This window comes from Opisthocomus hoazin, chromosome 4 (genome assembly GCF_030867145.1).
Source record: "Opisthocomus hoazin isolate bOpiHoa1 chromosome 4, bOpiHoa1.hap1, whole genome shotgun sequence".
In the NCBI taxonomy this organism is placed as follows: Eukaryota; Metazoa; Chordata; class Aves; order Opisthocomiformes; family Opisthocomidae; genus Opisthocomus; species Opisthocomus hoazin.
Genome location: NC_134417.1, coordinates 44,976,919 through 45,078,665, shown reverse-complemented (window position 1 = coordinate 45,078,665; position 101,747 = coordinate 44,976,919). Strand labels below are relative to the sequence as shown.

At 46.1% G+C, this 101,747-nt stretch overlaps 3 protein-coding genes across 11 annotated transcripts; 1 reads left to right on the top strand and 2 right to left on the bottom strand.

Annotated features, from left to right (window-relative positions):
- Nucleotides 1-7,510: 7,510 nt before the first annotated feature.
- EXOSC7 (exosome component 7) lies at nt 7,511-29,752 on the bottom strand. Of its 3 annotated transcripts, none has more exons than XM_075418837.1 (8): nt 28,947-29,752; nt 27,691-27,792; nt 26,924-26,996; nt 21,123-21,288; nt 16,594-16,664; nt 11,823-11,946; nt 10,706-10,861; nt 7,511-7,646 (listed from the first exon to the last, which is right to left on the bottom strand). In XM_075418837.1, the coding sequence occupies exons 2-8, from the start codon at nt 27,749-27,751 to the stop codon at nt 7,542-7,544; spliced, it is 756 nt and encodes a 251-aa protein (XP_075274952.1). In that variant the 5' UTR covers nt 27,752-27,792; nt 28,947-29,752; the 3' UTR covers nt 7,511-7,541. The 3 variants fall into 3 exon arrangements, with proteins under 3 accessions (XP_075274952.1, XP_075274950.1, XP_075274951.1); XM_075418835.1 differs by lacking the exon at nt 28,947-29,752 and adding an exon at nt 28,654-28,762 and having other exon boundaries at nt 26,924-27,018; XM_075418836.1 differs by lacking the exon at nt 28,947-29,752 and adding an exon at nt 28,654-28,744.
- A 126-nt stretch (nt 29,753-29,878) lies between these two features.
- On the top strand, nt 29,879-63,897 carry ZDHHC3 (zDHHC palmitoyltransferase 3). 7 transcript variants are annotated; one of them, XM_075418828.1, is made up of 8 exons: nt 30,509-32,288; nt 34,113-34,225; nt 41,829-42,158; nt 44,809-44,933; nt 48,172-48,268; nt 50,139-50,220; nt 52,017-52,147; nt 60,331-63,897. In XM_075418828.1, exons 3-8 carry the CDS (start codon nt 41,853-41,855, stop codon nt 60,571-60,573), a joined length of 984 nt encoding a protein of 327 aa, XP_075274943.1. In that variant the 5' UTR covers nt 30,509-32,288; nt 34,113-34,225; nt 41,829-41,852; the 3' UTR covers nt 60,574-63,897. The 7 variants fall into 7 exon arrangements, with proteins under 7 accessions (XP_075274945.1, XP_075274944.1, XP_075274946.1 ...); XM_075418834.1 differs by lacking the exon at nt 60,331-63,897 and adding an exon at nt 55,308-56,527 and having other exon boundaries at nt 30,520-32,288; XM_075418833.1 differs by lacking the exon at nt 60,331-63,897 and adding an exon at nt 54,846-55,401 and having other exon boundaries at nt 30,528-32,288.
- A 1,173-nt stretch (nt 63,898-65,070) lies between these two features.
- Nucleotides 65,071-101,071, bottom strand: TGM4 (transglutaminase 4). The gene is given in 17 exon segments (XM_075418827.1): nt 65,071-65,423; nt 65,921-66,057; nt 66,565-66,734; nt 68,569-68,907; nt 69,538-69,789; nt 70,636-70,739; nt 71,001-71,139; nt 71,635-71,809; nt 72,336-72,443; nt 73,848-73,966; nt 74,614-74,743; nt 75,063-75,169; nt 75,316-75,495; nt 80,217-80,421; nt 80,423-80,467; nt 92,287-92,433; nt 100,961-101,071. Coding segments are annotated over 17 exon segments (2,610 nt in total). The 3' UTR covers nt 65,071-65,281.
- Between the last annotated feature and the right edge of the window lie 676 nt (nt 101,072-101,747).

The window sequence follows — 101,747 nt, the reverse complement described above, 5'->3', positions numbered from 1 at the left end:
CCACACACACCTAACCCCACTCAAATTTAAGCCACAGAATATATGTTTTGGGGATTTACTATTCTTCTGCCCGGACTATCCCAAAACAGGATGGAGCCCCAGAGATGCCAGACACCCACCCACACAGACATGTTCCCTTCTCTTGACACTTGAGTAGCGTTTACCTCTCCTAAGTACTTCTGGTAACTCAGCACCTCCCAGTTTTCCTTGGCCCCAGATTTGCTCGCCGGAATTTGCTTTGATTCACGTCCTGCCACGCTGGGGAGAAAATGAAATGCTCTCTTCGCTGCGCTTGTAACAGATGGCTTTGGCGCGGAGTCTGACAGTGAGCCCTAACCACAGGTTTCTGGGTGCCGGAGCGCTGCTTTTCTCCGATTCCCCAGCTGAAATGAGAAGGGCAGGGCTGCTTTCTGTTAGCCCCTGAGGGACTGGTCTCCAGCCAAGGGGATCTCTCCCTGTGCCAGCCAGCAGGTCCTGTGCTGGATGCCACCATAATTTTTGTTGAAAAAGAGAAAAATGAAAAGAAGGAGACTAAAAAAACTTGTCTCTGTCTGTCACACCTGTTCACAGGGGGCTTTGCTCCAGCTCTGCCCTATCTAGATTGAAAAAAAGAAATCTTCGGCATTACAAAAGCTCATCAACCTCTGTGAACCCACCCGACAGCAGCAAGCTGAAGTCTTGCCGCAACGGGTCCAGAACGGGGATGCTATGGGGAACGGCCACCTAAAAGCTGGAGGGCCCTTGCCGGTACCCAGCGCATCCCCTGCCTGGGCTCCTGCTGAAACCCACAGCGGTGGTTCCAGTTAAATAACGGGGCTGTCAATGGTCCTTTGGGCAGATACCACGCTTCTGAGATCCCAATGACTCAGGCTTCTTATGTAAGGGAGGCGTGGGAGGTGGGTAGAGGTAATCCCTTTCATTAGATGAACTAACAGAACTGGAAGACGGCAGCGAGGTTTTGGCCATGTGAACCCTTCCCCTTCGGGGTGGAAAGAGAAGCAGCAGAGGAGAAACAGCTGGGAGGCTCGCTAGGCACACACAGCCCATCGGAGAGCAAGGGAGCGGGCACCGGGGGGAAAGAGGGCAACAGCCAGTTCATGGAAGGGTTAGTGAGAAGCAGAAAGACTGTAATTATGCCAAGAAACCAGGTTTTTGTCCACGGTTTCTTAAATCTGTGCAATTACGGATTTTACTACCCAGTAAAAGCACTTTACTCCCTGGTTTCAAGCCCAGTCTCCTGGTCAGAGACTAGCGCCTGTTAGCTGTAAGGAAACTCGTTCGAGATGAAAAAGAGGGCAGAAAAACCTGTGCTTATGGAAACTGCATCGGGGCTGCAGGGAAGCAAGTCAGAAAAGTTTATGTGGCTCTGGGAAACCCAGAAAGTAGGCTGCGATGATGAATTTGGAAGGCTTTCAGTTAGCGAAACAGTGGTTGGAATAAGCCCGAGAGAGGAAGCTGGATGCTGCTGGCGGCGGTGCAGACCTGTGATCTCGTGCCCAGCTAGGCAAGGAAGTGGGCAGCGAGATCAGAGGCTGTTTCAATTGGGCTTCTTGGAGATGAGCAGGTATCGCCGAGCCAAGAAATGAGGCAGCGCCGCAGCACGATGGCTGGAGAAGTGGAAGGGTGGACTAGATAACAGCACTCACACGGTTATTACCAAGATCCACCCCCGCTGACAGCAGGGGAGCAAAGGGGAGACCCAAAAGCGTCTTCACGTGTGTGGCCGTGCAGCTCGGCAGCTCGACACGTGGCCGGGGCAGCGCGCTGGGTTTCATAGCTCTGCTGCCTTCACCGAACCCACGCTGCAGGAGCAGGACCCGTGTCTCAGCGGCACCACAGTAACCTCCAAGAGGAACAGGAGAGAAGCGGCGGCGGGCAGTAAAAAAAAACATGCTCCGAGGAAGCAGTGCTAAGAGAGGAAAATCTCTGCTATTAATTAGCCACTGCCCAAACTCGCGCTGGCATCACTCCTGATTTCCACCAGCATGAACAACATCAGAACAGGTTCAAATGGAAAGAGCTGAAATCTATGGATCATTGTTTTTGAGACCAACAGAGAAGAAATGCGATAATAGTACAGGAAAGGGCGGTTTTCATTAGGACAATGATGGGGAAAACCAAGGAGTCAGCACTTTGCCAAAACGTTATCCCCAGCACCAACTTTTGGAAATTGGCTCTGAGCCCAAGGAGGGAGCCTTCCCCTCACGTCCCACGGCAAGCACAGCTCACAGCCCTACCCCATGCTCACCAAGGGTCACGGGACAGAAGGATCCATGCTAAAGGAGATCCTTGGGCCTTAAACCACACACGAATGTGGAGAACTTGAGCTCAACTGCTACCGGCTGCTCAAAATCCTCCCGTTTCCAAAAGGAGCTGCACCAAAGGACTCGCCCTCCCTTCTGCCTGGAGCATGCAGCTCCTGCAGGCTAGGGTAAATCTGGCTGTCTTCACCGCTTTGCTTTTCTGCCCATCACCCATGTCCCAAAGTCCAACCAGCCAAAGGAAAACTCTAGTCAGGTGTCTAAATCTAACACCAAAACTCTGGAGAAATTCCTAATTGTGTAGGACGGCCGAGCAGGCTGCACGAAACCGACTGTCTCAGCACCAGCTCAAGTGAAGTCACTGCTGAAATTAAAGTCAGTATTTTAAGACTGGCAGGCAGACGGCAGTTCTGCCAGCTTACGATCTTGCTGCACGTCGTTCCCACCTTTGAGCGACTGGTTTGCTGTCATATGGCTGCGGATGCTGAATGAGGGACTGTAAGAGAATTTCAGCATCAGCCTTAGGAAGTCCTTAATTTTTTCAATTTAGAGAAAAAGTTGCGCAATCCATGCCCTTGAACACCCTCATCAGTTTAAAGCTGATCTCTCTCTGGGGGGAAAGCAGAGCAGTAGGACTGAAATTGTGACTTACCAACCCATAGGTTTCCAACCCCAGAAATACCAAAACTTACCGTTTGCCGAAACACAGCAAGAACACGAGGTAAGAGCGCTCCTCTGGAAGGGAGGGCCTGCAGGCTGGTGGCTCCGATCACCCCCAAGGCCCGAGCACAACTGGCTCGCCTGTGGTCCCCACCACGCCAGCTGGGTGGAGGAGGGCATCTGTACACCAGAAAGCGGCTGAGATTTCATTTCCCTTCTCCCCTCCCGAGGTACCAGCTAAGGGGCTGCAGTAACCAGGACCTTCTCAGCCTAAATCAGGGAGATCAAATCTGATCTACAAATGGCGTAACGTGAAAACTCAGGCGTGCCTCTGCTGCCGCTCTTACCCTAATCGTGAGAACAGGGTAGCAACAGAGATGTTCACAGGGCTCGTAAGATAATCACAGCCTTATTAAAAAGTGTTCCAGTCAATGAAATTGCGGTTGAAACCGTCACCAGGGAGTCACTGACAGCAGCACGTTTCAGATCCTCATGTTGTTTTGCAGGAACAGCAAAAAGGTCTTTGTCACTGGACAGCTAGACGTGCAGCTGATCCAAGGAAAAAGCGAGGCACCGCAGCCCCTCCATGAGCAGGTGGGTACCAAAGTGACCTGCTGTGATTGAGCTCTATTGCTGGCAGTCTGGGACTTCACCAAAGGAGCGAGGGACCAGCGAGGTGACACCTGCCTCTGCAAGGCACAGCTAACGGGAACATCCACGTTTTGCCTTAGAAGGAACAGCTACCTCACGGCGGCGGGGAGTGCATGGGAGACGAGGGGCTGGGGAGCGGGGAGGGACAACATCACGGAGGCCGATGGCTGAAGAACTTCAGTCTCAGTCACAGGCCTGCTCTTCCTCTTCGCTCAAGCGTGTCAATAAAAAGGAGGGAACAAGGCTTTGGGGTGAGGACTGGAGCGCTCAGGTCTCACCAGTCACTTCTTCCCCCCTCTCTGGGTCTCAGTGGCTGCTTACCACAGGCAAAGTAAACCAGTGCCACAGCAGAGCTGGAGGATATTGTGCTGCCGAGGAGGGCAGTGGCACCTGCTGAAGTCTGAAAGAAAAGCTGGAGGCAGTCCTAGCAGAAGGTGGCACATCCCAGTTAATTCCTATTTACAGAGAAAACGCAGGAACTCCGTATTATCCATGTCAAATCAAGGTGCAGAGTCCCTCAAAGAGACACTTGCACACTCCAGCCTCACGGGAACCGTGAGCAAGCTCTGGCTCACACTAACTCACCTTGACAACAGGCTATGCTGAAGCAAGTTTTCATCAAGCCCGACCGCAGGTGGCATAGCCCCTCTCTTCCCCATGGCCTCAACCCCCACCCCCCGGGCAGAATGAGCTCCCCTGTCCTCCCCAAACTACACAACTGCAACACTGAACCATGGCTGTAGCTACAGAACGCTGGCTGATGCAATTCCTGGGCTCGGCAAATCTCCTGTGCATCACCCTGAGCGTACACACAGACCCGGAGGAACACGAGGAGCGAACCAGCCAGGTCCACTGACCTACAGCCTCGCCCTCTCCTGCTTCAAGGGGACTGTCCCTGTCAAACAGACCTCTAGGCTGGGATACATGGGGGAGGGAAGGGAAGGAAAAAGGGGCAAATTGCAGCTGGGTGCTTTTTAGGCAACACAGGCAGAAACCTAGCAGGAGTTGCTAGACTCCTCATCTCCAGCACACATCTTTCAGCCTCTCGACACTCCCAGCAGAAGCAATTAATTTCTAGGACAAACAGAGAGCTATCCCGCTCCGCAGATGTTTCCTCTTAGTTCTGCTGGACTAGAGTCAATGAAAACGTGGCAATATCTGCACAGCAACACATGGAACTTTCCACCAGCCCAGATGGGAACAGGAGCAGCCTTAGTTGAAGTCTCTATTAAAAATCTAACCGCTATTTTTGTTTGGGATGGAAGGAAGGGGTTAAACAGAGCTAAGAAAATAGAAATGGGCAGTGTAGCCCTTCTCATGCCTGAGAACCACAGTCTCGGAGACTTCTTGGCAGATGTATCAACTGGGAGAGCTGTAGGCCCTTTTACCCCTGCCAGAGCTTTGTTTATGCATTTGGGGTAGGAGTTGGTAGCAGCAAACCTCCAGGGGCAGCCGAGACCAATGAGCAGCTGTGTAATACTTCTGGCCAGGCTCATTATTTATATCTCAGCAGGAGAAGCAGCCCCAGTCTGAACCAGGGCCACACTCCACCCCATTGCTTTTCAATGCCAACAGATGGGAGGTAGCAAGTATGGAAGGAATAGGACCCCTTGAAGACCCCCAATTCATTCTGTGCCTGCTTACACAGCTACAGAAGCCCTGGGGGGAGGACATGTATGGTTAGAGGAGGCACTGCAGCTACTTGCACCACATTAATTTACACTTACACTCTTGGGAAGTGCTTGGTACCGAGTATTTTGTGACTGGGGTAGCCTTTTTTGCTCACACAGCTGCTCCACAGGTTTCCCTGTGCTAGCAGCAGACACAGATGCTCAGGTAGCAAGAGCTTGCTCTTTAGGTATCTCGAGCACTAGCCTAGATCTCAGATGGGCTAAATAATTGCCATCCTTAGCAAAAAGTGGAGAGGGAATGCAAATATATTCACCTCCACAGAGGTGTCAGTTAACGCACTTGAAACACAGCAAGGTTTCTCCCCACCTCCCAGCTCTCATAACAATCAACTGAAAATTAAAAGGATCTGGCAAGGGGAAAAGAAGCATCTTAAATGATGTAACTTGTAAACGCTTCGAGATCCGTCAGCTGGAAGGCTATGTAGAAATACACTATTAATACTATGTTACAAAATTCACTCTGGAAGTAACTCTGGGCAGCCTTTTGGTATCCAACCACCAATCTGTAATAAAACAGGCAACCACTATTCAGAGAAAGGCTGTGGTTTAAGACTTGCAACCCTCATTTAGACTAACCCTTGTCTGAAACATTAAGCAATACATGATCAAACAAAAACTGCCCGTAGTAAGGCTCAGGTACTGTAAATTATTTTGCTCCCTTCAGATTTCTTTCTTTCTCTCTACATTCTCAAAAGTAGCTTTAATGGCAAGGAACGGATCACAGCTACTGTTAAGGTGGTATCACATTAGTCTTTGCTTCACATAACATAACTCTACTGGAGTGATTAAAGGTGACTAAAGATGATATATATAATCATTGTCACTTCTTGCCTGTATTACTACATAGCACTATCACAGCATATCTAACCCATTACATAAGTAACTGAAAAAAATCCCACATCTTCAAAATAGACATCTTGGGCAAATTTTGTGGGACAACTTACTTATTCTTTTTTTTTTTTTTTTTTTAACCTGCCTGCTCATTATAGTAGTGGATAGAGTAGTAGTATGTCTGAAATACAGGATAGTACTGCAGTCACTTTGAATAATTATGTGAGTGTGCTCTAGGAAAAGGGCTGAAGACATTTGGGGACCTTAAGTACACCATATATTTCAATGTGATGATGATTACTAACTTGAGCCATAATATGTTTTGTCCTATATCTACAGCTCTCCTTTAGGAAAAATCTTCCCCTTCTCCCCACCAAACACATTCCAGACAAGACAATGTTCTTAATCTGATACAAGGAAATTAAAAGAGGAAAATTTTGAAAACACTGTTCCAGTAAGAACTAAAGGATTCCTGGATTAGTGTAGTAACTTTTGCCATAATGTTTGTTCAAAACGATCCTTCTAACATCTACCGTGAAATAACAACTTCTTGATAATCAGCTTTTTCTTTGACTTCTTTCATCAGTTGTCTCCTCCTACGCTGCCAGATAAACAGCTCTTACTCTTTGCTAGGCCAGCCAATTGATGTAGGGAAGGAATCCACTGCTTTGAAGACCTGGTGATACAACTTGCATACCTTATCTGCCACCTTCTGTCTTTCCCTGTATAGGATCATTACCAACAGCCACTATGCTTTTCCAGCTGAATTATCAAACTCCTAAACAATTAACTTACTTTCTTTTCTACCTCAGCCATGCCCCTTCTCCTTAGCCACTCTGAGAGGTTTTGGCTAGGTTACTCTTGTACCCGTTGGCAAAAAGCATAGGCAGAGCTCTAGTAAGCAAAGAAATCTTGGTTTAAAATATGAATTAGAAGCTTCGGACCATGTTGTATTTATAGTGAAATCTAACCACATTTTATTCAAAGAAAAGTAAAATAATTTGAAAGAAGACTTCCACAAAGTGCTGTTCTCATCTGGCTGATAAATAAAAAACAGTTTCAAGAGGCCCAAAACCTGGCTTATGCTGTACCGAGGGCACCCTCACATACGCTCTAGAACATAGCAGCTGGTCTGCCGAAGTGGAACACACGCAAACAGATTAAAGTGGAACCTACACCAGTCACTCCTGAAAACAGAAAAGCACTTCCCAGGCAACTGCACCAGTCGCAGTTGGTGCGCTTCTTAGGTGTGGACAGTTACCCATATGGAAAGCATCTCAAATTTGCCTATTTGCATTTAACTGTAGCTTTGTTTCTGCTTAGTAACATTTCAAAAGCCTCTTAGCCGGAAGATAAAGGTGCTGGAACAAAAAATATCCTTTTTCTATATACAAACTGACAAGATTGCACAATAAATTAAAAACAGTTTTGAACATTTAATAAAAACTCATCCTAGAAATCCAACTTTCTGCCGTGAGGTCCCCAAGCTCTCTTCTTCATCCAAAATCTTCTGAAGGGCTACGTGCAACGCCTTGCCTACTCTTTTTCCTGTCTGCAATGCAAAGAAAGCAAAACAAATCTGAGACATATGCTTATTAACTGGAAGACAACTCTCACGGAACACTTCCTTTTGACAAATATTTTCCCTTTAATGATTAATATACACCAGCTGGTATAATAAAAACATGCCTTTAACTAAGAAAAATAATGGTGGTGAAAGTTTCATTTTAATTTGATTAAGTTTTGGAAAAACCTACACATAAAGGCAGTGTTCCCATTCAGAGAAGCATGCCATGATCATTAACACCAGATCTGAGCACCGCTGGATGACCCAGGAATACAAATTAAATTCCCATCAGGCACAAGCACACATTCAAATTAGCCACCACACACAATATGAAGAATATGCTCATTGCCAGAGGACAAAAAGATACCTGACCAGGAAAGCAGCCTACTAATACAAAGTTCAGTAAACTCTTCTGAACACGCTCACAATCAGCAGACTGAATTTAGACCAGTTCAACACCCTGTCATGTGGCCAGAGAACCCCAAAACGTGCACTGGCTGTACCACCTAATCAGTCTCGGGGCAGATTCTTCACCATGATGTGCAATTCTGTACTGTTCACGGACCTTAAAGGAGTTAACGTAAGGTTTTCTTTAAAGAAATAAACTCCAGCAGCAGAAAATCACCAGGATTAGCTCCGATACCAGCCTCTACTCTTTCGACATGCACAACTGGACTGTGGAAGCTGCAGGACAGGGAAACATTGGGCAATGATGAAAAGAAGATCTTAAGGTAGTGGTGCGTACTAGAGCTTTCCCAGGATTTCTCTAAATGACCTGAAATACTGACCCCATACAGAGATGAAGAGAGCCCACCTGTCCCTGAAGAGCCAAAGACAGATTATATTAAACTGAGTTATTAGCTCCTGATCTATGCAAGGAAGCCTACGCCTGCCATACACCTGACCACTAAGCTCTCTTTCACCTGTTGATGACAACTGCCAAAACCGTGGGCACACAAACCTTAAAATAAGGTACATTTGTAACTGAAGAACCAGGTGACAGAATATGGTCCATAGTACCAAGAGAAATAGAGCTTAGCTGTCAATCCTAGACAGTATGACTCGTGCTAAATAAAGGTGGGCACACACAAGAACTAATACAACACTGCACTGGGACAAAGATCACACCAGCAGTCTGGAGTCTTGAGCGGTGATACACTTTGTGCATTCTTCTCCTCAAACGCAGGACAACACCCTTCTCACCAGGTCAAAGCGAATAGGAACTGTGCAGAGCTTTGGTATTGACACAACACAGAACAGTGTTGCCATCTCATTCCTGCTTGCCTCTCTTATGAATCGGATCATAAACTCAGTATAAAAAAAGCCTAATGCTGGCAACTTCCCAAAACTTTCCAATGAAGCTGCCTTCCTAAGAGATATGTCCTAGGAACAGCTGTTCTCTGCCAGGCAGGGAAAGCTGAACACTCTCTTGACCTGCAGCCAAATCACTGGGAATGGAGGTGTCAAATGAGTTATGCAGCTCCTTTACTGGACAGTCCCAGGTCTTTTTGTTTTTCTTGGCCTCATCAGGCTGCTGAATTTGAGCCAGGTCCAACCAGTTAATCGTTGACATCCCAGAAAGCATCTTGGTTTCTTCTCATTAGCTTTACCCCTCACTCCTTTGAGCTGCTCACCACCCAGGAGGGAGGACTTCTTCCAAAGTAAGTGACGGACAGCACAGCTCACTGGGTGATCAGCTAAAGTTTTTAACTCCTGGCCTCAACAAGTAGGGACAAGTTCACTAAAGCTCTTGAGCAGAGCAGGACGGTATGAAGATTTCCCACTGTTACCTTCCATATGCATCTCTGATTAGTGTTTAGATGAGCGTTGTATAATCCCAAGCACAGCCTTTGGAGGCAGACTATACAATGGAACTGCAGAAGTTAATTTCCTATTTAGGGCTCAACACAGAGCAAAATCTGTAATCAAAATAGAGGCTCCAATCAAAGCTTTCTGCAGATAATTTGCATGTGGTCCAGCTTCTACCACAAACTGATATCTAACTCAAGCACCCATCCTTTGTAACAGCCCTAGACCCAAAACCTTAATCCTTCTATGACATTTAGCTAGAACTGGACTCAAAATTAATCAAGGAAGAGACATCAGATGTCCATAGGAAGTTTGGTTTCTTTAGGATGCCAAATTAGAGATAACCCCCTTCTGCACATCTACACGGATGGTAAGGGGGATAGTAACCTCTCTGGATGCAAACAAAAAGCCCACTAGTACCACCAAGATTAGCACTCTGGATCAACATCATGAAACAATGAAATGCCGTATGTAATCAGCATGTAATTTCCAATTGAGACCAACTGTTTTCAAACTTGGCTTAGTTCTGGATCTCTAAGAAACAGAGCCAGTTTGAAGTATTTAATTTTCATTCCGTCTCCAAGTTCAAAACTCAGTTCTGTTTCATGCTCAAGGCCAAACCCAGGCATGAGAATTTATACTGGAAGACAGTTTTAAGAAGAGCCTGAAGAAAGGTTTAGAATGGAATTCTTATGTGAACAACATACAGATACCAGTATTTTCATGGAGTAGTGGCAGATCAGAAACATAATAAAGGAGCAAAGAAAAATACCAGTAAAATGAGAACAGTAAGTTTATCACAACAAATGAGTTGTGTTAGAACAGAATACCATGCGCTAGCAATTCAAAGTACCATCTCTGCTTCTGTAGGGACTTTACCGTGTTTAAGTTTTGCTCTTTCAGTCTTTAAGTGAAAGAACGAGAGAGGGAACATGTTTTCTGAAAATACTCTCAAAGTTTATCAACTTAAGCTTTACAGCCTTACAGCTGTGATGTACTCGACTGAAACAGCTGTGAGCACCATACATTTCAGGCATCTAAGTTTTAGCTAACTTCCATTTATACTGGATTCTGTTCCAAAGGAACTGTCTGTGACCTCCAGCAAGTCCCTTGTGCACCTAATAAAAGCACCAGGATCTCTGTTCTTAATGCCCTTACTGCAGCTTTGCATATACTCAAGATCCAGTTCATCCAGTATCATTCAGTATCATCAGTCACTGCTCTAAACTTCTTACCTCCATCATTTCAAAAATACTCTCAGGATCAAGGCTACCTTTCCCCACTTTCTTCATAGAAGTGAGGGTGCCTTTACTTGTCACGGATATAAGAAGGCTGGCCAAAGTACATGCTTCTTCCTGAGGGGTAGCATCCACCACATGCCTATATCCAATCTGTAAGTTAGCGACAAAATAACATATTAGTCTGCAATTGTCTAAGCTCTTTATTAAGAAGTTTAACTGTAAGTACTAGCTCTGTTGGCTATCTACAGCCTCCCATCCTAATATCATGTGACAGACTTGACAGCACAGAACTTAAATATCCTCTGACCCCAAAATTACATGTACGTACATAACAGAGGCGAGATAAGCATTTCACTGTTTCACAGTTGTCCTCTCTGACCATCCTTTTATCTGTATGAAACTCCAGATTCCCCTTCTCCCCCCTCCCAGCTCCAAGCATGGACTTTCCTCCCTGCTAGGTGAAAATTACACATCCCAAGACTCAGGTGAGCCCCCACTTCAGTGGTGGCCTTCCTACTCTTTACGAAACTTGCTTAAAAGATATGTCAGACAAGATTCCAGGTAACTACACAAATCACTGACTCCTGCATTGGAAAACGCAGCATCCAGCAAATCAACTGTGTTAGTTGTGGGCTATAGATGGAAAAGGAAAATAAAAACCTGTTTGAAAGGAAAGGACAGCATTGCACCCATGAAAACAGAGTTCTGTCCCCAGCAACAAATACTTGTCGTGTAACTCCAGGCAGACCGCACAACTTCTGTGCCTCACAACAATACCCATTTGTTTTAACATACTGAAGTATCTGCAGCTCTGGATGTTGCACGAGGAGCGGATGAAAAACAACAGACAACCCTTCCGCATGCAAGAAGATGCATTTTAAGAATGCATCAAGTGGAAATCTGCGAGTCAGAGGTGGAAAAAAAACCCCCTTATTCGATAAAAGTTCTTAATTAGGAGTCCAGGGATGAACAAATACATACACAGTGGACACTGACCATTTCTTTAACACAAGTTTTATCTCTACGGAAAAAATAAACGGCAGGTGAAGTTAATAGAAACTGAAGTCTCTAATGTCAGTCTCTACGAAGGTCAGAAATTTGTCAGGCTTACTTTGCTTAGTGTGACGATGCAGGGCACATCATCCACATTAAGTCGAATACAATCATACGGGTCATCAGACAGCTCAATCTCTTTAGAGCCTTCTTCATCCTCCAGAACACGCACTTTGGGTATTCTGTAGAAACAAAATGTGAAAAATCATTGCCAGAATGGATCATTAACACAGGTGTCACACAGGCTCAACTCCAGGAAGTGCCCTTTTCTCTAAATGAGGCTAAACGTTCAGAAAAAAATCCAGAAGGTTAGCAAAGTATTAACAACTCACTCACCAAGACTAGGAAGAAAACATCATAAGTGGGAAGATACTTAGGATAACATTATCATATTTACATCATTCAAACTGTTAGAATTTGAACTTTTGTTTTTTACACTAATATATAGGGAGGGTGTCTTTTGGAATTTGCACAATTCAATCCTGAACAATTCTTTGTACACCTGCTCAGAAGCAGAGCAGAGAAATTGCCAAGACTGAATCCTTCCATACTGTGGTTCCCAACCTTGCAGACAACAGTAAACTTGTCAGAATTACAGCAATTGCATTGCTTGGCAAAGCTGTGACATCAGTAGCAAATACAAGTAGTAAAGCTGCTCAGGAAAGAATGACATTAACTAAGGAGACGGGGTAAAGGAAAGAGATAACATTAGTAAAAACCTTTCTATTTAGCAAGACGGGTAGATAGTAAGATGTTCTCATTCTTTCAGAACCCAGAATATTCTACTGTTCTAAGGACAGATATACAACAGCGATGACCAGGGATAAAAACCCAAGCAGAAAACCCAAGAAATGCTTTCTTCTCAATTGTGAGCGACGAGCTCTCTCACAAATGAGCCAGACAGGCTCCATATCAGCGATACATATACCGTATTTGCTATAGTCATTTAATGGGAGTTTTACAGCACGATTTAATGCAGCTTTCTAAGCACAATAAAGTCACTTAAAACAATTTAGTAGAAGATGGTGTCTCATGAAGCCAAGAACCTCAATGTCTTATCTACCCTGATCTATCCAGGTGCTCACTAGGATGGAGTACTGACTGAGAGACTTTGCTTCACTGGCCAGTAAAACCCACACACAGCTCAGCCTTACTACTCTCACTTTTACACATTTCCACTTGAAAATATAAAACATTTCAAGATGTCCCTAGAAAGCTAACTTCAGTAACCATGTGGAATGTAACCACAATCTGTTTTTATATTAGTACTTTTACAGTAGCGTGTTTTGTAACTAGACTCTGGAGATTACATTCTTTCACGCACTCTGTACCACATCTCTTCTAAAAGAGGAGGAGATAGGGACTGATTTATTGAACGGTTCCCTCACCAATGCAAAGTGATTTTTGTTGTTCCCTGGAAGAGTATTTTAGTTATTTGTGGCTAAGAGTCCTAAAGGCAAGTACTTCACAACAGCTAATCCTGCTTCTGTGAGAACAAATTTCCTACAAGAACACTGGCCTGAGCCAAGCTAAAACTATAAACTCTCAGTAAGCTAAACAACTGCAACGTGTACTTTTTCCCCCAAAGTGAAGCTCAAAATCCTTTGCAACTCATTGGAAATGCATGAAACCCTATTTTCAAGTTAAAAATACTCCATTAAAAAATGATGGAGTAGAGTTACAAGGTGACTAACCCTGAAGCTACACAGGACTATAGACTACATTGGACAACAGCCTAGACAAGAAGTGCATATGCCAGAGCAGTGTTTAAAAAAGAAGGAAGCTTTCAAGAAAATCTGTGAGATTAAGCAATTTTTAACTCCATCCCAAAATAGCTATAAAACCAGGGCAATTTTTGGTCTGCAAGAAAAAGTTGCCAGAATTAATACCTGAAAAATGCCCGCAATGAGCTGATTTGGCCAAGAACAGGTAAGAGAGGTACAAATTAGAACTACTGCAGAGGCAAAAAGACAGCTGATCAGACACAAGCATCATAGTTGCACAAAAAGGAGGTATATACACACAAAAACTAAGCAGAGTGTAGTACAAAGCATTTCCAGAAAACTGCAGATTTCCTCTCCCAGCTTGCAAAGATTTATCTTAAGAACTAGCTGTACATGTTTACTTTGCAACTTTGATTTTTCTATTTCGATTCCTGCAACTAATCGGGGCACAAATCTATAGAGCAGGACTTAGTCATGTAACGAGCCATGCTCTTTTCTGTGGGTTGCAGACCCAGGTTTCACAGCTGCAAAATCCATTCTACCCTTGCAAGCAGGCACCAGTTCTGCCTCTACCATGCCGTCCAGCAAGAAAAAAAAAATCCACAAAATCTGCAAGACTACTGTATTATAAACTCTGTAGCTTTTGCAACTTGCCTAGTTTCTGCAGCCTCGGTTGCCAGTAGGCACATTCCACAGGATCAGGCTTAATGCTAAGTCCTGACACAGTAGCTACTTGCACATTTTGCAATCTACTTCCATCATGGATAAATCCAGCCTTAAGCACCTTGGAGATAGAGTTAAGAATAAAGTTTGGTATCTGCTATCTTTTGCACATGATCCTGATACAGTTTTCAGAATAGAATGAACAATACAAAACTCCAAAGAGTAAACATTCCCCCTAAAACATCATTTTGTCACTGTTCCATGCCTGAAGGGAATATGATGAGTCAGGTCAGACATACACACGATTTAAATCCCATAATTCTTGTGCAAAATTCCTTAAGTTATGATTTTGGATTACTTAGCCCTAAAGAAAAATGTGTCCGTAGCTATTCTAAAAATGGTTAGAGTACGATTTTAAGGATGAAGTCAAGGTTTTCAGATGCCTATCTGAATATGTAAAAATTTGTATCTTCAAAGAAAAAAACGCAGCTGCACCTCCCTGCCCTTGGTTCCAAGGCTGCAGTCAAGGCTGACAAAGATCTGAAAACACTTCTAACAAAAACCTGGTTGTAAACAGATTATGAAAGGCAAGTAAGACTCAAAGAGGGGCACACATGTCAAGCAAAGTTCAGAACACTTAATTCGAAGTGATCTTCAAACTGACGTCTTGCTTGGACAATGATATTTTATAGAGAGCGGGCAGCTACTCTCAACAACCTTGTGTCAATCCAAAGAAAACTCAGTAGGTACCAAGTGAAAGGGAGAGCAAGAGTGAATGAGGACAACAGCATTTCACTTTGAATCTCACCTCTTGACTTTCTGAGCTCATACGAGATTAGATGTACTCGCATTCCCTGATTGAATCAATAGACCGGGTTTTCACAGGTCAAAAATCAACAGGCTCTGCATTATGTCATACTGTACCACATTTCGATTTGATATCAGACTTCCACAAGACTGTGGATGCTTGCCCACAGATTAAAGATTATATGAAGGATACAGTTTCCAGAAGATTGAAAATGAAGCAGAATCATTAAAACAATTACACCCTCTATGTTGCCAGTGTTCCCAAAGCAACAGATTCTTTTATTTATTTTAATTACTTTTTATATGATCAACCTTCTTTATTCAGAACTAGGATTCTGGTTGAAATAAGAAAAAAAGACCTAGTTATCTTGTAAATTAGGTACACGCCTTGGATCCGCAAAGCAACTCACATAGGAGCAACTGTTTCAACTATATGACTTTTGCATCCTGACAGCTCACACACAGACACAATCATTTCTTCCCTTTAGTGTACTGTCAACTCTTTTGTGAGCTATTATGTTTCTGACAGTATTTCTTAATGCTACAAAAATAAGCTACTGTTAAAAGTTACTGTTAAGAACCTGATTATCATGGGAAATTTCTCAGCAATATATACAAGTTGTAGTCTCAGATGGATTCTCCCCTTATCCCCTTTTAAAGTGTTAATAACCTGATATACTGCCTGTCTTCAAAAGCGTATTTTTCCTCTTCTTGCATACACTATTTCAGCTCTAGTACTGTGCACTGATTCCCCGATGAGTAAGCCACAACTGTATCAGTGACTTTAGCAGATAACTAATTTACAGCTGAAGAACAATCTGACATCTACTTTTAAAACATTTATGCCTGTAAGAGTCTAACTTTTGCACCTCTTCAGCTACTTTTGCTACACAGGTTTTTTAGCAAAGCCATGTACTAGTTTCTTGCTCAAGCGTGCTACAAAACTCTTTATTCCCTTTCATCTATAGATAAAGAAGATAAAAACATTAGAAAAAATATTAATTGAATTTTGTCATTAAAACACACACGGGGCACCTACATCATTGTTCTACTGGATTCTGTTCTTCCATTCTTTGAATTAAAATGCATGGGGCAAAGTTCTTTTAAGGACACACCATTTCCCTCTCCTCAAAATCTCTCACCACCATTTTTTCCTCTTAGTTTTAAGAGGAACTCTGGACTAATAGTTAATGAGAAAGAACATCAAAAGTGGGAAATCAAGGCTAGTTACAAATCAGTAATCACACTGACAGATAGGTTCTTATTCAGGTGCATCACATATCAGTAAATATTTATTTTAAGCCCACAGGGCATCAACACAAAGGTCTACAATTACCTGCAAGAAAACCATATGGTCAAGACCATTTTTTCTGGATCTGGCTACAGAACAGAAGTTATATTGTGAGCCTGACTGTGTATATAACACAATATGACACTTGATTATTAGAAAGTGAATTAAAATCACTAATTCACTTTACTTGCATGCAAATGGACTGCCTTGTATCTGAATCCAAGTTGCCTTGGGTATTTCTTGTTTAAATAATTAAGCACTAAAAACACTTCGCTCACAGAGAGTACTTCCTCTTCCGCGTCCCACGCCACTTCCACTCACATGAAATAAAATCTGTGCTTTACCTTGTGTTAAAGAGAGCTGCCTTCACTGCGATAGAGACTGCATCAAAGAGGTTTCCACCACACTCCAGTAACTGGGGAGGGAAAAAAGCATCTCTTTAAAAAGAAAATCAGGCTAGGGCCTTTAAAGCAGGTCTTTATTTTACGTAAACCTACTTGAAAAGGCACAAAATAAAGAACGAGAACAGGTTTTTTAAAAAAACAAAGTTGTCTTTTAAAGCCTACCTATGAAAAGAAACAACAGATAGGAAATTAATATTTCACCTAACTGTATTATACATAGAAAATAGAAGAGTTAATGCATTTCATAATAAAATTAATGATAAAATTTAGTAACAGAAGCTGAAACCACCACAGTTCTTACTCTTCTTGTGTTAAGGCTCTGAACTAGAATACGACCAGAATACTTTTTATAAACTCACCACATTCATTCTTTAGTGTTATATCAAGCCAATCTATTTTCTATACTTTATTTCAAAAAGGAGTCTTTTTTAGATATCAACTGGACAAACCCAACTGACAGAACTGTTTTCAAAGAAGCAATGCAAATTGTCACCCAGAACACAGTATGAAAAGCTAGTTATAGAAGGTATAGTTATGAAGGCACATCGTGATTTATTCTCTGTTCTTTATGGAAAATGAGTCATCAGCAGGTTTGTCTTGTAGTTGTAGAAGATCTAAGGAAATTCTGATGTCAAAGTCTACTTGTTGATAACACTGTCATTTGAATCAAAGGGCGTGGAAGGAGTCTAGTTTAGCTTCTTCCCATGAAGATCAGGAGAAGAACAGTCAAACAGAAGAATACCAGATACTGCATACTAGATAAAAAGGCAGAACTCCAACAACCACTAATATCTTCTATAGGTTGACAGACAATTCAAAAATGTTTTTGGCCATAGTCTAGTGTTAGTCCTCTGATAAACTCTGCTCTCAGCTGCCAGTACTATTCTATGAACATACACACACATACCCAGCAAGCATTTGAAACTACTTCAGAAAGAACATGTGGATGCTTCTCCATTACATCAATCTATGCTGTACGATGAGAGCAAAACAACTTTTGCAACACTGATTGCAATGATTGTTCTTCAAAATCTATTTAAGAATGAGATAAACTCTCGCACTGGGAGCAAATCATAAATCAGGTATTCTGGAAAGACTGTTTTTATGAAGACAGACTGAATTGTGTAAAAAGAACGACAAAATGTTGGGATAGAAAACTAATCACAAAGGTGATCAGATTATTTCTGTGCAAACAGCTGCTGGATACAGAGAGGTTAACTTGCCACTTTCAGACATTATTGCATTTTACTAGGTAACACAATAAGCCTCACAATATCTTTGTTACTAAAACACAATATAATGGGATGTGCCTGTACTGTTGCTAGGCTTATGTTCAGGCTGCTATTCTAAAGCCTTACCTGCATCACAGTGGCACCTACAGCCTAGGAACACAGCCTGTGTCAAGCACAGTACAACAGTTCCTTCAAAAAGAAATGAATGCTCTCTTCTGAAACACCTTGTACTCAGATCCCCCTGTTTTCACTAATTATTTTTTTTTTAAGGACTAAAAAAGTCTGCACAACTGTGAGTTGTGGAAGGCAAAGAAATCTGTAGAAAGGACTGCTTTTAATTTACTGCTATGCAAATGAAAGAGTTATTGGGGGTGGGGAAAATAGAAAAACATTATAGACCTTGCCTTGTTCAAAGAAATTTTTCCTCCAAACGGACAGATTTCTAACATTTTATTTCCAAATCGGAGGGGGAATAAAAAAGATGAGGAAATCCTCCGATGTACGCTCAGAAGTCAATTGCTAATATTTCAGCAGAACCTAACGACCCCCTCCAATGTACTGTGATTGCGTAGGGAATGAAATGAGACTGCACACTGACTCTTGCTCAGCACGGCAGGCTGCTTGGGCAAATTATGTGGAGAAGGCTATACATGTATCATAAACACTCTCAAGATGCCTAAAAGCTTATTTTTTGACATGAATGACTTAAAAGGGGAAAGAAATTGAGGGAAACACAGAGAGAGGGAGAACAGGCTTAAGTTTTACAGTACTGTGTATCTCCACATTCACAAGTTACTCTCTGGAAGTGGAATGCCTTCTTTTCTTGAGAAAGACTGCATGTATTTTGAAAGGTCAGGGTATATATTCTTGACCTTTGACACATCTCTATATGTGTCCATATGTCTGCATCTTTGTGACGCGTATAGTTGAAGTTGTTTTCTTTCCAGTCTAACTGTACACAATTATAGCACCTTCCAAGTACACTGACCACTAGAAAATATTTGAGAGATGTTTTCCATCGAGAAGCTCCACGACTATACAAAATATACTATTTTCTCTCCTGAGGCTGCATATCTCAAATTTTGTTTACACACAGGAGCTGAATATAAATGCTTTGATCAAAGCACATATGGCTAAATCACATAGCAATGGAGTATCTCCATGTTCGTGACATTCTGTCTGGGTTTTTGTCTTTCAGAATGCGAGACCTGAAAACAAGTACCTTCCCACCTGGCCACAAGGTACCAGTATTTCCAGGTTTACAACAGATTTAAGGCTTATTTTCCATCCAGCTTAACTATGCAACACAAACACCAATGTGAACAATTTCCAGGAATTCTGAAGGAAAATATTATCCAAAGGACTCTCAGGAAGATTGTTATTATATTTAGAATCTGCCTCTCTCAAATGATGAATAATATGACTTGTACTTTTTATTAGCACAAGTGTCATACTTCCACCATGTACTATTAAAACAGAACTCTATAGGAATGATTCAGCAAGAGCAGCTTCAGGAAAATCTGTAGATATCAAGCACCGACATCAAGTATAAACTATCACATGTGATATACGTGTCTTCTATTTAGAAGATGAAATAGTACAAATACCTCAAAAATGTGAAAATACAGAGGTCTGAGGCGGAAAAGAAAAGGGAGGCAGGGGGAGGGGGGAAAGCAGAATAAGAGACTAATGTTAACAGTATCTTGTTCTAACTGTATCAGCACCTCCTCAGCGGCTCACACACTAAATCCCTGAAAAATATGGCATTAAAAAGATTCATCAAGTTTAGAGTCCTAATTATAAACCTACAACAGATTCTTTTCCAAACAAAGCTAAATGTAAAACTCACCATAACAGAGGTCCTGATGTTCAGAATTCTGATACAACTAGTACCATAAAAATACCAAGGCTGCTTTTTTCTGTAGTTGTGGACAATCAACAAATTTGTCCAGGAAGAATTAAGTAATGACCAGTTATACCTCATACAAAGCTACACAGAACTACTTCTGAAGCAGACAGATTTATAAGTCTCTGTTTATGCAGTGTTTATGCAATGTTAAGCAGTACATTGCTTAAATAAATAAGCACAGCGTTTAATATTCTGTACCTCTGCTTGTAATTGCCTAGTAACTGAAGGCCCCAGTGTGATTTCTCAGAACTACCACTTCATTCTCTATTAAACTATGCCAAGCTCCAATAAGCCGGTGACTAGGACTGTTAAAGTACTCGGCAGTGGTACATATTTGATCATTCTGTATGTGGACTAAGTCACGGTGTGTACCATATCTACTATAATTAGGCTAATACTATAATATTAGGCTTTTTAAGCACCTAATGGACTGATTTTCACATTTATTTAGGTCTTTGTCTAAATGTTCCTGTTTTGTTTAACAAAACCCTGTATTTAATTTTTCTGGCAACACAGCTTCACATTTTGTAAATCATTTCATAGACATTAATGGATTCCTGTGAGTAAGATCCCTCAATGTATTTTCAGTTACAAGTCTGACAAATAGAAACTCAACTTTGGACCAGTAAGAATGGGAACCAATGCTCAGGAGAGTCTGACTTGCAGACTTCTACTAAATTCCCATGACAGAGTGCTTTAAACACAGCATAGTTTGGAAATTTAACTGCTGCACGCAGAAGATTTATATGAATAAAATTAAGTTTCCATTTTTTAACAGGAACAAATATTCAGTTTCTCTTCTACATTCAGTACCTGTAGATAAACTGTCATCAAAAAGTGCCTCAGCCAAATGTAACTTCTGCTTGAAAAGTTTCTATTTACTGTATTGAATTAGTACTGATAATAGTGCAAAGAGGTAGACAGGATGGATAGTTGTGTTAGAGCTAACATGCACCCATGCTAACTTAACATTCATTAGAATGATACATTTGCTGTTATATCTAGTATGGAAAACAGTTTAGCCTTCTTCAGTGGCAATTTCCTTGTCAGTATAAGATCACTGATTTTTATCCAAGACAGATTTGGAGTATTCAGTGTTTTATTAGCTCTGCAGTGGAGCACCATCCTCAAGAAGATTACAAAAAGAGCAAGCTGGAAGTAGTGATTAACTATTATAGGTAGATTCACAAGAAAATGGCCATCCATGCTGTGAAGCATTTTATCACATTATGAAAAGCCTTTTTTATATGAAAATACACGTGGTTATGCTAAGTCAGTCAGCACCTTGAAAAACCTCCTTGAATCTTAATTTTCATTATCTTACTTACCAGCACATCAACATAGAGAACCCAGCAGTGCTCTCTAGGATTAATACAGAGTGATTTCAAGTCTACACTGCTTTCGCTGCTAAATACTCTGTAGAGTGTATTTGCTATATCTGTGCCAAGTTCTTCTCCTCCCCGGCCTTCAAATTCAGGAGTAGCATTTGCAGAACTAGATAAAGAAAGAAAAAAATACTTTCACTTCTGAAGTGGTTGACACCCAAAGAACATTCTTAAATATAGAGAATTAGAAATATGTAAGGATCTACTTGTACAAGAATAAGCACCATACCTGTAAAGAAATTATTTCCATTTTGCATATGAAAATGTCTTGGTGCAGATAATATGCCTACATTTCGCTACAAACCCTGACACTAATTAAATTCTACTAATACTGTAACTTGGGAACTGAAGATGGTAAAGTTGGTGAATTCTCTCAGGGATTATTTTTTAAGCACCCTCGTCTTCTATCACCTCAATCCTTTCAAAAGTAAAAAAGTGAGAGAAATCTGTACTAAGTTCAGAACAGCTAACAAGACAGCCTATTATATCTGAATGTTAAATTAATAAGATGAGTGGCTAAGAGAAAGATGTGACAATATGACAAGTAGAATATGCAATTTTTTTTTAGTGACATGACTGCCTGACCTTAAGCGATAGTTTTTTTACTGACTGTACTTTCTGCTGTAAATCCATTTACAGACAACAGCTCATTATTTTCAGCAACTGCAGCTTATGGAGAGCAGCAACTAAGAAACAGTTTTCCAGAAGGGATCTGACAAAAGTGTGTGGGTCTTCACTTTCCCGATTCCAATATAACAACCTTTGTTTATGAGCAGTCATGCAAGAAAGTCCTTGGGTGCTAGGGCCTTGTACACATCTAAGAACAAAATTCTAACAATAACAGAAAACAGGCCTACAAACACACCCCTCCCCCAACTCCAGGTCACGACGAAATAGAAATGTCCAAAGATACATATACAGCAAAATAACAAAGGAATATTCTGAAATCCAACCTCTGGTTTATAAAGAGTGCAAGAGCATTCTCAAAAAGTGGACCCTGTGGCACATACTGCAGATCTTGTTTTCAAATGAACCAGTCAGACCTCCCCCAGCTTAATTTCTTGTTACAGAACACAGGCAAGGAGGTGGTTCCACAGATATAGTTTTGATATGTTCAAAATCTGTAATAGCAAAGCCTTGTATTCTCCTGGCTGGGCATCTCCCAGTGCCAATTTCTCATGTATGTTTTGCATTTATATGATGATAGAAACTCATAGCTCTTCCAACAGGCACAGGGCAGAATACAAACATACAGCAGAAAACAAAGGCTTGGCATATAATCCCTTCACCTTTAAAAAAACCCAACAACTAAAGATCCACATTATCTAGGTATGACTTAAATCATCAAGTGAGCTGTACTCAACAAGACTGCAGAGCCTATAAGCTTACATGTAATTGTTATTCTTACCTATAAGAATTACCTCACAGTAATTCTCCCAACCTGTTCGTTTGCAGAACTGATGAAAACTCAGAATGCCAGGAAGAGCTACTGGATTTTATAGAAGTTACTTGCTGCTTCTATAAACAGACAGCACTACATATGCTTAAAAAAAAAATAAATTACTGCCAATCAAGCACTGACCTATGCTTCCAGACTACATTTGCCACATGAATAAGCAGTGCAACTAGATCATTCTGTTTAAACCATTCTGTTTAAAGTATGGTTATGCAAGCATTACGATTCCTATGACAACTTGAAAATTATACAAACCTCAATCTATACCTCATTATTATTTCCAAACACAAAGTTTTACCAAATGTTGTATTTTTTAATTATAAATGGACACTTTGACAGTAAGTAGGAAAAACATAAGACTCAATTGGAATACCAAGTTTCACTGCATCTTAATTCCATTATTATTTTAACACTTCAGTTCCCTGCAATCAAAGTGAAATGAAGAAGCAAAGTTAACAGGGTACTATTATAATAACTACATAGTAAATACTGCCACCTAATGCCCACAGACTATTGCAGTAATTTACACTGGGTAAAATTTGAAATGGGGTTGTCTTGCACTCCAGTAAGAGAAAATGCCAAAAATCTTGTTTTGTCGAGCACAGAAAGAACTTAGTAGTGGCCAGGTGGAGCTCATAATTTCTACTCCCAAACAGAACGTAATTTCAAAGACTTTCAAAACCATTTCAGTGTCATACTGCGTAACAATCAAGACTCCTCCTAAAGCGTAACAATGCTTCTACCACACATCTCTATTGAATTCCAAAACCTTTGCTGTTACCAGTCAAAATCTTTCTCTCACAGTAGTTAAAGTACTTCCCATCCGTTGCTTAGGCCGTTAATATACTATAATCTACAATGTAAGTAATTATAACAGAGATAAAAGAGTTAATTAAACAAAAGCTTACAGCAATTTTCCTGGTATACAAGGGCCTCATCACCCAGAGGATATTTTTCACTTAAAGCTGTGTTTACTTCAAGCAACCAACACCAGATTTCTATTTTTGCACCAAAAGAAACACACAATCATTTAAAATGACGAGGCAGATTTGCTGCTTTACAATCAGCAGTAAACTAACCACCTCACTAATATTCCCCTCTTAACAGAAAGCAGCCAGAACACATCACGCTTATGACACATCTGGATTGCCAAGGCAGTCCCCAAAATACATAGACCCGAACTCAAGTTCAGATGCTGACTGTGTTAATATGATTATGATGATAGCCAACCTCATGACCCTACAAAGAATTAGGCTAACAAGGGTTTGGATTTAGCCTAGTCAAACTGGTAAATCTACCAACACGGCTTTACTGATTCAGGTCTCTGCCTGGTCAGACACTGTCACCACACTTCCAAACCAAAAGAACATCTGCTTATAGAGTCCGAAACAGTTTTACTCAAGCATCAGATGGTGTTTCTCTCTGAAAAACTGAGCTCAATCCCATCCAGTACAGACAATATATCTTTAATGGAAGAAGTACCCTAAAAAAATGTGATGACATTTCATTCTTCCAAAACTCGTTAATTTGCCTCTTGCCTCTGCAAAGAACAGCTGCCGTGATAACGGGTTTGTGGCAGGGGAGAGAGGGGGAGGAAAGGTTCCTTTTCTGCAGCCACCATTTGTGATACCTTCAGTGACTGCACTGGAATTTGTTTTAAGTTAACATTTTCCCCACAAAACACACTGGAACAATATCTGAGGATCACCTAAGAGCATGCTGATGTGGCTGTTCTGCAATATTGCCATCTCTTACAATTTGGAGAACCACTTTCCATCTATAATATTTAAGATCCTATCTGATCCAGACTCCCATGCAGGCATGACAAACAGGCCCACTCTCCCAGCTGGAACAAAAGCACGCCTGGCCTTCAAAGTGGAGGAACAGATGGCCAGACTTGGACAAATACATTCCTTGCTTCCCTAATTCCACAAACAAAATCTAATACATTCAAGGAATTCAGATGTCTGCTTCTTTTATTGTTGTTATTTCTTACACTTTGAAATAGATAAATCTTTGCTTCAGTCAAAAAGAAAGAAAGAAAACACAACCACTTACAAGTCACTATTAGAACAGCCCCAAAACTCAAAACACAAGAAAAGCAGACACAGAAGTCTTTCAACATCAATGGCCAGGATGACTCTCTTCTCCAGTGCTGATGGGCAGTAATGACATAACGTAGGACATGGACTTGTTCTACAATAATTAGTTTCTAGTATCACAAAACAGTGCCCCAAAAATCATCTCTTCTAGAGACTTGCATTAAAGTCTGTCTCAAAATGGCACTCAATACGCTTCTCAAATTTTAGGTTAAGGACTCAGAGCAGAATGAAAAGAAATGGAATTCTGGGGCAGAGAATTATATACATGTTCCAGCAAGTGATTATTTTCAGCAGTACAAGAAACCATGAAAGTTTCAGGAAATACGTATTTTAAGATAGCAAACACTGCAGTCTGAGTTTTTATTACTAGTTTAAACGATATAAAAGCCAAGTAGGACACACAGGAACTTCACCAGGAGCAGCAGTGTATGAAACTACGCTCAGTTACTACCACCCAGTGGCAGCCTGGAAAAGCATCAGGGTACTGACAGCATCTCATTTCCCTTCACAGAGAACAGGCTGCCTCCGCTTCATTTTTGTCTTTTGGATCTTTCTGAAGGCTAGAGGTCACCTTTCCCTGGCGGCACAAGCACGCAAGAAGTGACTACCCTGCTCTAAAATTTCGGCTTTTGGTCTGTGTTGTCACAGAAAGTAAGGATTACCTATTCCTAGAACTGACAAGATCCACCTTGCACAATACTGCTGCACATCTCCCTCCCATCTTCCTATGAAGTAGAGATTAACAGTTAGAAAATACAACCTAACATTAATCTAATGAGTTGAAGTTTTTCTAACATTTATTTACATATGAAAGAAGTGTCACAGAATTGCAACATGCCCACAGACCACTTGTTTCAGTAAGGAAATGTCCCTGCTGTCAGTTTCATACAGAAACCACCAGAACAAAGCGGGTACTATTTAGGATATTTCATACATGAGTGTTATAAAGCGTTCAAGCTCAGATCCCCTCTAATGGCAGGACCACATCTGAGAAGATCATATTTGTGTTTGATATTTTTTGAACAGCAATCATGGACAAACCATTAATTCATAGGCGAGTCCCTCCCTCTACAAACCTTATGTTTCCACAGTTGCCTAGTACATTGTGATGTATAGAGGCAGTGTTAGATAAGGCTGCGTAATGTGAGAGAGATACAAATGTTAAGGCAGACACAGCCAGTTAGGTCAGAGATTATCAGATCTACACTTACTTAGTAGCTCTCATACCTTAGCTTTACTAACGGTATATTGGTTTAATGTCAGAGTAGCAACATTTTTTGTTTTTAATAAAAACAAAAAGAAAGGTCACATGCAAAACAGCTAACTTGCCAGTGCCAAGGCTTTTATGAGATGTTCCCAAAACACAGTATTTCATAAAGAATGTTTCTAGGAAGTCTGCAAGACATTGATACTGTAGTTTCATACACTTGAGATGTCACTCTGCTATCTCAGAGCAACCCGAAAACAAGAGCTCTCAGTTTTCTTCTAGCTTCCTTCATAATTCAAGCACTATGAAGACTGTAAGGCTAAACAATAGTCCATTTGTAGCACAAAGCCAGGAATATGATTAAAAAGAAATACTATTGTAGTTAGTGAAATACCGATTCACCGATAAATATAACTAGATTTTCTAATTAACTTTTGCATCTGAAGTTTACAGTAAGAATCTTTTTTTTTTTTTTAAACAGATTTGTACAAAAGACACTTCAAACTTTTTCCACTGCTTTCACAGACAAAGCAAGCAAAACGTTAAGTACAGTTAAAGTACAGTCTGTATCAGTCAATTCTTCCGGAATACTTAATTTTTGAAAGATATTTTCTCTGTTCTACTATCGCAAAAAAAGATAACTGACATTGTAGTCACAAAGTCATGTTAAACACATGTGTAACTGAACCATTATGCTCTTCCAGCTGCGGTGATGCTGGAAGATGTGATTTGTGATTGTTTCATTTAACCTGTTTCCATTCTTTAACTCCTACTGTTTTGCTTGTTTTGGGTCTGCAGAACCAGCAGAAAGTTTCTGAACATTCACCACTACTGAAACAGCAAAATAACTTGTTTCTATTACTCAGACCCTTACAGGAAGTTAGTGGAATGAAGGTTTAAATTTGAGAAGAATGGTAAGATCTGATCAGCCATTTATTCCAAATATTAGATCTATATCCTTCTCTTCTAGTATACTAACCAGTCAACGAAGAATTCCAGGTAACCTTCGTCAGGTTTCTCTAACTTCGGTGTCCCCATTTCAGCTTTTACACCTACCAAGATATCAGTGTATCCCTGTTAAAATAAAAACATATTGCACAACTGGAATTATAGTCACAGAACTACTTGTTTAATTTAAATACCTACAGTAAGCTGACATTTCTACCTTTCAGCTATCTGCACTGATCATTCTATCAGAGTGAACTTCACATAATATTTTTTTTTTAAAATGAAAGGCTTTAAAAGGACAACGTTAGCCTAAGAAGATTCTTCAAATTATTACCATACATATTAACTTTCTGTAGGTTAAAAAGACACTCTCAACATCCATGACTACTTCTATGATTTTGGTTCTGGAAACACCTATTTCTGCAGAATTCTTATAATATCGCACAGTGTATTTATCTTTTTTTTACAGCTGAAACATGCCAGAAGTAGTTCTGCTTCACTCTTAAGGAATACAATTATTTTTTCCAGGGATTAGACACAACAGCGATTTCAGTTTTCAAGATTAAATAGTTCAGCCTGATGGCTGTCCAGGTAGTTCACAGTAAATCTAGCTCAAGCAGGTTAGGCAAGCCTGAATGAGTTACGTATGCTGTCATTATTTCCTTAACCCCTGGTTTCAGTTAGTGCTATACACACACACACAAACCGACCTACGAACAGTCTCGGCTTATGTTAAAGCTAGTCACATCAACCAGAAATTTCATCAGCAAGGTACACAATCCTAAGAAATTTACCTACCAGCTTTACTCTTGCAGATCCACTTGTGTTTGATACAATATCTGTTTCTACTTCTGCACATCTGTAGTCTTCACAGCCACGACCATCTACACGAAGGTCCTCCTAAGTGTGACAATCAATATATTGTGCTTAAGGGAATCATTAATGAAGTTAAAAAACAAAACTGTGATCTTAAAGTTTCCTTCTCCTATGCCAAACACAGTAGTAAAAAGCATATACAAGTAACAGCTCATAGTTTCATTACTAACTTTCACTTAAGAGTACAGCAGAAGCAACTGTACTTTTCTATTTACCTCTCATTTATCTGGAGCTTACAAGCTCTCTGCAGACAAACGTGAACTCCTGCACAAAGTCCCTCCAACTCCAAAAGAAAGCTTCAGACTGCAAAACTGTAAAGGTCTTGGCTTGAAAAAGTACTTTGTCTCATGCACGATGGGCCTTTCTTGGGACACTCAAGTTCTGTGCTTTTATATACGTAACTAGGACCCAGCAGATGAAAATAACCCACCAGCCTTCCAAATGCTTTCACCTGTTTGTATTTCAGAAACAGATACTTCGATACCACACCGCTCATCCTCATAAAAGTATTTTTCTTTGCAGTACAATACAGTTTCTGTGCTTTGCAGAAAGCACAGTGCTTTTATCTTTAGCATTTCTCCCCACTTGTCCTCCGCTCTTGCTCCGTGGTCCACTCGCCGTTCCTCCGCTTAAGGACAGGACAGAACAGAACGCTAAGCAGCGGCGAAAACTTGCGGTTCTCACAGGGAGCAAGCTCGGAGGAGCGGGGAAGGGCCCTGCCCCGTGCCTCACAGGGCAACGCTACCGCCGGCCACAGGCAGGGCCGGGCCGAAACGACCTCCCGCTCCCCGGGGCGGAGGCGGCCGCCTCCACGTCGCCCCGGACCAGCGGGACCACCAGCGGGACCACCCGCAAGGCGCCCGCCGCCGCCGCCGCCGCCGCTACCTGGACGCCGTGCATGATGTAGAGCTTCTCCCCCTCGCTCAACACCACGGACGCCATGCCTCCCGCCGCCGCGCGCGCCCCACTCTTTCGCTTCCGGCGCCACGGAGAGGGGGCGGGCCCGGCGCGGAGGGGCGGGCCCGGCGCGGAGGGGCGGGCGGGCCCGGCGGGGGAGGGGGGGAGTGCGCGGGGGGGGGGGGGGGGGGGGGGGGGGTGCGCGGGGCCCCGCGCCTGCGCAGTGCCGCGCCCCCGAGGCAGGAAAACGGCCTGACGGTCACGGCGTGGCGGACGCTCACCGGCCCGGGGGTCTCCTCCTTCGGGTGGGGAGCGAGCCGCCGAGCTCCCCGGGCAGAGCTGTCACGGGGAGGAGGCGCCCACTGAGTGCCCCGCGTCCCCGTAAACGTCCCCTCAGCGAGGTGGCGCTGGCGGTGAGATGGCGTTCCGGCTCTCTCACGCCTTAGCCCACAGCAGCTCGCCGCTCCGGTCGCGAAGAGCAATTTTTCTTTTCTTTTTTTTCCTTCGTTTTCCCGCCCCCTTCTGCCACCCCAGCCTGGAGTCTGCCTAGGGGGAGGCGAACCCTCGCACGGCGCAGAGGCTCGGGCAGCAAGCCGCGTTTATACGCAGGCAGCGCTCCTCCGAAGGCTGCGCAAGCCCGGGTCTGGCTCATTTTCCCCTCGGGGTCGGGAGAAGGTATCCCTGGTGCATTCGGATTCCCTCTTCCAACATGACAGCGGAGGTTATCGCACAAAAACGATGCCAGTTGTGTTTTTTTTCTCTAAAAAAAAAAAAAAACAACAAACTAGCAAAGTAGCATCTTTTCCTCCAACGCCATGAGGGTAAATGGGTGACTGAGACAGAGCCAGCCCGAGGGAACCACCCGCACCGCCAGCGCCCGGCGAGGCAGCCGGCACCGGGAGGGGAGCGCCGGGCGCACCCCGCCGCCGCTCGCTCGCTCGCTCCCCCCGGGATGTGGGGTACCCGCGGCCCAACGCCTTCCGAGCTTGCCGAGGGTTCAGCCCATCGCTTCCCCGCCTTAAAAACGGAAAGAAAAACAAAAAAAAAGGGTTATTTTTTCCTCACAAAACCCGCACTTCCCCCGCCCAAACGCGCTCCGAGCACAGGCGCGCCCCGGGCAGGCGGGGCCCTGCGGCAGCCCGGCGGCCGGACGCAGCCCCGCCACGCGCGGCCGCGGTACCCGCCCGCGGGCCGGGGAGCCCGCGGGGACGGGACGGGAGGGGAGGGGCGGGGCGCGCTGCCCGCCGCCGCCGCCCGCTTCCTGGTTGCTGCCGGCGGCCGCCCCACCCCCTCGCCGAGCCAGCGTAAGGGGCGGCGGAAGAGCGGGCGCGAGGGGGCGGGGGGGGCCGTGGCGGCGCTGCCGCGGCGCGCGCGGGCTCCCCGGTGCGGCGGGGCAGCCTCGGCCGGCGGCGGGCGCGGCGCTGCGGGGCGGCGCGCGCGCGGCGCGGGGGCGGCGGGGCGCGCGCGCCGGACCCGGTGCGGCGGCGGCGGCGGCCTGTGGGGTAGGTGGCGCGGCCGGCGGCGAGCGGGCCGCCATCCCGTCCCGCCCCATCCTGCCGCCGGGGACCGCTCCCGTCGCCTGCGCCGCGCCACCGACCGCCCTCGGGGTGTGGGGGTGCGCGGTGCGGCCGGCCGAGGGCCGCTCGGTGCCCCGCTTCCCTCCGCCGGGGCCCCCCTGGCGCGGGGGCTGGGCGTGCCGGGCGGCGTCTCCCGGAGCTGCTGGCTTCGGTTAGGAAACGGGCGGTGCGCTCCCGCTCGGCCCCCCGCCGGCTTCCAGACGCTGCGGGGCCGGGCGTCTCGGTAACGCCGGGCGGGAGGCGTGATGCCGGTTTGCCGCGTCGCCGGGGTCCGGGGGTCTGTCGCCGGATGGCGGTGGCGCGGCGGGGCCCCGCGGTCCGTTAACGCGTCGCAGCGATGAGACGCGCCCGTTGGACAGCGGAGCAGACCCTGGCGCCGCGGCGGTGGCCGCGGTCACCCGGGCGTTGGGCTGCGGCCGTCCGACGGGGCCGGGGGGCGGTTGCGACCCCGGCGTCGGGAGCAGCCTGTGTCGGCAGCGTGGCGGGGTTGGTTGGGGCGGATGGCGAGTTGCCTGACAGGAGGGAGCAGTCCGGACTGGTTTTAAACAGCAGCTTCCGAGTACTGGTGGAGTGCTTCTGGAGAGTAATTTTTAAGACGAAGGAAGAACTCACAATGGCTCGTTAGAAGATGATTTTCAAGAAGACACGGGCTCAGGGGAGGAGGGGTGGTGTGCCCCCCCCTGCTGCCTGTGTACCAGTGAGGGGTGCTGGGTGGGCACCAGAGTTTGGGTAGAGTTCTTCCCTTTGATCACAGTCCGGAAAAGACAAACTATCTCTTTCAGCGTGTGAGAGAGAGATTGTGTGCCTGACTCTGGGCACAGAAAAGGTGCGCCGTGTCCGGTCTGTGGGAAGGGAGCCCAGATCAGGGTGGTCGTTCTGGTACGGTGGTGGTGCGGTGGAATCGCGGAGAAGGGGCTGGCAGGGTGCAGCGAGCGACTGCCTCCAGTGCCTGGGGGTGCAGCGAGTCGCTTTAGTGAGTGCCGTGGGGTTTTTTGGCCTAATGAAAGCAACGAGTAAGTCTTTTGTGTAGTGTTGCAGGCGTTTCAGTGATAAGAGTCATTACAAGGGGAGCCACGCCATAATTCATATGTCTTTAAAAATGCAGCCCCGCGTGCAATAGAGGTCCGGTCTGTCAAACACTACAAGTCCGTCAGCGTAGCTCTTGGTGCCATCTCACTGTTGCAGTAGTATTTGCCATACCCCTGGGAGCTGCTTGTGGTAGTAAGTTGTGTGTGACTGGATGCTCACTGACGTTTAGCAGGTGTGACCCAGAAGTTACAGGTTTATAAAAGGACAAAAGTAAGGTCTGCCTAAAAGCTAAAGTATTTGTTGCAACGTTTAACACCTATTGGGTATTTTTGTGTATGTTTCTGCTTCGTTTTTAGTTTTCATTTTAGGTGGTGTAGTTACAAAGTATGTAATTCAGTTTGAAATTGCTTGTTTGGTAGTAGACAAAAATATAAAAATGTAATTTAATCCAGCTATTTGGAGCAGGTTGCAGGAAGATGAATGCTTAATTCCCGAGCAGGTGCGGGTCTGCTGTGCCGAGTAATGTGTCTTTTCTGGGCACTCATCTTTGTGTCAGCAAAGGGGAGGAACTGATGGTCTTCAGCTGTATGTGTGTAGCCTGGGCAATGGTCACGCAGCTTTGGTGAATCTCTTTTTCTTATCCAGTATGAATAACTTTTCTTGATGGGTGGCTTGCAGCGCATCTCCAACAGAACAGGAGCTAGCAGTGTCGCGTGGTCCATGCAGTTTAGACCCATGTGTTGCGTTATTTCGGGGAAGCTTGCTTGAGCAGACATTTCCCATACATCTGTAATGGGATATCTCTCCTGTAGAGGAGACTACGGGGTAGGTGATGGGCACCCACTGTGGAGTCGGGCTGAAAATGGCTTGGCTGTAGCTCAGCCAGTCTCTGCAGATGTTAATTGACTGAGCTTATGGTTTTCTCTGGTCCCCCTGCGGTGTAGACGTGACCTTTTTCTTAGGGCGATATTCCAGAATATAGTTTTTCTGCCTTCCTGAGAGAAGACAGCAGGTAAGGTAAGATATGACAAGACAGAAAAGCTTGTTGTCGCATTTTATTTTCCCTGTCCTGTGCTTAGCTGGTTGAAGCAAACTAGGTGTGAGTGGTTGTACCCCGAACATCATACTTGACTTTTGCATGTAACTAATCTGAAACTTAAGGCTGTGTTAGAGAAAATGAGAAGTTAAAGCTTTCCTAATTAGAGCTGCGTGTTTCCTGGGTTGTGCGGACAAGAAGAAAAAAGATAGCCTGTAACTTGACTGGAAGTGCAGTGCAGCAAGTCTGCCAGTAACACTTCATACATCGTCCGTTGGAGAGGGAGTCCAGAAGAGCGAGCCAGCTCGCCTCTGCAGGCCGTGGGTGCCAAAGACGTCCTCATGCAGCCGTAGTTCCCAGCTACTGAGGTGCAAGGTGCAGCTAGGTGCTGTCTCTTACTCCAAGGGGCAGTGACATGCTGGCTCCTTTTGCCTGGTTCTGGCTGTGCCCCCAGGGTGGGGGGTGCTTGGGAGTTCTTCTGGAGGCTGGAGAGAGATTTATTTTTCAGACTTAGAGCCCCAGGTCTCTTCACTCCACCAGGTTACCATACAGAACTGGTGCTGTTACCGGAGAAGGAGTAGAAGTGCAAGGAGGGAAAAAAAATAAAAAGCAGAGGATAGGAACGGGAAAGTAAGGAAATGAGAGGGAAGGCTACAGCAGCAGCGTTCAGCTAGAAAAGTGTTGGGAATCGCTGTTCCGGGACCTGTAATAGCAAGTAAAACAAGGACACAGAAAACTCAGTGTTAATACCCTTGGACAATGGAGGAATGTTGAATGGGAGGAAATGCAAGGCCCTTGTTGGTGTTTTTGCTGCCAGGCTGGTCCAGGTGGATGCCGTGTTTGTCAAGTTCAGCTGTGAGGTTTGCAATAACGCAGAACTGATGGGGCGACCAATCTTAAATGTGGTGCAGCATGCAGAAGTTAAACGGTTCAAGTTGAAACATTAGGAGTGAATAAAGATAGTGTGAAGTACTATGCTATTAAAAAAAAATCACAATGAACCATAGAATCATTAAGATTGGAAAAGACCTCTAAGATCATCAAGTCCGACCGTCACCCCATCACCACCATGCCTGCTAAACCATATCCTGAAGTGACACATCTACATGTTTTTTGAACACCTCCAGGGATGGGGACTCCACCACTCCCCTGGGCAGCCTGTTCCAATGCCTGACCACTCTGTCAGTAAAGAAATTTTTCCTAATATTCAATCTAAACCTCCCCTGACGCAACTTGAGGCCATTGCCTCTCGTCCTATCGCTAGTTACCTGGAAGAAGAGACCAACACTTGCCTCACTACAACCTCCTTTCCGGTAGTTGCAGAGCACAATTAGGTCCCCCCTCAGCCTCCTCTTCTCCGGGATAAACAGCCCCAGCTCCCTCAGCCGCTCCTCGTAAGACTTGTGCTAAAGATTTACTAAAGATGACACATATACAGTCCTAGTGGGAAAGCAGTAGTACCATACCATAGGTACGGAGAGGGCTATAGCAGGCGATAAAGGGAGATAGTAATGTGTTATACATCTTTGTTCTTTCCAATGACTACTTGGATTACTGATGTCCAATATAGCATAGAATAGATAAGCAATATAGTATGTATTGCAGTTGTTCTGGTCTCCACCTCTTAGTGTTTCAGTGGATGACAACATTAATGTTTACACACAGAAATGGTATTTTTTATGGAGACAGGGATCCCTTGTGCTTGCTAATGCAACAGTGAGCAAAACAAGAAATATTTAGCTTGCCAGCTCGGGTTCTTTACTGCATTTCAAAAGCTTTAACATAGAGCAACTTTGAACCTGCAGGTTTTTCCAGTTCTCTGAAGTAGTTGCAAAAGTTGCTGCTGGGCTGGCTCTCAACATCACAGAGCTGGATCATGACAGTCGTGACTTCAACTTCAGTCCTTTTCAGGATAAAGGTGATAATTTTTTTGTCCCTGTTTTATTAATGCACTATCTTAATGTATGCCCTGTGTATTTTCTGTATTTGGTTTAGCTACCTGCTTAGGTGTAGTATTTGGATTTAAAATCTAAATGCCTTACAGCCTTCACGCCTATATCTTCCTTACCCCTGTATGGCAGGGAAGAAGTGTAGACTACTAGAAGTAGGGGAATAAAATACAGAGAGACTGACTTGTTCGTGCTTGTGAAGGGGAGGCTGTAGCAGAAGCAAGTGAAAGTCACATCCTGGGTTAGACCATCTGAGTGAAAAGATTTGCCAGACAATTAAAGTGCTCATTCTCCCTTGAAAGATAGTATTCAGAATATTTTTGTAGACGAAGATGTTTCTGGCAGCCCCGGCAACTCTTTTCTACTTTTCTGGAAAATATATTCCTTTTGCCATGAAAGCAAGGTAGTTTTTAAAATAGATAGTAAAAATAATACCAGCCTTATAGACAAACCTTCCCCCTTTAATTTTTGTCTTTTTTTTTTTAAAAAAAACCAACAACTTGATACAGGGCAAATTGAGAATTTAAGTTCCCTTAATCCAGTGGCTTGCTGTTTTAAAACCTGAGTCAGCATCAAAATAGCAAAGCTGTCTAGAAGACTGGGACAGCTTCTCCCATTTTGTCTCCCATAAGGCTGTCTGTTCGGGATAACTGCAATGCTGCGGGAAAGCACAGTGCCCCCGTTTGTTGTTTTCTGTTTCCCGGTGCAGTCCCTTCTGCAAGATTGCTCTTTCCTGCCAATACTTACTCCAGATAGGTGGCAATGCCACAAAGCTGGCTTGTGTTTATATGTTGAAGATTCCTCTTTTTACATAGTTGAAGTAGCTTCTCTGTGTTTAGTCTACTGGGAAACTGTGAGATTGAAGTGACAGAATTTCTCTGTTGCCCTTGCAGCTCTGATAATTAAAAAGTTACCATGGGTTATTTTGTAGTGGATCATGCTTTTATGCCAGTTTTATAAAGTACCTTCCATCTCTGATCAAAAGCTTATTAAGATCACGAACTTTGTGATCAGACCGAGTCAGATGCAAGTCTGACCTTAGTCTCTGTTGCCCTTGAGCCCTGTTCCGAGGTGTTGCCCCGGTTTTGTCGCTCGTCCGTGGTGGGTCGGTGTTGATGTACCTTGGACAGTAGCTGCGTTGTGTCCGTCTCCCCTCCTTTGCTCCAGCGAGCCGCTGACAGGCCGTGTCGGTGAGGTGCAGTCACTTACCAGATAACTCAGACTCTTGGGTCAGTCTTTACTGTGTTATATTTTATTTATGCAATACACATCCACTAGTTAAAGAGAAATGATACAGACGTTAACCAGGAAGCAGTTATCATTTGTCCTGAGATATTGCATACCACAAACGGTAGGATAGGAAAAACCCCATGGTTTTAGTTGAGAAAACATGGCCTTATTTTCCTTACAGTTTTACTAATGGAATTCCTCTGGCACTGTTGAAGTTGCTTCTTGTTTATATTGATGTAAATGAGAGGAGAACTGTGGGGTTTGTGCATTATGTGGCTGTGTCTCCAGGCCCTCAGGATGGAGTTTCTAGATGTGACAGATGTCTTTGAGGTAATTTCCAGTTCCCCCTGCTCTCCTTAGGGAGAAGTTTCCTCTGTGTATTCGTACTCCTGTTCAAATGTATTCTTCAGAAATGCATGACTTCAATTAAATAAACCCCTCGAATAAGGTGCTTCTAATAAAAAGAACAAAAGTGTGATATTAGAGTGATCCATTTTTACTAAGGTCTTATTCATGCATGGCCTCTTCAAAATAATAAATAAAAATTTAAAAATAATAAATTGAAATAGTAATTATGATTCATCAAAATAGTTAATGATGTAAACAGTTTTCTAAACTGTGACTGTAAAGCAGCATTGTAGTATAGCCCCTTATTCCCTTTGTGTATAGAAAAATGTTATAACTGGGTTACCATCTGGTTTTGTGTGCTCTCTGTCCCCTTTTCCAAGGCAGGTAATCTAAGCCTGTGCATTTAGCCTCAGAAAACACATATTTGTTTTACGCCTTGTAATTTTTTAAGATTATTTTTAATGGATTTAATATAATTCACATTCAGATTTCTTTATGCCATTTTTCTTCAGTATGGGAACGGAAACTGTTGAAATTACATGACTTCGGCAGCCAAATGTTTCAGGGGAATCTAAGATGTTTGTGAGCCTCTTGCTAAAAGCAAACACGTAGCTGGTAATACTAAGTAATGCAGTACTTAGGCTGAAACCGTGCTCCTTAATGTGGCCTGAATTTCCAGAAAAAAAATGAAAAATTACCTGCGCTAGGCATAATCCTGTTACCTGCTGCTGGGGTGGCTGGAGTAGGGCTAGCAGTACGGGCTTTGACCCGTGGCATTTTGATCTTTGTCATCGGGTGTCCCGTCAGCACAGTGTTAACCTCTCTGCCTTATCCTTCACTCTTGCTTTTGCCATTTTAACCTGAGAAGAGCAATTTTTTGACCTGTTTGGGATTTTGGAATGGGTTTGGTTTGTTTGCTTTTATTGTTTGTTTGTTTTTGTTTTGTTTTTAACCATGTGCAGAGTCCTGAAAGTATTCCAATGGAAGTACAGCTCTCCATAGCAAATTTAAGCCTGCTAATAATAGCTGGCTTTTTTTAGCTGCCTTTCACGGACCTGTTAGAAATGTCCCGTTGACCCTCCAGGGTTTTGGAAACCAGGGGCTGGAAGCTGCCGTGCTGATGGATACCTGGATGAATCTGCAGGAGACTGCCAAAAATCCTCAGCATAGCTGAGCCATTTTGTTCCACTCCTGCTGATCAGATAAAGCTTTTTAGGCCTTGCAGGAGCTGTTAGGAAAAAATAAATGAATACTGATATTTCCTCATTATCCCTGTTAGAACTTACTCTGGCAAGTTTTGACAGGCTTGTTGTTAGATTTGGGCTATATGAAAGTGTGGCAGGAGAACCATAGGTAAATATCCTGTTAACTGGAAAACACACTTTCTCTCATTTCTGTTGCAAAGGAAAATGAAATACGCAGTTTCTTAATTGGCGGTTCTATGTACAGAAAAATGAAATAAACTTCAAAATGACCTCTCTTGCAGTTTCTATCTATCTGGAGTTTGTTGGTTTTATTTAAAGGGACGTCCTGTCCTGTGGCTCTAGATCGCCTGGTTTAGCTGTCGTGAGTAGAACACGACTGAGTATGTATGTCTGCTTCGTTCTGATGATGAGATAAAGTTAACTTTTGTGTTGTTTGTCGGCTCTCAAAATATTTTCATATATTGAGCTCTGTGTGTGTGATAAAAGCTGTTCCAAAGTGTCTCTTTAAAGTGTATAAAAACCCAAAGTGAAAACCTCAAAAAATGACCATGATCTGCCCTCATCTCATTCTTTTTTTTTTTTCCCCAGAGTAGTTTTCATGTAATTGGCAGAACTTGAAATTCAATTAGATCATATGACAAAATGTAACCTCTGCCCAAAGTTTAATGGTAATGGGTTTCTAATAGAGGAAATGGTTGCAATATACATCGTAATCCTGTGGTTTTTCAAGTCGCGCCTGTGTGCTTGACTTCACTAGCATGAGTAATTACATGAAAATCAGCAGGGTGACAATGATGATGGCATTAAGCTTGGTGTGAGTTTCATAATATCAGAACCTCAGGTAGCTTTCAGATACACGCTGGGTGAAGGCCCACATCATTCGTTAGTTCTTTCTGAACACTCTCCTTGGTGGTCACAGGCCATTAAATAATAGATTTTTGACATGGCTTATGGCGGGTCAAAAGACAGTTCCTTAATTTATATTGTATTTGAAGTGTTTGTTACAGCAGGAAGTGGATTTTAATTTGTTTTATTTACATTTCTAATGTGTATATTACATGTTTTTTTTGTTGTTCCTGTAATGCCAAGTGCCGTCTAGGTAAAAACGAAGAAAAGGCCTCTGCTCTGATATGTCGTTAAGCTAAATTGATGTGTGTGTTGTCATTTTATCTCACACTTACCTAGTGGCCTCTCTTGTAGCCTGACACCATGACTAAATCCTTAAACCCTTTGCCTACATTGTTTACATATTGTTTGCTCCAGAGCAGGGGGGACTGACATATTCCATCTGTATATTATAAATTAAGTTCATATGCAGCATGATTGAACGGCAGACCAGTTACTGCTTCCTCCCCCCTACAGTATTTTTTTTGTATTGTTTATATGAAAATACCAAGTTTGAAAACAGAAACAAAAACAGATGTTTGTGTTAAGAACAAGGAATTAAAAAAACCAAATTAACTGGGTAATGTAGAGGAGAAGCTGAGACTCTTAAGCTCCTATAGCTTGCCTCTTAAGATAATGTACACTAGAACACGTATGTATTTCTCAAGTGATGGTGTTTATGTACTGATTACTGATTTTTCATTTTGTTGCCTGATGATGCTTCTAAAGCAAGCATTAAATAACAACATGCATTAAATGACAGGTCCTCCAGCCAGAAGTCAGAACTGGAGGCCTGTGCTGTGTCCTCTTAACTGCTTCCTTATTGCACTGCAGAAATGAGTCCCCAGACTTTCAGACTGAGGTGCCTCAAGGCTCCTTCCAGTTTTTCCTTAGACAGTTGCAGTTTTGGTTTTTTGGTTTGTTTTTTTTTTTTGTTTTGTGTTATTTTCAATTTAGTTCATTAATATTTCTGAGAGCGCGCTGTAGGACTCTTATTGGAGTGACACCACTTCCTGCACTTGCAAGAGAGATGAGTTTTTATTTGACTGCTGCCTTGTGCTGTTCGGAACTAAACCACCAGTTTGCATCACTGTGTATTTGTCTAGCTTTCAGTTAGTCTCTACTAATACTGGCCCTAAGGTGACTCGTCGAATTAATTCCTCTGTTAAATAGGAGCTTGCATCTCCTGTGACCGTTTCATTCCTTTGCTTTGGGAAACAAAACCCCGGGGGGGGAAGGGGAAGGCTTAGAGTCTAGGCAAAAAAATCCTGCAAGTCTGCGTTCAGGACTATCCCAGCTGGTTCCCGCACCTGAAGTGTCAAGTCTTCTGTTTGAAAATCAAGCACCTAAATTACTGTTTTCTTTCTTATTTTTTAGTGCAGTATGATGTTACTGTGAACTAGACATTGTCAGGCATGACACCTCAATTATGTCAGCTTGTTTTGAGCTGGCAAACCAGCATAAAAATTTTAATAAGATTATTAAATAATGCAATGAAGGTTAACCTGTTTCCTTCGGGGAGGGATCGAGTCTTTAAAATGCTTGTTAAGTTTGTGTGAATGTATGTATATATAAGCATGCTTACAGAAATTGTGAAAATCTCGGGAAAAGGTATGGATTTGCTAGTAGCTATAGATATGTCTGAACTTGGACCACCAGATTGTTTGGGTAATCACTGTGTCTGAAAATTACATAGCTTGTCTTCCTAAGTATCAGGAGTCATGGGGATAAATTACAACTGTGGTTAAAATACAAAGTAATTACAATGTGGTATGTGAATTTTGTGAATGAGGAGGAGAGGTTTCTTTGGTTTTTTTTCTTGCCAAAGCAAATGAGATCCACATGTGTGCATTTTAACTTGATTTTTCTGTTCTGTGTTATGTATGTATAAATAGGACTGATATGCTTTACCGTTAATCCATGTAGCTTTCTTCAGATTCATAAAACGTCTTAAACTCTCTCACTTGGCAGCATACTAAATGCTAAAAGCAGAAATATAAGAAAATAATTCTCCTAGTTTATTTATACCAGTTACATTAGAAAACAAATACTGTAAGTGGTCTGATTCATCCATTTCTGTGCCCCTAGAAACTCTGCACTCCTGGCTTTTGCCTCTCACTGTGGCAGCAGCAGTTCCAGTCACCTCTCTTCCGTGTCACTCGCACTAACATGCACAAGCGCATCGCTTCTGTGCTTGGGTTTAATTAATCATCCTGCTCATTAATAACCTTAATCTTTGGCTGTCATAGACGGATTGTCCTGTTATGAATTTGGTCCCCTTGAAATAACAACTAGAAAGCAAACTATCGTCTCCTTCCCTGTCTAGGTAGAGGCAGTAGCATCTCACTTTAGGTCAGTGTTATGCACAAGAGCTTTCTCCTTGTACTTGGCAGTAGTTAGCCAGAAAAGTGCTAAGAGAAGTTTAAGGTCCTTGGTACTTTTGCGATCCTCTCACTATGTTTCCTGTCAAATTTATCCGTTTTGTATAGGCAACAGTATCTCTTTTGAACAATTAAAAATACCTTCAGTATGAAGATTTTTGGCAGAAAGCATAAATAATGGTGAACATTGTCTCCCTTTCTCTGAATTAAAATAGAAAAATACACTCTTTTTTTTTCTGCAGAGAAATAGATGATCCTTACATGTTGAAATAGGAGGCTGAACCCTTCTGTTTAGGCACATACAATTCAGTGTATTTGGTAGCAAAATTATTGTACCCATTTTTGTAGAAGGTGGGACTTTGTGTAGAAATTGTATTGGTTTTGAGTGTTTAGAGCATTGTGCAAATACGCTGTTAAGAAGTGTCTCTGGAAGAAGTTGCTGTGTGTATAAAGAGCCGCTTTCCAAGTGTAGCGTTCCAGGTGTGCTCTAACATGGAGTGGTTCACAGTGCAGGTTGACTGATCCCCTGCCAAAGTCTTATGAGCACCTTTTTTGTTTTCTCAAATGCCTGCATTTGGTGGGAGTCGCACTGAAACTACGGTAAGCGCTGTGCGTACCTGGAGTAGTACAGTTTCTGGCTCCGAGATGGACCTCACCTTCTGGGTAGACAAGGTGCTGCAGAGACAGAGAGGACAGGGCAGTGGCAGCAAACGCCATGTTAGTGCCCTTATTACAGTGGAGTGGAGTTAGCTATAAGTGCTAAAGGGGAGGTAAAACAAAAGCCTTTGAGGGATGGAGCAAAGGTGGTAGGAGAAGCGTGGCAAAGCAGAAGACTTAGAAGGGACGTAAGGCCAAAGGAGGAGGTGGGAGACAGCTGTTGTTCAGGAAGAGCATCCTCTGGGCAAGACGAGGAATTCCTGTCGAGACCTTTGCCTGGGTTGCTTCTTCAGCAGTTCCTGCCAATGTAACTTTGCAGTGGTTTAGTTTTGCACTTTTACCCTAAAGCTGTGAGTCAGTGGATAAGGAGAAAGGAAACTTCTTCCGCTTGCTAAGCTTCCTGGTGTCTGTGGGAGAGACCCTTCCCCTCCCCAGGTCTGAGGTAGCGAAAGGGACACTGCCAGCTGTGCCAGGTGTTTGCTTTTTTGCTTGCGTGACAGGTGTCCAGTTCTTGCTTCAGTTCCTGCTGTGGCAGCTCTTGTTGGCACCTGCCTGATCACTTTCTCTTCGTTAAAATCCTTGTTGCCTTTCCTCTGAGGGGGTGGAGGTGGCACACCAGTGGATTTAATGTGTCATTAAGCAAGTCTTGAAAGCACTCAGAGAGTCTTATGAGTAGGAAGTGTTCTGATAAATGCAAGAGTCTGGTTTTCAAATCCATTATTTCACGTTTGGTTTATTTACCTTTTTTTGCCGTTTCAACTCACTTTCTGCAGTTTGGAATTTCCCACACAATCCGCATGCCGTTTCGCGAGCAGAGGTCTACATGTCTTGCAAAGCAGTGAACTCTGTTTCTGACTCTCTTTCAGGTGCAAGTATGGACATAACAGCCTATGATGATTACTCCAGTCCACCGCTTCAGAGATATTGAAAGGAAACCTGAATACCTCCAGCCAGAAAAGTGTGTTCCACCTCCTAGCCGCGCTTCCCTGGGAACAATGTGGTTTATTCGAGATGGCTGTGGTATTGCATGTGCTGTCGTTACCTGGATGCTGGTGTTCTATGCCGACTTTGTAGTCCTTCTTGTCATGCTAGTTCCATCGAGAGATTATGTTTATAGTGTCATCAATGGCACACTGTTCAACACCTTGGCTTTCCTCGCTTTGGCTTCACATTTTCGTGCTATGCTGACAGATCCAGTAAGTATATCTCTCTCTGTATGTCTCGGAAAGAACCAGGCGGTGTTTTTCTTGTCTGCTAGATGTTGGGTAACTCAGTTGCCGAGTGAGTGGCAGGTTTAAACAACTTTTGTGTGTCTGCCTGCTGAGTGAGGCTGCTGATGTGGTATGCTAATTTCTCATCCCACTCAAGTCAGATGCAAAGTCAAGGACCCAGTTTTAGATTCCCATTGTGTGAGCAGCACCACTTTTTGCACTGGGAAGGAGAGTGTTTATCTCTGATGCTGTTTTGTACCCAGTGGCAGATCTCGTGTTTGTGGCTTGTTGTGTCTTGACAAACAGGAAAGCTGGAAAAGCTGGTTTCGGTTGTCTGCCTTGGCAAGTAGTGCTTCAGCAGAATGGAGCAGAGCGTGTGTTGTTTTGAAAAGCCATCTTGCCATCTCTCGCACTAGTGATTTAGTTGAGTGTACTAAACCATGCTGAAATAAATGCTGTGCAAGCATGCTAAGAGCTGACAGTTCTTAGGCAGGCGGGAAGCGTCGGAGATGTAAGACCCTCTTCTATGTCTCCGTAGCACATTGTTTTATGAGAGATCTGGTCTGCTGCTTTGTTGTCTTTCAACTAGTGCGAAGATACCGTTTAGTACCATGATGCTTATTCTAAGTGGCCTGTGATGGTTTGTTTTGCTTATTAACCTCTGGGCATTAGATTCAGTTCAACACCCCATCTCCGCTAGTCAGTGGAAGGAAAAACAAGCTTAGGCTCTGCTTGGCCCCTTTCCTCCTAAGTGTTCTTGTTGCTGTTGGGAGTGGTGGTGTGCCTCTGATACTCTGTTCCTTCTGAATGTCGTTCCTACCTGAAACCTGGTTAGGTGCCATTAAAACTTTGGTGTAGTCTTTGTTTCTTAGTTTCCAGCTGTCCCAGAAGCCACAGCACAGCAGAAATGGCTTGGTTTGGGGTAATTTCACAGTTTATGGTAAAGACTGATGCACGCTACTGCCTCTGGGCAGAACTGTAAGCAGCAGCTGAGGCTCTGAAGCTTCTGGTCAGTGAACTCGGAAATATAGGGTTGCAGCAATTTGTTATATAGTTGATGTCCTGGGGGTTCTCGTTGTTGTGTTTAGTTATTGAATGTTGTGTGGCTTTAATGCCTAGGGACCTTCAGGTCACGGGAATTATTTTGCAGAGTTAGCAGGAACTCTTTTGAAACAAAAGCTGTTTTCTGAAGCAGACTGGGCAAGCAGTGTTGGAGACACAGATACAATCTCTGCAGAGTAATTGGGAAAATATACTTTAATTCATGGGTAGTGGGATTTTTGTGTGTGAATGGTGATAGCCAGTACACTTTATTTTTTTTAATTATCCTTTGTAGAGCTTTTTGTGAGGAAATCAGCTAAATGAAATGCAGGAGGGAAGATAAAGTGAGGGGATGCAGCAACATTTGGCAGGCACTGGAGTCAGGGATGAAGGAAGCTTCTGGGGTATGAAGAACTAGAGGCACGTCTAGTATCAGAACGAAACAGAAAGCACTGCTGAGGCAAACAAATAGACATTCTTATTATAAATAAATGAATACCTGAACTTTTCAGAACTGATAGTGTGTGTCGTGCTTTTCAGGAGCTGCTTCCTGTGGGTTCTTGCCAAAAACATTACTAAGATTTTGAGCTTTGCCCTGTACTAAAGAGAGAGAACATCAGGTGTAACATTTTGTGGAAATTGGTCTTGGTAATTTTTAAATTGGTCAGGCCTGTTGAGAGGTTTCTGTGGAAAAACCCAAAGACCACTGAGGAAAGCCTTATAGTACCAGTTTAATGTGCAGGTCTCTCACTGACGTGTATTGTTTATTGCTGTTGGGAGGTTGTATAGATGTGTTAAAGAGACTATTCCATCAGATATCTGTTAAAATGTTACATTCCCTGCTTTTATTTCAGTATAAAAGCCTTAGATCCACAGAGGTGCGTCTGTGCCAGTGTACCAGCACTGATTTCATACAGCACATTTCATGACCTTTTTTTTTCTTGTTTCCCCCTGGAGCCCTTGAAAGGCTGGAAACTCTTGAACTCCTGCAGCAGCAATATGTTACTGCTTAAAGACACATATTTAAAAGTGGAAATTGCACAGCTAAGTATGTTTTGCCTAGTCTTATTCAGGTGGGAGGATTCTTAGCGTTCACTGTTTGAATGTTAAACCCTAATTTAAATAACAAATACACAGTGGAAGCATAGCTATAAATACATGAGGCATTTACTAGCAACTCTTAATGTACACAATGATACTTCAGAAGTAGCTGCTTCTACTGGAACAAAATATCTGCAATTTCCAGTTTGTGATATGAAACACTGGCATGATAAATTTGTTGATAAATGTGAAGAGAGGGATGAGGATTCTTAAATATTTTAATGTTACTGTAGGATTACAAAAGACTGATTGCTTAAGTGAGGATTTACTGCTGTTTAAAAGAAAACAAACCGCCAAAATGATGTTTAAATATGTGGTTCCGTATATTAGGACTTCATTTTAACTTATTTTCTGAATCTTCTTGCTGATCTTCTTCCTGAAATGCTGTTGATCCTAGGGAAGTTTTTATTTCTTTCTCTTCCTTCTCCTCCCATAGTTTTAAGTCTTTTGGTCTGGGGTTGTTTTTTTTTTCTGATTTGTTTTTTGTCTGCAGGGTGCTGTACCCAAAGGTAATGCCACAAAGGAGTTCATCGAGAGTTTACAGCTAAAGCCAGGACAGGTGGTTTACAAGTGCCCAAAGTGCTGTAGCATCAAACCTGACAGAGCACATCACTGCAGGTAAAGTCTTTTCTGAGGACTGTTCTTTTATCAGAATCTCAAGGATTATCCAGTGTGAGTTGATCTAAATTATTATTGGAGTCTGAGACTGGAGTAGTTAGATTGAGAGACTGGCATCCAGATTCCGTCGCCAATAGCACCACACACGTTCAAGCTTCTCTGAGAAAATCTCAGGCCTTTTCTCACAAGTTCTCATCTGTAGCAGGCTGGGGTCACTTCTTGCAAAGTGGGAAGCACTGCAAATGAATGCTGCCTTGACACCAGACCTGTAATTGACGTTCTATAAATTTTCATGTAAGCATGACTTAGAGACGTTATATACCAGAATGCATAGAAATCCATAAAATATAATGTCTCTCACAAGGTCAGTGTTCCTTCTATTTTTGTTTTTATTCATAAATCCATTTGTCTGACTGTAGATTCTATTTAGAAGTTATATTTAAGTTAAAGATAAAGTTCAGGTAACTGTACGTATTTTTTAAGAGTTCCAACTTCCGCACTTTTATTGAGTCCTGTAACTTTGTTTTGTGCTTTGTGACAGCTCAGTACACCTCCTGATCTGTCATGTCCTTTCTTTTTCTGGTAGGATAAGCTTCCCTGAAGAGAGTAACCGGTAGTGAGCTCTTTAGTACTAAAGGCAGCGAGCAAAAAAAGTAACTACTTCCTAAAATTCTCTTCTGCTTTTAAAGCAAGCGAACCTGCTTTCCAAGAAGTAGTTAATGAGATTGCACTGGTGTCCCTTCCTTAACTACTCAAAATACTGAGAGAGCTCGTAGCAGGGTTACTGCTGGTTCATGCAGGGGTCTTGGGGTGAGGGGCGGGGGATAAGCGGTAGTGAGCTGAACAAACATGTTCTGCTGTTTACAGTTTTCATATTTATTTTCAGAGCTTTGGTTTGCAAAAGTTTTTCTTTTTTTGTTGTTTTTTTTATTTTAATCAAAATTAGAAGTTGGTTATTTAGCTGGAGCAATGTGATCATGCCTATCACTTATTAATGCTACTGTAAAATCCCCTCTGACACTTCTTCAATTATGAATGAGACTTTGCATCTAAAATGCTGTCTTGCTGATGACTCACAGCATAGGGAAATGAAGACAACTCTTTGGCTAAACACAAAATCTCATCTCCATGGTCATTTTTTCTGTGCTTTAAGATAATTTTTTAGACATTAGGATTTGGAAACTGATACACTGAGCACTGATGCTTTTGAGAATCTTCAGGCAAACATTGTTTTGTGGAGTAGGGAGATTTATTTGATTTCACACATCAAGGTTCTGCATGTACGTTAGCAGGAGATACTGCTAGCTGTATGCCTGAGGGACCAGGGTGCTTTTTGATTCATACGCTATTTTGTGAGTCCCCCATGCCCAGTGAACTACTTCTGCCAGCGTTTGGAAGCTGGGTGTTTGAGCAGGGGTAGAATGTCTGAGCATGGGCAGTCGCTGCTGCCTGTAGTTTTCAGTCTTGGTTTCTGTATTTCCTTTTCCACCAGCTAGTTTCATGCTCTGCCTGTCATCCAGCTGCTTTTGCTACGTGTACATGGAATAAAACGTCTCCTCTCAGCCTTAGCTGCCTCCTTCACCAAGGTCGTCTTTGGCTTGGCTCCTGCAGGTTGTACCTCTGGGGAACTAGGACCTAGGAGCGATTGAAGAGGTTGCTTGGGTACTTACCTGTTTTGGAGCCCAAGGGAAGCATGTATGCGTGTGAACACAGTAAATTAGACCACAGGGAGCCATCCTCCTGTTTTACACCGCCTGCCCCGCCTCCCCCTCCCCCTTTTGTTTTATTTAACCAGTAATTAATACTGGTCGTATGAAGTATGATGGTCTCTGGCAGATAATTTGTTTTTACTGTGCCAGCTGATTTTAGTCTCCATGTAGCTCAAAAATAATTTCAAGCTGCTTATTCGAGCCAGTGGTAGGGTACCAAGCCTGCCTGGGGAGAAGCAGCCCTTGACCTGGCCCCATGCTGAGACGCTGGGGCCTGCCTGACCAACCTCTCTGTTAGGATCAGGGCTATAGCAACTCATTTGTTTTTCAGGCACGGCATCACGACATGTATCCTTGGGGATTACCCCCCACCACCACATAGAGTGAGTGCAAGGCTGTTCTGATGGAGAGATTCTCTATGATTTATTCATACATGCTCGTAAGAACGTGTTTATGTTTTTGTTTGAGGTTCCCTTAAGCATTTGGGTGTGGAAGTTTATTGTTTATATTAAGGTCAAATTATTTTTTGTTCTAAAAAGAAAAATGAAATTAGCAGAGCCCTCAATGCTTTCTGTTTCAGTGTTGCCAGAATTGTTCTGGAATGGCTGTTTCCTTTCTGGGTCTGTTATTTGTTTGGTTTGGGGTTTTGTGTTTTTTCATATTTGATTTCTGTGCTTGTTTGTGCAATGTGGTATCAGGAGACTGCCTTTCGTCTCCTATCATATGAGAAAGCGACAGGGGAAAAAGACTTCCTTTATTATGTGAGTTGAAGTGGTTACTGACTAAGCAAGAGAATGATGTTCAGACAAAGTAATAATCTTTTAATTATTTGACTTCTAGCCACAATGTGCGTGCTGGCAAGAATTTGAATTTTGATTTTTTTATTAGTCTGGTTTTGTGAAGTGCTTTAACATCTAATGTTACCTTGAATGTATATTGTGGTACTGAGTTCCTGACCGACTGCCACAGCTGTTTTATGCTGGTATGTGGCTTACCTTGATGTCAAGAATATTTTTTTAATGCTTTATTTAATTTTCTGTTTTTGCAAGTTCCTGCTACCACCTAATGTTTGTAAATAAACCTTAGTCTGTTATTGGCAACTCTGAAAAATATTCATTACTGCTTTTCATGTCTTTCTGGGTTTTGTTTGTTTTTAATCTGTGGGCATTTTCACAGACCAAATAGGTTAAAACTAAACTAAGTGACAGATTTTTTTTTTCTTCTTTTCTGTCTGACTGAGTGTATTATTCGAACCATATTTTGGCAGAACCGCTAATGTGAGTATTATGCTAAGGTGTCTTACGTGGCATTGATTTTTTTACAGTGGTGATTTGGTATTGTATGGTTCATTTTGAACAGACATAGTCAAGTGAGCCAACCACAAATATAAATGTGGTGACCAGTAAATGTATTTAGGTTCAAATTTCACCTCTGATTCTTTCCTTTAATTTCTGTGCCCCCCAAGCCCCGGTGAAATCTTGTGTTCCTGGAATGAAATGTGCTATAAATAAAGACCTGTATTGTTTCAGTGTTTGCAAGAGGTGTATTCGGAAAATGGACCATCACTGCCCGTGGGTCAATAACTGTGTAGGAGAGAATAACCAGAAGTACTTTGTACTGTTTACAGTAAGTATTTTGCAAGTGGTGTTTGAGTTTGCCCAGTGGGCAGCACTGAAATGCTGTGTGTAGTCTGTGAAGCAGCTCCAAAGGCTGGCTGGCTCTTCCCTCCTGTTTCAGGAGAACTTTGCAGGGAACTGTTGCAGACTATTGTTTCACTGATTAGGGAACACACACAACACAACGGTGGGGGGAAAAAAGGCATCATAGGAAATATTTGCCAGGGTTTTGTGAGGTTTGTGTTGACAGTTGTTCCGCGCCTATTTCTTAATGCAAGTGGTGTTGAGCTCTTTGAGGCGTGGGCCATCCTTTTGCACCGTACTGTGGCTGGTAGGATCCCAGGCCATATGTAGGCTTCCTACATGTTGTAGTTGTATGAGTACTTGTGTGGGATCATATAATAAGAGCTGTTGCCACATTTTAAGCGAGGAGTGGGAAGTCTGCATCCCCTTTGGCAAGAATTGTGCACCTTTTACTTGCAAGTGGTTTATTTTTGTACTTGAAAACCAAGGAGGTGTGTGACTTTTTGTACTATATCCGTGGCATCGTGAGTAAGAGAACAGGAGTGCAAACTTGAATACTACATATTTATGGACAGGTTGATATCTGTTTCATCAAAGCGAACTGCAAATATCCCGTGGGAGTAGTGTGATCATTACACGGCAGAGTTTCAGTGATGCTCTGTTTTATTAATAAATCTTTTGAGACATCTGTAGGTTCGAGGAAGAATGTTCTCATATTACCAAGTAAAAAGGGGGAGATTTTCAGTTAAATGGAAAGGCTTATTGTTCTGTGGCGTGATTTGTTAAGATGTGGATTACAGAACAAAACAAATCCTGTTTCTTTCCCTTGAGCAAGGGTTTTTTCACCATGAGGAGTGAGCTACGTGTTTTAATCCTATCAAAAGGTTTCTGTTAAAACTGATATCTGCTTTTAAGCAGGCTGTATTAAACACTTAACGTAGTGGCGAGAAACAAGGGTTACTGGTTTTGTTCTTGGTTATTTTTTTTGAGACCTGAGGAGGTGAAACAACAGCAGCATGCTCAACTTGCAAGGAAAACCAAAATACTTTCCTATCATCTTTCACTGCTTCCACAGGGGTTTCTCGTAACAAAATCTCTCTCACTTCCCATCTCCGCCAACCTTTGTCAAAGTCATTAGGTTCAGGAGAGTCATCTTTTCAGCCCTGTCTCGGTAAATTGTAGTGTATGTGTAGCATTGCATATAGTGTAAAGCTTTCTGTTACAAAGCTAAGACCTAATTTGAAACAAAAAGGATTGAGTACAGTGTATTAAAGCTGGAGAGAAACTTTCCATGCCAGTGTCTGCCTGAGGGAAAAATACTTACTAAAAAAAAAAAAAAAATAATTTTTCTGAAACTCACAGTGGAAGATAGATAAAGTGCTTTTTGCAGTTAAAACAAACTAGCTGTTGTTTCCCAGGGAAATTATAGTGCTCTCACGAGCAAGGACGTAAGCTTTGACAACATGATACCTCGATGTCAGAGCTTTGCTGTTCTCTGAAAGTCGCGCTGTACTTGGCAGAGTACTGTAAGCGGTGTGGAAGGCTGCGCTGGGGCACGGGAGCCTGGGTGTTTAGTCCAGCTGGCTTTGAATTAAACAGTGTCCCTCCTGGGCACTCAGAGCTGGTAGTAAGGCCAAAATGAGTCTCTGTAGTCTTGGCGTTTGCCGGCCGCAGGGTGCTTGTTTCAGGAGTGGTGGTGTGGTGTGTGAGAGGGCTTGGTGGTTTTTGGGGTGGTTTGGGTTTGTTTTTTTGAAGTCTTAACACTTTGCTTTATTTAAAGTGTATGGAAGATTTAGCATTTTGGTCTTTAAACTTACCTGATACCTATATTGCATCCTTTATTCTTTATTTTTCAGATGTATATAGCACTGATTTCCCTGCATGCTCTAATCATGGTGGGATTTCACTTCTTGTATTGCTTTGAAGAAGACTGGACAAGTGAGTAATAACAAAATATCTTGTTAAAATATGAGATTAGCCTATGAATAAGACATTATAATGTCGTTTGCTTGTAAGGCAACCCCGTTTATGCTGGGTTTAGAAGAATGATATCAGGGCTCTGCTATGCTATCTCTGTGTTGGGGTTTTTTATGATCAATCCTGGAACTTCATAATTCTTTTTGACCTCCTGGGATCTCTGTCCTGAAAAGTGCTGTTTCAACTTAAGCCTGATACTGCCTAGGGAGAAGCTGAGATGTAAAGGCACCTAGATAGTATGTATACAATAATCTACTGTTGACATGAATGCAGCACTGATTTCCTGAATGCCAATACAAGATAAGAAGAATGTGTACGCTTTTTTTAAAAGGGTAATGTGAATCATTCTTGCAAGACTGCCAGGAAAACATGCTAACTCCGATCCAAAAATCCACCCTCACAAGAACAAACAATTCCTTTGCACGCAAAAAAAACCCCACCAAACCCTGAAACAAACAAAAAAAAACCCCAGCCCTCACTCTGGAGCAGCCAGTGAGTAAATTTTCACAAAGCGTTGAGATGTGTTTTTAAAAACAGAAATGGGTGTAGGAAGTCCTCTAGATAATGCTGAGTCAAGCAGCAAGCTGTCAAAGAATGTGTGTTCAGATGTTTGTGCTGCTTGTGGATTTTTTTGGAAGAGCATTAGCTTCATTTTTCTTGGAGTTTCAATTGTATCATGCAATATAATGGCCGGCTTTAGTTTATAATACTGCAGAAGATGGGTACATATACACATACGAACTGAATTTGACAAGGTTGTTCTGCAGTTCAAAACTTTGTAAAACAGCTGCCTAGCTGTCACTGAGAATGTCTGGATTTGACTACGGTGACCAGGGCCATAGGGGCAGGATACATCAAAAAACAGAGTCTCCTTTTGCCCGCTTTCTCAGAGCTTGTATCTGTGGGGGAAGCACTTTCCCACTTGTCCAAGGTTTAGGTGGCAGAACTGAGCAGTTATGAGAGATGGATCTGTTGTTCCAGATGCCTTGGATTTGTGCTGATTGTGTTAGCCCCTGATTATGGAGTATCTGTTAAAGCTGAACATCTCATGAGAAAAATAGGGGGGTTTTGGTGATACTCATTCTTGGATTTCAGGAAAATCTGTAGGTTTTCTGATATTTACAACACTCAGCACTATGATTTTTGCCCTATAACATTTTCCTTCCTCTTCCTTTCTTCTGCTCCTGTTTTACAGTTATCTTCTTTTCAGCTCTTGCTTGAGTTTGCACCATAGAATATGAGGGAAAATAAAAATTTGGCTTAATCTGCATTTCTTTAGGTGATGACTGAGAGCAGTCATGAAAGGAAGCACACAGTGGTGTGCTGCAGAAATAATGGTGCTACAGAATTAATGATCCTTGTGTCCTGACCATCAGCTTGAGATTTCCGATGGGACTTTATCGCTGTGGAAAATATGTAAAGATTAAGGTTGAAGAGAGAAGCTCCAGGTGAAATGGAGTAGAGAGGAGTCCTAGCCAGTGTGCTGGGGAAACACCAAAGTGGCAAGGAAAGTTGCATTCTTGAAGTGTTCCAGGGGTTTTTTGGTTTTATTTTCTTTCTGAACTTGCAGGAACAATCATTTCATTGTTGAATATCCTCAAGAATGTCAGCGCTTCCCTGTGCACCTTTTTTGAGCATGGTGATCACAGAATTTATTTCGACAGTTTGAGTATGGGAAACTCGTGGCTTAGCATGTGTTTTGCAGCTGCTGCATTACCTGTCTCTCCCCTTCCAACTCCATTGTTTTGTCTTCATAGAATGCAGTTCCTTCTCTCCGCCAACGACAGTGATTCTTCTCATCCTGTTGTGTTTCGAGGCTCTCCTATTTCTTATCTTCACCTCGGTTATGTTTGGGACCCAAGTACACTCCATCTGCACTGATGAAACGGTGGGTGTCTCACACTCTCTCCTTTACCCTGTCTCTCTCACTGTTTGTAGAAACAGTGAAGGGCTGCAGGATTTTACCTCACTGCGTGGGGAATTCATGTATGTGTACCCTTGGAGGAAAGATCCAGTGTAATAAACTGAGCTGGCACAGCGCTGGGTTGTGCTCTCTGGAGGTTACTGTGAGAAGCAGTGTGCACCTATGTGTTGGCTGGGATGCTGTGTTGACAGTACCTCTGATAAGGTAGGCGTTGGTAACTGGGATTACTCAGAGAGTATTTGTCCCTGTGGGTTTGGGAACCTTTTTCCTTTAATGAAATGCTTTTACATTGGTATTGTCTGACATTCAGCTGTGTGTCCCCTGGTGTCACTATTTACAGCTTTATGTGCTGGAAAGCGAAGTAGATGGGGGAGGGATATATATATAGATACATATATATACACACACACACACACACACATATATTTCTTTTAGTCTGGATTATTTCCAGTTTTAGCTGCTTGCTAAACAGTTCCAAAACTCTTGCCAGAAGGAAAAAGAAAAGGGAGTGGAGTATGCTCATGGAAGCCTGCTGGGCCACCATGTCATCCCCAGTTCAGAGGTGGCATAGCAGAGGTCACATAGCAGTGTTGCAGTCCATCATGTGTCCCTGCATGTCCACTTCTGTAAAGATGGAGCTCGTGACTCCTGGGGATGTGCCCACACTTGTGAATATTGCCGGCCTTCACCAAGCATGCTCAGATACCTGAATTAACTGGAGTGGTTGAAGAGAAGCGATAGTGTTAAAGGAGTGGCAACTCTTATTTCTTCCTCTGCCTCCTTTAGTTTTCTTTCCCCTTCACTTGTTTGCCCATGGCCAGTCGAAGCTAGAATAGGTGGTTTTGTGGCCGTTGGAGAGCTGTGACTGCCATTATAGACCGTAAGCGCCCAATGCTCCCGAGTCTTTTTCATGGTACTTTTTTTTCTTTTATGCTTGGCTTCTGCAAGAAGCTGATGTTCACACTGTGGCTCTTTTGTGTTCAGAGGAAGACTTCAGCTGTTCTTTCTGCTGGGGAGAGCCCCAGGAAGAAGTACAGTGTCGTACAGAACAACAAGATCCTGCCGAGCTGGGAGTTTATCAATAAGCACGTAAATTGGCAATGCTGTCTTTGAAATCATCACCTGAATTCCTCAATCTTTGAAACCTGGCAAGAATTTTTAGAGGCGGCTTCCTACAGCCAGGCACTCAAGTCCCCTGATTTTTCCCTTTACCTCAAATTCTGGGAACTCGCAGACATTGAAAGAACTTATGCCACAATCTAAAACTAAAAATGAAATATGGGCTCCCCCTGTTGGGTTGTGGGGTTTCGTTTTTGTCTTGTTGTTTAATACTTCCAGTGAGGAGTTTGCTCTGGGGAAACTTTTATGCTGTCCATGATACTTCTCACTGATGATTTTGCTAGCCGTGAGCTAGCTGTGTCTGGCAACCAGTCTGTTTGGAGCAGAGGGATACTTCCAGGTGAAATTATTCCTGGTGTGGTGGCTTGCAGTGTTTGACTTCACATGTTAGAGACAGGACTGTGTCTTGTCCTTTCTCACTTCACTCTTCCAATCACTGGGGGATCTCATTCTCCATCTTGTGTGAACTGTCCCACGGGGATGGTTCCTTTCTGCCTGAGGGCCCTGGAACCCTGGTAGTTTGCTGTTGTCTCTAGAGGTGACATTTGCCAGGGATCAGCACAACTCTTTGCAGTTGCCCCACACTGTGTTCTGCAGAGCTCCCAGAATTGGTAATTTGAGACACACAGGTGTGTTACAGCGCATTAATCTGTAGCACGGGAGAAACATGTAGGTCAGGTGAACCTTACCTTGCAAAAGATCCAAAGTTAAAGAACAGAGTGATGTTTCTGCTGCTGTAGCCGTGGAAGAGTAATGCTCTCCAGTGACTGCACTCATTCGTTTTACTTCTGTGGCAGCCAGGCGTAACTTCCGTGAAAGACCAAATTAATTTTGTGATTTTTTTTTTTTTGATAGGATACAGATATTTTATTTTTTTTAATGATTGACTAGTGAATGTTTCAGCTGACTGCTTGATGGCTTATTTTTGTTCTCCTGCTAACCTTTACTAAACAATGCCAATGATTTCTCTCGAATCGGTACCTTGTTTAACCCTTTCTCCCTGCTGTCAGCCCACGCATGTTTTAGCAGTGATTCCAATGAGACATGGAGAGGCACCAGGTAGACTCAGCTACACTGAGCCATGGGCACTTCCTGAGCTTGCTTGGTGAATCTGGGAGTGTTATAGAGATTATCTTTGGGTTTGTGGGTTTTTTTTTTCTCGGTCTGCAGGCTTGTGATGGTTTCCTCTAAAACATCTCCATCTGGTTAGCACATAACGCTTTCAGCCATTAAAGCCCATACTTTGGTTTTAGGTGGTGGGGGTTTTTTTAATTGACATTAGAGGTAATTGGAGGGCAGGTCTGAAAAGGTTCGATGAAATATCTAGGCCTGAACAAAGTGAAAGGAATTTTATTTCCAAGGAATATTTTCTATCCTTAATATTTTTTCAGTATAAAACAATGAGAAGGAAAGGCAGTAGAGATGCATTTTTATTTTTTCATTCCATCCTTTGGATAAGGGGTAACTGAGAGTAGACCTTCCCCCAAATCCAGAAACACAAAATCTGAGTGTTTGACTGAAAATGTGATATTTCTGTTTTCAGGGAATAGAACAGTTGAAAAAGGAAGAGAGAAGATGGGCTAAAAAAACAAAATGGATGAACATGAAAGCAGTATTTGGCCATCCGTTCTCTATAGCATGGCTTAGCCCATTCGCAACACCAGACCAAGGAAAAGCAGACCCGTACCAGTATGTGGTCTGAGGAATTCCTGACCAGCATTTCCACTAAAATAGAAACATATTACAGCACTACTGTTATAAATTTTCCATGAATGTTTAAAAAAAAAAAAAAAAGGGCAAACCAAACTTTTTTTATGTCTATTAAATGGCTGATAATTGCAGAGGAAAAAAAAGCCCTGTATTCCACAAGTTTAGATAATTCTATATCTCTGGCTGAAATTGCTGCTGCTTTTCTTTTTTTTTTTTTTCTTTTTTTTTTTTAATCTTGTTAACTTTACTGGCCTTTGTTTCTCTCTGCTTTCTGTATGGCATAACTAATGTGAAGGGGATCCTCTTTCTCTGTTGTGACCCACCTCTTCTGAGTAGATTCTTATGCTGTCTCCTGACTGTGATGAGCTCTGTGGAAGACATATGAGTGCCAACAGCCCCACACAGACTTTGGACCTCCTGAAGGAGCACATTGCTCTTTCCTAAGTGAACCTGAACGGGGAAGCAGACACTTCACTTACCAAAAGGTGCAAGACGAGAACGTGACACAGCGAGAGAGCCAGTTGACCTGGTGATTGCCTACAGTTAAAGTACTTATGACAAGTGTTGCCAACACCAATTCCCACCCCACCCTTGTTTTTGCTTCCAGCCACAGAACTGATTCCATCTTTCTGGCATTATTTTGTCTGTTCCCTCCCTTTTGTGCAGGAAGTTGTTGCCCTCGTAGGGTAACTGTGGCAGATTTAGAAGACCCTTTGGATTATTAAATGCCTTACACTTGCAGGAAAGAAAGAAATCTAATTTTCAAGTGTTTAGAATAGCAGAATCACCTTGTTTGTGTGTGTTTGTCTTGGTAAATGAGTTGTTAGAGCAATGACTGCTAAACAGCATTAATGTGAAAAACTGACGTGAATGCCCAGAGGGCAGACAGATTGCTATAAAGGCTAATATTGATGGGATGTATAGGTGTATCGGGGTGATTGATTCCATATTCTTAGCTTTGTTCTGGTTCAGAGCTTTGTAAATCTTCTCTCGTACTTATGCATACATGTCTGTGTGTGTAGAGACACACACGTGTATGTGTGTTTTAAACTGGGAAATACTGATGGTAAGGAGTATGCAGACTGTTACAAACTGTGTGGTGATGAAAGTGGGAGGGACAGAAGGCATTCCAAACACGTGTAGAGCTAAACCATTCATAACTACAACTGACTCCTTGTGTTCAGGCAGAAATTTTGTTATATTTTTGGATTATGACTCCCATGGGCTCATCAAATGAATTGCAAACAAAGGTGAAATACAAATCAGTGTGTCCATGACTTCCAAGGAATCTTTTCTTTCCTTGGTTTAAAATAAAATGGTTTGTTTTTTGTTTGTTTGTTTGTTTGAAAATGTCCTGTTTAGACTGCTTCAAAGCCATGGGGGAAGGGAGGGAAATCAGGGAAGGAGAAATGTAATGGATGTCTCTTTTGGAAGTAATGTGGATGCTGCATCTTTTCAATCTGTCAATGCTTCCATATGGAAAACAAATGCAATAAAACTTTTCCAAAAACCTGTTTTCTCTTATTTTCTTTCTTCACTTCAAACGTTGGGAAAAATCTGTAACAGTTCTCTGAACTTTCACTTCTGTACGCAAACATGCAGAAGCATGTGAAGGTTAATTGAGCGTTCAACTTTTAAGTTTAAAAATTAGCTAATCAGTAATACACTGATCTGTTAATCAGTGGTTTTATTTCACCACTTGGAAGAGGCTGTCGGTAGCTGCTCCGCTGCGCAAGTGGGCTGTTCGGGCAGCCCTGCGTGCTCAGGGTTAGACCGTCAGGAGTGCGCTGTGATCTCTGCTGCGGGGCTGCACGCGGGGAGCCGCAGGCTTGGTGGGAAGGCTGTGGAGGAACCTTTGCCCACACACTGCTGTAGCGAAGAAAAGTTTAGGTTTTGTTCTTATAATGCTGATACTGCCAGTAATGGAAAGCTGTTGTTAATAAGTTAATAAGCTCTGATTTTAGTATGCGGTGGTGTTTTTCAGAGAACGCTCCCAGCTGGATAGTTACAGGCTGGATCTTTGGCCAGGATCAGTTCGGCTAGTGAGATGCTTGCAGGTGGTAACTTGGACTGGTAGAGAATCCAGCCCTGAAACTGTGTTGATGCAAAATCAAATGTATTGAGGGGAGGCTCTTTAGTCACTGAGGCAGTTAACGAATGAATCCGCCTCTCTCTACAGTTCATTGCTTTATGCAAACTCCACCGGTGCACGTTCCAGTTCTGGTTTATTGCAGTTACCCTTACTCTCTGTGCGTTTTGGAGGAATGTTGATTACATTGTTCTGGTGTTTTTGACCATTGTGAAAAAATAGGTAATTGGTCAGTTTTTCCTGTTTCAAACAAATGTGAATTGTTAAATAGCGTTGTGTAGTATTGACATTTTTTGGTCTGTTTTTGTTTTAAATGAGGCATCATCACAGCTTGCAGCAATGTCCGTCAGTACCTGCCGGGTGTGTCTCGGTAACCGGGGGCCCTTTACCTGCACTGTGCGACCTGGTGGTGCAACGTGACGCAGTTGGAATGAAACTAAATGTGGGGCAGCGTTGATACGAGAGGCGGACTTGCTGATGTCCTGATGGGAAGTATCTTCTCAGGCAGGGCTACCTGATTTCAGGTGCTAGTTCTGTTTTAGTGTGGCCAAGAGAAGCAGAAGGACGATCTCGATTAGAGGCAGGGTAATTCTTTTTGGAAAAGCAAAGTGGTCCTCCAAGGAGAATGGAGTGCAGGGTGCTCCGGCAGGGAAAGTCGGCCCAAATCACAATTTCTGATAGCAACGCTTCCTGCGCCTTCCCCTTGATGGACAGATGGTTACAATGCTTGCCTCTTCTGTTCGCTCTTTCCTTTTTGGTTATTAAAAGCCTATTAAAAGAAATGAAGGCGTTTCTTCTAACGTGCAAGAACTGTCCTGCAGATCGCTTCTGGGTCGGGCGGCGCAGCCCAGCAGCCTCCTCTGGCACGGCGCAGGAGCAGATGCTGAGGGCAATAGCGGGAGAAGCGGGGTGTATCCTACAGCATTGCAGTGCTGACAGGTCAGCCTTGTCTTGCTGTCCCCGTGTTTGCAGCGTTGTACCTCTGACTGAAATGAGAGTCTGGAGTTTTTTGTGTTTCTCTGTGTATGTTTTCTCTTTTCAGTATTTGTTCAAAATTACGTCATTTGGAACAGTGAAAGATGATGCTTTTGGAGCACTTTTCTTTTTTACAGTAAAATAGCTGCGTGATGAGAAAGAGAAACAGGTGTTGGTTTAATGAAGTACAAAATTCTCACTTTCTAAAATAGTGATGAGAGATTTTGGGTAAATATATTTTTAAAAAAAATTTCATTAAACCGTAATGAAATGTCTTCGACAGTTGTGCATTCCTTCCATCCTCCTTAAATTTTTTTTAAGGCAAAACCTCACGCCCTACCGACTGTGGGGCAAACAGCCAAAATTAGACCAGGAGGCGATTTTTAAAACTTTGGCTCATTTTCCGTGCGTGCCATGAAGGGATTAATGAGGTCGGGCTGGGGGAGAGAAAGCACACCCCAGCCCGCTCTGATTGACTGCTCCCGAACCCGGCCGCAGTAGAACCTCAGCCTGACCTTGCCTGTCGCCTTGGCTGGCAGCTGCTCCCCAGAGCAGGTGAACGGGGGTTTTTGGAGGGGGAAGAGGGGTTGCTGCCCAGAAGTGTTCAAGATCCCGATTCAGATGGCGGCATGGATAAAACCGGATTGTGCCTGTGATGACGAGCACCGCTGCGGTCCCGGCTGGCCCGGCGGCGAGGTGAGGACGGGCGCCGGCCGCGGCAGCAGCAAGCGTTGCGTCCCGAGGGGCCGGAGGCTGCGAGGGGTTTCCCCCGGCACAGGCGAGCAAGCCCGGGAGCGGAGTGCAGGGACGTGCGCCTGTGCTCGGCGTTGTGAGGTGCACGTCTGTCCTTCGGGGCTTGGATGCTTCCCGAGGTTGCAACCCTGAAGACTTCCATTTTGGCATCGTGTCATTTCTTTCTCCGCGTCCGCTGCTGGATTTCTCCTAAGTCAGCACGAGAAACGAGGCATAAATGAAGCTTACAAGAGCTTTGCGCGTAATTCCTCGGTTTGTGGTGTGTTTTCTCCCGGGCCTGCTCGTGCTGACTCAGTGTTGCCAGAGAATCGAGCTGCTGCTGTGCTGAAATGTTGTGTTATTTATAAATCTTACTGCGAGGGCAGCGGTGGGGCTGCTGAGCTGTTGCCTGCGTTCATTTTTCCCCCTGCGAAGCTTTGAAAAGTTTTGTGCATCGTTAGGGAAAATCTGCGGGAGTAGAATGTGACAAGTGTATTTTTCATCCAGCTCTTCTAAAACGGTTTTAACTGAATTTGCTCATTTTTCCTTTCCCTGAGTGCCTCAAAACTGGGATCCGGTGTTCTTGCCTCTCTAAGAACAGTGTTCCTACGTGGTCACTGCTGTGTTATCATGAGTGTATCATATACAGCTGTGGATCTGCAGCCTCTCTTACATGATGCAGAAGATGGGCAGAAAAAATTGTGCCCTGTTTCTCATTGCGGTAGCCTTAAAAAAAAAAAATTCTTAGTTCCTTATGTCTGTGTGGAGAAGACTGCCGGAAAAAAATGTCGCTGCCCAGATTTGAAGGATGTGTTATTTAAATGCAATCAAAATGTTTGCTTTGCTGAAAGTGAAGTTCTTGGAGGGAGGATGAATCAGAATATTGATGGACCGAGGCTCCGGCCCCGCCATCAAGCCTCCTCTTCCACCCCTACAGATTTCCTCCCCTCGCAGCGGGCACCCGCTTGTGTCGTGGTTTGTCTTTGGCAATTGGTCAAATGGAAATTGCGTTCTTAAATATTTGCTCTTCACTGGCAGAGGGTGAGCTTGTTCTTATGGCAGCTTCTGGTGATGAGCCTAGATATGGCTGTGCTAAATTGCTGATGACTGGAAAAAGTTGCAGTGTTTTGTTTGTATCTGAACTCTTGTAAATATGCCCAAATAAGGTGAAACTTTAAGTGGTAATTGTGTTTTGTTACTCCTTGGAGGGATTACAGAAGCATCGGGAGAAGAGGTGCGAGTTTCCAACAGGGAGGGCTTTTTAGAAGCCATCTCTTTACCATGAAAGTCAACAGCAACTTGTGTCAAAGTCAGTCACCGAGACTCAGATTGTCCATGTGTTTGGTCTTGTTTTCAGGTTTCCTGTGAAGCTCTCAGTGACGCGGGACATCTGTCTTCGCTGTTAACTAAAACCTGAACAACAGCCCAGCTGTGGACGGGCAGTTTCGCACGCGCTACGGGGGCTGGTGCACAAACACCTGCTGTAGGTGTGAGATGAACCCAAGCTCTTCTCTTCTTGCAGGGTATTGAGCGTCTCAAAAATCAGCAGCCGACCTGGGAGAAGACCAGCGGTTGGGAGGGAATGAAGCTGGCGTTCGGCGGTGCCTTCTCCTTGGGTTGGTTCAACCCTTTTTCGAACCTGAACTGCGAAAGCCCGGTGCCGGCCGAAGCGGTGGCAGCAGCTCCTGCGTCTGCAATAATGACCCAAGAAGAAATCGAGCAGTTTCTCGCTCGAGACGTTGCCGTCCAGGTGTTACATGAATGAGGGAAGCATCCTCCAAGATTTCAGGAGCAGCTTTCAGGTGTTTTTTTCTTTTTAATAGCTAATTGTGCCGGAGAGTTAAGAGGTTGTTTTTTAACATACTTTTGGTGCATTAAATAATTTGGGAGTGTTTATCCGGCAGCCAGGTACAGCACTAGCAGAAGCAATGCAAATCTCCAGAGAAAGCTTTGTGACCGATGAGATTCATCAGCTCTTTCTGGACCTGAGTCAGTTGCTTTGTTGAGCTTTTCTTAGTTGGCCTTAAAGGAAAGTTTGCAGTTGTTGGATAGATTGGGCCCAGCTCCTAGAAACGCGCAGTCCTAAGGAGTCTGCTTAATCTTTTGTTCTTACACCCTTTTGAAGGGCTAAAGGGTAAGTCCTGCATAATGGCCAGATTAGCCCAGGTCTAAAGATTTTCTTGAAAAACGCATCCTTTTTAGCTCATCCCATGGGTGCTGCCTCTGGGTTGTGAAAGCTGCTGGTGCTCAGGTCTGAGCAGGGATGGGATACCAGGCTGTGGACGCAGCAGAGGGGTGAGCTCGCCCTGGCTATAAATCCCTTGGGCTCCAGAATATCTCCAGGGGTAAATTTGAAACCCTTGTGCCCGTGTGGCTGCCCAAGACTGGTGGTGGTTGGCTGAGCGGCGTTGGAGCCGGCGGGCTGGTGGCGGTGCTGGGCTGCTGGGAGCATTCGTCTGCTGCCGGCACAGCCGAGAGCGGGCAAGAACTGGCCAGGTCGCCGAGCTGCTGGTGGGGGAAGCCTTTGCCGAGGGGCTGCGGTTCGTTAGCACGTGGGATGGACGTGTGGAGAGGGCACTGCCTGGCCAAACTCTGCAGCCCAGAAAGCAGGCGGCTGGTCTGGGCCAGGCTCCGGGGCTGTTCCTGCGGGCGAGGAGCAGAGGTGTGAGCACCCTGCTGATGGAGGTACCGGCGCTCTCCATGTGACTTGCCTAATTCAGATGTCTCTCTCTTTTTTTTTGTTTTTCTTTTTTTCTTTTCAATAGCAAGACTTAGTTGAGAATGAATATTGCCTATTAATCTTACTGGTGTTTAACGTTGCCCTGTCAGTACTCGCCGTGATGCGGGGTTTCCTTACGCGGGTTTTGCAGCCAGCTCCCGGTAAACGTTGACGGATGCGTGGAAGGAACATGCGTGGCTCGAGGAAGGCGTCACTGCAGGTGGCAATAGCTGCCGCAGGGTCACGCAGAGGTGACGCTTGCCGCTGCGTTCAAATGTGCTACAAACACTTGGCACGCTCCAGATGTCAGTGTAGTTTTAATTAGGGCTGGGTTTCAGTTGTTGGGTTTTTTTTTTCTTCTTGTCATCTCCCTTAGCTTAATTGTCAGTAAATTTTGCAGCGTGTTAGAGGCATGCTCCTAGTTTTTCCCCCCTGGGACATGTTGGACTTTATCTTCCCCTCCCCTGTGACACGGACCAAAGAAAATTGCTTCCTCTGGAAAGTAAGAGAAAGGAGTTTGGGGGATGAAAGCATGCTATTGTAAAAGTCCTAGATTAAGTTTTTATTATTTGTGGAAGCAATACCAAATGGAATTTGTGCAAGATTTTTTCTAACCCCCCCAAACCCCATCTGAATATGTATTAGTGGTGTGACACTCAGGGCTGCTGTGGAGGGATGAGACTCTCTCCTGGACTTGTCCTCTGCCCCAGCGGTCCCTTTTTCTGGCAAAGGAACTGGGAACAAGCCGAGTGCCGTGGCTGTTAGGAGCACAGCTTGGCTAAAACCCAGGGGGTATTTCCAAACAGTTGCCCCATCCCCTGTCCCCTCTGGATGTCTCCTCTTTGCCAGTGAAAACGAGATTTAGAAAAAATCATTAGGAACCATGTATTTATGAAAACCTTTTAGGTAGAGGGAAGCACCCTCCATTTGGGGGGAGTAGAGGTGTCCTCTCATGTCATTTAGATGGGAAGTCTTGAATGTCTTTGCCCTGTGCCAGCAGTGTGGTAGGGAGGGAAGAAGCTCTCCTGCTGCTGCACCAGCCGACGTTCCTCTCTGCCAGTGTCCCACAGGAGAGGGACAGCAGGGAGATACGCAGATCCATAAGGTATTTCCTATAGGGAGCAATAGGGGTGTTGAAGGAGGAAAAGTAAGAGTGCCCTTTTTAGCTCATGTTTTCTAATTTTGTGTTGCTGCTTGGCCTGTGCACCCAGTTAATGTCCCTGCCTCTGGTGCCGTGTCTGCAGTGGGAATGGTGCTACGAGGTCCAGGGGGGAGAAACTAGTTAATGGCCGGAAGTCACCTTGAGGCAGGAGCATGGGGACGTGGGCTCGGGAGAGACCCCCTCGCACTGCATTTTGGTGACAATTCCCAGGACGCGGACCCCGCTTACGTGGCTCCAGGTGGGCACGGATGGAGGCAGCGTATTTGTTCCTTCGCTCTCAAACCTAGTTCACCTCATCCTGAGAACAGGCGTCCTTCGCTTCCGCTTCCCACCTCTCGTGTTCTTCCTCAGGGGCTGGCATTCTGCTATTTCTGGGCTTTTTATTTTTTTTTTAATAGCTGAAACGGAAAAGCGGTGTGAAGAGGGGGGTGAGAGCCAGGACAGCCGTCTCCCCTCCTCCCGCAGCGCAGTTGCAGTCGGAGTAGAGATGGGGACATGTCCCTGTGCCCGACGCAGAGCCGTGGGCAGCCAGCCCAGCCCCAGCTCTGGTGCCCTCCGACACCTGACCAGGGTGGCTTCCAATGTCCAGTGCGTTGATGGTTCTGGTGTCCCTTGGCTGTTGGTCTCCCTTGTCATCGCTCCTTTTCCTCCCCCCCAAAGTCGCAGTACTCCTCGGTGTATCTCCTCTGACTCGGTGTGGTGTGGCAACCGTCAGAAACTGCAAAAGCCCTCACGAGTTGGAAAAATCTGTTTTACCCACAGCTCTGGCATAAACCTCCTCCTTTAATGACTACCTGGTAGCTTGAGACCAAATGTGGTTTTCGTGACATTGAAACCAAACCCACCATTTTCCTTCCCCTCCATGCACTCCGTGGCCTTTGTTAAGTGGTGCCTTCATCTTCAGTCCATGCTGCTCGGGTGCTGGCTGGCTCACCGGGCCCTGGGGAGGGTGCTCCTCGAGGGCGCTCGGTGTGCTGCGATCCGCTGGAGACCCACCGCTGCTCCAGCGCGAGGTGGCAATACGTGATGGACAGGGTCATGGCAGACATGAAAAGCGTTCTTGTACTTATCCTGTGTCTTCTACAACAGGTTTTCTATGCAAGTAAAGAACTTACATCTCTTGAAAATATATATATTTTGCTGTTTGTAACTCCTTTTTATGCCTCTGGTCACTATTGTACTTATTAAAGAACTAATTTTTCCATCCACCAAGGACTGCCTGCTCCTCTCTTCCCTGCGGTCGCTCTGCCTGTGGAGAGGAGCTCCCGCTCCCTGCCGTGCCACCATAGGAGGTGGCCTCAAGGGGACCCAGCTGCTGGGACACCTGTGGGCAGAGGGGCGGCTGGGGCACCCTGACCACCTTTTGTGGCCCAGCAGCTGCCTGGGCGCTCCTCCAGGGGTTCCCCATGTGTTTGAAACACAAGGGAGTGATCAAAACCTTTTTTCTTCCCCCCCCTTTCCATTTTTTCCTCTCCCCCCTTCTTGTTTCCCCGCTTCCTTTCTCGTTTGTTCTTCCCTTTTTGTGGGCTGGCACATAACCAGGTGTAGTTGCCAGTTCTTTTTTCTACTCCACAGCCCTGATTCTTGAGCATTTGCCTTTTAAATAAACAAATAAATAAGCCCCTGTACTACTGTGTGGCTCACTTTCCTCTTTGCTCATGGAAACGCTGGAAACCCCAGCACCTGGTACTGCTGCTGGCCACGTTGCGGTGATGCTGCGGAGCAGAGCCGTCCCTCGCCGCTGGTGGGCTCGAGAGGTGCTGGGGTGTGCAGCTCAGCAGCAGGGCCTGGTGGGCTCCAGCTGTGCACAGCTGTTGCCTCCTTCGACGTGACTATGGCTGGAAGAGCTCCAGGCGTACGCCACTGTCAAGGTCCCACGTGTAATCCAGCGGTGTTCAGGGTGGTAGGGGAAGGATAGAGGTTATACATTTCTGGGGAAGCACTCGTAATGGTGCTGGAGATGGTACTTCTTCCAAAAATTCCCCAAAACCCCCCAAAAGAAACTGGGTGGGAGGCAAGGAAGATGTGTGGAAAACGCTGTTTGGGGAGACTGAGCCACGTTTGCTTTTTTTGTTGCCTAAAGCCAAAAAAGGCACATGCCAGTATGTTCCTCAGCTAGCTGCCTGAGAGGGAGCGGGGTGGGCTTGAAACGTTCCTTGGGCCGCGCAGTGGGCAGCGGCGTGGTGAGGTCCCTGGGTGGCTGCCTGCGCAGGACTGCAGTGCTGCCAGCCTGGGCAGCTGGGCGCCTGCAGAAACCTCCTGGGCTCGCACCCACCGCTGGTACCTTGGTGAGCTCGGATCCCCAGCCTGGGGTGGGAACATCCCTCTGTGCGGCTCGGAGCCATCCCAACCAGGCGATACCATACAACCCAATCACACACTCGATTTTAACGACCTTTATTGAATCGTGATTAATTGCAATCAGTGCAACTGTGCCGTGTAAGTCAGTTTAATTCCCGTATCTTAATGGGATTTTTTGCCCTCTGCTTGGAGAGCACTATCCAGCAATCAAGGAGGCAAGCAGTGCCTGAGCCACGCGGCTGTGCTGCGCATTTAGTGGGCCACCATTTACACCCTGCCGAGTCACCGAGCCTACTCAGTGATGATTATGTCCTTCTCTGCAGAGATCGCTTTGATCTGGGTCGAGGTCAGCTTGGCTACTATTTTCTTCTCTCCTAGTTTCGTAGGAGTGCATATTATTTCAGACTTCATGATCTTGCCAGGCTTTAGGTCTCTAAGGAGAAAGAAAAAGCAAATAGTTCCAGCATGAGTTATGGTTCTCATTTGCCGCTTTCGAATCGTTTTGCTTAACAAAATAGCCACCGTGTGTGTTTAGGGTGAGTGTTTCCCTTCTTTGATGCCCGACATGCAGCCAGTGGGGCTCAGCACGGCAGTGCTGGCTGGTGGTCCTGGTGCTCCTTGAGAACCCTCCGAGACCGTCCCGTACTGCCGAAATTCTGAGTTCAGCTCTGAAGGAAGCAGCTGCGTTCCTGCTGGCCAGGCTGTGCCCAGCATCACTGCTGGCACCCGTCGTACCCAACTGCCCCGCCAACCTCTGCGTGGGTCTTTCTGCTGCTGGGACTGAGCCCAAATGCGGCGCAGTCTCAAACGTGGCTTTCAAAGGGCAGCATTACTGCAAATCCCCTAACTGCTTCTTCAAGGGAAATAAAAAACAAAACAACCCACCAAACAAAGCAGAATCCGCACTTCATACCGGGCTCATCGCCTTACCCCTGATCAAATGTTGACATCTTAAACATGCCCAAGCCCTCCACCAGCAGCTTGCAGTTTTCCATGGCTATGTTCAGCTTGTTCTTGAAGATGAAGGCACAGCGGAACTCCTCGTTCAGTTTGGCCTTTTCTGGCATCTGGCAGAGGAGGAAAGACAGAAACAAACCCAAATGCTGGGGATCAGAGTGGTAATAAAGACGCCGGACCTGCTGCCAATTTGCTCCTCACCACCAGCGTGGTGGGGGACAACCCCTCGTATCCTGCCGACCCTCCCGCAGCATGGTGTGCTTTGCCCGGCCAGCTGTTTTCCCAGCTCTTCTCTCTGGTTTCTCGACCTGTTTTTCCTTCAAGAGGTAGAGCTGTGGGGTCAGAGACGGGCCTCGTACAAACTGTCCTCTTCCGTCCCCTTCCCTCCAGCAGCCCCTGCCTGTCTGTTTTACACAGGGCAATAAAACCTTCGTTTCATGGCTGCTTTCAACCATCACATAAAGGTTGAATAACCCAATAAAACACGAGGACTGAGCATCCTAGAAGGCAGCTGTTTGGGCCTGGGACTGCTACCACCACGCTACCACCACCATGGTGTTACAGTGAGCAGGGCTTTAACCCTCATCCCCGAGGAGCCAGGCTGGCCGCAGCCTCACCTGGACGGTGATGGGGGGGTACTCGAAGTTCATCGTCATCTCCTTGGTGAGTTTGTCATTCGTCTCCTGGACCTCGGCAATGGTGGTGATGTGGATGAGCCCTTCGTCTTCCACTGAGTCCAGTGTCTTCATGTATGCGTCGGGTGTGATTTTCAGAGGGACCTGTGTCTCTGCGGGGGATAAAACACAACTTGGTGCTTCATCACATAGCCACGAACCAGATGGCAAATTTGGCTCTGGTGCCTGGTCCCTCAGGGTAAAGGATGAGGCATGTTTGCCGAGCCCGTCCTGCTTTTCGCCAGATGTGGGGGCCCCGCAGGGGGAATCACAGAATCACAGAATGGTAGGGGTTGGAAGGGACCTCTCTGGGTCATCTAGTCCAACCCTCCTGCCAAAGCGGGGTCGCCTACAGCAGGCTGCACAGGACCTCCTCCAGGCAGGTCTTGAATATCTCCAGAGAAGGAGACTCCACAACCTCCCTGGGCAGCCTGTTCCAGTGCTCCGTCACCCTCAGAGTGAAGAAGTTCTTCCTCATGTTCAGACGGAACTTCCTGTGCTTCAGTTTGTGTCCATTGCCCCTTGTCCTGTGGCTGGGCACCACTGAAAAGAGTCTGGCCATGGGGCAGACATGACACCCTGACACCCACCCTTAAGATATTTATAAGCATTTATAAGGTCCCCTCTCAGCCTTCTTCAGGCTGAACAAGCCCAGCTCCCTCAGCCTCTCCTCATAGGAGAGATGCTCCAGTCCCCTCATCATCCTCATAGCTCTCCGCTGGACTCTCTCCAGTAGCTCCTCATCTTTCTTGAACTGGAAGCCCCAGCTCGGTAAGCGGTACCCGGCACACGCAGCTCGTAGGAAGGGTGGCTGAGCCCACGCCATCTCCCTGCCAAGCCGAGTGCTGGCTCGGGCTCACATCCAACATCTCGGCAACTCTTGTCCCCGGCTGCCCCAGCACTCAGGAGGAGGCAGAGGAGCGAGAGGTTGGGTACATTTAAGCCTGTGTTCCCTGGAGGCACTGCTTGCTATAAGATTAGCTGCTTTCCTTTCACTTCAGATTTTTATCTTTAATTGCCTGGACAAACTTCCAGTGACTTGGAAAAGCTCCAGAGTCAGCAGCGCTGGAGCCTGAATGTTGCTTTAGCTGCAAGGTTTCCTGGCTTCTGGGAATCAACAACAACAACAACAACAAAGCCTGTCCTTGTCTCTAAATAGATGCAGCCACCCTTCTATCCTACCCTGCTGCATTTTGACAGCCACAGTATATGCGTGAAACCACTCAGCAATCACCAGCAGCAAAGATTTTTTTTGTGAGAGTGACTCACACTTGGAATGAGCAAGTGCTGTTAATTATTCATCACTCGTTAGTCTCTTGTTTAGCAAATTTCAGTCACATTGCTGGGGATCAGAAATGCAACCCAGGTTGCTTAAAGACGCGCCATGAACAACAAACAGCTGTTGTGATCAGGCAGGCAGGCGGCCGTGAGGTTGAAATTTGCTTGGGCGAAGAATTCAGAAAATAACACTCACCAACATCACCACCAGCTGATCAATATTAGTGTGGCGAGCACAAGAATATAAACAGGCTGAAATTTCCAGACATCTAAATCCCATGAGGGATCTGACCCGTACGGACGCACCTGAAGCCTGCAGCAGCACCTTTGACACTTCCACGGTGAGGACAGGAAGGAGATACCCCAGCCCACCTCGCTCGCAGTGACAACATCTGCCTGCCCACACTGATTTCTAACCGTCTCACTGGAGCCGCAGCGGAGACAGGGCCTTGGCATTTTGGTCCCCACTACAGTGGGATCCCAGTCTACAGCTGAGACTCCCAAATGCTGCAGCAAGAGAGGCAGGCAGCAGGCAGGCACCTTCTGCTCTTCGTGCCGTACAGAGCCATGTACTCACCTTTAAGCAGAGCTATTATGAACCAGCTCGAGTGAAAACCCAGGCTGCCCGAGTAAGTAGCCCAGAGAACACAGCAAGCTTTCTGTGCCTACCAGATTCGCCTTCAAGCTTGACGGTCTCCTTAATGTGCCCAAGGCTGGCCTGAACTTTCCCAGTATAGGACTGCAGCTGGCAGGAGCCAGAAAGATTGATGGTCCAGCTCCCAGGAGTAGAGGTCTTCACTGTGATGGCCATTTCAAGGGGATTGCCAGGATACAAAGGTTTTGTATGGGTTACGTCAAGCTGGAGCCCAGTCTTGGAGACCGTGTCCTGGAGGACCTCAGTCGTGAAGGCCATGGGAGTCACTGAAGCATAGCTTGCACGAATCATCATTCTTGGAGAGTTTATGAATGAGGAAGCTCTCTCCATAGACTTCCTTTCCTCTGCAGAGCCTGGATGAAGAAAAAAGATGGGTGATAGTTGTGTCTCAGTCTCCTCACCCAGAGCCACCTTCCCTTTATTTATGTTTCTGCTGCTGAGCAGAGAGGATGCCAGGGCACCTCCAGCCTCTGCTCAGAAGACCCTGGTGGTTTATGCTACCACCGGATCAGACTGTAGCATTTTGGACTGGGAGGATTTCCTGAAGGAGACACTTTCAGAGGATGGATGCTCTTAAATTTTTCAGCCTAAGATTTTCCCACTCCTCACTGGGAAGGGTTTAACAGTCTAGCACAACACAGCTGGATCTGAGGGGAGGGAGTGTGGGGATTTTTGTTTCCAGTATGGCCTGGGAAATGGAAAGACAAAAAGAAGAAGAACCACTGGGTTGGTCACCCAGCCCATTTCTTTCACTGCTTGCAAGCTTGCTTGCACCTCTCCCTAAAGAGCAGCCTATAGGTGTCACTGCCGGCATGAAGATGCCCAGGAGCAGCGCTGACTCTCCCAGGTCTCCCGGCCTTACCGGGGCTTTGCCACTGAAGCTACCCTTGCATCTTTCTCCTGGAGAAAACACGCGTTGTGGGGTGACCTACACGGCCAGGGGTCTCCTCTTTGGCACTGTTTTAGAGGATTGGGGCAGTCACCTTCAGGGTACTTGTACTCCATGGTGATGTCTTGCCGCATGTTCCGCCCCACAGCTTTTGTGCTTAAATTCATGCCGACGCCTCGGGTCTCCGTGCTAATCTTGGTGTACGTATTCTGGCCGTTCACCTTTTTGACGAGCCAGTAGACTTTGTCAGCATTCACTTCTGCATACACAAACTTGCTGTCGAAAGGCAAATACACATCCCCTTCTCGGATAGCTTTCAACGGGCATGGACCACACTGGAAAATACCTAGAAAGCACATTCAACACCATTTGCTTTTCCAAATACAAACAGAGTCTCCAACTTTTTCTCCACCTTCAGACCCACCCAAGCAGGAATCTGTGGCCATGGTAGTTGACTCTTAGTAGTAAATATTCCTCCAACTCGGTGATGAACTCCAAAAGCCCACATTCATCCCATAGCTTCTTGGGCTTTTTATAGATGACCGAGGTCTGCCAAGAGCTTTTGTGTGTTTCCCCTCACTTAAATAATTTTAAGGTTTGAAAGTCACGGCTTGGTGATGGAGTCGACTGAGTCTAGCCACCTGTGTTTGACCTCCTGACAATATGCCACCTTCTGGACAGCCTCGAGGATTAACGTTTTCTTTCCTGCCTCCAAATTCCCTGCATCTGTGCAGGGAGGGCAGTCACCAGTTTTGGCAGTCATTCCTCTTGTTTACCAATGAACAGACTCATGACTCCCTCAGGAAAGCTCTACAGAAAGCATCTTTATGGGAAAAGCTGTGGCATTCTTACTACAGGCTGCTTTGAGTCCTCAACTTCACCCAAGAAAGCAGAGGCTGGTGGAAAGAGAAATTAGCTCTGATTTCTAGCTGTGCATTTTAACCTCAGAAATGACATTCGTGTCCCCACAGCGTCCTACAAGGTTGGTTTTCAGCCTGCTGAGAAATACCGTTCTTCCCATCCCGGGCTGAGATGGCAGGAGTGAGACCTCTGGCTCTGGGATGTCACTGCCCAAGTGCGTGAAGATGTGCATGGGGAGTAAGTCCTCTGCTGACTGGGGACCATGGTTTTCATATGAAATGTCTCTGACTCCCTGGGGACTTGCAGAAGAGCCTTTCTAGGCAAATCCTACCTTCACTTCGCTCCTGAGGGGTTGAATCGACTGCCTGCCAGCCATCAAACCCTGACGGCAGGTCCGTCCGCTTCATCCAGACGTCGTTCCACACGTGGAAGTTCCTGCGTGCATTTGGGTTGGAAAGAAAAGGAGTGATCTGTTACAGCCAGAAGCGTCATTATCTCCTTTCTTAATCCTTAAGTAAGGGCAGATTTAACGGGGATTTGTGTGTAACCCTGTGAAACCTCAGACTTTCTCTCTCTCCTGGGCAGCAAACCCAGGAGAAGTAGGGAAATTCTCAACAGAAAGGCTGCTGGGGCTGGGAAATGCGGTGCTGCAGGGTGGCACAGGGGGTAGGAAGCGTTAGCCTCCTTTGGCAGTACCAGATGGAGTCGACGGACAGCGAGTTCAGCTTTTCTCCATATTCGTTCAGGTAAATGTCAACTCTCAGGTTCTCCTCCGTATCGTGTGCCGAGTTGAAGTTACTCACGCAGCGGGACGGGATCCCCAAGCAGCGCATGACTGCAGCACAGACAAAACACAGGGTCACAAAATTGCTCAGGTTGGTGGGCGCCTCTGGGGATTGTCGCACCTGATCCCTCTGCCCAGCCAGGGTCCTCTAGAGCAGGTGCCCAGGACCGTGTCCCGATGGCTTTTCAGTATCTCCAAGGATGGAGACTCTACCTCTCCGGACAACCTGTGCCAGTGCTTGGCCACCCTCACAGTGAAAAAAACTTTTTTTTCCCCATGTTTCAGGTTGCACCCATCGCCTCTGGTCCTGTCACTGGGCATCACTGAGAAGAGGCTGGCTCTGCTCACCCCACTCCCTCCTGTCAGGTATTTATACACATGGATAAGACCCCATGAACCTTCTCTTCCCCAGGCTGAGCAGTCCCCGCTCCCTCAGTCTCTCCTTTCATGACAGACCCTGCCACCTCCAGTGCTCAGAGGCACAGTAATTTGCCTTACTAGCACAGTAATTAGGATATCAGAGAAGGGAGACAGTTCACCGTTTACCTGTAGTGAGGACTCCTGCGAAGACCCAACACTGACCATAACGGACTGGCCTCTTCGTTTTGTAATACTCCTGCAAAATGGAGACGCTCCCAATCCAATCCGAAGGGGAGGTCCCGCCGTTGTAATTCCCTGACCAGTTCCCCAGTAGCACCCCATTATCATCGTTGGCATTAACCTGTGGCCACACACACAAGCAAAGGAGAAAAATACGTGGATGAGGCTGAATACGGCTTAAATGCAGGGGTCTCTGCCCACCCTGTGGCTCCCCAGGTGCTCCACAGCCCCATGGCACCCAGCAAGGCTGCTGGTGCCGGCTGGGCACTCTCCTGGTTGGAAACCCTCCAGCTGGATATCTAGAGGGAGGGGGCAGCTGAAAAGCACTCTGCATCTTGTATCTTCAACCCCAGAGCACCAAGAAGGGTCCTACCACAGAGCTGCTCCCTGAAACACAACTGTTTTGTTGGCCCTGCCAATGCAGCTGCTGAGGAAGGACAACCACCGGGGCAGCTGCAGGCTTTGGAGATGGGAAGATGTTGTATTTCACTTGCCTCTTCCCTCCACCCAAAATATCTCTGGCTCTTTCCTCGTGGTTTCCCAAAGGAACCCATTTCAGGTGTGTCCTGAAACAGTGTTCAAGGCCCCAGGGAAAGAAGGAAGAGGGAAAGCTGGAGGGGCAAAGCACTTCTTCGAGAGAGGCATACCAAAGCAGACATGGATCTGGACACTGACATAGGTTCCCTTCTACTGCTTAGCTTGAGTCTGCTTTTGTCCAGCAGATACATGCAGGCATCCAAGACGAATTCCTCAAACTGTTTTGGAGAGAAAGTGGAGACATTTTAACACACTACTCTAAACCAGAATTTGCTCAGTCCCTACAAAGTCTGTCTAAGTACTTGGAGGAAACTGTCTCACTAGCATAACTTCAAAAGTTCATTTATGATATTGAATTTTCAAGCTTATGGGGCTTCTGAAAGCTGTTCTGTCCAAAGAAGGACTTAGACCAAACCCCACTTTGGAAGAAAAAAGCCTGTCTTGCAAAGGCAGTTGGAACCTGACCCAGCAACCTTGACTCCTGTGAGAAGTTGTAAGTCACCTATGTCATCTCCCTGCAGCCCTGCAAATTACTCACAAGAGTAATGAAAATTTAAGAGCGCTACAGGTATTCAGTCTATTGACATAGGTACAAAATGAACCCTGGGGAAAAAAAGGGACATAAATGCAGATTATTACAGCAAAAGATTCCTAATTAGCAATTGCTGATAAAGCTCCCTCAGGTCCAATTCACAGAGATGTCAAACATCCGATCCAACGAAGCTTGGCAGAATATCAACATAAATTCTTATTGCTTAATAGCAGAATAAATATTAGGATAGGAACAGCCCAGTGGAGAATGCCCTTTGGCCCCTTCGTGGAAAAGGCATCAGCGTGAGCACTTATGCGGGGCTATCTGTATCCTACAGCTTGAAATCACAGACTTATAAAACAAAACAAGAAAAGCGCAAAAAAACAGATTCCAACATTTTTTGCTGGGGAAGTCTGTCTGGATAGCGTGCAGGATGCTCCATCTGGGTGCCTGTGTGATTTCTCCAGGGTGCAAATAAACCTGCTCTGGCATCCACCTCTTATCTCCAGCCCGAGCGAGTCTGTCGTTCCCCTTCACTGGAGTTATCTGGGAGGCAGCGGGGAGGAACACCCTTCCTGAGAGGGGGGCCTGCTCGTCTCCTGCACCCAACAGCTCACCTCGCAGTCAGTGAACGCACCGCTTGAACGATGACAACCTCTGCCAGAGCTTTTGCCCCTCTCTTTTCCCGATCATGATGCAACAAGTAAATAATCAGATTTTTTTCCCATCAGCCCTCTCCACAGCTTACGAGCTGGTTACCAACAGTTACTGCGTTGCATGAGAGCAGGGAGGACTCCTTATGAGAATTTTTTCAGCCAGAAATGCTCTGTGCCCAGTTTCCATGTCCCTACCAGGGGTCTCGTGATCTGACCGTAAACGTGCCATTAAACCCCGTTCTCCAGCTGTGGCTGGGGAAAACCGTTACAGATACAGATTACCCTCAGCAGGTGAGCCCTCCCAGCGAAGCTGGCAGGATTTGAGCTACATGTGGCCTTGAACTCTTTACAGGTCTGATTCATTGAAGTGAATGCCGAAGGGAGAAAGAGGAGAGAATAAGGGTAATAACACCAACAAGACAGCTGTGTTTTACCTGACCAAAATTCCAGGGTCTACCGTATATGCTGTATGCAGACCCGACATAGATGTAGCCTGTATCGTTGAGCACGTACTCCTTTCTCTGCGCCTCATCAGCCAGGAAGACAACATCATCTAGAGCAAAAAACCCGCCAGATGTTAGGTGGTTTGCACACATGCTATACGAAGTTTTCCTTGGAAAGCTAAACTGAGGGAGCCGGTGGTCTGTAACATTCTTACCAAATGATGACCATTGCAGCACTCACATTTTTTTCCTACTGTGGAAGAATTTCCTATAAGACTAACCTTTATTCACTCCTGTAGGTCTACTGCTATACGACCACTGTTCTATTTAAGTAAAAAGTTTCTTTCTGAACGAACACTTTAGTGGATTAGGTAGACAGCAGAGAGAACTGGGGGACTGATGCCAACCAACAGCAAGCTTTTTCGTCTGGTTATTTTTTGATCTGGATTTTAAGCCAGCCAAGTCCTCTCAGCTAACCTTTGTGCTGGCCCAGGGAAACAGAGAGGGGTGACAGGGAGGTGCAAACAGAGGTGACAGAGAGATGCCGCTTAACTTGGCACCGGGGGTGCCCCAGCGAGGAGCTGGCTCATTGCTACTGCCCAGCTTCCTGCTGGTTCCGTGAGGATGCTGCTTGCAGTGTTTTATGGGGAAAAAGCAATCTATGTGGTAAAGAGAGGAGGAAAAATGTGAGGAAAGGATCCGCCATGGACAATCTTTGGCAGCAGTAATTATCACTCCCGGCTGTGGGACCACTCACCTTCACACCAAGGATTGAACAAAAGGTAGACAGCACTGTTTTGGGGCTTGTAAGTGCTAGTCCCAGCCTTCACGTTCAGGGTGTATTTTCCCACCGGGGCCGCGGGTGAGCTGGTGACAGACAGCAGGCACTGGGGAGGCAACAAGGAGAGACGGCTGACGGATGCTCCACCATGGCCACAGGCACGGCACAAGCACGGTGCCGCAGGACCGGCACAAGTGCCGAAGCTGGCAGCCATGGGGGTCTGTGCAGGGAGAGAGGAAGGCAGCGAGATGGGGCGCACCCTGTGTGCGCAGCAGGGGAGCAATGAATTAAACAGGGCAAAGCTGCTGCCCACCTAAATTACAGGGCTAAGGGAAAGCAGGACAGGGGGATGAGGGTTTGCTCTGTAGCTCCCAACCGGCTTGGCTTGCTGCCCTCCACGCAGGAGCACTGCCCACAAGCACTACCTCTTTGCCGCTGTTCTTGACGACGGAGATTTTCCACCCATTGCTATCCTCCTCCTCCTTCGGGTCCAGCGACACCAGAGTCCCCCTAACTGTCGTTGGCGTTTCGCCTGGAAACAAACCCAACACAAGGTGCAGGAGGGTTGCATGGGTCCGCAACGACGACACTGCCGTGCCCGGCAGCAGGAACAGGCAGCCGGAGGCTGCTGGGGCTTTCCCGCTTTGGCCGACGGCCACAGAGTGGGGACCCACTTACCGATGCTGAAATGCAGAGTCAGGCTGTCGGCAGCCTTCAGCTCCCTGCTGAGGCTGAGCAGGAGCTGAAAGTCCTTCCCACGCCGCACCACCAGGTTGTTGATGTTGTACGCATCCGTGTGGTGCAGGCGGCAGTTCTCGCTCTTGAGAAAGTCAATCCCAGTGACCCTCAGGTAGGTTCCTGGAAAGCCATCAGCAGAAAGGGAGAAAGGAAAGAAAAGAGAGATTGATGGTAAAATGGTCAGTAAAGACAGTTCTCTTCTTCTTAACGGAGCCCCGTGAGTCACCAAAACATCTGAGTTTTCAGTGATCATGTCGAGAATCACAGCTGATGGATGGTACAACAGTTGATATACATAAAATATAGTATCATGTCATATCATATCATATCATATCATATTATATCATATCATATCATATCATATCAATAATATAGTATAATGTAATATAGAATAAAATAAAATAAACATGTATATGTATATGTATATGTATATGTATATGTATATGTATATGTATATGTATATGTATAGAGAGTCATGCTGCTGGGACGGGTTACAGAAGCTGGCAGCAGTGAGCGTGCCGCAGCAGTCCGCCCAGAGCAGGGACCAGCGCCTGCCTTGCCCTCCAACTATTTGGCCCCGGGCTGCTGTGGTGCCACCCAGGGATGTTTGTCCTCTGAGGTGGCCCTGGGTGAGTGGGGAACAAGTGGCTTGAGGGAGGTGGCAGCAGTGTGAGGATTTCTGCCTTTGCCGGCAGCCAGGCATCCAGCCGGCATCCCAGCACCTCTGTGCACAGGCAGCTGCCCGCCACGCACCCTGGGGGCTGCTTCCTCAGCAGCAAGTGGGATCTCACTGGTTTGGCAATCCTAGCCTGCTGGAGCACTGCCTACCCTTGCACGCTGCCAGCTGGCTGAGGGGCCAGCAGCCATGAGCCATCTCCACAGCCCACCATGGACCAGGAAGACGGCATGTCTGCAAGTTTTGTTGTGATACTGAAAGTCTTGCTTCTGTGAAAGCCTGGCTTCCCCCTCATAAGTGGAGTGGGGACAACACATCTGTATCCCATCACTGCAGCTGCTGCGAGGCAGCTCTGCTCCCCTGAGCATCCTGCACGGGAGCCCACCAAAGATCCTGACCACTGCAGCATCCCCGTGGGCAGTGCCCATGGTCCTGCCATGTCCCTGAACCCTCTACCCCTTGCCTCCATCTGCTCAGCTGCTTTGCTGGTGGCACCTTGTCAAAGCCAAGGCTGTGACAGCAACTCCTGTTTGCTGCACGTCTGTGCCATGCTGAATGCATGGAGCATCAGCTCCTTCAGTATTACAAATGGTTGTTTGTTATTACAGGTATTAAAACTAGTAGTAATAGTAGTAGTAGTAGCACAGACAGGTGCAGAAAGCGCTGCTTGCCAAAGCACATTTAGAGGTGATGCTCCCAAGTGGCCCCCAGCTAGTAGAGGGCAGCTTAAAAATTAAACATCACTGCTGGGACTTTCATCTCAAGTGTATTCCCCTCTGTTCAAAGGCTAGCCTTATATTAGCGTTGAACACATTCTTCATGATTATCAAATAATAATAAACAGTAGCTTTAATTGCTTCTTACAAAATGTAGCACAAACAGTTGAATGGGGAGTAAACCGAACGTGCTGAAATTTGGCTCCCCTCAACTGCTGAGATGCTCAGTGTCTCTGAGGATCCGAGGGATGTTCCCTGGGATGCCGAGGGCCTGGGAAATGGGACACTTCAGGACACTGAAGTTGATCCTTCGTATTTCTCCCTTGAAAATTAGTCCCAAATAATATCACAACAGTCATTACCAGTCTCTTATGGGAGTAGGACTATGCAAATCTTTGCAAGGTTTTTTTCCAAGGACTTGGTTTCTCCTGCAGCCCACGTAACCAAAGGAAGGTGCTCGTCCCTGCTGCGAGCGGATTGCTGCAGCACGCTCGTCACGGAGCACTGTCCCCCTTCACACCAGCTGCTGCGTTTGCCATTTGACTTCAGCACATTTTTGGACTCCAGCAAGAGTCCCTGCCAGGTCCCCCTCTCCCATTCATTCCCAAAACAGCAGCTGATTTTGTAAGGCACGGCATCTGAAATCACCATCTCCTGGGCTGCTCTCCACTCCCACAGCTCCTGCAACCTCCGTGCCCAGTGGCTCAGGGCTCCAGTGTAGGAGCGGAGCTCCAAGAGGCGCAACCCAGTGATACATCTGAGCAAAGAGAAAGCCCTCAGCTTTCAATGGTCTGGGGATTACTGCGTCAGGCTTTGGCAGGCTGCACAGGGGTGACAGGGGGAGCTGGAGCATGCCAGAACGCGGCCGAGCTATAGACCTTTGGAAGTGTCTAACCTGTCTTGTACTTGCCCATTAAAGATCCTTAAAGGATAAACTCTGCGTAAACAGTAGGGAGTAACAATACCTCAAAACTGCTTGGCTCATGAGTGATTCAGATTAAGATGTGGGAGAGTCAGGGATTAGTCCACTAAATGTCCTGACAGATTCACACCATACCAGGAAACCGTACAAACCCGAGTATCAACAAGAGCCGTCCCTAACATCAAAGAGGTCGAAAACCGCTGGTAGCTGCTGTGGCATGAGAGATGCTGCAGGCAGGGCCAGATCTAGGGCAGGCTGAAATCAGTGGCGTGCTATCCACTGCGACCTGCACCCGGCAGCAAACGCAGCCTTCAGCAAACCGAACTGACCACCCGTGGATCCCCACCAGATTACTACCTCCGTGTAAACAGGCTGACCATCACCTCTCGTTAACTGATTTAATTTTCAAGTGTTTTCTGTTTGCTTGCTGCCTGCCACATGCCAAACTCAGGCTGATGTTTTGCGCAACTGTGTGTGTGTGTGTGTATATGTCAAAAAAATTCAGCTGAAATTGTTTAACCCTCTTGATAAGGACAAAGGAGAAATGCGTCTTCCACAGCATTAGCAGATCTCCAGCCACCAAAGCTGCTCAGCTTTCTTCCTTATGGAAACCCTGGTGCCATCTGAGTAGCTACCAGAAAGCAGCCCTGGTGATGGGAGAGGGCTACGGAGGAATGTGGGAGCTGAATATATAGGATGGCTGTGGGAAAGGGCCCTGGCAAATCCATCCCTCCAGCATTTCCTAACTTAGGGACTGCATTTCCATCCCCTGTTTCTGGACATCACCGATGCTGAGCACACACAGAGACAAACTGCAGAGAACAGTGGCCTTGGATTATGGCCGGACAGTGCAGAGCACGGTGCCAAAGACCTGTCCCCGCGCAGCGCTGCCCGTCAGTCACGCTGCACTCACTTATTCCTGTGCAAACACACCTGCGATACCCTGCGATCCGGCTGGCGCCGTGTCCGGTGCCAAGAAACGCGGCGCAGCGAGCTGGCGGTGTGCCCATTGCTGTGTCCAGGAGGGTCTGGCCGCAGCACGTCCTCCCCAGACAGCCCCCGCGTGCCGCTTTCGGCTTCTTGCTCTGCCTCCTGCCCTGCGCCCGGCTGCCTGCCGGTGCCCCTGGTAGCCAGCACGGGAATTAACGATTTCTAGCAGAGCTGAGCACGCCGAGAACACGCCCGCTCACCGGCCAGAGGCTCGAGCTGCAAGAGGCAGCCCTGGCTGCGCTCCCTCCTGGGGCAGGCCAGAAGAAAACCCAAATCCTGCCAGATAAATTTTTCCTTTTTTTGCAAGAAATTTCAAGGCAGTATTTTTATTTTTATCTCCTAGTTCCATGATTTATCACTTACAGAGCTCCTTCCTATCCTCGCCCGCTGGCCCCATCGCATTGCTACCTGCCTGGGGAGATGTTCAGAGCTTCGAGAGCACAGCGATCACCCAGAACAAAAATGGGGACATGAGGACATTGCACTGATAAGGATCTGGGGCCTTTTTTCTCAGGTGAGGAAGGGAATGGGGTTTAAAAATAGATTAATATGGAGCAGAGCATTTATATCATGCCTGGCTTCAGCAGGAATAAGGGCTGCCCAGAAGGACAAGAGGGAAGTGGGATGGGAGCTATAGTTTTGCAAGACAGAGCAAAATTTGGACACCTGCACTTACTCCTCCTCCTTGCCCAACCTCCAGCAAACACTCTCTCACATCCCAGAGATGTGGGATCACATCCCAAATACACTGCTGTCCGAGGCCTCCTGGAAAATTTCAGCTCATCCACATCCAGAGTATGAAGGTGTGAAACAGAGGGGCTCGGAGCACTGTCAGGGCACCCTTCCCCTCCTGATGGCCACGGAGATCTGCTCCCCGCTCGCTGCAGGCACCACCCAGCCTGCATGCACAGCTGCTCAGCTACGCCCCAAACCCCAGGGGTTTTGGGCATCCTGGGGCTGGGCTGCCCTGGGAGCACAGCCAGCCGTGGTGGCTCAGCAGCGGCTGCAGGAGCGACTCGGGAACCTCTCCAGGTAGGTGCAGGACCTTCTGACAATAGGGCAGGCAGGATGGCCACGGGACGGGGCTCAAGTCCACATACATTTCCTTTTCAGTTATTCTGAAACTTCTGCCAGGTAGTATCAGCCATCACTAAAAAGCAGTGATCTACACGATTAAGGAGCCTGAAAGAAAGAAATTCTTTTCACCTTGACACAGAACAAGTTTAGGAAAGCTGTGTTTCTTTCCTATTATCACCGATAGAGCCAGATGTCTAAAGGGTTGATGAAAAGTGATGAAAAGTGGGTTTCATTTTTCAGTTGGTTTACTGATCCCTCAAAACCAGAATTTGCACAGCCAGAGCCAACCTATCCCCCATGAGCAGCAGTGGCACCGAAACACCTTTCCCCAGGATGTCACCCATGGCAGTCAGAGGGGCGAGAAACCCTGCATCTCCACTGGAACTGCCATCCTCCCGGCAAGAGACCTGCCAAACCGTGCATCTAACATAGGTTAACGTATCGAGCGTTAAAAACTCACCAGGGCTATAGCTCATGGTTCTTGTCGGTGTTTCGACCTGAGGTGCTTGTGATGCCAGCAGCTTCCAAGCTCCTGAGTAGCCTCTGCCACTTGCTTCTGAGTGTGGAGAAGGCAGATGGGCTGCCCTTTTTATGAGTGTCTCGCTCTGAGGTGTCAGCAGGTCCACTGCCAAGGGGTGGTGTTTAGAGAAAGGAAGTTCCCGTGTTAAAAAAAAAAAAAAGACTACAACTCCCTCTGTGCACAGTCAGACCCTGAAAAACAGCGAAACTTAAATCCCAACTCACGTGGAAGGTGGATTTGCACAATCAGATGACAAGTGGACAGACCATTCACTGACAAAGAGTAAAATCATGGGCCAGGTGAGTAACAAGAATGCACCTATGACCTAACATCCAGGTTACTGGGACTGCAGCTCCAGGGCTAACTTTACAAGGCAACCCACAAACACTTGGTCCTTAGAAAACCAGAGGTCTCTATTAGGATCAGTCTAACTTTCTTTGACGTTAATGAGATTCTTGTCATCACGAAAATGTTTGGGACAGAAGCACTTGAAGCTGTGGGCTAAAATCTAGCGTTTACACGTGTGGGTTGGAAAGCCCCAGGATCCCGGTGCCGGCCCCCTCCCTGTGGGGTCGGGTGGATGCCAGGGGAGAGAGCCCAGAGAAAGCGCTGGCTGGGAAAGAGGAGAAACAGGCCATGTCCAGGAGGAGGAAGAAACGTGGTGGATCAGGAGCCGTTTGCCAGCTGCTCTTTGCTGACAGCTGTACCGAAGGTCTCTGCCCAGGAGGTGGCTGGACCCCGCGTGCCCCACTGCCACCCTCGTCCTCAGGGTGACCAAAGATGGACAGATGAGTCTACCCCATGGAGGGGAGAGCTGGTGGCAGGCAGGCCAACAGCAACATGGGCACAATGGTCAGAAAGAGATACAAACACGTCCCCAAGTACGCAAAAGTGAAGAGGCGGCTCAGCTGTGGGAGCGGTCTCAGCCCCCCGATGCCCCCCTTCATTGCAGCAGCCCAGGGTCCAGCAAGGTAGGACTCAGCCTGCAAGGCTGGCGCACCTAAATGTAGGATCTCCCTACACAAGGTCTCCCTGTGGAAGACCCCTCAACAGCATCGACTTTTCCCCATCAAGTCAGGTAGCTAGGTATTTACTTTAGGAGGACTGTTTCATTTGGTGCTGCAATGTCGGTGCAAGCTGGGTGCTGAGTTAGCAGATCCCACCCTTCAGGCACGTCGCTGCTTGCTGGAGGTGCACGTCAGGTGTCCTTGAGAGCAGGACTAGTGCATCCCAGGGCACCGAGGGTTCAGTACACATCTTTAATTTCGCAGCACATCTGCATGAACATCTGAACCACCAGCATTCTTAGTAGACAGAGCATCACTCACCATTCAGCATCAGAAAATGTGCTGGCAATTACATATTTCACTATTGAAAAAAAACACTACAGCCCCAATTTACCTTTCAGCTTTGCTTTTACTCTGCATTTCTTTCACCCCGGAGGGTGAAAGACATTTTTGTTTATAACCAGCATGTTTATAACCAGTATTCCATATAGCTGGAATGTTGGTACAATCATATAACCAATAATACATGTAATCTGAACATTTACGATGTATATTACTTCTTTCCACTTAATTGCAGCAATTGAGCAATCCACTTTGTCTGAAGTCACTGTCAGTAGCTTTCTAATCTAGTCTCAACCTGTTATATATATCATTCTACGCTCTGTTGGAGGCAGCTTAAATTGTGTTGACAGTAGTCCTACAGCAAAACCTACAGATCTTTGCAAACAGGAATGGGTTGTCGTCGGTAACGCTTTGGTCCTGGAAAAAATGTTTGCAGATGTGTGCTGGAGGGTCAGTGGTGGAGGCAGGGCACGTGTTCACCAGGGACAGTCACATTTCCAGCCCTGCAGGGTTTTGCAAAAGGCTGATTTCAACAGCGTGCATGTTCCGACCCTGATTTTGAACCTCAGAGTTCGAGAAAAGAGTGTAGAAGTTAGATGGGGGAGGAGATTATATCTTTATCACAGGCAATCTCCAGCCTATTGCCGATAACTTCAACGACTCATTTCCCAGCTTGCAAAATCAGACACCAGAGGCTATCAGCCTTATCTGCATCTATTTGCCACAAGGTAAGTCACCTCATTAGCTGGCATAAGAAGGTAATAAAATGCAAACAAATAAAATCAGAATTCCCTAGTGGCTGCTCCCCTATTTACAAGCTTGCCCTTTGTTTCAGGTTTTTGTTTATTTTGTGTATCAAAAATGACAAGAATAAGTCAAACTTCCAGAGCTTGACCACACATATCGGTGCCAAGTAGGAAGGACATTGCAACCCAATCATTAGCTTTACAGATTTATTCACTTGCAACTCCATGTCTAGTTATGGAGAAGTTGCCTTTTATAACAGAAATGTACTGACCGACATTTTTTATAACCATCTGAGGCTTCACGATGCTTCTGTTTTGTACTTTTTTGAAATATGCCCAGTCAGAGTAGCACTCAAAATAAAATGCAGACCAAAAGCACTACGGGTTTCCTTTTCGGCACTCTGGAAAGGTGAACTGATCCTTCCAGCTGCTCCGCGGAGCAGCTCCGAGGTGCCAAGGGGTGAGCAGTGCATCCGCAAAGGTACGCACACATACGGCCCACGGCTGGGTCCTGAGGGGGACCACGGCGAGAAGGTGCCTTCCACTGACCACAGCAGGACTGCTCCCACGTGTACCACCTTGTACATGTTGAGTCCTTCCTGAGTCACAGCCTAGGGAGCGATCAGTACTGAGAAGTCTTGGGCGGTTAAAAAGGAATAAAATGCACAGATGGAGAACAGCAGAGGGACTGGTCCATCTCTTCTGAGCTGGACCTTATTCAAGGTGCTACGTTGGTCCTCCGCTCACCAGTTCATTAAGCTTACATCTTGATCATTAAGAACCTCCTAGTAGTGAGACACTTCTCATCCATATAATAGCCCTGACATGTCATGCTGCTGTTACTCTGAAAGGAGCGTTGATCTCATCACTTCTCACTCATGTACACCAACCACAGGCCACGACAGCAGCCTGTCAGCTACGCCCCGAGGGCACCCCATGTTCCCAGCAGGCAGATTCTCTTCTAATCTTACATGAGCCAACTTACGACAGGCAATTGGATGTCAGGGGTTGATGCAAGATGGCCAAGCCCAGACCTTAACTGATTCCAAGTCGTCTGGCCCCAGTCACCTGGTAATGAGTTTCTCACAGGCAAATACCAAACAAGTGATTGATGCCAATATAATTATTACAGAAATTCCATTTTTTCCTTCTCACTGAACTGGTGAGACTCAAAGAGGGTTTTGGACCTAAAATTAAGGATGTAGGTGACTACCTTTGGGCATTTACCTCCAGAAGGAATGAAAACCGTATTGCTCTGACCCCATCCCAGCACCACCCAGGGAGTCTGCTCCTGAAGCAGGCAGAAAAGAGAAAACAGAGGGTGCAACTATACATATACCAAATGTAGTCTTACGGCCTTGTGATCCCTACTCAGGCAAAATGCTCCTGGGTAGCACTTTCCCTGCCCTGAAAGAGAAGTTCTGTGGTCATCACATGAAATTGAGACTTTAGGCCAGGCCATCTTGCAAAAATACAGAGCTGTTTTAACAGCAAGCCAGAACGGTATAATGTTAAAATATCTTTTCTGGTTAATTTTCAAGATCCCTTTCTCCTTCCATAGCTGAGATGCAAGAGGCAAAATTGCGAAATCAGTCTAGATACAGGGAGCAACTATGTGTGAAGGTTGAACTTAGGATTTCAGTACTATGACTACTTGACCCTCCACTCTGGTACAACTGTTGCACTTGAAACACCAAAATGAGCATGCTCCAGTGCTGAGAAGATTACATCATGTATTAGACTAAAATGAGTCACGATAAGGTACTCTTGCTTCCCAGCAAATCACTTCCTTAGAATTTTGTGCAAGAAATGACAAAAAAAGATCTCCATTGCGCCACTTCTTCCAGGCAGCAGCTTTTTTTTTTAATAAAGTTGCCTCCTTTTTGAACCCAAAGAAACTGTCAGCGCCTGCGGCATCCCGCGGGCAGGAGTTCCTCAGCTGGATGACACACTGTAGGAGAAGGAAGCTTCTCCGGCCTTGAAGCGCTGCTTGTTAGCTTCCCTTGTGGCCCCCGTTCTTGTGGTAGAGGACACAGTCAACAGCTATGCCAGCTTACTTTCTCCACGCAACTCATGGTCCTCTCAGCCCCTGTTACCAACCACCACTATCTCTTTTCCACACTGAACGGTCATAGCCTGCTAACTCGCTCCTCACACCTTTGTGCCACCCCATCAAGAGACCCAAGATGGGGAGAAGGACCACCCTCACCGTGCGATCCTGCAGCCCACAATGTGTGCTTGGAAATGGTCCAGCAGGGTGGGTGCAGTTACTCCAGGGCCGTATCCACCCTCCTGCCACTGAGCCATGAACCAGCTTCGAGTGTGCATGTATGACCGCACTGGTGATTGCAGTGTGGACACACATCCACAGGCTACACCTAGAGCAAACAGTATGAAAAGGTACGAGAGAAAATAAAGCAAAAGAGGGCTGCAAAAAATAAATGGTAAGGGCAAGGAAATCAATAGCGCAAATATTGAATCAGTGATAAAATAGTTTATCCATATATTAAAAACTGCTTCAGAGAACAAGGAAAATACTGACAGAATACCTTCCCACCTACAGGATATGTGTTTGGTTGCAGATATCTAAGTGAGAAAACAGAAACCTGCATGCCAGTGTCTTCAAGTAACACTTCTTTCTGCAGGGGTGGTGTAACAGCTTCTCCCACCCGTCTGTGTGGGTGTGTGTGTCTATATACACACAGATGTACACAGTCTGCAGACTCCAGGTCAGATTACGCCGTGCCGCACCCCCACCAGCCAGCAGTGCGACTGAAATAGCTGCGTGGTGGGAAGGGAGACCCTTCCCAGACCAGGAGGATTTGCAGGAAGGAGCTGGTCCTGCCCAGCGCTGGAGACCCAGCTCCCGTGCCGGACGGGAGCAGACCCAAAGCACAGCGGGTGCAGAGGCTTTGGCCCACCCCTGGACATGGATGTCACGTGCGGCAGTCTCCCTGGTATGGCGGTATTGACCGAGGGCAGGGATCTGTGGTTATTTGTCCTGAAAAACAACAAAGCCAGCATACTCCTGCCTGTCCCTCTTCGCAGCAACCAGACCATTGCCCTTCACAGCAGCACAAGATGATCTCACCTGGTGGGCAGCTGGGTAGCTCCATGCCCACCATGGTTCCTCAGGAAGCATTTTCATGCAGCAGCGGCTGCCGGCAGAGCCAAGCCTGTGAGCTGCCTAACTCAGGAGTGTCCTGAGGGGAACAAGTCATTTGAGATACCTCCTCTCTGAATGAGGAAACAGCTGCTGGGCAGTGGGAGACGTGGCATTTGTAATGCCTCATCCTTCCCTACATGTTGCCTTAACTTACTGAAAGTGAGTAGGTTCGAAGGCCTGGCTGATGCTCAGACCGTGCACGTCCACCGAGAGCCGGTCACGGTGCCAAGCGGAGTTGTTTGACTCTTACCTCGTGCTGTTAAAACGAAGAGGCTCCGCTTTTTCAGGGGAGGAGGCGAGCTGCTCATGCAGCCAACCTCCATCCCCAACTCCCACAGGCAGGATGAAGCTGCAGCCCGTGATGACCTGTGAGCCAAGCGAGATTGAGCAACGGGTTCCAAACGTGTACATCTCCTCCAAAAACTGGTGGTACAATCTGCCACGCCCTACTCACCACCACTCTTTCCAGCCCTCCCCTCCCACTCATTTCCATTGCCGTGGCTTTATCCCCGCGGGGTGCAGTGGAGCCTCTCTGCCTTGCATGACCTGTGGAGGGGTGAGCGGGGCGTGCATCATCTCCCTCCAGCGAGACAGGAGCGGAAGGCCCAACCCAGGAGCTCCCCAGGCATTAAGCCAGCACCAGCAATCCCTTGGAACTTCCAGGGTGTGCAGTAGCCCTGGGAGCTGTTTATGAAGCCCTGGCAATTAGTACAGCCATTCACAGCCGCTTTTCCTTAAACCCCGAGGAAAAATCAAAACAACTAAGAGGGTTATTAAACAGCCAGAAACCAAAAAGCTTGCTTGGAGAGGGAACAGAGGGGCTGGTTGGTTGCTCAGCAGGGCAAAAAGTGTCCCGTATATAGCAAGTGCTGCTACGGGACATGGGTTGCTCCGGTGCTGCATGCAGCTATGGGACAGAGCACTGCGAGGTCCAGGGTTCCTGGTGCTTTGGTCACCCCCAAGGTCCAGGGTTCCCACTGCTTTGGTCACTCCATGCTGGGGTGCTGCAGCTGGTCAGCATTACCCTGCCCCGGGACCCACCACTAGCCCTGCATGCAGCAGGCTGTCTCCTCACCCAGCAAAGGTTCAAATGCACAAAGCACTTCATTATCAGCAGCTGCATATGGTGGGGTCCTTCTCCTCCTTTGATAACAGTGCATTTGTTTTCAGGCTATGAATGCATACGCAAGTGTCTGTTATGGTTTCTGTGGTCAGCCAGCAAGCCTCTGGTGGCCTAGACATGTATGGCGCCTCAAGGAGGAACCTCCTTTCTGTGGTACAGCAGCATTTAATTGGAACTGCCAAACTTGGAGGCAAAAGGGCAGACCAGTTTCAGTTATGGATGGTGTTGCCCATGAAATCCATCCATAGGTCACAGGAAGTCCAGCTTCCTGCCCAGATGTGATGGTCACCAACACTTGATTGGGTCAGCTGAGGTCTTGTCTAGCTGAGTGTCAAAAACCTCCATGGGTGGAGACTCTGCTTCTTCTCTGGGCAACTAACCTCTTGGTGACATTTTTTTTCCCTGACGGCCAGCTTGAAACTCCCAGTACAGAACTTGTGCTTGTTACCGCTTCTTGTTCTGGCCATTTCTATGGAGCAGAGCTTGGTTCTGTTGCCTCTGTAACTCCTCTCCAAGCACGTGTCAGCTGCTATCAGGTCAGCCCGAGCCCATCTCCAACAAGCCCACATCCCTCAGCCTCTCCTCATAGGCCCCTGTCATCTTGGTATCCTTGTGCCAGACCCGGGGGCACAGGGATGTCCCAACATCCCTCTTGAACTGGGGGATCCAGCACTGGAAACAACACCCCGGTACAGCCATTGACTATGTCAGAGCCCTGAGGGGATCGCTGGGACTGACTGCCCCTGGCCATCCCCGAGGGTCCCCCCCACCCCTGCCCTGGATCCCAGTTCAGATTTTACAGGCAAGTCGCTGACCTCTTTTTTGGTGTTAATGTGTCTAGAAACAGAGTTGCCTTAGAAAGGGCACTGAAACACCTAGCCCAACAAACATCTTCCACCTCAAGCTAGAAGGTGTTGCTTTAAAGTCTAAAATACTTCGTTTCTCCCTCAGGACCAGGTTTTCAGAACTGTCATCTTCTTGCAATCCTTTCCTTTAAAAAGTGATGCGGTGCAACACCCCCCACACTTGACTTTCAGAGGCAAACTCCAGGCTCTCCTGGGAAGGCTTTTACCACTGACTTGAGCTCACCCCAGATATTTGTCCGAGATCAGGTGAGCTGCAGGTACCGCGGTGTTTGCTGTGGACGAGCGCCCACCCTGTGTAACTCCCCTCCGCAGCTCTTGGGCCCCCAGAATGAAGGCTTGCCCCTGCTCTTCTGCAGAAGGTGAGCAGAGCACTTGGTGCCACAAACACATCAGGATTAGCACCCATTATTCGTAGCTTCATGGTTTTTCTGTGACAGCCAAGGTCAGAGCCACAGCACCACTCTTCTGGCCTGCTGACTGCCTTCTTCAGAAACACCCCACCGTTTGCAGGATTTTAGTAAGTGTGTGTGTGTGACATGCATGCAATGTAATGAATAATTAAGGCTTCTGAACGGTCATCACAGTGCACTGAATCAAATTCACTGGAAATTTTAAATATACCAAACGTGGCAGAACAATTTACCAATCTTATTTGTCGCATCTACTTCTACCACTTCTCACCCAGGCAAACATACTGTCCTTCAAGTTATTTTGATGTGCGCTGTGACTGAGATGTTCTACAGACTTTCCAAGTTTCAGTGGCTCCTTGTCAATGACAACAGGGACATTTCTCAGGTTTTATGTATAGTTGCTTATCTAACCAGTTAAACTATGCTTTAAGGTCCAACTGCTTCACACCATTAATTTAAGAATGCTTACTTCAATCTCCATGAGCAACATTGTGAGCCTTGCTGTTAACCATGCACCAGCTTCTACTATTTAAAGCATGACATGGTATAGCCCTGCTTGAGGAAAATCCGATGCACAAGATGCTGTAAAATTAGGGTTGTGTCTGAGAATGAGGGGAAGGTGCAGGAAAGACTCACTACAGCCAGCATCTGGGAGATGTGCAAACAAACGTGTTTCTCTGGAAAATGACCAGAAATGTGTGCCCGAGACTCTTCCCTGAAAACACCTCGGCTCAAGTGTGCAAAAACTTCACACAAGCACACTACTGTAGCTCCTGCGTAAGGGTAACCCACCTTCTGCACCGGTAAACCAAGGTCTTATGGCTGGCCATGGTCTTCAGCCACCTTATAAGGTCTACCACATTCGAACTGCTCACTCATCAAACACAGCTTGCTCATTGGTCTCACATCACTCTTTTCGTGTGCGTGGTCTAAAATATCTGTAAATATTAAACTTCAGCCACGGAGCTTTGGACAGCGTTTTAATTTGGAAAGGCTGGCACCTCTTTTTGAGATCACCTCTAGCCACACTTTGGATGCCCACACATGAACCATTTACCAGAAGCACGCTGGTTTGCCATACGGTGATCGCAGTGTTCCTTGCAGCCCTGGCCCCACGCTGAGAAGCAACAACGGCAGACATGGGCCAAACCCTGTGTACCTAGAGGAGAGGGATTCTGCCAAAAAAACGCACCCTGCTCAGGCATCTTTTCCTCCCATGGGAACTGGTGGAAACCCCATTTCTGTTACCACCTTCAAGCATTTACAACAGCAAATATACAGCCCTAGTTTATATTCTTCCGCCTTAAAAGTGAGAATCACCACGTAAAATGCTGCCCACACCTTCTGCACATATGCAAATATCTGCTCTACCTTGACCCCCAACAATGCCCACCATAAGGAAGTGTCAGTTTTGAGATAGTCCATGTTAAAAAACTCTTCAAAAGGTTTGTTAGGAGGAGGGGCAATAGCCAAATGATCCAGAGGACAGCCTGGTTCTTCTCCTGCTGTTCACATGAAGGCGGTCACGGCTTACAGCTGGCTGAGAGTTAATAACAAGGGCAAACAGATCAGGCTTGCAGCCTTCATTATTTCTCCATCATGTAAGAAGGTCTAAGGAGACTCGATGTACTGAGAAATGCACAGCTCCTGGATGTCATATCCACAGACCTATGAGGGATGCTGGGTCACCACGTCAAGTCCCTGCTTCCCAGGTGGCCAGACAGGTCCCACTGTTCCTATCTCTGCTGCTATCCAAAGACCTCCCCAGGTGCCAAGACCCACGTTGGTACAGAGAAGGCACTCGGAGCGCTCTCCCCTCTTCTCCACCACGTATGCAGTTCCTCTCTTTGGAGGGACAGACTTATGAGCACACTGAGTGGAGTGAAAATCTTTGCCCCTCTCGGGACACGGCTGTGAGATGTGATGAGCTAGGATGGTCTCCTGAAGCAGGGGACTTTTGGAGCAAACAGCTCCCGGCCTCTTCTGGGGACACCAACTTTTCATCTTTCTGATACAACGAAGAAAAAGGCACGAACCCAACTCCAGTGGCATTTCCACCCGCAAGTCTATTTCTACGCTCCTGCTGGACACAGCGCCGATCTGCCAGTCATGACAAACCTGACAGGCTCTGATACAGAGACTCGCAGAAATGTGTCCTTAGGTTTTCTGCACATGCACAACTGTGACTCACTTTCTGTGGTGACAAGTAGACAGAGGCAACCTGGCAAGCCCAGAGCAAACAAGTGGCATCACCAGCATGATGCATACATTTACAGGCATCATCATATTTCTCGATTAGCATTGCAACTGAAAAATTTCCAAGCCAAACAAGATGTGTGGGCAGGGCAAAGAGGTTGATACATTAGAAATTATGTTTCCTGACATATGCACTGTGTCAACAGCCATCTCATCCTGAACAGAGAGTAATCACTGACCCAAAATTTAGCATGTGCGGGTATCAGTGATCTGGCTGATTACGTCACATGAATGGGAATCATCGTCATCCAGAGGTGTAAAGAAAATGCTGCTTGAGAAACTCGTTTTTACCAAATGTTAAAGCAATTGACACGTTAAGTGCAGAGGGGGCATGTGTTGAACATGGACACTCCTAGTGAAAGCGGCTGACTGTTCACATGCAGCCTGTTGTATTGTCCCAAAATTACAGTTTGACCCACACACAGCAGGAATGGTGATCAAAACCCCATCCTGGTTAAGAGTTTAAAGGAAAGAGCAGCAACCTTACAGTGAGTAATTTGTCAGGAACGGGTAAGCAGACATTACAAGTGTTGTACAAATGGCAAGTCAAAAGGTGTATGTGACTGACAAGGGAAGCTGAAGGAATTAATGAAAGGCTCCACAGCCTTACAGGTAGCGGCATGCATGGGGCCACTTCAAGAGGCACAGAAGAAAGTCAGGAACAGCAGAGCACAAATATCATCTGCCTTCATCGTCTACTTCAGATTGCTTTTCTGTTTTGGGACCAGTGCTCTTATGGAAAAGTATTGATGCACAGGCACCTTCCACAGCCACCATGGTTACTTTCGGCCTTCCCCGAACTGGGATAGCTCCACAGTCGCAGGGTGTGAAGAGGGGGAGTGGCTGATAAGCCTCTGGCCCTGATTTCCACAATACTGACTCAGAGTGGACCAGCTGCCTCCGAGGCTGTCATCGCCACCACACCACTGCTGACATGCCAGGAAAGATGCAACCAATGTGACTCCGCAGATCGGCAGATCAGCAGGCGAGCAGGGATTAGCAGGTCCGTGGCAGGCGCGTTCGGAGTCGGCTGGGGACCGGGGACGCTGTCACGAGGCACGTGGGCGATGGGCGGCACGGTGCTGTGCCCCTCCTGGCAGCCATCACACCTCCTTCTTCTCTGCTGGGAGCCACGCTGGCGGGGGCGCAGCCGTATGCAGCAGCATGAGGCCACAGAGCGTCACGGCGAAGCCGACCCACCACAGAGGTGTCCACGTCTCCCCGAAGAGAAGCTTGCCCAGGATGGCCTGAAGGAAAAGACAGAGTCAAAGCTTTGCTGGGATGAGCTGCTCTAAAGCCTCCTGCTCTGCCAGAGCTGCAACGACTTCTGCTGGGAGAGCTGGCCCTGGAAAAAACCTGCTTGAGGAAACGCCTGCTGGGACCATCAACAGAAACGGCTGCTGCGGGTGATGCTGGAGATGACCTACTCTACCATCTAGCCTGGAAGCCATATTGTGGTCCCAAAGCAGAAGTTTGGCAGATGCGCGTGTGCTTTGCTGCCTTCCCAGCACCTCTCAGGAGCCACATCTCCAGTCGACTGGGCAACTCCAGTTGATAAAAAAACGCGCCTCACTGACTTGAGTTTTGGACACCACCATGAGCTAACTGCAAGTTGGAGCACAGAAACAAGACGGACAGCTGCTGAGAGTGAAAAGTGAGCAGAAAAACCCTGTGGGTCAAAAATGCTCTTGCTGTCACTACAGGCAGTGCATCTTCACACGCAGCTCGGGTAGCTTTGGCTTGTCACAGGTGAAGTGTTGCAAAGGAAAAGCAAAACTAAGCAAAGTTCCCAGCTCCATCTCTCACTGGCAATTAGAAAAGTTCAGCAAACCTCACAGCTGCTGCAAGGCACTGCGCTGGGCAGCAGCACCCTTCCTCCTACACCAACCACACAAGTCCTACAGCCTCTGCCATGAACAAGTGTCAGAGCAGCAGAGGCCCGATACAATTTCACATCTGCCTGCAACTCTCCCTTTGCTGCCAGCGATGCCGGTCATGCTGGGAGATGAGCTACGACCCGTTGCATCCAGTGTGACCATTCCCGCATCGCTGTGCTTCTCCAGGCGTCAGCACCTGGGGAAGGGATCTACTCACTGAAGAGATGAAGTTGGAGGCTGTTGTCGTCACAGAGGCAGCGGCTGAGGAGAAGGAGAGTCGCAGGGCTTTCGCAAAGACCGTCCACATCACCGCATTGCACGCAAACACCAAGCCAATACAGCCGATGCGAAGCAGCACAGGCAGCTGTAGGATGAAAGGGGAAAAAACCATGTATTTTCACCGACCGCTCATTCACCCTCACTACATCATGGGCACTTTAGAGCAAAACCTAACAGTGTGTGCTGGTTATACAGGAAGACGAATATATTAAATCACAGAAGGAAACGGAAGTGAGGAAACAGCCCTGGACAGAGCATGACCCTGGCACATCCTGCCATGAGCCCAGCCTCAGACTACCAGCAGAGAAGTGCTGGCACAGCGTACGGCAGGTGCCATGCCTAGAAGCCAAGCTCCAGAAAGCTCTCCAGCTCACGACGTGGTGCACATGCGATGCAGTGAAATGCCCTTCGCTCATTGCGAGATGTATGGAAAAGGGTGAAATTCAGCCCTACCAGAGACAAACACCAAAGATGTACGTGCTGGTGCTGCGTGTGGTCCAGGACCCATCTGTTGTGAATATCGGCTGAGACCAGTGCGGTCCCAAACCACCAGTCCTCACCACCTCCCATGACCTAGCCTGTCTTACTGCTGCAGTGAGGGCAGAGCAGGGTCCTCTGGGAGGAAAGACAGAGCTGAGGGCCTTCGTGCCATATTTTGCACACTTGCTGCAGAGCAGATTTACGGAGTGAGAGCTCTCTGCTCCTGCATTTAGCAGCAGCAAAACCACCTCTGAATTCAAGGACTTTCAAGGCCACCTAGGTTGGAATACCTCCCTCCTTAGCCAACCTGATAAGACATGTAACAGCCTCAGCCTGGAAAAAGGGCACAGTTTTACCTAAAAAGCCCTCGCCATTCACGGTCTCCTCCCACACCCATAGTTTTAGCTGCTGTGGCAATCTCCCTACCCCCTGGGTGTCAGGTACTTGATGTGAAGATACCAAGTGAGGAAATCACAGGCAGATCACGACTCTTGCAAACACTCAGGGAGCACACGAGGGCGAGGGAAAGCAAGGCTTTGTCTACACCCATAGCGATCATGCCTTCACAGCCTGTCACCTCTCTCAGGCCACGGTGGGATCCATCTTGCAGCAGACAGAAATGTAGGTGTGAAGCCACCAACACACGCAGCTGAGAGGTGGCACATGCTGCACGGGAATGGATGCACTGTGGGCCCTTGCCAGCCACCCAAATCAATGGGGGCCACCAACCGTGCTCTGCTCCCACTCAGAAGAAATTACTAACCGCAGGCTAGGGGAGGCCGCAGGGATTTCTGAAGCGATGTAGCAAGTACAAGGTTAAAAGGAAAAGACCATAAAGCAAATCCCTGGTCGACGCCTGGCGTGAGCTCTCGGAGGCTAACCCCATCCCAGACAGGGACAGTTACAGTGTTTGGCCTCATTTTGCCCCACTTGTGGCAAAGGTCTCCAAACTTTACCAGGGCAACGGCAAATGATCCAAAACGATTCCCACCAGTGAAGGACTTTGCTTCCCCACTGCTGCCCTGGCAAACCATGCCCAGCTGCTACCGGTCCTCTGAGGAAGAAACGTTCTGCTGTGTTACGGCTCACTGTGGGATGGGGTTTGCCTCCTGGCTTCACCCTCTGCCTGTGTAAGCAGATGGTTTTACCATGCCCAGGGCACTTACGACCATCCGCACGCACCTGCACTGGGTAGGCAGATTTGGGAGTAAAGAGATGAGGGGGGGAAACAATTCTCTGTGGTTCACCTCAGTTCAGTGTATTTCCAGATCAGAAAGAGCCTACCAAGGCACACTGCTGGAGAAAAAACACCTTAAGAAAAAGAGATCTTTCTACTGCCTTCAACATCTGCCCAAGGCTCCAGATAGGACGGAGCCCAGACTCCTCTCCCAGGTGCATTGGGATATGACAAGAGGCAGCAAGTGAAGATTGGAATGAGTGAAATTTTGATCGAATACAAGGAAAAACAAAGGTGATCAAACCCTGGAACAGAGGTCATGGGCTCTCCAACCTCAGAGGTATTCAAAACTTGACTGGAAGAGGTCATGAGCACCCTGTTGCAGAGCAGGGGTTGCACTAGAGACCTCCAGAGGTCCTGCCTGACTCGAATTAGTCTGTGGGTCTACCAGTGGTGGAGCAAAGCTGTTTTCCACCATCAAAGCAATTATGCAATCTTCAACAGTGACCCTGAACCCACGGGTTCCTCTTCCGATCTTCTGTTGCAGAGCCAGGGAAATCAGCCGCAGCGTGCTCTGCAGGTGGCATATGCCCAGCAGGAAGGTTTTCCTGAGAGAGGTCGAGTCCCTCTGCATCCCAGGCAGAGGAGTGGTCATCGCAATGGCATGCAGGCAGAGATACAGCTAGGTTCCCAGGTGTTCCCCACAAGGAAGGAGGGAGGTATAAATTCCTCCCCTGCCAATGGCTCAGCCGAGCCAACCCAATGAGTCAAGGATTACTGTTCTGATTGCTTTTCTAAGAGGAGATTAATTTCAGTGTACATTTCAGATAATCCAGAATCAGTCCTGAAGTGGCAGAGGTAATTTCAGATGAAGTTTGACAGGGGAGAGGGGAAAGTAAATGAAAACTTTTGTTCAAGTGAAATGACCCCTTCTGGTCACACCACTCTCAGGCTGGGCCATCACCACACATCCTCCTGGCTGGGAAATACGTCTTTGTGCTGCAGTTGAGTATCCTGCTACCCTACGTCAGAATCTCTTAGAAGCGTCAATACACTTTTAACATTTGCTGCTGCTTTGGACACTGTGCAAGTGGTGGCTTCTCTCTTCGTTTTAGATTTCTGTAGCTCTTCCTCAAACACAAAACTCCTTGAGAACAATATTATTATTAAACTTTTTTGTTCTGCAATTATCAGGAGAAAAAATAAAGGTAGATGGAGTGGTGGGAGGTAGGGAATTACCCGTTTCGCTTCCCCTTCCGGTGGTATTGGGAGGAAAAACGGCTTGGGGAAAGTTTGTCGTCTCCCCTGAAACACCTGTGTCTTTGCTGGGATGGGATTTGTTGTAAGAATTTGGCACTTGTATCTCTTTAACTCGAACTGGTATCCAACTAATATTAATTGGCATGCCTTTAATCAAAACATCAGAAAATAAAAAGGAGGAGAAAAAGATCCCGGAATAACTCTCTGATATTCCTCATGAATTATGGAGCACTTCTGGAGATGAAGTAGGACTGTTAAGATAGCTGAACCTTTGGTAATCCAAAAAAAAGGAGGGACACCTCCTTCTAGTCAACAATATCCAATAGTTTCAGAAGCAATTCCTAGCATTGGTAAGCAAATTGATAAATTCTTAAAAGACAGAATTCTAAAAGAATGTAGAAGCCCTTATAATACCCCAGTTCTACCGGTAAGTAAAAACAGGTTGGACAATGACAGAGACCCTGAATATAGGTTTATTCAAGATCTAGAAGCAGTTAATGAGCATGTTATTGCACCCCATCCAGTTGTTCCAGACCCGAGTTTGATATTAACTCAAATACCACCTTGGGGCCAGTATTACACTGTGCTTGATTTAACAGGAGCCTTTTTTAGCATACCAATAGCAGAACAAAGTCAACATATTTTTGCCTTTACTTGGCAAGGGAAACAGTTAACCTGGACATGATTGCCGCAAGGTTTTACTAGTTGACCCACTATTTTCTCTCAGATTTTGTGAAATTATTTACAAGATTTAAATTTTCCCTGTTTGTCTGTTCTTGTACAATATGCAGATGATCTTTTACCTGTAAGACAAAAGAAAATTGTATACGTGATACTAAATACTTGTGTTGTCAATTGGTACAGAAGGGTCATTGAGTTTCTCCATTCAAACTGCAACTTTGCCAGACTAAGGTAAAGTAACTGGGATTTTTATTAAGTCCAGGAAAAAGAGAAATTGATCCTGAAAGAGTTAAAATAATACAGGAACCGCCAAGACCTACCACTAAGAAGCAGGTATTAAGTTAAGGGTATTTTTAGGGCAAGTTGGATTTTGCAGACCTTGGATTCCCAGATTCAGTGAAATAGCAAAACCGTTGCATGAAGCAACTAGGAATGAGGAGGTGGAACCTACAGCATGGGGATCTGAAAGACATAAAGCTTTTCGGACACTAAAAAGTGCCCTGTTGAACACCCCAGCATTAGGACTCCCTGATTACACCAAACCCTTTAAACTCTATTGTCATGAGATAAAAGGGAACAGCCAGAGGAGTTTTAGTCCAGACTTTAGGGCCTCATGAAAGACCAGTAGCTTATTTTTCAGCTACTTTAGATCTTGTAGTTAAAGCAACTCCGTTTTGTATCAGGGCAATTGCAGCTGCAGCTGAGATGGTAGAAAAATCTAGGTCAATCGTTTTAGGACACGCACTAATCGTATGCGTACCCCATGAGGTGGATATTTTGTTAAAACAACATGCTGAGAAGTCACTTTCAGCCCAAAGGGCACATCGTTATGAACTGGTGTTACTATTAGCTGACAATTTGAAATTGGAAAGGTGCAACACGCTTAACCCTACCACACGGTTACCTTTGCCAACTGATGGTGAAAAAGATACGCAGCAAATTTTAACCTTTACTGGCAAGTCTCGAGATGACATAACAGATCAACCACTTGATGACCCGGAGATGAGTCTTTTTATGGATGGATCATCATATTATGATAAAGGACGATGGATGGTGTGTTTTGCGGTGATGACAGAGACAACAGTATTGATTGCTGGACCTTTACCTTTGTCTTTGGGGGCACAAGGTGTGGAAGTTGTCTCACCGACAGAAGCAGCCAGGTACGCAAAAGGAAAAAAAGTGAATATTTATACTGACTCAAAATATGCTTTTGGAGTGTGTCATGCAACAGGTGCCCTTTGGAAAGAGAGAGGATTTGCACTGCTCACGGAAAGCAGATTAAAGATTTACTGGAAGCGATTCAATCGCCAACAGCTTTAGCGGTAATATATACTAAAGCTCACACAGGAAAACAAGATGCCATCTCAAGACGTAAACACTTGGCTGATCAAGCAGCTCGAGCGGCTGCAAGACACTGCAACCTTCTTATGGCTGCACTGCAAACAAAGGAAGAATGGGCGAGCCCAATGGACATGTGCCAACTCTATGAATCCTTAACCGAAGATGAACGATCCTTATTGGAAGACTAGGAGCTCAAAGGTGAGGAGAGCAATGGATGTTGAACAACAAGCCCTCTATTGCCAAAAAGGTATTTACTACCCTTAACCCGTTGGTTCCATGATAAAACTCACAGAGGACCGGAGAGCATAGCCTCCAAAAGCCAAAGACTGTGAGCAGCGCCAGGAATTTACACTGCAGCACGAAGAATTTGTGAGAACTGTAAACTCTGCAAGCAATATGCTACATTGTGAATTAACCTGCCACAAGGTAAAAGGCCTCCGGCCACCTTTCCTTTTCAAAAGCTCCAAACTGATTATGCTGAGATGCCTAAGACTCTGGGTTATGCATACTTGTTAGTGATTGTAGATCAGTTATCCGGATGGGTAGAAGCTTTCCCAACAAGAAAGGATGATTCAAAATCAGTGGTTAAGATTTTGTTAAAACAATTAATTCCACAATACGGTGTTCCAGGAATAATTGACTCAGACAGGGAAGCACACTTTACGGCAGCTATTTTGGTTCAAATATATCACGCGTTAGGAATTAGACAACAATTACACACCCCTTATCATCCAGAGTCCTCTGGCCAAGTAGAAAGGATTAATAGAACCATTAAGAAGTTAGTTAAGGTTTGTAAACAAACTGGATTAAAATGGCCAGAAGCTTTGAACTTAGTTCTATGGGATATTAGAAACACTCCAAGAGAGCCTATAGGAGTGTCCCCTGCAGAAATTCTTTTTGGTAGACATCTTGCCATTCCAGGGACTTACATTCCAGCAAAAACTAGCCTTTTGGATGGAGATGAACAAATCACTCAATACCTTTTGTACCTCCAGGATTCTTTTTCCCAGAGGAGAAATCATGCCTACTGGTATCAAGGTATATCTCCTGAAGTCCAGGTAAATGATATAGAACCAGGAGATAAAGTTTATGCAAAAAATTACAAGTGGAAAAATGGATTCGAACCAAAATGGGAAGGACCATACACTGTACTATTAACCTCTTTTTATGCTGTTAAGGTTGCTGAGAAAGAGACCTGGATCCATCATTCTCACGTCCGGAAAGATACTGAAGTCCAAACCTAGCTACCTGGTTAAAGAAAGCTTTAGTGTCCTTATTTTTTTGTTGTAATAATGGTTGGTTGTCTGTTTCTGATTTTTCAATGTATAGTGACTCGTTTTATGTCAATTGCTAAGAAGTGTCAAAAAGAAGTTTGGAAATACAGTAATTCGTAATTGCAGGGATGCAATAAAAACAAAAGGAGGGAATGTTAGAGACTGATTACAGAGAAGACTGATTATGACTACAGAATAGAATAAAATCACAGAACTAGAACATAGACTCCATTGTGTGAATACAAGTGTGTTAAGAAACCATACGATCATGGAATGCTGCTCTCAGTTGTCCCCTGCACAGGCCTTACCATGGCTGGGTTAAAAACCAACTCACCTAGCATAAGATAAGCAGGTGTAGCAAGACTAATGTCATAGGTCAATAGGTTAAATTTTAGAAATAGCAGTAAGTTTAATAGAACATCTTGAAATCTCCCAGAGTCTTTCTCAGGATTGGACCCAACAGAACTCACAGAAGAAGATAAAAGACAGATGACGACCCTGAGACGACCCTGAAACCAAGTGGGACCTGAAACCAGCAAGGGAGAATTCTGCTAAGACAGAAGAATAGAGAGAACTTAATAAATGATGTACTTAAAGAGACGGAACAGTTGCTTAGAAACTTATGAAGATTCTAGACTTCATGTAATCTGTTTAAGAAATGTACTGGTTTAGGGAGTTGAGCTTTGCCACTCACTGAGGTGATGGCCCAACTCTGAGTTGTGAATAAAGCAATACCTAGTGTAACCCACTCGTGTGAGAGTAAAATCTTTAACACTGTGTCCAGTGTTTGAGTATCTTCAAGGATGGAGACCCCACCACCTCTCTGGGCCAGTGCTCAGTCGCCCAACACAGTGAAAAAGTGTTTCCGGGTGCTGAGGTGAACCTCCTGTGTTTCAGTTTGTGCCCACTGTCTCCAGTCCTGTAGCTGGGCACCGCCGGGAAGAGCCTGGCCCCGTCCTCTGTGCGCCCTCCCTTCAGGTATTCACACACACTGACGGGATCCCCCCGAGCCCTCTCTTCTCCTGGCTGAACAGTCCCAGCTCTCTCCGCCTCTCCTCGTAGGAGGGATGCTCTGGTCCCTTCGTCACCTCCGTGGGCCTTTGCTGGCCTCTCTCCAGTAGCTCCGTATCTTTTCTGTACTGGGGAGCCCAGCAGTGGACACGGTGCTCCAGGTGTGGCCTCACCAGCGCTGAGCAGAAGGGAAGGATCACCTCCCTCGACCTGCTGGCAACTCTCCACCTCAGTGGAGACAATTCTGTCAGCACCTTCAAAAAAAGCCACACCAAGAAACCTCCAACAAATGGGCAATATTTCTATAAATTTCAAAGGAGAAAAATACTCAGAAAAGATGATGCCAACGTTTTCAGTAATTCCATGCTCTGCTTTTCTGTCAGTGCAGAGCACAATCTTTTAGGGGGAGGGACTGAGAAGAGTATAATTTATATTTTTTGATTTATATTTTATGATTCTCCGCCCTGCCACCTCCTCTGATATATCAGCAAGGATCAACAGCATTGGCAAGTACTGAGTTTTTGCTTTTTTAACCATCTCTAACAACCACGAAAGTTGATTTTCTTTCTTCCTGCTGCGAGGCTGCATTCTTTCACACCTAGTGTCTCTCGCTCGTGGGTTTTCACCTTTGGGTTTGAAGTCCAAGCGTACACTTCCCACATGAATAACCGCCCCTGCCCTACACCCAGACGAGCCTCCCGGCCGCGTTCCCACGGCGCGGGTCAGCTGCCCGCCTCAGCATCTCCCCTTCGCACCCAGCCTGGCGCACGTCTCCACCCCCGCCGTGCCTGCGCAGGAGTTCACTTCTCTGGGTAAGGGCACGGCCTTTTCCAGGTGAAAGGTGGGCAGTCCCGTGCAACCTTCGGCACGGAGCGCTCTGAGAGACGCCACCGAGATGGGGCCCATCCCCCGCCAGCGCCCAGGGCACCCACGGAGAGCATCGGCGGAGCAGCTCGGTGGGAGCCGACCCCTCCGCCTCTCCGCTCCTGCCGCCCACCGACACAACGCCATTAGCGAAACGGCGGGCTGGGAGGCAGCGCCTGATGCTCCAGCGCGCCGCGTCCCGCTCCCCAAGTCAAGCTACCAGAAAAGCACCGCAAACGGGCTGCGTGGCGTGGCGCCGGGCCCTCCCGCTCCGCCCCGCCCCAGCGGGCCTGCTGCCGGCTGCCCCTCGGCGAGGCCTTAGTCAGCCCCCGGGGGCGGTGAGTCAGGGCTCGGCCCTCGGCGGCCGCCCCGCTTTCCCAGCAACTCCCTCCGCGTGCAGCTCCCGGAAGAACCCGAGCGCTGCTCCCCCGTCACGGACGCGATACCAGGCGAAGGCCTGACGGCTGCGCAACGCGCGTTAGCCCGTGGAAGTCCCTTCCCTCGCCGACTTCCTCGTTCCTTACCCAGTCTCCGGCCGCCGCCCCGCCCGGCCCCAGCGCCAGCTTCGCCGCGGCGGCCGCCGCCGCCCCCAGCAGCCCCGCGGCCGCCGCCGCCGCCCCGCCGCCCGCTCGCATGCCGGGCCCGCCGAGCCGGCCACCGCACCGCCCCCTGCCGGCCGGCCGGGGAGAGAAACGCGCCCGGGCAGGGTTCGTTTATATACAACGGCTTTATTTTTTTTTTTCCTTTTTTAAAAAAAACGCTGGAGTATGAGAGCGCAGACGTACGGGGCGGAGTAAGGAAGGCAGAAAGCCCCGCCCGCCCGGGAGGAGCCCAGAGGCAGCCTGAGCAACAGTTTGTAAACCCAGAACGTGGCAACAACCACCGCCAGCCACCACCACTCCACAGGAGACAACAGCGCTGTGCTCCAAGACAAACCCCGCTAGCTGACTAGTAATCCTTGCTAGTTGCTGCTGATCTCTTCTATTGTTTGTCTACGGGAAGAATAAAACAACCCTCCCCAGTTAAAGGTCGGGTTTTTCCAACAGAACAGTGCTGCAAAATATAGAAGGAAATCAATCTGCGGGATTAGGCAATTTTTAAATTCCTAGATAAGCTGGGGGAAAATTTTCACAAGCTCCCTAGCTATCCCACCCTCTACATGACACGTGTCTCTCTTTGTTCCCTTTCTTCCCGTCACTTGTGGGCAAAAAGTAGTACTGTACTGTAGAACGATAGTAAGAAAAAAAAAGCTAAACAGACAAGTATCTGATACTGGTATGTAAATCAATGGCTTTTGTTCCACTAATAAAA

Excerpts from the sequence above, each read along its gene's own strand:
- ZDHHC3 (XM_075418830.1), top strand. The coding sequence starts at position 41,853 with ATGATGATTACTCCAGTCCACCGCTTCAGAGATATTGAAAGGAAACCT. Across the intron at positions 48,269-50,138 it reads AGTACTTTGTACTGTTTACA|ATGTATATAGCACTGATTTC; the intron begins GTAAGTATTTTG and ends TTTATTTTTCAG. Across the intron at positions 52,148-60,330 it reads CCATCTGCACTGATGAAACG|GGTATTGAGCGTCTCAAAAA; the intron begins GTGGGTGTCTCA and ends CTCTTCTTGCAG.
- EXOSC7 (XM_075418835.1), bottom strand. The coding sequence starts at position 28,710 with ATGGCGTCCGTGGTGTTGAGCGAGGGGGAGAAGCTCTACATCATGCAC. Across the intron at positions 27,793-28,653 it reads ACATCATGCACGGCGTCCAG|GAGGACCTTCGTGTAGATGG; the intron begins GTAGCGGCGGCG and ends TGTCACACTTAG. Across the intron at positions 7,647-10,705 it reads GTATTTTTGAAATGATGGAG|ACAGGAAAAAGAGTAGGCAA; the intron begins GTAAGAAGTTTA and ends TTTGCATTGCAG.